The 119,706-nt window shown below is 42.2% G+C and overlaps 1 protein-coding gene across 1 annotated transcript; it reads left to right on the top strand.

Annotated features, from left to right (window-relative positions):
* Positions 1-16,389: 16,389 nt before the first annotated feature.
* TECTA (tectorin alpha) lies at positions 16,390-83,829 on the top strand. Its single transcript, XM_058544992.1, is given in 23 exon segments — positions 16,390-16,453; positions 19,627-19,760; positions 22,445-22,732; positions 26,357-26,494; positions 26,842-27,007; positions 31,007-31,419; positions 37,038-37,608; positions 39,637-40,229; positions 41,576-42,149; positions 47,277-47,878; positions 55,287-55,848; positions 63,090-63,289; positions 67,046-67,429; positions 69,541-69,833; positions 71,408-71,712; positions 73,979-74,089; positions 75,284-75,486; positions 76,449-76,612; positions 77,059-77,307; positions 81,388-81,550; positions 82,657-82,744; positions 83,032-83,148; positions 83,729-83,829. Coding segments are annotated over 23 exon segments (6,483 nt in total).
* The last annotated feature ends 35,877 nt before the right edge of the window (positions 83,830-119,706 follow it).

Genomic DNA, 119,706 nt, shown 5'->3' with positions numbered 1-119,706 from the left:
GGGCAGGTGTGCACATGAAGTATTTTTCAAAGAATGTAATCAGTAGCTGACTGCATTTGACCTTTTGACCTTTGTTGTATGATTCCATCCCTCCTACAAATTCTTTAATTTCTTATGAAATTTTTAGATGACTCTGGTAAATTCTTCACATACACGGAGTTGTGTTTATTATTGCTACTTTTTAAATGTTCCTATGCCATAACAGCAGATGTTTATTCTCTTAACGCACTTCAGGTTCAGTATCTGTAAAGCCTTTGACCCGGGCCTACTGAGTCAAATCTACATTCACTGTAACATTAAAGGTGGAAACCAAAGGGTTTGAGAAAGATGAATGAGGCCTATTCTCCTTCTGCTACAGACTTTATCTTTCAAAATCACAAAAATGGGCAATAGAGATCCAGGCCGGGTATAGACAAGAATAATTATTTTGCAATCACATTTTCATGACAGATTTTTGCAAGTGGGGAAAAAGTGTGGCCACAGTGTCATGAAGATTAAAACTGTGGTTGCTTTGTGTATGTGCGCATGAGTGTAGATGAGTTTGAGAGAAAAATAGTGTAATTGAGCCCATTGCTTTTGTCAGCCTGGAAAACAGATGCACTCTTATTTTTCGAGGTTGTCTGACTGTCCCACAGCAGAAGGCAGAGCAAACACTTATGTTATGCTTTAATCATAAGTGGAATGGTCACAATTAATAAGATATTTTATATATGACAAAGTTTTATGAAATGCTTTTTTACTATTAGAGACCTGTTCCTTCTGTTATTACAGAACACAGTGTCCATCAACTGCAGGCATAATTCTTCTATTATACAGTTGCATGTCAGGGGAACTTCTCATTTAATTCGGTGGATGTGGGTATTTTTAGGGCATTGTACTGATGGTTTTAATAATTGCTGAATAATTTTTGATTGAGACAAAATCTAATATAATTACTGATCTGTTAGAGTTACAGAACAGAAGTAAATGAGAAAAGCTATTTGAGCATGTGTACTTATAGATTTATTTGGGTGGCTAAGTAAAAATGCTGCTTTTGAAATAAAATTGGTGCTGTGTAGACACTTGTAACCAAAATTATTTTTATAATAGGCCAAAAAGAAGGAGAGAAGAGACTATGGACTTTTGAGTCTACAAGTTATGCATAGCTGAGGGTGCACCTTATCTGTATTGTAGTATTGACTTCGTCCAGATTCAATGAGAGTGTATTGACATTTATGAAGCAAAATGCTGTCAGAGCCAGTGTTACAGATATGTTGCTACAGGCATGGTGTATAGAACATATCTTTTCTAAAGTAGAAATTATTTTCAGTTATGAAAAAGGAAAGGAATAATAAAAGAAAGCCAAATCAAAGGAAAGGGATCCTTTCTACATGTGGGCATGTAGTTGCGAAAGCCACAATAGAAATCAGTTTTTGAATTTGAATTGTTGAAATAGCCCAGATTGCTTTAAAGAAAAAAGGAGTTCAGAGAAAAGGAGTTCAGAGCCAATGTCTTTTTTTATTTTTAAAAGTTTCTATTATTTCTGCAGCCTGTTGCCACCATTGCCATAAATATGTAAGAAAACAGCAGATAGTATACAACCCTTGGTTTCTTTAAGAACTTTTGGTGAAAATAAGCCCAAAACATGAGCTGTGTGTAACAGAGCTTAATGTTATGATGCTATGTTTTAAAATTTTGTTTAGTTAAAAAAATGGAAGTTCAATTCTAACCAGATGTTTTAGCTATGTTGCTAAATCCACAGTGTTATGAGCAGAGAACACTTGTCACGCAGGCAACTGATCATCATTTGAGGCCCACTGGTGATAGCTTTACTACTGCACGTGTGAGTGTGGCTTGCTCCGTGGGAAGTGCTGGGCTCCAGGGCCTATAAAACAGGAATACAGAATAATAGATTGTTCTAAGCAATGTCACTTCTGTTTATGAATTTGAATTTTCCCTTCATTTCATTTTAGATTGAAAATGCAAACAAACTGCTTTCAAGAACACCTAGAAGCTCTCTGTTACCAGATGTGTTCTGAACACTCAATTTTTCATAGGTGCTTCCTTAAAATATATGTCCATTGTAGTGATGGAGAGGGACTGGACTCTCTCAGGCTCTTTACTTGCCAGTTGTCTCCTGCAGTTAATGGAAATATGTATTTTATTTTAGAATATAATTTAAACATGAAGGTCTATTCTTTGCACTTTTTATTAATATATATATATATAATATAGATAATCTTTAAAAAAATTAAAAATCCAAGTCCACTTTCTCTTTGTGTTCTGGTTTCTTTCTGGAGTTGTGGGGTCAAGATGTGTTTATTTTGATACAGCTAAAAATCGACATCAGTGCTGTGGTTGGGTCCTCTGGGGAACTGGCCTAAGCTGGTAATAGTTTAGCCATTGTAAAAAACTTAATTGGGATTTTGCCAAAGTTAGAAATAAAAACTGCAAAACAAAGATTCATGGGAAATGTGTTATTGCTTTTGTGTTAGCAAAGTTTTATACTTCTAACATGCTCTCGATAATCCCTTTTTATCCTTTTGAGAATAAAAACCTCTCTGAGATATTTGGCATCCCCTTTTTGAGTAAGAATGAAAATCTCATTTTGATGAATTAAAAATTTGTGACGCTTTTTCAAACGACACTTTTTTCTTTTGAAAAATAATTTTCTACAAGAATTAGAGTTGACACTTGAACCCTATCTGCTTATCAATAATTTCCTGGTAAACTGTTATGAATTAATCTTGTACCAAGAATTTAGGTACAAAAACTGTACTTTATTTCTGTATTTAGAAGACAGACTCTATTAACTTCTCTCTCAGTGCTTCAGAAGTGCATAAGTATCATGATCCGTTTAAATTTAAGATTCTTTCTACATCTCACTCAAATTTCAGAGAATTGTAATTTTAAATTCTGTGCTAAATTCTATTTAATTAGTATTTATTGTGAGTTTCTCTAAGTACTTGCAAGGTAGACATATGTCAAGATATCCAATACCTATTGGACTGAACAATGCTGTGACTTTCTTCAGTTGTGAGAATGCATATGAAACAAGAAGGTTAACCTTTGAAGTCACATTTCTCTTTCCAACTCTTCTCTGGAAAAGAACTTATCTATATTCTCCAACTTAGAACATCAGAGTTCAAATTTAGCCAGATGACTTTAAAACGTATATAGGTCATTATAGATGTTAACATGAGTCATTTCATCTACTTTTAAGTTTTTAATGTAACTAACAGATTTAGGAATTGAGTTAATTCATGAAAGGAATAACATACCATATTGTATCTCCTTCAAGTATAATGAATTTCTGATTCCTTTCCTTCAAAAATTTGAGAATAACACTAGAAATATTTAGCTTTTTTTAAACAAACTGATTTATTAAAATGTTCAAATATTTCTATTTGCGTATAAATATGAACATAATATATGTGAACATTTTCTTAAGCCTCCCATCTTGCTCTGAACTAAAGAAAACAACACAACATTGGAGTTTTTTACTAATATAGTTTAGCGTTATTCTGCTGAGTCTGGCATTTTTATAACTTTATTTCAAAACACTGAAACAGTGACCTAAATAATAATTGAGTCTAATAAATAGCAAACTAGAAGAAAGGAAATAAGTTCTTCTCTTTAAATAGGTAAAGTAAGAATTGGTAATAACTGTTCAATGCTTTGTCTTATGCTTTTTGTCAATGTGGTTCAGGCATCTAAACAGGGGCTTGCGTTCCGTTTTAAGGCACACACATAAAGGGGAATAACAAACTCATAACCCAGGAGGAAGGAGAGACATAGCAGATAGAGTTGCTGGTTGTGTGAATCAGTGCCAGGGATCCGGGCTTACAATTTTCAATGCTCACGTTTCTTCTAAACACTAATGATGAGCATTTATTATCAACCAGGGCTCATTCTAGATGCTCTACCTATGTCGAACCCATTTGGTCTTCACAACATCCCTGTGACGTCAGCACTGTTATCATCTCCATCTTCTTACTAGTGAGGAGATTGAGGCACAGATAGGTTAACTAATTTGCTAAAAGTCACACTGTTGGTAAATGACAGTAGAGCCAGGATTCAAACCCAAGTAATTTGGCTGCAGACTCCATGCACTTGACAGCTGTACTGTCGTTCTTACTACTGAAGCTCTCCATAACCCGCCACACACACACATTTATTGTTAGTCTTTATGTCTCACTAAAATACTAAAATGAGATGTTCCTCAATATCCATTTACTAAATTGATTTGCTCTATTACAAAATCACTGATGTGGCTGATGGCTGTAAATCCAAATTGAAATTTGTCCTCATGCCACTTCCAGAATTGTGAAATTGTGGTTGGTGTATATCTCTTGTCCTCCCTGCTCCTCCAAAATGCCCTATGGGACACTTGTGATGGGTGCTTTTGACAAGAATAAATGAATCAGTAATATTATGCAAGAAAACTGATAATTTGGTTTTTAACCTGAGGACATTCTAGAGCCCTTAAAACTTTGTTTCGGTAAACAGCCAAATGTGAGAGAGGTCACTCAGTTCCAGCTCAGACTTCCATCAAGGAGGCATCAGTGTTCAAGTGAAAAAAGTGGTGTTTATAGAGGAAGAAAAAAACTTTAATGGAGCGTGTATCAAAGGTTTTGTCATGGGAAAGGATGAGGCTTTCACTGCTATTGTTCCTCTTTAAAATTCAAAAGAGAGCCTTGTAAAGAATATAAATATTGCTTACAAAATAGAGCAGACGTGTTATCTATTATGGTCTGCAAGATCTAGATCTGGCAAAAAATTACAATGCAATTTCAGTTTGTCGAGTCTTTCATAGACTCTTTATCCTTGAATGCTTCTTTGTCACTGTAAGTAATACAATTAGGTGTTAAATAAATAATAATGGGAATAAGAGGAGGCAGACATTAAAGAATACGGACTAAAGAGGAAAAAAAAATGTGTTCTGAAATATCTGATACATTTGAGGGCAGATGTAAGCTTTACCCTGGTATTAGAGAATACAACTAGGACATTATGAATTGCTTTGGTTTTGTTAAAATTTTGTTTGGTTTAAATTACAATTTGTTTACAAAAAGAAGTATTTTTAAAACCATTTAAATTTAATTTTTAAATAGAAAACATTCACGTGGTTCAAAAGTCAAATAACATAAAGAAGGTATACATTGAAAATCCCAATCTAATCCCTGTACTCCATCTTGTGTCTTTCCAGAGTTTACACAAATAATAGCAAATTATATGTATATTCTTGTTATTCTCCTTTTTTTTTTCCTTTTTTTCTTTTTTTGTGAGGAAGATTAGCCTTGAGCTAACATCCAATGCCAATCCTCCTCTTTTTGCCGAGGAAGATTCGCCCTGGGCTAAGATCCATGCCCATCTTCCTCTACTTTATATGGGACGCCGCCACAGCATAGCTTGACAAGCGGTGCATCAATGCATGCCTGGGATCTGAACCTGTGAACTCTGGGCCGCCAAAGCAGAGTGGGCACACTTAACCGCCATGCCACCGGGCCACCCCCCTTGTTATTCCACTTTTATACAGCAAAGTGAGCATATTATACACTATCATGCACCTTGCTTGTTTTTCACTTAAAATGTATCTTGGAGATCTCTCTATAGCAGTATGTAGGGAATCACTTTACCCTTTGTTTACAGTATAATATATATTTCATTTATAGATGTAATTTATAATTTATTTGACCAATATCTTATTGATAGACATTTGAGTTTTCCCCCCCCCATCTCCCTTTCTTTTTTTATTGTTTTCATTTGCTACAGCAAACAGCATGTGTTCTTTTACATGTTTGCACTAAATCTGTGGAATATATTCCTAGAAATGAGATTGTTGGATCAAAGGTCAAAAGTTTGTAATTCCGGTAGATATTGCCAAATTGTTCTCCATTGGAGTTATATAAAAAGAACATTTTTTGGTCTGGTTTTATAACTTGTCACATCCCTACAAAGTAAAAGACTTTACTAATCTTGAGCTTGATATATGATTCCTGGTTAGTGCAACAAAGATAGCGTTCTTCCCAATTAGGCATGCAAATCTAGGCACTTGAATTCAACACACCACAGATTTACATGATCCTTGCATATTGTCTATCTTATAAGCCATCTTTCTTCTGGAATCTGTAATTTTTAATCATCAGTAAGTGAGATTTCACCTCCGCACAAGAAGGTATATATGTACTATTTATCCTCAGCAATGTATGAGCATTTGTTTCAGCCTAGTGCCCTTGAAAATTGATCAATTAATAGCCCCAAACTCCTCCACTTACAGGCTCCAGTAAGCTTTCATCAGAGCTGTCTTGCCAACCACTGAAAATCTTCTAAAGAAACTTCTTGGTGCTACTTGGTGAATAAGGAATATAGTGTGTCTGCCCCCCATCTTTTTTAAGCTTTATTGCTAATGTGCTAGTGAGGATGTTAAATAAGGCCAATTGTGAATTTTTTTGGTTATGTTGGTCTACTTAGAATTAGCTATTGCAAACTCCTTAGCTAGAAATAGATACTAAAGTTGCCTTCAGAACATATCTTTGAGTCCTTGTTTAAATTTCAGAGATGAACAACTTTTATTGAGATCTTAGATCTAGAGAATCTTGCCAGTTAGTTAATAAACATTAATAACTGTCATTCAGTGTGGTTTTTCAGAGACAATGCCATTTTTCTCATAATTAAGCCATATTTGTTAGCTTAGCCCAACCCCAGTGTCTAGAGTGAGTAAGGCCAGACCAAAAAGAAATATTACTAAAGGCAAACAATATTAATTCTTTAAAAAGACAGGTTCTAGAGCATTTGTGCTACAATTTAAACTCCTGACGCTTGCAGTTAAATGATTACTACCATGATACTACAAATTTAAAAAATATTACATCCAGGGGCCAGCCCAGTGGCGTGGCGTAGTGGTTAAGTTCGGCTCACTCTGCTTCGGCAGCTCAGGGTTCGCAGGTTTGGATCCTGAGCACGGACCTACATACCACTCATCAAGCACTGCTGTGGCAGGCGTCCCACATACAAAACAGAAGAAGATGGGCACAGATGTTAGCTCAGGGTGAATCTTCCTCAAGCTAAAAGAGGAAGATTGGCAACAAATGTTAGCTCAGGGCCAGTCTTCCTCACGAAAAAAAAAAAAAATATATATATATATATATATAACGTTGGGTTTTTAAAAAATCTTTTAAGAATGAAAAACTAACAGACTACATGAGCATCCCATTTTATGAAAGTTAACCCAGATGTCCCAGAATGATTTCAAGGCAGTAAGAGAAGCAAACTTTCAGATGTGGTGCTCTTCAGAATCTTTTTGTTTTGAATGTTTAAGAGAAACCGTCAGGAGCATAATGGCATTTTCTACATCACCTCATCCACTTCTTGGATTCTGCTATGAATAACTATCATTTTCAGGGAGAACGTAAGTATAACTTTAGATATAGTCACTTTATTGAACTAGATCTAGGGGGTTGAAAATCATTCAATTCGTGGATAAGTGGTAAAAAGAGCTGCACTACAGAAATATCTGGAATCTCCATGGCAGATAATACAATGAAGCAAAACGATCAGTTGTAGAGGGCTTGTAAATTTATCCAACATGCCAGTGTCACAGCTTCAGTTCTCTGGGAAGCAGACTCTAAGGTAAAGTTAGGCGTGTAGAAAGTATTGGGGAATAGCACCTGTGAAAGAAGTGGGGCAGAATTGAGCAGGAGGGGCCGACAAACCATGCTATAGACCTGAAAAAGTCTGTCAGCCCAATAAGATGCTCTGGAGCAAAGATTTCCTATTAGAGGAGTCCCACCTAGGGCCTTTTACCAGCACTTTTCTCAGTCCTTGCTTGGGGAACACAACAAGAACGTAACCTCAGCTTGAACACTGATGTAGATACTGAAGGAGCCAACAGTTGGAAGCTGTCAGCTAACCATACTCCTTGTAGCTGGAAAGCATTCCTTTCTTGAAAGTGGATCCGAGTGGTACACCTTTGTATCTACCACAGTCCACCCCATGCAATGTGTAGATCCAATTCTCCATCCATAATCAGGGTCAGCTCCTCTGGGGTTCTGGTGGGCCTCTTTCTGAGAGGAAACTTAGAAGAGGGAGATTATGAACTGTAGCCCCTGTCACTGCAGTTGATTTCAGGGCCACAACTGGTACCTATTGTCTCCCTTCTTCACTATCCATTCTTTCACCTCAGCTATCACCTCTACTGGTCTCAGTGCTTCACCGAGTGGTTTCTCCCAAACCCTAATTCCTGAGTTGTCTGAGTCCCTGGTAGCCACGTGCTGCTCAGACTTGGCTTGCTACATTGTCCATCACAGTCACAGTTGGGCAAAGAAGTACCAAAAGCCAGCAAAATGGGTCACCTGAGTTCCACACATATTATCTCTTGAACCCATTGTGTAACAGCAGCCCTATCTCCTCCACTCATCAGGGTCAAGGACTCCTAACAGGATGGTGGCCCATCTTTCCTGCTAGTCTCCGAACACAAGAAGCCCAAGTGCCCAGGCAGCATGGCAGCCATAGCTTATAGTTCAGTGGGACTCTTGCTGTGTCCCCTGGTGAGAGTGTGCCCTCTTGGGGACCAGGACATCAAAGTCTGCACAACCAGAGATGAGGGGTGGGGAAGCACAAAGCCCCTCAGTAATCACTGGGAGTAATGGCAAGTGGGGCCACCCTACTACCACATTTTGGTTCCTGGATCCATGTATTCTTCCTGCTGGGGACACTGCACCATATGAAGGTCTCTGATTCAATACATATATAGTATCCTGGAGGGCAGCACCCTGTCCTCTCAGGGTATTATCTCCAAGGTGGTACTTTACCTGCTCCTTCAGCAATTCATTCCAATGCTCCATCAAGCTGGAATCTTCTGTGTGACACTAACTGTGCTCCAACCAGCAGATCCTACTGTGGTCATGGGCCCACACTCACATCCCCTTTTTTGTAAAGTAGGGTCCCTGGTCAGATACTATTTTGCATGGAATTCTATGCCTATGGATCAGGCACTCTACAAGCCTCTCAGTGGTGCTGGCTGAGGCCCTGTGGGCAGGAAAGGGATTCCCATATCCAGAATATGGGTCTATTCCTGTGAGAAGGAACAACTGGCCCTTCCAAGAGGAAAGTGATCCAGTGTGGCCATTTTGCCACCAAGTGGCCAGTTGGTCTCCATGAGGAACTGTGACATACTGGGGGCTTAGCTTTGGTCTCTGTTATTGGCAGGTTGAACATGCAGAGGCAATGGTAGCTACATCAGCCTTGCTAAATGGGAGTTCATGCTACTGGGCCCATGCATAACCTCCATCCCTGCTGCTGTGGCCACTTCATACATGTGCCCATTTTACCGACACTGACAAGGGCTGCCTCACATCAACTGGTCAAGTCATTTTGTCTACTCAGTTGTCTAGTTCCTCTTCTGTAGTGGATGCTTTCTTGTGGTTGTTAACATATGATACAAAGATCTTTGCACTTTGTGTCTATTGCCATCTGTCTATCCACATGTTTCTACTCCAGGCCTCATTATCACTGATTTTCCAAGCTTTTTCCTTTCAGGCCCTCATCCACCTGGCTACGTGATTCACCACTGCCTATGAGTTTGTATATATTCTAACTTCAGAACACTTTTCCTTTGACACAGAGTACATGACAAGATATATTGTCCAAAGCTTTACACACTGAGAAATGTACCCTTATCATTGTCTTTCAAGGCCGCACCTGAGTGAGGCTGTAATACAGCCACCATCTGCTTTAGGCTTACATACACACACCAAGCCAATCCATCCATACACCAAACTGAGCCTTTTTCCTCCTCCTTCAGCTTATAGTGTGCACCCCCCACATCACATATGGCCATATGTGCGATTTGGGTTGGGGGGGACTGGTGCAGCTACGGAAGGTGGAGTCTGGGCTACCTAGCCAGACAGCTTGCTCACTGCCAGTCCCAGATATACCATTTCATCTTAACAATAGATTGCTACTGGGCCCACCTGACTTTATGACTTGGTGGCTCCAACGAGGCCCAGCTCATGATGGGAATTTCTGGACACATGGTCACTTGTATCTTGGTCAAAGGTCCCATCACAAGGCCCAGTTGAGTGCCAAAAGCTGGTTTTCAGGAAGTGTGTTATTCTCAGCTACCGATGGCACGACCTCGTTCCAGAACTCCAGGGGCCTGTGTTGTGGTTCTCCCACTGGGGTTTGCAGTACATTGCACATTTCATCTTTTTCCACCACTGACACCTCCATCAACAATGGGTCTACTGAACATATGACCCAAGTGTCAGGGTTGTGTGCATTTTAGCCTGGAGCTATAAAGTTCTTTCATGCTCTCAGACCAAGTCAAAGCTGGCTGAATTCCATATCACCTGGAACGTGGGCTGGAGCAGTTTTCAAGGTATGGGATGCATGACCTCTAGAATCCAAAAAAACTACAAAGAAGGAAGAATTTCTTGTAGAGTTGTTGCAAAACACAGCTATTTGTTTTTTACTTGGGAGGGGAGGTCCCAGCATGTCACCAACTGCGGGATTCCTAAAAACTTTACTGAAGTACTAGCCCTGAATCTTTGAAGGATTTATCTCCCACCTTCTGGAGAACATGTGTTTTCCCAAGGCCTCCAGCCTGCTAGCCACCTCTTGCTTATCGTGCCCAGTCTGCTTGATGTTATCAATGTAATGAATCAAGGTGATGTTCTGTAGGATCCAGATGGTCCAGATCTCAGCCCCGGGGCAAAATATAAACATGTATTGCTATCTGTTCCATTTGAACGTGAACTATTTCTGATCCTCCTTCTTGATTCAGACAGGGAAAAAAATGCATTTGCCAAATAAATGGCCACATATCATGTATCTAAAGTCACGTTAATCGGCTTTAGCAAAGATACTATGTTAGTCCAGCAGCTGCAAATTGGAGCTACCACTTGGTTGAGCTGGCAGTAGTCCACAGTCGTTCTTCAGGATCCATCTCAGCCAATTAAATGGACATATGATAGGGTCCACCACCCCTGCTTTTTAAGAGTGACACTAACCTTTACCATCCTCCCCCAATCCCAGGATGCAATACTCTTTTGTATTTACTACCTTGGCTGGAGTGGGGGATCAGTTTCCTTCCTTGCTATGATAGCTCTTACCTTGCAGACCAAGGACCCAATGTGACAAGCACATTAATCCCAATTATATATTGGGACTGGCAAAATGACATCTGGGTGGGTCTGCAGCCCCTGTGGACCCACTGAAGCTGGACTTGGCCAGGAATCCTTTTATTACCTGGGCCTTATGTGTTCCCAATCTAACAGGGTCTTTGGGCATCAGTGTTAACTCAAACCCCTCATTCAACAGCCCTCAAAATGTCTAGGTGCTCCCCTTCTTCCAGTCTACAGTCACTCAAGTAAATGGCCATAGGTCTTTTGGGGGAAGGACTGTGAGAGTCATTACTGTACATGCTTGCCATGGAGTTGCAAGGTTCTTCCCTTTGGGGACCTGGTTACCTTTTCAGTCTATGGGTTCTAAATTTGAAAACTGACTCAGATGGACAAACTAAACAAAGGATCAAGACTTTTTATTGGGGCAACTGCCTTCAGCCTCTTGCTCAAGCATTCTTGCTCAAGCATTCTTACTCTTTTTTATTCTACATAGTAAGCACTACCCTTGTCGTCTGCCCATTTACTTTGCCCCTTGCATACCATGCTCTATTAATCACCTCCATAACTCTCTATGGATCAGGCCCCCTTGGCTACTACTCTGATCTGCTCAGTCGTTACAAAGATTATGACTCCTTTGGCTTCAGGCAGTAGTGTTGCCACCTAGTCTCTATTGCTTCAGATGCTCATCATCTCCATTGCTATCAGACAGTCAAGTTCTCGGATCATCTCTCCTGCCATCAGCCCTGGACTGCAGAAGGGAGCTCCCAGTGAGCTTCTTAGTGATGCTGGTGCTTCTCTCACCAGCATATTCCTGCTGGCTTTCTGGTGGATGATGTGTCTGTTCTCTGGGCCTTCCCATGGAACATGATCATCTGGTGGGTCTTCCAAACTCACATAATATATCTGATCCAACATGTTCCTTCCCTGAACATCTACCTTCTTCTGCCATCTACCACAGTAATTCAGGCATTTCAACCTCACTCACTGTGGGCTATTACTTTATTCTGGGCTTCTAGGAGCTGCCCTAGCAGCAAGTTTGCACCATCCCCTGGGATCCTTGCCAGTGTATCCTTAGAGACTGCCGCCAATTCAGTAAACCTTCCCTTATTCTGTGATATGGCCCAGTCTCCTTGATTGATCACTCTCACAGTTCAGTTCCATGGGTACTCCCCTTTCCCCATCCTGAGCCAGTATGTTCTGGCTAGATCTTGTAGCTCCTTTAGGATATAGTCCCTTTCCTCCCTCATCAGGCCCAGCAATTCCCTGGCTGGGTTATGCTGCAACTTAACCCTGATTATAGGCTTAGCAGTCAGGAGAGGAGATGGGAGCAGCTTCCAAATTGGGGGCGACTGTTGCCTTACAGGGAAAAGTCCTTTCTATTGCCGTCCTGTGCTGGGAGAAATTTTAGCTCTTAATGAGGTGAAATGGGACATGTCTGAGGGCTGAGAGTTTTGAGAAATCTGGAGAGTCAAATCTTTGGGGGCATCTACCCAGATAATGCCATCATAGACACACACACATACACACATTATGTAGGCAGGCATATATATATATATATATACACACACATACACACACAATAAATCCCATATATAAAAATATATATATAATAAATCCCGTATATATAATATTATATATATAATGCACTATATATACATATACAAGGTTTTCCCAATTAGGCCTTAATTTGGGTGTAATAGAGCTGCCTCAGTTGAGAACTTGACATAGTCTTTGTTAGCTCAACTAGGCTCTCCAGAGCAAAAATTGCACATTAGAGGAATCTTGCTTTGGGTGGACAGTACTAGGCCGTTGTCCCACCACCTCGCCCAGTCACTGGCTGGGGGCCGCCCCAAGAAGAGTGTGCCCTTGGCTCCAACGCTGAGGCTTAGCCTGAAGGACCCGGAAGCGGTTGGCCAACCATGCTTCTCGCTGTATCATTTCAAACCAGCTCAAATCCGACTACTCCTTCACAGAAAAGGTGTCAGAAACTTAAGAAAACAAAACAAAAACAATCAGCGTATAAAGTCCATTCTACTTGTTTTTAGCGAGTTATATTTTTTTGTTCTGTCTGTTTTGTCTGACGTATCTTTGCTCCTGCGTAAAAAGCAGCATCCATCTATGCCGTCTTTATAAAGCACAAATGTCTTGGGTTACTAGCTCCAAGCCACCCCGCACCACCCTTGGTCTAAATCTAGTCAGAAATCTTTGCTCACTTCACCTTCAACAAAATAAGTCCTCCTGCCAACATAGCATAAAAAGAGATTTTTGTCGTTTCTCCCCTGTGACCACTGAGTGTGTGCCCAGAATACACACTCACCGACCGGCTTCCCAGCCCAACCAGTGATAAAACCAACCAGTCTCTCCTCTAGCACCTGGCACTAGCTCGCCCCCAGATTCCCAAAGTCGTTCGTTTCTGCCACCATCTTGCGTATCTGGTTATACCCAGATGGCATTTCTCCCAGGAGCAGTCCTGCCTCAAGAAGGATGAAGCATTTAATATGGGTCAAAAGGGCTGAGATATAAATATCCTTGAGTGCATGAAAAAAGAAGACCAAAGCAATTACTATGCTACTAGCAGTTTTTTACATAGAGCCAACTATCTTACTTCAAGATATTTAGGTTGACTACTGGACTAAAACCTTAATAAAGACTGGGCAAGGAGAATGCCTTTCTGGGTGAGTCGTGTATTTGAGTTTAATTTTACTGTATAATAGGCACCCCCCAAATTAGATTTTCTCTTATATAAATATGTGCCTTTCAGAGGAAAATAGTCATTTTACGCCCATAAGTAAATACATGTGGAAGATTCAGAATACTAGTGAGAGAGGAAGCTTAAGGTGCAAAACCTACTGAATTATCACAGGTTTTTAGAAAACTATTGAATAGTCTAGACTAAAAAATTAGTTCCCCAAGCTCTCTTATCCATTTTAGGATAGCTTGCTCAAAAGTGGAATTATGTTTTTTTGTGTGTGTGTTTGCAGTTGGCATTTAAATGTCTGGTCAGAGAAAAAATTAGAGTAATTTTAAAATTCCCATTGATATAGAGAGTTTTTTTCTGCTACATTCAGTGACTTCTTTTTTAACAAATTTCACCTTACATATCTTGAATAGCAGGCTTAGTTTATGCCTTAGCCAATTTTTCTCATTCTGCATCGAACCTAACACGTTTTTACCTTGTTTACAAATGCCTTTTTTAAAAAACTCTGTACTTACTGCAAATTTTCATCAGGAGGGATCTATTCCCCCCCAGCCCCTCTGAGGATGCTTACTGGGCATCAACGGAGGTTTCCAGGGCACGGTTTGGTTTTTCCTTAGGAAAGATCATGCCTCACACTGGTTACCTCATTCCGGTTTGCTGGAAAGTACTCTGGCCTATCACACTGCACAGTGGTGTATCTGAGAGCAAAGGGAAGGAATAAAACCTAGAAAAGTTTGGGAACGTTTCTTTAAATACTTCATGCATACCTGTGAAAAAACAGAGCAAAGTCTCTCTGTGCCAACCGTTCAAAACCAGAGAAACAAAAAAAACTTTAGTGGAAAACCAACTTCATTTAAATGTTGGAGGCAGCAGCTTTGTGTGGAGTTTTAATCCCATGCTGGTGGATGCTAATTCTGTAACACTATACAGTTACCTTTTTTTTTGGGTACAAAAGTAGAAGGGGGGAGTTTCTTTTGTGTTTTTCAGTGCAAAGCGATTCCTATCAGAAAGGACCAAGGTTTCAGCTCCTAGTACCTGACATTTCCATCTGAATCTACTTTTTTTTTTCAGGGGGGAAAGAAAGGTCTAGTTTTTCAGGAAAAGAACCTCTCTACACAATCCTGAAACTGATCTTTAGATTTACTTTTCCTTAATCAATAGAAAAAAACTTGATTGCAACTCAACACTCATCTGACTCTAACGCCGGACTAACTGAATTTTTGGTTTTAAGAGTAGGGGATTCAGACATCATTTCAGGAATCAGAAATAATTGGCAGCAAGTAGGGGAGAACTGACATGAATTCCTGTTCTACTTAATTTTTTCCTGGTTTACCAAGGTTTGGCTTAATATTTCTGACTCAATTCCTCAAGTCTCTACAGAACAGGTTAGTGACATTTTTCATAAATACAAATATTTAAATGAATCCTCCTTACTGTTCTCTGAACTATTTCCCTAAGGGCTCCAGGCTTCAACTCGCGCGGCATCTCTCTCTGCTACAGCTGTGTGTGAGCTCTCCTAAAGTCTTTATACCATTTTCAACAAAACTAATATTTATGATGTGCTTGAGATTTCAATGTGTGTGCTCGACAACTGAAGACTTACCAAAAAACTCTCCCAGGGTAAAGTCACTGATTTTCCATGAAAGTTTGGCTGAAGAATTGTGATAGCTTCAAATAATAAGAGGAAGGTTTTTATTTTTAAGAGTACTGTGAGGACCAAACTTCACAGTCGACCCATGCACTTGGTCCTCAGGCGGGCGGATGGCTAACATGGAGCTCGTGTGTGCGTTTGCTCAGCTTCACAGAGCGGCACAGACCATCCCGTGGGTTCAACTGATTGTAACTAAAATGAAAACAAGTTCAATTTTGTAATGTCCCTTATTAAAATTAATTTGCTGGAACTAATTACTAGCTTGTGGGCTAAATTCTATTTTTATTGTAATTTCAAGGAGCAACACTGGCATGGCTCTTTTTAATCATCAGTGTATTTATCATTCATTTCACTGTGGAAAGTCAGTGAACAGTCTCACACGACCTGTGAATCTGGTCAGTGCTTCAAAATGATGGATTGGCTCCATACTCTAGAGAAGGTGATGGCCAACTCTAAATCCCGCCACCTGTAGAAACACATTGTGTCCCAATCGACTTTTATTTGACCCTGATTGAAAGCTGTTGTGAAAATTAAGAGAGCCAGGTCTCCCAGAAGATAAATGTCTGTTCCAGAAACACAACACGCTCTATTTAGAGTCGGGTCCTATTTTTTGGTAGCTTCCGAGTAGATGCCGTTCCTTTACTCATTGTCGCTCCCATTGATTCTATATAATTTCCTGACAATTTGAATGATCTCATTACCCTTCCAAACTGGCTTCTCATGGGGAGTCTAATTTGTTCATGAAGTGTTGAACTTAGGAGGACCTGCCAGCATTCAGGGAATTTCAGCCTGACTCAGAACTGTTGATGTTGTTATGTGAATTTGTCCTATGATGGTTGTGCTGTGTCTTGGGATTCGCCACCAGACACACCTGGTGTTCTGTTTACTCTGGCAAGCTGGGGATTTTTTTTTCTTTTTCTTTTTAAAATTCCAGGATGAATTATTCATCATTACTTAGAATTTGGGTCTCTTTCATCTTCACGCTTGTACAGCACCAAGGTGAGTACTACAGAATTCCATAAAGCTCTTGATTAGCATGCTGTTGAATTTATAAAGAGACACTTTTGTTGGAACCATAATTGTCAGGGCAGGTGTACATGTGTCTACGGATACAACAAGAAAAATGTAAATTAAATTCTGTTGTCAAGGGCAAAATACATTAACTTTAAATGACGTTCACTTACATTCCTACTTTTCTTATTTAACTTTGAACACAGTTTGTATATACTAGATTGCCCTGTGTTAATGGAGTAGGTCTTTAAGATGATGCAAATTATTTTCATTAAAAGTATATAGGGTAAATGTGTGTGCACCCCGTGCCTGATGGTTGAGTCCCATTAAGGCATTTAACTTGTGGCTCAGACTTTAAAGAATACACTTATTTTAGCCAAAATTCAGAAGTTACAACGTGATTAATGTTGGTAACTTGTCTATCAGTGGCCTTTTACAATGGCTAAGAATCTACAACTGCCAGTGAAACGAGAAAATTATTCTCCTCAGAGATTCCTTCTTTTTCTCTGTGTAGCATTGCCCAGGGTAGGTGAAAGCTGCACATTTCTTTCTACTGGTGTTGGATTTTAGACAAGAAAGATGGGAAAGTCTACATAGATTTGAAACTTTTATGGCTAAAATTCTGAAGCATCCTTCTTTGTTTTGTTTATTTAGTTCAGCTGGCACGTGATTACAAGTCTGAGTGAACAAATCTATAAGGCATGCGTAGCCCTAACATTTTTCCAGAGTTGGGTAAATTTAAACAGTGGTAGCATGCAAACTATAGTGTGAAACCCTACAATAAAGAAAAAAGATCCACTGACTCTAACCTCCTACTCCTGTTCTAAGAAAGTATGTTTTATTTGGTGAAAAAAAAAGTTCTGAAAACATAGTTATGTTTATTGTGAAATTTGCAGCCTAAAGCCAACCTGAGTAAGGATATTCTTTCTTCTATTTACTCTGATGCTATTGATAGGCCATGCTGTTAAGAAGTTATATTTTTATAATAGTGATAGCTTCTAAGGTGAAAATTACTGTAGTTTAAATCTACTCCCTTTTATTAAGCACCCTTTTTTTCAAGCAACAAGTATTTATTAAGTATTTATAGCATTAGATATCTTTATAATTTGTATTCTTCTTAAAATTTAAAAATTTTAACTGTCCATTCTTTCCTGTTCAAATTCATGAACTAGTTAGAATTACTCATGAAGAGAAGAATCTTGCAAACCTGCCTCACTTTTGGAGCAGAAAGAGAAGTTAGGGACAGTCTCCATGACCACGGTTTTCTGCCTCCTCCATGAGAAGTATGAATTTTCCATTTCCTAGGCAGATTGGCCAATGCTGCCCCAAATATCAGTTAATCTTTCCATCAAAAAGATTACAATTCAGTGTGCATGTAAGCCCTTATTCACACTTGGGCATCACTCTTAAAAAATTCCCCAGGAAGGATAAATCCATGACATGATTTGATTTATTGTCATTAATTTGAGAAAGCTCATCATTCTTCAAATTTAAGAAGTACTTGTGTATACTGCTACGATAGGGATTATAAAGAGACTTTTTTGAATTCCAACCTTCTAGGGATTTGGAATTTGTTACTTTGGTATAAATACGAATACTAGAGAGTTCTTTTTTGCCAACTGATGTGACATTAAATGAAGCATATCAGCTGAGTGCTCTTGTGATTAAACTGGCTGCAGCATCTCCTAAAAGTTCAAATTTGGTTGGCTTCCCAGAGACTTCTGGGGCTTGAGGAACAATGCTTACACACCAATGACCGGGCTCGTTTCCCCCGCCTCCCTCCGATGTGAGGCCCTGGAAACAGATTAGCTGTCTGTCCGGGCAGATGGCCTCTTGCTCCCCGCTCCAGAAGGAGAGGAGCTGGCGCTTGGCTGGGTGCCGCTGGGCTGGTTTCTGGTCACTCTGCATTCTCTCTTACATCAGCTGTTGTCTGCTCACTAACAGGCTCCTGAAGGAGCCGGACACCCTAGGCCACTTGCTCACCAGTCTATCGGCTCCATCAGCACAGAGCAGGGACTTCCCCAAGGAGAGGGCCCCAACATGAGAATGGGGTGTTAGCATCTGGAGACAGCAAGCAAGTACCTCAAGAACTGTGGTCAGAAGCTCCAAATGGATTTGCCACTGCCCCTGACAACTAATAAACTATTTAAGAAAAGGGGTGGGGAGGGGAGAAAAGATGATGTTCTGTTGTTCTGTTTTTGTTCAAGAGAAGAAAGCAGAGGCAGAGAAAAGTAACACCCCAAATGTAGATTATTTCATAGAGGTCCTGATCATCAGTAATGTAGACCCTGGAGTAATTGTCTAATTTTTCTCACCAAACTGGGCCACCCCTTGGAACAGGTTAGATGAGAAACTTCTGAGAAACAAGTCAGGTTTTCAGTGGGTGACATGGTTCCGGGAGGGGAGCTGTGTGTGTTTGTACGATGACTCTCACCTTTGACCAGGGTGATGAGGAAGAGCCTTGCGCCTCCTCTCCAAAGAGTTCTCAAGGGCCCAACCTCCCTTACCCCAGAGGATCCCATGTCTGTTTTTTGTAAATAGGAGCTGGGCAGAGAGCCTTCTCGCAGGGCCGAAGCTCAATCAAGGTCATTCACGGGCCAGTTGCTACAAACCCTCTCCTCCCACTTTTGTCCCAGTTCCAACTGTTGTTTATTTCCTTCTGGGATCTGGTATCTTCTCTTATTATGTGGCAGGAGGAAGGGGACTCCTTTCAGGAAAAGGAGAGTAGAATTCTTAATAGAAGGTAGCTTCATAGCCACAGGCCACTTTCTCTGTTCCTTGCCTTCTGATCAAGGATCAAGTGGTGTAAGCCATGCCAGACCTAGAGACCACCTCTCAGTGCTCTGAGAGCTCCAGAGATGATTTCACAACCTTTCAGCCTGTTTTAACCATTTCTCTCTCCAAAACGTATGGAAGCATAGAAATGAAGCACGAATTGATTTCTCCTAATGAGAAATGGCATCATTCCCATTCTCCCCTTTCTAGAGGCAGAAGATAGCGCACTGTGTACAGCTTAGGTTTAGGATAAATGAAAACGCAGTCTGACTTGCATTTAATTTGTAAGACTTACTGAAAGAAGGTGCTTTAGTGGGTGGGAGGGAAGTAACTTGCCAGAAGGAAGACGGATCTGCCATCCATCTAACCACCCTCTCTCTTGACAGCTCAGCCCAGGGAGCTCATGTATCCGTTTTGGCAGAATGACACCAAAACCCCTAAAGTAGATGATGGAAGCTCATCTGAGATTAAGTTGGCCATCCCTATTTTCTTCTTTGGCGTTCCTTACCGCACTGTCTATGTAAGTGGAGAAGCAGCCCGCTGTTGCTCTGTGGCTCTCCCCTTTGTTTGTCATTAAGGAAAACATTTCAAATACCTTCTTCCAGGGCTCCTGGAATGGAGGATTTATTGGCAGCCTAAACAACAAGTTCTGAGATTTCATGAGCTGATAGGTTTTATGATTAAGAAAGTCAAAGGTATATTTAATGGCTAATGTTCATAGTAGAGGAGTATACAGGGCAATAAATTGCTCTTGTGGGTGATTAAACACAGAAGTGGAGCAGAGGCCCCAATGCCACGAACATTATTTCTGCTACTTGACGAGGTAAAAAGATACAATGGACCACAATAGGAGCAATATCATTTATCTTCCCCTTCTGGGGGTGTGAAAAGTTTAGGCATCTGCTGTTCTTAGGCTTCCTACCAACTTGGAGCAGACTCAGAGCATAGCAGAGAGGTAATCAACTATTACATAAAAGTTGTTGGCAGAATTGGCCACTCTCATTGGGTCTGAGATATGCCATTGTCAAACCTGCATGAAGAAATGATACCATTTGCTCTCAGAGCTCTCCTGAGGTATTCACAGGTTATTTTTTTTTGGATCATTGGGTTTGCTGCTAGTAAGACTGTTTCATATTGAGAAGAAGGTTCAGAACAACTGAACTTGCCTTTATCTTTGGCCTTAAAGGGTTGGGTGAGGCATATGTAGATTACATTACATCCTATTCTATTCTGTGTCCCGCCCTGGAGGAAGAAATGAAACTCCAAGCATCTCCACCTCTGGCCATCTCTGTATCTGAGACTGTCTTCCCCAAGTTTTGACTGATAGCTCAGGGCTGATTCCCACCAGAAGATAGGTTCCTCTTCCTTGACCTAACCAGTGGTCCTTGAAACTGCAGCACCAGCATCACCTGGCACTTATTAGAAACGTCACTTCTCAGGCCTCACCCCAGACCTCCTGAATCAGAAACTCTGGGAAGGGAGCCCAGTAATCTGTGTTTTAACAACCCCTCCAGGTGATTCTGATGCCCACAAAAGTTTTAGAACCCCTGAGCTTAACTGTAGACTAAATAGACTATATAGACAAAACACGTCTGAGTCATTACTAGCTTGCTCTGCTAGTCTCTGTGCTTTAAGTACACCCATTATTCCCTAGCAAACACATTGTTCTGGCATCCTGAAATGTCTTTTATGCTCTACTCATAGCAGAGCCTCCTTAATCGGTAAGAGCTGATTGGAAGTTTCAGAATGTGTTGACCTGATTCTGGAGATGAGAGAGGCGTGCAGGGCTTCCATTCTGGAAGCCTTAGTCTCTCAGGCTTCTAGAACAAATGTGTTTAGTTAAGCTCCTCTTTCTCCTCCGTTATACTATGTGAGATGGAGTCGGTATAATTCTTGCCCTTGCAAAAGGAAGGTCCTTAATGTGGCGCCGACATATTTGAGGGCAAATTGTTCCTTGAGTTTCCAGCACTTTGAGCAGTGCATCTTTTTCAAGCCTGTGGGTTGTTCACTGTTACTTGCAGACAAAAGACTCTTAATGTCCTTGTAGCTGGATCTCCAGCTACCTTTCCAAATCCCACACCCTTACGTCCAAAACAGGTCAACATACTCTTGGCCCAGGTACCAATAACTTACCTCTGGGATCTGGGTCACTGTTAATGTCCATAATATTACTGATTAATATGAGCATAACAAACTATTGGAATGTGTAGAAAAATGATCTCCAGGTTTTCTGTATCTGGGAACTGCAGGTATTCCCATCACAGGCGTTTCTGCTGTAGAAGCCACAGGGTTAAATCAGCCTTATCTAGCAACAGATAGAGCTGCAGACACAGGCAGAGGCTGAATTGTTTGTAGGTCCTGTGTCAACAGAGTGTACGTATTGGCTTGTGATTTGCAGTAAGGTTTAGTAATTTAATAAGTTTACTAAGCTATTTACAAATCATAACGAAATCACCATAAGATAGTTACTTACATATACAATGTGAAGTACTCATGTGTCCATTTATATGCAGCAATTATACATAGAAGCCATCAGACTGCAAGAGCTGTCAGTGAATTGGGCATATATGGGTCACAACCTCGTGCTTGTTCTGGGTACAGAGTGGTTGGGACATCAATAGAAGTCCTTTAAACGTCTCTCCCAAACAAGATATGGTTCATCCTGAGATCTGATTTGATGGTGGAGTATTTGATTTATCTTTTTCTGAAATTCTTCTCTTGTCGTATAATAGGAATCAAGGTCTAATATAGAAATCCTCAGTTTTTAAATTTTTTTGCTTCCGTGTTTTTTTTCCTATTATTTTGCATCTGTGACTCTGCATCTTCTTTATTGCCTACATTACCCCCTGCCTGGCCCAACACACACACACACACACACACACACATACACGCACACATACACACATACCAGTAGCATTTGGTAAGTATAAATAGAGATAACATAAAGAACATGAAAATGAGACTGATTATTAATAAGTAATGAAGCTAACTATAAATTGAAAGTGAAAGAAAACCAATGAGTTTGTCTGAAAGTAAACGAACCTCCTAGTTGAGCAATGGAAGATGGTGTTTGATGGTTCGTATTCAGTAGTTTGCAAGTTGTTTTCCATTCATATGTGATTAAGTGAATGTCTGTCTTGGTTTGCAACTCTGAAGTTGTTAAGATTTCAGATCCACTGTGCAAAACCTCTCTTATTTTTGTAGGTCAATAACAACGGAGTTGTTTCCTTCAATGTCCTAGTGAGCCAGTTCACGCCAGAATCCTTTCCCCTGACGGATGGGAGGGCCTTCATCGCCCCATTTTGGGCAGATGTGCACAATGGAATTCGAGGCGAGATCTATTACAGAGAGACCATGGATCCTGTCATCTTGAAAAGAGCCACCAAGGACATCAGGAAGTACTTCAAAGACATGGCAACCTTCTCTGCCACTTGGGTTTTCATTGTGACATGGGAGGAAGTCACGTTTTATGGAGGGAGCAGCACCACACCTGTAATAATTCACATTTTCCATTTTCCACTTCATATCCTGACATCTAATTCTTGTCCATCTTCACTACTGTGAAGGGGTCTAATTGTTAGAGCTGAGGAACGTCAGTTTCCTTGAGTTAAACTAATGAGTTTTGCCACCCACTTTCCAGGAAGCAGAGGGCGATATCATCCCTAACCAGTCCAGTCAGTGGTAATATTTCAGAAGTTGTGTCATCCCTATCACTGACCATTACGAATGTCTAGAAAGAACCCCTCCACAATTTTCTTGCAGTCAGTCGCATTCCTAATTTGCAGGCCGTAATTGAGGCGCTGAGACCTCATCCAGGCCGCACGATGAGGGACCCATCTAGGAACTCAAATATCCTTTTTTCTTGCCAGAGGCACAAATGCCTCTCTCAGTCAGCTAATTTCCTTTTTTTCCCCTTTTTTCACAAAACCTGGTAGGAAGAGGAAAATAGGGTACTGGATTTGGGCACAAATGACCTGACTCATTTTATTATATTATGATTTTTTTATTGTGACTGGGGCCGGAATTATTCATATTTGATGATAATTGGAGTGGGCAGTTAAAGCGTTTCATGAATAAAGTTTCAACATCTGCTCTGAAATCCCAAACGAGCAGTCAAATAAAAGTCAAATAAGAAAGATTATCACTGGCATTATTGTAGAGATAATCAACTTTCTACATAAAGGGATAGAACACGGTTTTCATGAAAGCCTGCAGCTTGTTTGGGTGACTTTGGCAGTGGAGATTTTTGAAGTCGTAGACATGTCTTCAGCTGCATAATTTCCAGTAAGCCAAGACACTCAAAAATCTGCCCTCCTCTTTCTCAGGATTATTCCCAGTTCCATCTGTTTTCCAATTTCCTTGGCAATGAGTCAGTCGTTCAGATGTGGAACAGAAACTACTGAGTTAGACTCCGAGGTGGAAAAGTGCTGGGCTTGCAATTCTTAGCTGCTACTCAGTGAGCACACGGTGTTCTAGCACCTTCTGACCGGAGCATCAAGATACACTTTATCGCTAAGAGGTTCTGGAGAACAGAAAGATACAAGTTTAAACAGTGGATGCATTGGCTAGAAATAACCTCTAAAGAAGCATACATTTCCCTCTGTCACATTATGGATTGCTAACGACTCCTCGGGTGATGTTTTATGTCCTTTAAGCCTCATACCTTGCAGCGCTTGAATGCAGGATGCCAGCAATCAATAAATTTTAGTGTCAGTGGGGGAAAAAAAAGAGAAGAAATACCCATCAAATGCTGACCACCATTTTTTCAAAAAAACTTCCATTGGCAATAAAAATGGCAAGATAATTTAGATACTTTCTGGTTTGTACTTTGGAGTAAATTTCTGGACTAGGTGAGAACTCTCTCAATGAGGATGAATGAGGTAACATCGAAGTGCTTTGAGCTCCTTGGAGAAAAAGATGATACAACCTTCCAGAGCTGCAGAAGGGCCTATCCATCCCTGTCTTTGAAATTGGCCTCTTCTTCATGTCCTGTTTTCCCAGGTTTCCTCTTCTCTACGGGAACACATATCATCAGGCCAACTAAACACTGGGTGTGAGAGGTTTTTTAGAGGGAGAAGGTGTCATGGAAACCATTAGAGAGGGAAGGGGAAGGGGACATGTTTACTTCAAGAAAGGAAAATTCATATTTATTGAGGGCTTACCGTGAGCCCTGCGCTGTGATAGGCTATGTTTGCATATCGTCTAGCCCTCACAAGAATGTTCCACAATAAGCTCTCTCTCCACTTTAAAGGGAGGGAACAGGCCCAGAGAGATTAAGTAACTTGCCTGAGCGGCAAGAAAAAAGATTTGAATCTCATAGGAGGCAGAGCAGTGTTCAAACTAAAGTCTCCTAACTCCGAATCCTCAGCTCTTTCCTTGGCTGCCTCCTCCATGCGTCACTGGAAGTCCTCTGAAGGATAACAGGGTTTTTCAAGAATTGAAAACATGGCTTTACAGACACAGACCCAGAGGAGACTTAAAACTGATGTTGAAGAGATGTGTACGTGTAGGAGTGTGTGAGAGCAAGCCAGAACGTGCCTGAGGGCGAGAGCCAGCCTCTGAGTGTTGTTAGGATGGCCGGTTGGTTTTGAGGTGACTTCTGGGATCACAAATGGGTTGCTCTCAAGACCTGCTTAGACCAAAGATATTTCCCACTTCATTTCAGGAGAAGGAATTCACTTCGTGAAGGAGAATCCTAGTCTGAAGGAGAGTTTAATTTAGACCTTGTGTCACCTTGGCTTTATACCTGTCTCTTGAACCTGACCCTGCAGTGACCTTATAGCAATCTTGAGTTCCCTCATCTCTGTGCCCCACTTTCCTCTTTTGTTGAGCGGGGCCAAAGAATGGAGGCATATACCTGGGCGACTCTATCCTCAACGCCGTCAGCTGTGGCAAGCACAGAGCCTGGGGAGAGAGTTCTCACTAACAAAAAGGGCTTTTCTTTACTTGCACCTTGTCTCCCTCCCTGGGACTGTCTAGGATGGGAGCTTTGGGGCTTCCAAGATCCTCTACCCCAGTTTGATTACACAGGATAAGGATCTGGGTCTTCCTCTGCATCTGACAGAATGTTAACCAGGATAGTATCAGGCAGCTGGGAAAAGTGCGAGGTTTGAATGGAAAGGTCAAAGCAGCCTCTCCTTTTAACTCTATTTTTATTTGAATTTCCTGAAAACACGTGTCAAGGGGTAGGAATTAGCAAAGGGAAATAGTAAAAGAGTTTGCTACAGCTTGTTTCTGGAAACTGTTGGCAAGTCTTGTTTGAATTTATGCAACATCTCTGTCCTAAAAAGTTTAAAATGAAGACAGTGTGTAATGACAGTGCACTAAGAGGTAGACTGGGAGCTCTGGCTCGAATCCCATCTTCTGTTGCTGGGTCATTGCAAAATTTCCAGTGATTCGTTTCCCTTAGCCCTCAGTTTTTAAGCTGTAAGATGGGAATGGGACAAAAAATTGCCCATCTTAGCATTGGTCTGAGGTACAGACGAGTGTTGAGAATTTTGCAGATATAAAGTGATGCATAAATACGTAATTAGAGGAGTAATTTCTCCCCACAAAGTGCTTTTTAAAAATCACTTTCAACTTCCATTTTAAAAAAGAGGAGACATCTCACCAAGATTAGCAATGTTTTCTAAGAATTGAGAGAGCGCAGTCCATACCTCCACTTCAGTCACACCGACAAGCATTTGCTTGCTCTTCTCCACCCCACTCCCCACGCCCCATCCAACCTGCTCTGGGAACAGGTGCATGCAACCCTTTCCTTGGCTAGACTACAGATTTCCTGTAGTTTATTCTCATGCTGCCATCTATAGGTACTCATGTATTATCACAAGTTGAGCCAGGCCTCTGAATTTTCTGTCTGGTTCGAATCAGAGATGTGAGAGAGGCGCTGAGTCAGCCTCCAGGTTATTCTCGGGCAATTTCTCTTTTAGACGCATGTCTTGCTTTTGCCATTGGAGGTGAGAACATATTCAGAGAGGAGGCAGAGTGTAAGGGCTGGCAATGAGCAGCTCTGAGCTGCTTCAAGGCAGGGAGGGTGCAGGGTAAAGGGAGCTTGTTGTTGGGGAGAGGAGTTCCTGGGCAAGGTAAGTCATGAGACCACCCATTTCCGTCCTATAGGTGAACACCTTCCAGGCCGTCTTGGTGTCTGATGGCTCCTATACATTCACGCTCTTCAATTATTATGAAATCAACTGGACCACTGGGACGGCAAGTGGTGGTGATCCCCTGACAGGTCTCGGGGGAGTGATGGCACAGGTAGGTGGTTCTCCACTTCATCCTCCTGCATGTTTCTGAAGCCATGTACTTTCTACTTATGCTGCTCCGTATCCTGGAGGAAATCCTGCCAACAGCTTTTAGCTAGAGAAGTGTGTCTGATCCTGCAAGTGGATTGAGAGGCTAGTCATGCCCATCTTTGATACTTTGATCCAGGTGTGGCATGCACTAGGCAGGCCTTTCTCACCTAGAATGGTGGCCCCAGGGACTTCAGGAAAAGGAGTCTCTTGATTTCAGGTGTGCTGGATTGTGAAAATAAGGCATTTGGGCAAGTTAACCAATGGGGGTGGTGTGTGTGCTCAAAAGTCCTGTCTTTCTTTGTGCTCTAGGCAGGATTTAATGGTGGAAACCTCACCAATTTCTTCAGCCTCCCGGGGTCAAGAACCCCAGATATTGTGAATATCCAAGAGACCACAAACGTCAATGTTCCAGGCCGCTGGGCATTTAAAGTTGACGGGAAGGAAATTGACCCGGCCAATGGCTGCACCTCCAGAGGTAAAGTCTTTTCCGATTCTCTGTGGCAAATCTGGGTTTGTTTAGCTTAGATTGACAGGCAGGCTTTTAAGCCACGGGGGCGGACTCACTCCTGATGCCTTACTCTTTTGACATCTCTCAGCTGGGTAATGGAGATCAAGGTAATTTGAGCATGCACATTCATCACACCAGGAGCTGAAACCCTGCATCTGCTACACTGCAGCTTCCGGACTCGGCGCCTGGGGTGTGAACACAGCTCCCTGTTCGGAACAACTCTGAAGTGGACGAGGATCTTGAGTGATTTCACAGCCAGAGGGACGGAAGGGAGCCCTCCTGTTTAACATTATTTTTGTTGTCATTGTTTCCCTTTCCCCTCTTTCAATTTTTCTTCTCATCTTTACTCCTGCTCTGCCGTCTGCACTTTGTAGATCCACAGGAGTGGGCGAACGTGGAGCGTTGCCAAGTCTCTAGGAGAGTAAATCAGTACTTTCTAGTCTGATGAGAAGGAAAGGAAAAGAAAGTGTCATAGTCTTTAGGGTAGCTTCTCCTAAAATCCTCCCAGCAGCAGCAAAGCATGCGGGAATTTGGGGAAAATCAAAGCAGGCTTTAGGTGTCTGTGAACAAGCTGTAGTTGAACCTCTGCGGGTTTACTTTATATTGGCATCCAAAGTTTGAAACCTTCTCTGAACCATCAAAACCACTTTGGGTGTACAAAACAGTCCAGGACTCTCACAGGAACATCCTGGTTTATAGATTCCTGCTTCTTATGTGTCTTAAAGTATTCAGAAAACAGGATTTCTTTCTTCCCTTTTTTTTTTTTTTTTGTGAGGAAGATGAGCCCTGAGCTAACATCCGTGCTAATCCTCCTCTTTTTGCTGAGGAAGGCCGGCCCTGAACTAACATCTATTGACAATCTTCCTCCTTTTTTTCCCCAAAGCCCCAGTAGATAGTTGTATGTTATAGCTGCACATGCTTCTAGCTGCTGTATGTGGGATGCCGCCTCAGCATGGCCCGACAAGCCGTACATCGCTGTGCGCCCGGGATCCGAACCCAGGCCGCCAGTAGCAGAGCGCGCACACTTAACCGCTAAGCCCCAGAAAACAGGATTTCTATTAATATTTCTGCTTCTAGGAGTGGAGGCTATAGCACCCAGTATTAGTAAATATCCATCCATCCATCCACCCACCCACTCACACATCTACCTATCTACCCATCTACCCATCCATCCATTCAGCCATCTAGCCATTGCATCTTTCCAAAGAACATTCTGAGAGCCCCAACGAGGTGCTAGCCACTCTGTTAGGTGCTGGAGATGGAGCTCTAGCCTCCCAAGGCACTACTACGGTAGAGAAGACAGCCACAGAAACAATGATGACACAGTGTAAGACATATTATGATACACATGAGTGCAGGGTGTTGTGGAAGTGCCGAGGATCACCCTGGAGAAAATGTTTCCAGATCTCTAAGAAAGTTTTGGGTTGAGATGAAGGTTTCAGGCCATCTCTTGCCCTCCTCAGATAGACAGCATGGCCTGGTGACCTGCATGTCTTGGCAGCCCTGGGGGGGCCTCAGGTTTCTCTTTTGGCTCAGCTTCAATTTGTGTCGTATACAGAAGAGCCATATTCACCTGGTCTGAAATGCCTGTGCTCTCTGCCCCCATTCCCTGCTCTGTGGTTAGGCTTATCAAACCTCTGCCTTTACTCTAAGGAAAGGTCATTTGTGTAGATGGCCTGCCTGGGCATCCTTGCCTCTGTGGACTCTGTAAGTCCTCCATGTTCAGAATATCAAATAAATGTTTTGGAGCTAAGCTGATATTAAACTGGATAGGAAAGAATCCAGCTCCACAGCTCACCAGGATTTCAGAAAGGGTGCCCCCCTCCCTTCCAGAGTGTAAATACCACTTCACTTAAGGTCTGTGACAGATACCAAACCAATACTCCACTATCCCTCTCCCCTTTATGGCCTGGACTAGGGCCCTACCCAATGCCTCTCCCTCTTTGTCCAAGCATCACAGAGCTGACTGGCTGTGGCCGTGCAACCTAAGTGCCCAGTGACAGCCTCTTGCCTGAGTCCTGGGAATGAAACGCTGTGATAATGGAAAGCACTGGCATGCAGAGCTATGGAGCTGGTCAGATGCCAGCCATGTACAAAGTCCCTACTTTGACTTCATTCTTTTCCTCCTGAATTATGGGTTTGGGTTTCACATACGGGACAAATTCAATATCCTTCTACAGACTGCTGTGCATTTTTATGTGCCACTGGACATACATCAATCTAATGAGATGGGGATTTGGCCTGGGTGATGGCAGGGGAAGTGTTGCATAGCGCCGGTTTATTATATCATCATTTCACAAACAAAATTATCTCAGAGAGTCTACCTTTTGGTCCAAACCTCCTCTATTCAAAGGCATTTTCCTCTCATTTATTGCAAGCCTGAAAAAGCAGAGACTGGAAATTATACTGAGTGGAGGCTGTCACAGTATATGCAGCCTGGAGTAGTGCCCATGAGTATTGAGGTTCAAGGGGCCTGTTTCCTGGGCTAATGCATATGACCTACCGAGAATATGAATAAATCTATTATCCCATTTTTGGGACCTATTCTCAACAGGTATGAAACAAAATTGCCTGTTGAGACATAACTGTATCTGTTGGACAGATATGGAAAGGACTGTTCCTGAGGCACCCATGCCTTCTGCTTGGGTTGACCTTGCAGCCTTGTGCTATTCTTTAGGTATTCAGTTTTATCAAAACTTGAGAAATTTTTTCAGACTACAGTTTCAAACTGTCGTTACTCCTGGTGTATGACATTATTTATTACACAACATTTCTTAATGTTGTGTCTTTGACACTTTCCTTTTCAGACATTCTTAATTTACAAATGCTTCTACCTCCATCAACGTGTGCCAACTTTTTATAGCATCACTGCTTCCAATGAGGCAGGGATGAGAAAATAGCATTGTCCACATTTCACAGGTTAGAAAACTGAGACAGATGTAAGTTGCTAGTAGTCTTAGATGTTGACTGCAGAGTTGGACCATTGCCTAGTTCTCTTGACTCTGACCCCCAACCCAGGACTACATCACAGCCCCCAGCCCAGAGACGCTCCTATTGCAATGGAAGTTTGATAATAACAACTGGCAAATTTCAAAGATTATGGTGGGAGAGATCATGTATTTAGGAAAATGGTTTTAAAGATTGATTGTCTACCAAATAAATAGTAGTAAATATTTTAAAAATTAGCACATCCCTTAAAACCATTCCCCTCCCCCTTCCTCATTCTCCTCCTGACCTAGATTCTGTCAAGAAGTTCTGTCCAGTGGATAAACAGAGAGACGTTCTGGACTTGGACAGGGCCTAGAACAAGAGAGAAGACAACTTGTATAGGTGTAAGTTCTGCCTAAGCAGCGTCTGCAGGATTAATAAGCCGTTGAAGGCGCCAAGCCAGAGGTCAGCCCTTTCCAGAATCCTCCCAGGGAGCCTGTGCATCTTACTCTTGATTCATGCTATTGAGCTTTTCTGGCACATTCTGGGCCCCCAACTAATCGTTGTTGAATGAGTGGATGAGTGGACAAATGAATGAATTAGCAAATGAACAGTGTTGTGAGTTACCTGGGCCGGCTAGGCTTTCTTTTGGAATACCCTTCTTCTTATTCCTGGAAGGAATGATATGGCTCCTATGTGTCGTAGCCTTTCCCATGGATTAAGACAGTGTGTCTTTCCTTGAATGAGAGTGTGCTCACCAGCCATGGAGACGACAACGCCAAGAGCTTAGACTGGATTCAGACAGACTCGGCTTGGAATCCTGGCTTGGAATCACTGAGTCGCTGAGTGATCTTGGAGGAATTACTCAACTTCTCTTAAGCCTCAGTTTCCTCACTTGTCAAGTGAGGGCGACAATACCTGCCTAGTAGGGTTCTTGTGTGCATTAAATGGTATAATGCAAGTAAAACATTTAGCCCAATGCCTGGCACAGAGGGTAAGTGCTCTATAAATGTTGGCTCTAATGTCATTATTCCCCAGGACAGTTCCTTCGGCGAGGGGAGGTGTTTTGGGATGACCTGAACTGCACCATCAAGTGCCGCTGTCTGGATTTCAACAACGAGATCTACTGCCAGGAGGCCTCTTGTAGCCTCTACGAGGTGTGCGAACCCAAAGGCAAATTCTTCTTCTGCAGCCCCGTGGAGACCAGCACATGCGTGGTGTTTGGGGAGCCACACTACCACACTTTCGATGGCTTCCTCTTCCACTTCCAAGGCTCCTGTGCCTACCTGTTGGCCCGACAGTGTTTGCAGACTTCCAGCCTCCCCTTCTTCAGTGTGGAGGCCAAGAACGAACACCGCGGGGGCTCAGCTGTCTCCTGGGTGAAGGAGCTCTCTGTGGAGGTGAATGGCTACAAGATTCTCATCCCCAAAGGAAGCTATGGAAAAGTCAAGGTGAGACGCTCTCCCTCCTTCACGGGGAGTTGGAGAAGCTGGAGATTCTTCAGCTTGGGGAAGACTTTCCCAGATCTACTGGTTCTACTGTTTGCTGTTTGCACCAAAGAGAGGCACGGCTCTTCCTGCCTTGCAAATATCTTGTAAAATTCTTTACTAGGCTAAATTTTATTTGTACAAAAGCTAACCTGAGTTCTCTTTTTGACATGTCTATCTTCTGTTTAACTTAAAGTATGTTTACATACCTAGTTCTCTCACAATCACTGGTACACACACCACATGCACACACATGTCCAAGCTCAGAAGTAACTGGGAAGACAGGTAAATTCAGTTTCTCATGGACCTGGCTTGCAACAGTGGTAGCCACATGGCCATGCCCTGGAGACGGTGTAAACATGGTACAAACCCATAATTCAGTACAGCCTTTGATTAACAATCCTCACCCCTCATCCTGTTTGCCCAAGAGCTGCTACTTCATTCTCAGAGAAACCTCAGAATGATTGGTGTCTCCAGAGGCACTGCCTACGCAGGCACGGGAATGGGCTTGGTGACTTCTTTAGTGAAGCCTGGGTGGGAAGGTCTCATGAAAACTTTGCCCCAACAACCCCTCTATCAGAATCCTCCACTCCTGCCTGGAACAAGAGAGAAGAACATGGGTCTCTTTTGGCCTGTTTAGCACAGGCACATTTGCTGTCATTGTCTACCTGGATTTCCAATGGGGGCATTGACACACGAAGGAGAGCAAAAACCACTAACAATTACTCAATCTGTGGAGGCCCCAATTTTCATAATGTTAATGAAGACCTTGTTGCAACCCTGTATTTATTCAAGCAGTAATAACCGAGACCACAAGGGGTTGATTGCTGCGACCTCGTGCATTCTTTAATCCCCATGCATGGAGGTCATTACAGAGATTACACACTGGAACTGACGCCAATGTAGGGATTTCTTTCTGTTTTTAAATATGTGTTGTAATTTTAATTGATGCAGTATGTCCAACAAAAGGCAGGACGGGGGAACTAATTCCACTTTTTCTGGCTCTGCCCTTTCTAGGTCTGTGCAGCTTATCAGTGTCATAATTAGAAAATCGAGCTAGTACTGTGGCTGAAATGCCAATTTGCTTGTTATTGGGTTAGTCTCCCTAGGGACAGCTCTGTGTATCAAATCAAAGGTAAAGGTTTGGGTGCAGAAGTTCGGAGTGTGTCCCTTTTAAATTTACATTGTGCTGTTGAGCGCTATACTCATCCTTGTAGAAAGACGCTAACATTTCAGGCTAGAAAAATGTTCACTAGCTTTCTCCTACTGCCTATATTGTGGGGATGATGTGTATAATATCTGTAGTTGAAAAGAAAGCTTCATGCTTTATTCTCACTTTCCATTTTGATTAAAATTCTTTTTTGCTCACAGTCAGACTGTTTTTTTAGAAGGAAAGGAGCAGCATCATTTTTTTCAGCCTCAGCAGCTCTGCTAATTTTGCGTGTCTCGTTTCCATCGTCCAAGCAGAGGGCACGGGTTCTTCAATTTTCTGTAGCGACAGGGAGATGTGGATGTGAATGTAAATGTTTCAGGAGAAAAAAAGGTTATGTGACTCTGACTGCAAGCTAACAAAGGCTTCCTTTTCTTTTTGCCAAATGGCTTCCCAGTGGCTCTGAATACACCTGCTCTGTTGGGGAGGCTGGCTCAGTGGATGGCAGAGCCCCCACCCAAGGTGAAATGGGGACGGCAGGGAGAGGGATGGCAAGCAGGAGGAGCTGGATACGCCTGCCAGGCAGCTGACTTCAGACACGCTGGGCCAGGCCAGGAATGGCCACTGAGATCTGTTCTTGCAAAGTATAGATCGCCTTTCTCCATATGCTGCGTTAGGAGCTGGGTTCTATCTATGGCTTTTCCCCCTCCGAACTCTTCTCAAATAACAAAATGAACAATTTAGGATTGTATATGCTAATGGGGGCCAAAGACAGCCAGCTAAAATCCATCTATAATAAACATCTCCTTCTAGCTAATACTTACCAGTTTTCATATTTCTCCCCAAGATAAACCAGAGTAGTTTAGGGTGTTCCAGTGAAAAGAGTGCCAAGGCCAAATAGCATATGGTGATGAAGAGCTCAGACCCTGTGGTCAGATCTTCTCAATCCTTATGTCACCACTGCCAGCTTAGTGGCCTCTTTGACCTTCCTTTTCTCCATCTGTAGAATGGGGTCATAGTGTCTAGGAGGCGGGGCTCCTGGGCGGTAGTTTGGACTTGGCGACCTGTACTCAGCACTGGGATAGAATAGTGGGGAGCAGTGGAGAGAGCAGGGTGAGCCTAGGAGGTGAGAGTCAGGCCCTGTCTTCTCAAGTCATGCAAGCCCCAAGCCTCAATTTCCTCATCAGCAAAAGGGGGAAATGATAAGGACCTTCTTGGGTTGTCATGAGGATGAAATGGAATAGCCACATGTGCGATATCTAGCACAAAGCCTGGCACACTGTTGGCACTCAATACACGCTTGCTCCCACATTGCATTCCCACCAAACTCTCTTCATTCTAAGACCTATGCTTCTACAATTCTACTTCTCTCTCCTAACCTTGCCCCTACCCACATCCTGGGTGAGACACCGGCAAAGAGGGAAATGGCTAGAGTATGGGAGAAGGGAAGCAAGGAGGTGAGATTCATCAGCGATTGGTTAGTCCGGAGTTGAGGACTGGGACTGGGGGAATAAAAGAAGAAATCAACAGTTGGGGTAAGAGTTCTCTGGGAGCTCCTACTCTGAGCACTGTGAGGCACAAACACAAGGACTGGATAATTTGTGGTTTCAACTGAGACACGTGGAAGAGCGAAAGGAGGTGCAGCGAACACTTATGCCAGGAAAAAGGTATAAACTGGGAAATACGGACCCCTATGGTCAGCCTAGGGATAAAGTCAGTCCGAGTGGGACAAGATCCGATGCAGAGAAACCAGGGGGACTGTTGCAATATCCAGAGACAGTCCATCCCATGGCTTCTGCTTTGAGACGCAAAGACAGCCCTTTGTTGGCAAGAGCTTACGTGAGAGGAGAGAGAGCAATTAGCAATGGATATATTTGGCATTTACAGTTATACCAACCTTGGGGAAGATTTCACTTTCTACATCTCAGCATAGAACAACACATAATAACCATCCAATGCTCTTACTAGTTGACCTTCCTTATAATATGGTTTTCTCACCTTTGTTGGCTACCTCACTACCTAGGAGATGAGGATACATCAATCAACTCCTAGGTTTTTCTTTCTACTTATAGCTTTCTGAAGGATGGCTTATTTCTCGAGCCTATTTTTCTTGTCTCCTTCCCTCACTAAGTCATACTAATCTCTAGAGACAGAGAATTGCACATGGCATCTGCCATGGTAAATCTTGGGAGTGATGCTGGGACAGTCTAGTGTCTCACTTCGTAGACAACTCAGAAAGTAGCAAAAATGATGGCCATAAGATCCTTGTCCTTCCCGTGTGCCAGAAATCAGTATGGGTCCCGGGCAGCCTGCAAAGCATACGTGCACTTACAGTCAAGCCCACCTAGGACTGTCCAGCCCAGCCCACAAGTGTGATGTCTATAGGTGCTAGGCATGGTAAGAGTAAAAAAGAAGAAAATTAACTCTCTCCATTGGAGGCTTATCAAGCCACCTACTCAAGAGAGCCAGACACTTGGGACGCACTCTTGATTCTTCCTGCATTTCTCACTCCCCACTGCAAAACACCACAGGTCCTTCTGAATGTGCTCCCTGAGCTCGTTCCTCCCTCTCTGTGTCTGTATGTAGTTCAGGCCTCATCCTCCATCACCCCTGGACTCTTGCTGCAGTGGCCCGTCTGGTTTCTCTGCTTCTCATCTTGACATGCTGGCAGAACGGACTCTGTAAAATGCAAGTCTGACTATGTCATTCCCTTGCTTAAAACCTTTCAAGGCTCTCCTTCCAGAAGAGAAATACAAGTTGTTGTTTTGTTTTTGTTTTTGTTGGTTTTGTTTTGTCTTGTTTTAAAACATGGCTTCCAAGGCCCTCCAAGGTCTGTTCCCAACACAGAAGTCAGAGCAATTCTTTTAAAATGGAAGTCGGATCGTGTCGACCTTTTGCTCTAGACGCCCTCTTGTCTCTCCGTCTTGCTCAGAGTCAAAGCCAGAGTCTTTACCACAGCTGACAAGGCCCTACCTGTTCTGGCTGCTCTTATCTCTCTGACATCATCTAGCCCTGCCCTCTCCTTGCTCTCTCTGCCCCAGCCACACTGGCCCCTGAGGTCCCGGGAGCATCCAGGCACACTCCCATCTTAGGGCCTGGCTGTCCCCTCTGTATGAGCCACTCTTGCTCCAGATAATGGCACGGCTTGCTTCCTCATCTCAAATGTCCTCTTCCTAGTGAGATCTTCCCTGACTATCCTACTTAAAGTTAGAATCCCTCTTCCCTAGCACTTTTGATCCACATTCCCTGCTTTATTTTTCTGCAGAACACTTTTCTGGCATACCTATATATTTTACTTACTTTGTTTGTTGTTGGTCTCTCAATGAAAAAATAAAGTTCCATGAAGCAGGGATTTTGTCCTTTTCACTTGTGGCTATTCCTCAACTCTTAGAACAGTGCCTGACACACAGAAACGGCTAATTCAGTATTTGTGGAATGAATGTATCTTGCCTGTGTCTCCAGCTTCATTGCCAGCCACCTCTTCTCTCTGCAGCCCAGTAACACCTTGACAACCGTCCCCATACTCAGGCAACTCTTTCTAAGCACCCTGCCTTTCTTCTCTTGTCCTGGAATTCCCTGCCCTCCACTCTTCCCTTGGCCCCTTCTGTTAATCTTTAAAGACCCAGGTCAGACTTAATTGCCTCTGAAAAGCCTTATGTGACTCTTCCAGGCTGGATTAAGTGTTCATTTACTGTTTTCCCATTGCATCACCTATTAATGCATATTTAAAACAATATTTTATAAGTATCCATTTGTGTCCCTCTTCCTCTGTAGACTGAGAGCTCATGAGAGGCAGGGACAGGTTTTCATTTTTTATTTCTCAGCACCTAACATAGTGCTTGGTACCCAGTAGGCGTTCAAATTTGTCGTCGTTGAATGATTACATGACAGTCTTGGTATCAGGAAGTGACAGGATGAAACACTCAGAGAATAATAGCAGGGCAGCCTCAAAGCTAAATGGTGGGGAACAGTTTATAGGACACATTTCAGCTGGGAGGAGGGGTCAGGGAGTGTTACAGGCAGTGGTGGGTCGTGGGAAACATGTGACTTAAGCTGAGACTTAGAGAATGGATTTAGAGGAGTGAAGACGAGAAGCAAGGTAACTAGTCTTTCAAGAAAAGACTTGAAGCTAGCCCTAGAGCCAGCCAGGAGGGGTGGACAACCACCTGGTCCCCAGAGGAGTCTAGAGTGGCGCTAGCGATGCACGTCTATCACAGCTGAAATGCACAGCGCTCAGCTGGCCCTCACCAACCTGCTCTCCAGGGTTCGCCCAGGCCTCTGCCTTGTAGAAGGCAAGCCCACTGGAGCCTGGACATTTGGGGGGCCATTCTCTCTGGAACACTGAACTGCTTTGCCTCCCTTTCCTGATCTTGGATGGACCCATTGCCCTGGCACCTGCTCACCTGCCTTTTACTATTACTGTTGTTGGCAGGTTAATGACCTAGTGACTTCTTTGCCCATCACCTTAGACTTGGGGGCAGTGAAAATCTACCAGAGTGGCATGTCTACTGCCGTGGAAACGGATTTTGGGCTCTTAGTGACGTTTGACGGCCAGCACTACGCCTCCATTTCCATCCCAGGCTCCTATATAAACTCCACTTGTGGGCTCTGCGGGAACTACAATAAAAACCCGCTGGATGATTTCTTGCGCCCGGACGGCAGGCCGGCCATGTCTGTCCTGGATCTGGGGGAGAGCTGGCGGGTCTACCACGCCGACTGGAAGTGCGACTCGGGCTGTGTGGACAACTGCACCCAGTGCGATGCCGCCACCGAAGCTCTCTACTTTGGCTCCGACTACTGTGGCTTCCTCAACAAGACAGACGGCCCCCTGTGGGAGTGTGGCACTGTCGTGGACCCCACGGCTTTTGTGCACAGCTGCGTGTATGACCTGTGCAGCGTGAGGGACAACGGGACACTCCTCTGTCAAGCCATCCAGGCCTACGCCCTTGTGTGCCAAGCCCTTGGCATTCCAATTGGAGACTGGCGAATCCAGACTGGGTGTGGTAAGCTGGCATCCCATCTGAATGGAAGGCTGCACTTGTGCAGGGGGGCAGGGAGAGGGTTTCTGGGCTCCTCAAAAATCTCCTTGTTGAAACAAATTGCCCAAGAGTGAGGGTGAGTTGAAATATCACAAATTAGAAAGAATGAATTGTAAACGGATCTTTACTTTTTTCCCCATCCAACATCATAGCCAGAGAACAAGAAACCATTGATGAGCATAAACTGTCTGGGAACGTGGGATGCGTGGCAGGAAATGCTTGGCCAGAGGAAGGCCCTGTAGCAGGGGGTGGCAATCCCAGAGTTAAGCGAGGAGGTGGAGTTTTCAGAGGTGCAGGTGGCTGTTGCGGAAATGCAGACGTTGGCCTGAGTAATCAAAACTAGCTTTGGGGAGAATAACTCACCTCCCCAATGGCACCAACGGTGTTTGTTCCCGGCTCTTTCTTCTCCACTTTCAGTCCCTGTAGGTTTTGTGTCTCTTGCTCTGGAGCATTTCAGCTGACCCGCTGCTGCTGGTGGAAGAAGGGGCTGCAGATAAGGAGTCTAGAATACTCCCTAGAGTATTTTCTTCTAGAAGGAAGCCCTTTTTCTGAAATGCCAGGTGGTTAGGAAAAGCCCCAACAGTGTGGGGAAATCCAGCTTCTTTTGAACTACACTTTTGGATTAAGCATTTTGTACCATTTGGTCGTCTTGTTATTTTCTCCTTCTATCCCACTGAAGTCTCTCTCTCTTTTCCTAGTTATATAAATTTTTAAAACAAGCAAAAAAAAAAAAAAAACCCCAGCTTCTTGGAATTTTGTTTCTTTCCTGGTCCTTGGTTTTTTCCATCTCAGTAAACAGAAAATGATAGTCCATGCGCTTGAGAGTGCTACGGAGGTGAGAAGGTATACAAGTTTCCTTAAATTTCAAGGCCAGTGGGAGATTTTTTTCCTATCAGTATAGGTTGGATTCACAAAACCATCATGTATCAGACTCAGTTCTTAGAGAATTGATCAAACAGCTAAGAGACAATGGTTTTTTTGTGTGTGTGACTGACTGGCCTCTATTAGCGGGGAGCATCCAAATCCTGATTCAAGTTGAGATTGATATGGCTTCTCTTTGATCTTGTATAATCCAAGAGCATGCAAATTGCCTCACTAAATTTTTACCTATAATGGCTATATTTTTTTCTAGTGGTATTACTTTCCTGTCTTCCATATTCCCTCTCCTTCTCTCTCCCTCTCTCTCTCATGTTAGTGGGATGAACTGTATTTAATTCAGAGAGCTAGTTTACTAGGCTGTTGAGCCCTGCCTGTTGGATTCAACCAGACAAACATTTCTGTAGACTCAGATGTTTTTAAACGGAAGGTTTCTAAGGCAAGAAAGGGCTTCACAAGGCATCTAGTTCCCATCCAGTCTCCTGGAGGAACAGGCACACAAATTCTTTTCAGATAACCAAGGTTCGTTCTTATTTTTAATATCCCAGAGACTTCATTTTCACATTCTTCTTTGGTCACTCAAGTATTTTAAGTACTCCCTGTTAGAAATTTCATGTTTTCAAATTCCTCCTCTAACAGCTACATTTTTTGTTTCTCCTCCAAGTTGGATTTATCTCTTTCCTAAGAATGGGCCATGCTCTTTAAAATCAGATCAACTTCTATGTCCGTCGGTTGAAGGTCTTCAAACATCTTGATGGTTGTAGATCACCAAATAATACATCTAGATTGAATAATCAGTCTACTCTAGTTAGGACAGCAGCCTGAAGTTTAATTTCAGTGGCGATGATCAAAAGAGAGTCAAAGCTCACAATTCAATCAGTAGTTATCACTGATAACTTGCTCAGTAGTTATCACCGAAAGCAGTTGTGCACATTTCTACAGGCACCACCTCAAGTCTCTCTTCCCCAAATGAGTAGCTACTTGACCCTCACTCCAGGAGCGAAATGGTGCAGAGGGAGCACGCTTCCTCCAAGCCCCTGTGTGTGGTGGACTCTGGCCGGTTAGCCCCTGGGTCATTGACCTTATTGTCACGCTCTTTTCTCTCCCCCACATCAGTGTCCACAGTGCAGTGCCCGAGCTTCAGCCACTATTCCGTGTGCACCAGCAGCTGCCCGGACACGTGCTCGGATCTCACGGCCTCTCAGAAGTGCGCCACGCCCTGCACAGAGGGCTGCCAGTGTAACGAAGGCTTTGTCCTCAGCACCAGCCAGTGCGTCCCGCTGCACAAATGCGGCTGTGACTTCGACGGCCACTACTACACCATGGGGGAGTTCTTCTGGGCCACGGCCAACTGCACGGTGCAGTGCCTGTGTGAGGAGGGCGGCGACATCTACTGCTTCAACAAGACGTGCCGCGGCGGGGAGGTGTGCGCCGTGGAGGACGGCTACCGGGGCTGCTTCCCCAAGCGGGAGACCGTGTGCCTGGTCAGCCAGACCCAGGTGCTGCACACCTTCGACGGGGCTGCCTACGCCTTCCCCTCCGAGTTCTCCTACACCCTCCTCAAGACCTGCCCCGAGCGCCCGGAGTATCTGGAAATCGACATCAACAAGAAGAAGCCCGACGCAGGGCCGGCTTGGCTGCGAGGTGTTCGGATCCTGGTGGCAGACCAGGAGGTCAAGATAGGCGGGATCGGGGCTTCAGAAGTCAAGGTAAGACCCCTGCTGCCCGTGAGGGTTTTCTGATGTCTCGCCAGGTGCAGGAGCCATATTCTTCAGGTTTGCCTGTCTGCCTCTGACGGTGAGTGGATTCTAGGGAAGCAACGACTCCGAAATGGGAGCATTTTCTAACTATCAGTACTAAATAAAAGTCTATCAGGTTGAGAAGTGGAGTGAAGCTGAAATTTCTCAAATTAGACAGATCTAGCAGGACTAGCTCTCCATAATAGCAAAGACTTATAGGACGCTTACTATGTGCCAAGCACTATTCTAAACAGTATCACATTTAATCCTATGAGGTATATATTATCTTTATTTTACATATGAGAAAACTGAGGTACAGAGAGGTTAAGTAACTTCCTCAGAGACACACAGCCATAAAGTGGGATATAAACCCAGGCAGGCTGGCTCCAGAGTCTGTGCTCTTTACCCTGTACTATACTGACTCTGTGCTATACTGTACTACCTGTAGACGGGAATCCATGTGGGGTCGTGAAAGGGTGCCTGCCAAGGTTCCTCCTGCCTATCTGACCTGGTCTAATGTACCCATTGTTAGGCACCCAGACTCATAGATCATTAGTTCTAGAAGGAATCTTAGGAATCATCTAGTGCAACTCCTCGCTTTCACATGAAAATCCCAAGGGGCTAAGTGAGGGATGTGGGTCACAGCTAAGTAGAGGCAGAGCTGGGATGACAGAGTTGGGGGTATCTCCCGTCTTCCAGTCCAGCATGCATTTCATAGGATGACATGAAGTCTAATTTAGAAAACAAGAGTCAATGCAGTTTTGTACAAGGAGATAATAAAACACACATCCACAAACTGAAAGGGCTGTGTTCTCATTCCCATTGACACAGTGGCAGAGATTAATTTATTAAAAGAATAGTAAGAGGTAGATAGGTGGATGGACAGCTAGATAATTGGACACACACTATAAGCTCCCCAGGGGCTGGGACACAGGAAAAGTAAGATTTGAAGGGAGAAGAAGGAGTCAGAAAGATGGAGAAGACGAGGCGCCGTCTGAGAAAAGGAGATGTGAGGCAGCAGCGGGAAGCCGCAACTTGTACTCACATTGCAGTTCTGTTTTAGGCTAGCTTAGGGTCTCGTACATACCCAGATAAAGAGCAAGTGTGTTGAATCAGAGGAGTCTAGAAAGAAAGAAGCAAAGATGGCTATGAAAAAGCAGTTGGTGTCTGTCTGTGTGGTTTCCATAGACCATCGGCTTCTTGACATTTCTCCAGGAGCTAGACGTGGGACAGAGCCATGTCTTTATTCCATAGTTTAGCACATTGTGGGTACTCTGTGTGTATCCGGAATTGATGGTAGTGATTTGATTTTTCAGCTGAATGGTCAGGAAGTGGAATTACCTTATTTCCATCCTTCGGGGAAGCTGGAAATTTATCGAAACAAAAACAGCACGACGGTAGAGTCCAGGGGTGTTGTGGCCGTCCAGTACTCAGATGTAGGTCTGCTGTACATCCGGCTCTCCACCGCTTACTTCAATTGCACCGGGGGGTTGTGTGGCTTCTTCAATGCAAACGCCAGCGATGAATTCTGTCTCCCCACCGGCAAGTGCACGGACAACCTGGCAGTGTTCCTGGAAAGCTGGACAACTTTTGAGGAGATCTGTAACGGGGAGTGTGGGGACCTGCTGAAGGCCTGCAACAATGACTCAGAGCTGCTCAAATTTTATCGGAGCCGCTCCAGGTGCGGCATCATCAACGACCCCTCCAACAGCTCCTTTCTAGAGTGCCACGGAGTGGTCAATGTCACGGCCTACTACCGCACCTGCCTCTTTCGCCTGTGCCAGAGCGGAGGCAATGAGTCGGAGCTCTGTGACTCTGTGGCCCGGTATGCAAGTGCTTGCAGGAATGCCGATGTGGAGGTGGGCCCCTGGCGGACCTATGACTTCTGCCGTAAGTTGGGGCTACATTCTGGGGGAGACCAACTAAGTGGTTGAGGTATAGACGAGACAGTGGCTCTTCTTACTCAGGGCTTCTCTTCCTGCTGGAGTTGAGCTCAAGGACAATCTAATTCCTGTGGATACCTTCCCTAGTCTGATATGTCCTCTGGAAGGCCATCACCGCAAACCACACTGTGTCTCACTTTTTTTTGTTTCTAATTACACAATATGTCTTCATTGTAGAACAATCAGCCATAGTATTGACTTGTGGTTTCATCTAGCAGAGGATATACGTCATGTCAAAGGACTAGAAATCTTTGTGATGGCTCCATAAGTGCCTTCTCTCTTGGCGAAGAAGGGCCCCATTCATTTTAATCGAAGGCGATCAGTCAGGATGCCTTTCCCGGAGCAGAGATTAGCACCACTTTCTGGGGCACCTGACAATGGCTACTAAGAGAGTCCCATGTTGCTGGTTTTTCATTTGGTCCCCAGGGTATCTAGTCCTCTCAGCAGGGCAGTGGCAGTACTGGTAGTAATTAGGATAATTGCTGGGAAGACATGACATGTAGCTCCCTTGGTTACTGGGGAGGCCACTGGAAGGAGTAATGTGGAAGGATAGAAGAAAGAGTGGCTGAGAGGGCGGACCCCAGACCTGGAGCAAGGACTGCCCCACCTGGACTTCAGTACCCATCCTTTTCCCACCAAAAAGATTGGCCGTAAACCGAAACCAATGCTACCATTAAGATTCCATCATTCATTTATCTCTCTTCCATTATATTTCTTCCTATCTAAATTCATTTTTTAAAACTTTTTAGTTTGAAATAATGTCAAAGTTATGGAAAAGTTGCAAGTATATCTGTATACCCCTTACCCAGATTAACCTATTGTTAGCATTTGCCCCATTTGCTTTGTCATTCTCTCTCACTCCATTTGAAAGTGAAGTTGCATACCTCATGCCCCTTTGCCCTTAAATACTTCAGTGTGTATTTCCTCAGAATAAGGATGCTCACTTACAGAACCACAGTACATTTATTGACCTGAGGAAATTTAACATTGACAAAATACTATCACATCCATATTTCAGTTTTGTCAATTGACTCAGTAATGTCCTTTATGGCTTTTTCTCCCCTCAGTACAGATCTAGTCTAGGACTATATACTGCATTTAGTTGTCATGTCTCTTTAATCTGGAAAAAAAATCCTTAGCTTTCTTTGTCTTTTATGACATTGCCATTTTTTAAGAATACAACCGGGGGCCGGCCCGGTGGTGCAAGCGGTTGAGTGCGCATGCTCTGCTGCAGCAGCCCGGGGTTCGCTGGTTCAGATCCCGGGTGTGCACCGACGCACTGTTTGTCAAGCCATGCTGTGGCGGCGTCCCATATAAAGTGGAGGAAGATGGGCATAGGCGTTAGCCCAGAGCCAGTCTTCCTCAGCAAAAAGAGGAGGATTGGCAGATGTTAGCTCAGGGCCGATCTTCCTCACACACACACAAAAAAGAGTACAACCTCTCTCCTTTTAAGACAGAATGGCCCTCCATTTGGGTTTGATTTGGGTTTGGGTTTCAACTTAACCTGCTGTACATCCCTACTCAGACTCTGCATAGATGATGTGTGCTTTTCTCATGGCATCACATCACATGTGGGGCATGCTCTGTCCAGCCTCCTCTCATTGGTGATGGGCACGTTGATCCCTGGGTCAGGTGTTGTCAAATGTCTCCACTCTAGAGTCACTATGTTTTTTCTCTTCCAACTAATAAGCAATCTGTGGGAGATGCTTTAAAACCATGCCAGTGTCCTGACCATCATCAAAATTCCCTCTGACTTAATGCCTATTGATGACTTTTGCTTGTGTCAATCTTTAGCATGATGATTGCAAACTAGTGGTTTCCAGCTCCAGCACTCTCTCCACTTTAAGCAGTCAGCGGATATCATTCTACTGTAAGCAAGAGTCCTCCCTGCTCTTCAGTCTGCCTGTCATCCATCCATCTATCATCCATCTATGTATCTATATATCTGTGTATCTATGTATGTATCTATCTATCTACCCACCCATCCATCCATTCATCCACCCATCTTTCTATTTATCTCAATCATCTATCTATCTTATCAATATGGACTCATGAATTCCTATTTTTTTCAATAATTTATATTTCATATTACATTTGTTAATTATTTTGGTGTTAAAATTGTCCCATATTTGGCCTATGGGAGCCCCTTCAAGTTGCCTCCTATGTCCTTTTGACATGCCTCTGTTGTTTTCTTACTTTCTGGCATAACAAGATGCTCCACACTCATCTGTTAACCTTCCCTGCCCCAGACTAGAAGCAGCCATTACTCCAAGAAGCCCTGATTCCTTTTGGTGGGAAATGTTATTAGAAACCAAGATCTGGGTGAGGCTTACCCATTGCTATTGGAGTATTCTTGTTTGCCTCTAAGCCGTTTCAACAGAAACATCTCAGAGCTAAGAATGCACACACACGCATGCACACACACACATGCACACGCACATACACATATATACATACTTGTCTTTTTAAATCTTTGGTTTCTGAGCTTTGGAAGTCCGAGGAGCACGTGGAGGGTTTGGTGGCTGTCGTCTCAGAGAAGGGTGGTTATATCCGTGGTGAGCCGCACTGGGGAGGGGTTAATAGCAGATGCTGTGGATCCCAACGCTGGAAATCTGGGAGCATGCTCTTTCATCAAGTCACCTACAGGGAGAGAGGCTCCAGGGTTTCTATTGACCACCACCTCTAGCGGGACCTTATAATGCTTTTCCAAAGCCTTCTTTTTAATCCACCTCCCACCTCCTCTTCTGTCCCATCACCAGCTTATCTAATACGATCTCTGTCCCTGCTCCGGCACTCAGCTTTCTAGTTGTAGTTCTTTCACAGTACAGGATTACCAAGCCTGCCCCATATCAAATCCACTTTGTGGCCAGTCCTTTTAGACTGTATCCATGCCATCCTTTTAGACTATGAACTCTTACCCAGCAGGAAGTGTTTCTGGCTTGTTTGTGTACTACGTGGAGCACAGTGTGGTGGCATTGTTTGTGTGAAGGAAGTGTGGCAGGATGGTGATGATTCCCTCTTTTCCTGGGTGTGATGGCTGCTGAGAATAGCTTCTTACCATCCCTCATCTGGACTGCAGAGCTGGAGGAAGCTCTTGTAAGTGCCTTTTTTTAGAGAGAGACATGCGGACAGAAGCAGCCATGTGGAACACGGCTTCCTTGGGCGGAGGGCCAGGGTTCAAACTTGAGACATCCCCCGGGATGTTTTGGCCAGACCTTGTGGACATGGGTCTGGCGAGAAGGACCAGAGTGTGCACACTTGGTTGATCAAGTCCCTGGGTACTAAGAGGTTAATCTAGTTGGGATCCTACAGGGTGGGGATTGGATTTGAGCAACAGCTGCAAATCAGGAGCACAGTCTTCTTGAGACCTAGAGAGAGACAACCACCGCTTCTGTGCTCGGGTATTTTTAACCAGCCCTCTTGCTGGCTGAGCCAGGATGCCCAATTAAGTAATTTCAAAGAGGCATTTCAGGGGCAGGGGAAGTTTTATTACTTCACGTCTGTGTGTTCCAGACTTTCAGACAAATTCAGACAACACAGTAAGTCATAAAGCAAGAATCATTTAAATAAGTCATGCTATTTGCTTTCACCATAAACCTGCAGTCAGTGTTATAACATTCACAATTTAGAGACAAATGTGAAAATCCCTCTCTACAGACATATTTAATCAGTGCTGAATTAGCCTTCAACTCAAAGCCTTCAACTCAAAGCCACATGGTATTGTCGTCAACGGGAGTGGAGATGGTCCTTTAACCCAGAGGAAAAAAGATTGGCTTTCAGTACACAGTGCAGAACTGTCGAGTTGGTACTTGTGGGCAGAGCTATTATTGCCATGCAGTTTATTTCTCTGTAGTGCCCTATGTGTCCTTGGATTATAATATGCTATTAAGGAGTGATAGTATGCATAAGAGCTAAAGTTTTAAAGGCAAGATGTTATTCTCCCAGGAGATGGTGGAGACCTTCACAGATCTTTAGTCTACACAGACTTGTGGGTAGATTTCTTCTGTGCTCCTGGATTCATCCCTGCCCAGCTCAGATTTTGACAAACTGAAATAATCAAGAGAAATAGGAAGGTTACCCGGAACTCCACAGTGAGCCACACGTGCTGTCATCATTTTACGTGCTATGCTTTGTGACTCAGACGCTTCATCTATCAAGGAAGGCTTCTGGGCAGAAGTGCAGTTTTAAGTGAAGGCTGGGTAGGATTTGGCTTTGTGAGGGCCGTCCAGGTGGGGGAAAGAGTGTGGGCAAAGGAGGTGGGGGTGACCATGTGCAGAGGGTGGGGAGGCGGTGGTGCAGAGGGTACCAGGAGCAGAGAAATGAAAGGCAAAGGGAGAGACCAATTTGTAGAGTAAAAATACCTGCATAAAGCCTATCTGTATAGAAGGAAGTGTAAAGAGGGGAAGGGCATGCTATTTATTGAGACTCTGCTGCCAACTCAATGTATTAGGTTCTTAATCCTCAGAACCGCCATGCGAGGTAAGTACTGTTCTCATTTAATAAAAGAAGAAACTAAAGCCCAGAGATGGTATCCACTAGTCTCTATGGCCTCAAAGTACTTGTTCTTTCTGGAACACTCTCTCTCCAGGGTCTTCAAGTCAGGAGACTTAGAGTCAGGAGATCCGAATTCAACTCTCTCTCTGGTACTTATTCACTGGATTAAATTGTCACTGAACTTCAGTTGTCTCACCTATAAAATAGGGATGATAAGACTCCTTACCTTCCAGGTTATTGAGACAAGTTACATTAAAGTGCCTAGAACAGTGCCTGGCATGCAGCAGATGCTGCATACAGGCCCCTAGTCTTGGAATCTTCTACGTGGAAAGCGAAGTGCAGTAGAGGAGCACACGAGTGAGAGGTTCCCTGAGCCTTTGATCACCCCAAACGAGGATGACAGTGGTGCTGATCACAGGGCACTCATCGAGCTCACTATGCTGTACAAATAAGAGTACACACATGGCACACTCACACATGCACGCACACGCATACATACACACGCATACACACAGCGCACGAACTCTGTCTCTGACCTCTGTCCCTTTCTCAAGCCTGTCTTCTTCTTGACCACCCTCAGCTCTGGAATGCCCGGAGAACAGCCATTTTGAGGAGTGTGTGATGTGTACGGAGACCTGTGAGACCCTGACCCTGGGCCCCATCTGTGTGGAGAGCTGCTCTGAGGGGTGTCAGTGCGACGAGGGCTATGCCCTGCAAGACAGCCAGTGTGTCCCCCGGAGCGAGTGTGGCTGCAATTTTGAGGGGCGCCAACTTGCCACCAATGAGACCTTCTGGGTGGACCTGGACTGCCAGATCTTCTGCTACTGCAATGGCACAGACAACAGCGTCCACTGTGAGACCGTCCCCTGCAAAGAGGATGAGTACTGCATGGAGGACGGCGGCCTGTACTACTGCCAGGCTCGCACCGACGCCTCTTGCATCGTCTCGGGCTACGGCCACCACCTGACCTTTGACGGCTACCCCTTTGACTTCCAGACCAGCTGCCCACTCATCCTGTGCACCACAGGAAACAGGCCGAGCTCAGACACTTTCCCCAGATTCATCGTCACAGCCAAGAATGAGGACCGGGACCCGTCGCTGGCCTTGTGGGTCAAGCAGGTGGACGTGACTGTGTTTGGCTACAACATTGTGATTCACAGGGCCTACAAACACACTGTGCTGGTGAGTAGTCACAGGCCAGACCCCAGGAAGGAGGTCGGGGGGACGTGAGGACAGGGGTCCCAGGTCAGCAAGCCAGGCTGCGGCTGAATCAGGATGGTCCAGAATCCAAGGAAAAGCTTAGGATGTTAGAACAGAGAGGGGCCCTGGAGATTTTCTGTCACTTTTTCTTACAGATAAAGAAACTGAGCTTCAGAGAGAAAAATGATCTGCCCAAGTCACAGGTCCCAAGTGAGGAACACAGCCAGCTCCCGAAATGGTACCTCTCATATTGTAGCAGAGTATGCTGGAGAGAGCACAGACCTGGATTCGCATCCCAGCTTGGCTGCTGCTGTGCGGCCTTGGGCAGTCACTCCATCTGTAAAAGAGAACACACGCCTAGCACGGACTAGGCGTCTATAGGTGGTACTATTGTCTAAACCACCTCCTTCCCTTTGTTGAGAGCAGGACAATATTTGCCTGCTCTGGCCTCCTTCCACCTCTTGCAGTCTCCCTGTTGGCTCCCACAGCGTCCGGGAGTTCAAGAGTCTTGCACACTTTTGGAGCACTCAGGGGCTCTCCTACAATCTCTTTACTCACCTAGGCCTCAGTTCCCTCTTTCTACCCTGCCCACCCTGTTCACTCCCTTGACCGTAAAGACAGGAGTACGTAGGGGTGAGGAGTCCCGTGCACTCCTAGTCCGGCCTGAGGACGTCGGCCCCAGCAGCAGCCCTGCCACTCCTTCTCCAAGGTCTTGCTCTGAGCATCGCTTGGGGTACTAACAAGCCAGCCAATGGCCTCTGCTTCGGCATTTGGGAGGAGCTGATTTAGGATGTTGGCCTATTAACATTATCCTCACTGGTCTGTGGCATAATTTATCTGTAAGGAGACTCCTTTTCATCTTGTATACATTCTCTAAAATTCTGAGCTGTTACTAATGAGTTCCCTGGGCAACTCTACTGATTTCTTTCCTTCCTTAGGATTTCCTTAGTCCTTGGTTTTCCTTAAACCTTGGTTGCTATGTCCATTATTGCACGAATCATATTGTATTTTTTCATGATGTTCATGTCTAACTCAGTGAATACTAACTGGGGACTTCTTGAGGGCAGGAACCGTGCCTAATTCATCTTGATGTTAAGTGAAGACACAGGGCCTGCGTGTGATGACACTCCAGACATTCATCTGAGTGAGTGAGATGACGTAATAACCCCTTTCTTCCAAGGGCCCTTTGACTCTCATTCTGCCGCTGGGCACTTCTTCAGCAATCTGGCAGAGCGCATGGCCACTGAGCCGGTGAAGAATACATAGATGCTTTGCTTTTAGCCTCATGAGGTTTCAACATACGTCTGGATAGTTGAAGCTGCCCGTTGCAGTAACTTCCCTCTACTCTATTTTCATCATATGTGTTAAAACAAATGTCAACCATTTTGTCCATGTGGCTTACATCATACGCGTCCTTTTCTCCTCCCCTGATATATTCCTCCCCTTCTATCTAAATCTTTTCATGCAGTTCCTTATCTCCCTGACATTCAACACGTTCAACACTCTTCCACCTTTCTCCCTCTCAGGTTTTTGTCTTCTTTTAAAATACCATCTGTTCGTAGGTTCTGTCCCACGCAGTGTGTTATGAAATCGTATTTTCTGCTTTGTGTTACGTGCTCTCGGCGTTTAGGTATATAGACATCCGAGGCCACCCATGTTGTTTTCTGGCCCAGTTATTCTCACATATAGACCACTGGATCCTCATGAAGGCTTATCCTTTTCTGTGCTGTCCCTTCTCTCCTTCGTGGTGGCTGATTCCCCTCTCACTGGGTGTTTCCCTCCCTTTTCCTCTGCTTTAGGGCTGAGGCCTTAACGGGTCAGCTCACCCTCCAGGCACGTGTCCTAATCTAATCTCATGAGATGCACTCATGGTTAAAGTCTAGAGTCATGAGAACCACAGAGCCGGTTTCTTCCTCCCATAAAGAGATGGAGAGGGAAGGGTGTATTAGTTTCTTAGGGCTGCTGTCACAGAACACCACAGACTAGATGGCTTAAAACAACAGAAACTTATTCTCTCAGAGTTTTGGAGGCTAGAAGTCCAAACTCAAGGTGTCAGCAGGGCCCTGCTCCCTCTGAGGTTCTAGGGAAGAATCTGTTCCAAGCGTGTCTCCTAGCTTCTGTTGGTTAGGCGATTCTTGGAGATCCTCGGCTTGTGGCAGCGTAACTTTAGTCTCTGCCTCCGTCTTTATGTGGCTTTCCTCCCTCTGTGTCTTCTGTTTTTCTGTGCCAAATCTCTCCTTTTAAGGACACCAGCCATTGGATTTAGGGCCCACTTTAGTCCAGTGTGATCTCATCTTAACTTGACTACATCTGCAAAGACTCCATTTCCAAATAAGGTCACATTCACAGGTCCTGGGGGTTAAGACTTCAAAGTTTCTTTTTGGGGGACATAATTCAGCCCACAATAGGAGTTAATTAGGGAGCAGTGAGTGTCAAGGAGGCATTGATTAAAGTGGTGAGGGGACCATCTTTCTAAGTCACCCAGATATCCTAAGTTCCCAAGCTGGGAACAGAGTATATAGCTTTCAAATCTCTGGCAAGAAGACCGAGTTCAGGATGTTTGATGGTTCTTTTCTTTTGGGGCCTGGGGGATAGATTTAGCATTTACTTTGAATTATTAATATGCATTACAGGATCTGCTTGTTCAATGATTTGCATTTGTTTTTCCATGATGTTATTATTAGTCACCATCTCTCCCTGAGAGAAGAATAATGGCCATCATAATGACAGTGTACAGTGAAGTGCTGGGCAAAACACAGCACGGAGCCCCAGCTCACTGCTGGTGCTCTCAGAAATGGAGGTGACATGAAAGTGACTCCTTGGGACATGGGGTCCCTCTATGACTCTAACATTTCCCTGCATTAAGCAGTACTGGAGGACGTGGGAAAATCCACCAAGCCGAGGGAAACTAGAAATAAATATGTGATGTTCATACCAGACAAGGTTATGAGAGGTGAGTGACAGAAGGTGAGCCACTTCCAGGGGCCCTGCTGCAGACGTCTCGGCAGTCCACAGCCAGAGCTCAACAGAGACAACATCTCTGCTGCCGTCTCCCTCAGGCTTCAGCACGGCCAGGTCCTTTGTGGTCCAGGCCATGGGGAAGGTTTTCAGGACCCTCACAGCTGGTGTCTTTATCACTTATTGCCAATCCTGTGGCCATCGGAGAAGAGTGAGGTTTTGAGCATCACTCTAGCTCAGTTTAGTTTGACGGGCTTATATTGATGCCTATTCTGTGCCAAGCTCTGGGGGTAGAAAAATGAATCAAACATGGATTCTGTCCTAAAAGAACTCAGGGTCTAGGGGGAGAGAAAGACATGTTAGCAAGTAAAGTCGATGCAATGTCAAGTGCTACAAAAATGTGACGTGCAGAGGGTCATGAGGGCACAGGTTGCCTGAGCCAGCCTGCGGAATGCCTTCTGGAAGAGAGGATCCAGAGCCGAGCCCTGAAGGGATACGTTAGCCAGGCTGAGATTGAGGTAAGGGCATTCTAGGAGAAGGAAACATCAGTGAAGACCCAGGGCAGTAGCAAGCAGCTATGAGGGGACCTGAGATCAGCTGAAGAGGCCATAGAAGCAGACCAGGGGCAGTTGTTTAAAGGAAAGCTCTCTACTAAAAATCTAATATGTAGTCTCATTTCCAATACTTAAATATTTGAAATACATTTCCCCACACTCATCCCCATGCCCTGTTGTCTTCCTCCTCTGCACCTTCCTCCTTCATCCATGAGTCTCTCCTTCCATACCAACCTCTCCTTCTCTCTGCTTTCTCTCCCTCTGCTCCCTCTTTCCTTCCATTTCTCACTCACAGAGAGAGACAGGGCAGTGTTGTGGCAATGGAGGTGGCATTTGGGGGATTCAGAGACAGAGGGAAGCCGGGTTTGTCTGTCTGAGTTGAAAGGCATTCCTTTCTCAGGATTCTCCTGGGCGATGACAGAATTTGCAAGCCTTTTAGCTTTAATCCAATTATATTGTCTCCTGTTGATACCCAATAGCCAAGAATATAGAATGCAGGTAACTCAGGAGAAGAGCAAGCCAGCACATGTGAGCCTTTGGGTGCACAGCTTTTAGTTTATTAGTGTGAGTCTTCAAGGCAGGCGGGAGTCCCCGCCGCCTTCGCTTTCCTCGGTGACCTTCCACATCTGCATTCTGTGTCTACACAGAGCCCACGTCGCTCTGTCTCTGGACCTCGCGGTTGAGAAAGTTGTGCTCATCAGGCGTGATCTCCTCCTCCTTCCACCCTTCTGCACTGTCACTGAAATGACCCGTCACTGCGTCCTCTTCACCTCCTCTCTTCCAGGCACAGAGAATGAGGCATCTCTTCCCCTCTCCATTGCCACTCTCCACCTGTGCCATCTCTGCTTTGCCTTTTCAGGGATCTTCCCTGTCTGTCATCTCCTGTCCTCCTGTGTCTTAGGTTCTTTTCTTCAACCCATGGACATATTCATTCTAAAACAAACCTGGACCCTGATTCACCACTAGCTTCTATCCAATCTGTCTCCTCCCCTTTCCTTTCAGACTCCTGGAGAGAGCCATCTCTACTTCTATATCTCCTATTTGCTGTTGAACTTCTGCGATCTGACTTCTGGCCTTGTCACTCTAGTGAAGTTTCCTTATCAAAGTCAGCGATGACTTCTTTTTTGCAAAATGAATGGATCTTTTTCAGGCTTGATCTCACGGGCCTCTGCCGTGTGTGGCATTGCATACAAGGCCCCCCCCCGTAATCCAGGCCCTCCCCACCTCTCCGTCTTCGTCTCCCACTACTCCCAAGGCCCCATTTTATGCTCCAGCAGCACTAAATTGCTCTAATTCTTCATATATACCCTTTGTTCCTCTCCTTTTGTCCTTTTCTTGGGATTCCCTTTTCTTCACTCTCATTTCTCCTTGGCTGGCCAACACTACTCATCCTTTAGGACCAGGTGAGGGCAGCATCTTCTGCAGGCATCCCTGATTCTGTCCACAGGCTGAGTCTGGTGCCTGTGCATCTATTTATCTCTATCACTGCTTTCATCAGGTGACATTATTATTATCTCTTTATGTACTCGTCTCTGCCACATGCCTGTGAGCTCCTAGGGAGAGGGCTCGTGCTTTATTCCAGCATTAGCACAGTGCCTGGCGCACAGTAATGCCAAATTTATGTCTACTGGATGAATGAATGAATTCTGCCTAAACAAATATTCATAGAAGAGGAGATAGTTGAGTTGAAATCCGAAAGGTAAGTATTGCCCTGTAGAGGGGGGACAGGAGTAAAGGCATCATTGCTGTCTTAGGTCAGGTTCCTAGAGGCAGAGTCTGAGATGGGGATTCTTGAGAAAGTGAGAGAAGCACCAAGGGAAGAGAGCTCAGCAAGGATGTGGTCTAAGCTGGAGACCAGTCTCAGCTTGGGCTAGTGGGAGCTCTGGTGCATGACCTATACACAGAGTTGGTCCCCTGTGTTTCTCAGTCAATGGCTGAGGGCTGCCCCTGGGATGGAGAGAAGTGGTTGGAGTGGGGGGTGTGTGTCATAACTTCCTGGGCCAAGTGGCTCCCACTCAGCCAAGGCCAGCTGTGATTTATCATTCGCCCACAGTCACAGTGGCTAAGGATGAGGGGCCCTGGGCAGGACACAGAAAGTACCGACACACTTGGAGCAAAGGAAATGGCAGGGTGGAATGGCTCAACTTGGTCCATTTGGGGAACTGCAAAGTGTTGGATATTGCTTGAGTGGAGGAAGTGAATGGGTTGGGTCTGAGAGGCAGGGCCAACTCCTGGAGAGCCCTGTGTGATGTGCTAAGCACATCAGACATTTCACTCAAGCCGTGGAGAGGGTTTTAAGTATTGGATTAGCTGCTTTCAATTTCATTAAAAAGTATTGGAGTGGCAGCTGTGAGTGAATGGAGGCGAGAGGCAACACCAGACCAGAGAGACCGGTTAGGAGAGTGTTCAAGAGTTAAGGTGAAAGGTGATGCGAGTCTGAACTAAAGCAGTAGCAGTAGGGATGGGAGGGATGTCAAGATAGGAGAGAGATTAGGAGGTGAAGAGGGAGGGCATTTCTGGCCAGAGAGCAATCTTAGAACACCCCTAGGAGCAGTCGCCTACTGCTTCCTTCTCTCACAAGGAAGACCCAGTCACCTCTCAGCCCTCGGAGCAGTCTCTATTTTCCATCATGCACTCACCCTGCCAAGGGCTATAGGATTTGTTTCATTTGGATCAAAATAGTGCAAGGGCAGTGCAGTTCTGCAGTTTTACATTAAGGGATTTCTTTGTTTTCTGAATTAAAAATATATGGGCGGAAACGTGTCAAGGGTCCTCTCTGTGTGAGGCATCGTGCTGGATGCCCCGCGGATAGCGAGGAGAAAGTGGATATAAAGATCAATAAGGTGTGGTTCCTGCCCTCAAGTTGCTCATAATCTTTTGTCGGTGAGACAGAAATGTAGCCAACCAACCAGAATATAATGCAGGTTATGATGTGTGCTTCCATAGCAGTGTGCACATGCTTGATCTTGGCCAAAGGTGAAGAAAAATACAGGAGAAGTATAAATAACATATTCTGGTTGCCCAGACGAGGGAGTGATTAATTCTGACCACAGGCTCAGTAAACCTTGCTTTATAGAACAGGCATCGTTTGACTAGGGTCTGGAGGATGAGAGAGATGTTGACGGGTGACGAATGGCATCCTAGGCAGAGGGAGCAGCAAAGTCAACTCATTCTTCAGGGGAAAAAAAAAATCCCAACGGAATTAATAAATTGAGGCTTGCCTAAAATAAATCCACAGTAGAGCTGGAAATAGAAACACAGGAGTTCTAAGTTTCAGTATTTTAGTCTAAACTTTAATTGAATTCTTATTACCCTCTCATTACCTTGGAGAAAACAATTTGAACTCCTGGGGGGAATAATGCTATGTAAACAGAAGGCACTGAAATAAATAGGTGTATTAGTGTACAAAGGATAGTCATTTAAGTCTGTTCAAATCCTAATAATAATAGTTGACTGACACAGACAGCACTTAATGTAAAGTATGCATTCAACCTGCTCAAACCCCTCTCTGGGACTGCCTCTCTGAAGACTAATCATTAGGAGAAGGGCTAGGAGACTCTGGGCCAACTCTATTTCTCTACTTAACTCTCTTTGTGTGTGTGTGTGTGTGTGTGTGTGTGTGTGTGTGTGTGTGTGTGAGGAAGATCAGCCCTGAACTCACATCCATGCCAATCCTCCTCTTTTTGCTGAGGAAGATTGGCCCTGGGCTAACATCTGTGCCCATCTTCCTCCACTTTATATGGGACGCTGTCACAGCATGGCTTGACAAGCTGTGTCTCGGTGCGCGCCCAGGATCCGAACCCAGGCCGCCAGCAGCAGAGACCGTGCACTTAACGGCTACGCCACGTGGCGGCCCCTTAACTCTCTTTCTTTTGCAGATCAACAATGAACGGCTATATCTGCCCTTGAAGTTGGGACAAGGGAAGATAAATATCTTTTCCTTCGGCTTCCATGTGGTGGTGGAAACTGATTTTGGCCTGAAGGTTGTGTACGACTGGAAGACCTTCCTGTCCATCACAGTCCCTCGGAGCATGCAGAACAGCACCTATGGCCTGTGCGGCCGCTATAATGGCAACCCCGAGGACGATCTGGAGATGCCCATGGGTCTGCTTGCATCCAGTATCAGTGAGTTTGGGCAGAGCTGGGTGAAGAGGGACACCTTCTGCCAAGTTGGCTGTGGGGACCGCTGCCCTTCCTGTGCCAAGGTGGAAGGTTTCTCCAAGGTGCAGCAGCTATGCAGCCTGATCCCCAGCCAGAACGCTGGCTTCACCAAGTGTCACAGCAAAGTGAACCCCACCTTCTTCTACAAGAACTGCCTGTTTGACTCTTGCATCGATGGGGGTGCAGTGCAGACTGCCTGCAGCTGGCTCCAGAACTATGCCAGCACCTGCCAGACTCAGGGGATCGCAGTGACCGGCTGGAGGAATTACACGTCCTGCAGTGAGTCCTTCCTGTTATCTCTCCTGGTACCTTGATTGGTGTGGCCAGGCTGGTCTTCCAGCTCCATAGGAGTCAGAGCAAATTGAGTAGAGCAATTTAAGGATATGCACTTTGGAATTGAGTGTGTTATCTGAAACAAGATACGTAACCTCCCAGAGCCTCCATATCCTTATCTATAAAATGGGGTTAATACCACTTATTTCATGTATTGCTCTGAGGATAAAATAAGATCACGTATATAAAGCACAGAGCACCATACATGGCATTTGGACTCAGCAAGTGCACAATAAAATTCTAACAAAGGACTAATGGGCGAAGTGTTAGTTAGGAAGTTAGTTAGTTGGTTCTAGAGCCTCACGGGCCCATCATTGTACCGGTAATTTACATGCTTTCTCTAAGTGTGTTATTCTATTTGATTCATAGATATCATGTATCAGTCTTTGCACTTATGAAACATAGCTTGCTCTGTCCTTAAGGACTGGTGTGACCTTGCAGCATTTCACTTTTCCTCCCTGCTTCCTAGTTTCCCCTGATAATGCTGTGATAATGCTGCTGCCTACACCCTTTATGCTACAGAAGTGTCAGGAGATCAAATTAGGTAATTGAGAGCACAACACGCTCTACGCATGCTAAGTGGTATTGTTGTTACATTAATGGCTTGCTCTGAGCTAAGCCCAGTGCTGAATACTGCATCAACGTTGTCTCCTTTATTCTCCTCAATAACCCAATTAGTCAGGGAGAAACTGAGACTCAGCAGAGTTAAGTAACTTGCCTAAGGTCATCCAGTCTCAGTGGCAAAGTCTAGATTCCATCTTCTAACCCCAAAGCTCATGCTCTCAACCCATGTACTATACTGGTGTACTATGTACAGAAATAATTTGCCTGCATTTAGCACAACACAATAGGAAAAGATTGGGAGGAGAAACCACTATTGATCTTTGGCCAGTCTGCCTTGGTCTATTTTCCCATCTCAATCTCATTAGCTATAGCAAATTTCTTTTAGGCCTAACTGTATGAAAAGGCTACAAATTGATGCTGAATGCATAGAGCTCTAATAAGTGATACAGCAGGGGTCCCAGAGAATAAACTCTCTTTTCATCCTGGAAAAGGGAGATTTGGATGAAAAACCAGAAACAGTGTTGTAGTTTAATGCTCACACAGTTAGTTTACATTCCACATAATTGGATTCATGTAGATTGTGGGAGAGGGTGGGAGGAAGTGGGCAGAGGGAGAGAAACGATGCCAATACCATTTCATCCAGGCTCAGTCCCTGAGTGTGGGATAGGGGGATGATGCTGTAGGAGTGACTGTCCAGAATAATTGGCCTCTGGTGACTTCAGTAAAATAAATACGCCTGTAAAAAAGTCAGAGTCTGAATAAATCCCCAGAGCTACTCTGGATTCATCAGGATCAGCACAGTGGGGCCAGAGAGCTTGCCTTCTTCTAAATCAGAAAACCAGGCTCTGGACCAGGGGTCTAAAAATGGTGCAGGATGGGGAAACAGTTTTAGGAAGGAGACTCTTCCTGCTTCCTTTTGAGACTCGCTACAGGGAGTTCCCTCTTTGCCTGTAGCCGTGGCGTGGTGGTTGTCCTGCTCTCTGGCATGGCTGAGCTAGGGTGGCGGGGCATAGTGTATGCCAAATCCATTGCTTCTGGCTTCATTGAGCAGCAAAATCATAGGGAAGAATTGTTTCTAGAGGGGGCTAATGCCAGGAACTCTCACATTAAATTATGGGTATCAATTTTTGTCACTCATGGGAAGGAAAAGGAATCAAGTTAGTAAGCCCTCATAACCTCACCTCTGAGGAAGAGGGTCCCGCTACCCCTACAGAAGTGGGACCCATAGGGCTAAAAATGGTGCAGGATGGAGAAACAGTTTTGGAAAGGAAGACCATTCATAAAGGATATGAAGACCATTTTTCTTGTCCTCCAGTCCCCTCCACCAGCATCTTTTTCCTCTCCCCTCCAAGTTCTGTCCAGACATCGGTTGCCTCCTCTATGCAGAGTAATGGGGAACTCTATCCAAGGCACTCAGAGCCGAGTCTGACCTGCCTCCCCCTTGGCCCTGGGCCCCATCCCTGCCTAGACCAGCTGCCTGCCAGCAAAGCCTGGACCGAGCATCAGGGCCAACCGTCCCCATCACAAGAGGGTTAGACCTTCCCCTACTTTGGCATTTCAGGACGGGGGCAAAGATCCAAAAGAGAGTGCCTGACGAGATGGTGGTAGTGACTGGCAAAAAGCAAAGCTAAAATAAGAGAAAAAATTATACTTTAAAGACGGTCTGTGGGTGGGATGGGGGCGGGCACAGTTGGAGGCAGCTTAGTTTTCCATTTTGAATTCCAGAAGCAGAGAAAAGCTCCGGGAGACTGAGTCCCAACTCAGCCGTTCAGCCTGAGAGAGCGGTGAGCACAGAAGGGCTGTCTTGAATCTGGCTGTTTGTAACCGTATTTGACATGACTTGAACCTCTGGGAAGTGAGGGCAGGACTAGCACCCGCCCCGGCCCCGCATTCTGCTAAGAATTAATCCAATTCAACACTCACATGTTGAGATATGAGAAATGGTGCTTTCAGGAGAAAAAGAGTTAAACCAGAATTGCCCGTTAAATTGATGCTTTATTGGTAATAAGGTAGAACGCTGTTGTTTTTCAATGCTATTGGCTGTTCCTATCAATGCAATAATTTATTACTCAATTACCTTATGTAAACACTTTGGGAAACTTCTTCATCCAAATTGAACAAATAGGCTTAGAGGGGGAAAGGAAGGTCAATTGTCTTAATTACTAACCCCTCCTTAACATTTGTTCAGCTGAGTCTATCATTCTTTCAGTCCCTTAATGGGGAACTTAAATTAGAATACTAGATGGCGAGAGTGCAGTAAGAGAAGAAAATAATAAATGCTGACAGCTCTGACTGTGGGCTGGACACTATGCTAAGCACGATATAAGTCCTCACTTTTCACAGAAACCCTATAAAATAGGTCCTATTAATCGTCCCATTTTCTAGAGGAGGAAGCTAAAGCTCAGAGAAATGAAGTAGCTTTCCCCAGGAAAGTGGCTTGGGTAAGTTGGAAAGTGGCTCCAGAGACAGTGCTCTCCCCGCTGTGCAGTGCTGCCTCTCTGACGGAGCTGGGGAGCCCCCAGGTGTTGCAGAGGGTGTACAGCTCTGTAGGATCAGGTCTGGGGAGGTGTCTTCCAGCCTTGTTCGGCCATCGTGAGAATTAAACATGATGATGCCTCATAAACCAGGCCACCCGGTGCCTGACACCTGGTAAGCCGGCAGTCAAGGTCTCAACTCATTGTCATTTTCCCTTTCATCAGAGGCAGCTTTTCCTACCTCAGAGTCCTGGGTCCAAAGTCTGATAATTAGGGGCTTTCTGACATATTTCTCTGCGGATCCAATACATTCTTGTTGAATAAATTTTTAAAAATTCCTCCTCCTCCTCCTCCTCCTATAACTGCTCCTACTGTTAATAGCAGAAGCTCTCATTGAAGTACCTGGCACTGTACTAGAAGCTTTGCAAAATCACACCTCATTTTATCGTAACAACTACTCGATGGGGGAGATATTATTATCCCCATTTTGCAGAAGGGAAAACAGAGGTTTAGTGAGGGTAAATAATCTGCCCAAAGCAGCACTGCTAGTTCATGGCAGAGCCAGGGCTCAAACGACGTCAGTCTGATCCCAAAGCCCTCGTCCATTCTATTGTACAGCATGCTCTTCGGGGGGACCCATGCACCCTGCCACTCGGAGCACAAAGGCTAAACCAGGCCACTGGCCATGGCAAGAGACACATTCATGACCACAGGAGAAACCCAGGTGCAGAGCTATCATCGCTCACAGCTCTCAGCACTTCACTTGGGTGGAGAAAATCAGTATTAGTAATTTGAAAGTTTGTTTTCAAGAATCAAATGTTTATTAAGTACTGCCATGTTCTCAGCACTGTTTTGGGTGCCTTGGAAGAATCAGGAGTATAAAATATGGAGTTTATTGACTAGCTGGAGAAGTAGGACCAGCATACTTGAAACAACAATGGGCATCTCTAAACTAGTAGTGTATCTTCCCAGATACTGAAATGTATTGTAGAGCTTCAGTAACTGAAACAAGTTAATACCGGCACATGAACAGAAACACCAACCAGTGGAAAGATGAGAAAGTCCAGAAATAGGCCCAAAGAGAAATTAGCATATAGTCAAGCTGGGGGAAAATGTATTATTCAATAAACAGGAAGGGACAAAGGGCAAACAAATGGGGGAAAAACAGCTAAATCCTTCCTTCATTTCCTCTCTCCAAAATAAAGTCCCGACAGAACCAAGATTAAACATAAAAATTTAAGTTATAAAAGTACCAGAAGAAAACTAAAGAGTTTGTTTGTTTGGGGTTTTTTTTTTTTTTGATAATCTTGCAGTAGAGAGGGCCTTTCTAAGCAAAATTCCCAAAACCATAAGGAAAAACCTGATAAATTTGACCACTTTAGAATTTTAAATTTCTACATGGCAAAAACATAATAAAAAACACGAACAAATGTACAAAAAAGAAAAAAGAAGCAAAGTCAAAAGACAAATGATAAATATTTTGTAACACATGACAAAGATCTGTTTTTAATTTATAAAGAGCTTTTACAATATATAAGAAAAAATTCAACAACACAAAATGTGCAAAGGACATGAAAAGGCAGTTCACAGAAAAAGACATACAAATGGATTATAAACAGATGAAAAGATGATCAACCTCACAAAAAATGCAAACTAAGTAAGGATATAGCAGATACAGCATTTTTTTCAATTTTTTTTATTGTGGTAAAATATACATAAAATTTACTATCTTAACTTTTTTTTTTTTTTTTTGGTGAGGAAGATTAGCCCTGAGCTAACATCCATTGCCAATCCTCCTCTTTTTGCTGAGTATGATTGGCCCCGGGCTAACATCTGTGCCCATTTTCCTCTACTTTATATGTGGGACGCCTACCGCAGCATGGCTTGATAAGCGGTGCATAGGTCCGTGCCCAGGATCCAAACCTGTGAACCCTGGGCTGCCAAAGCAGAGTGCACGAACTTAACCACTGCGCCACAGGGCCAGCCCCTATCTTAACCATTTATAAGTGTACAGTTCAGTGGCATTAAGTACCTTCATATTGTTGTGCAACCACCACCCCTATCCATCTCCAGAAATCTTTTCATCTTGAAAAACTGAAAATCTATACCCATTAAACAAGAACTCCCCATTCTCCCTTCCCCCCAGCCCCCGGCAACTGCCTTTCTACTTTTGTCTCTATGAACTTGACTACTTTAGATACCTTATGTAAGTGGAATCATACAGTATTTGTCTTTTTGTGGGTGGCTTATTTCACTTAGTATAATGTCCTCAAGGTTCATCCATGTTGTAGTATATTGCAGAATTTCCTTCCTTTTTAAGGCTGAATAATATTCCATTGTATGTATGTACTGCATCTTGCTTATCCATTCATCCACTGATGGACACTTCAGTTGCTTCCACGTTTTAGCTATTATGAATAATGCTGCTATGAACATGGGTATATAAATATCTCTTTGAGATACTTCTTTCAAATCTGTTGAGTATAAACTCAGAAGTGGAATTGCTGGATCATACGGTAATTCTATTTTTAATAATTGAGAAGAAGAGCCATATTGTTTTCTGCAGCAGCCATACCATTTTACATTCCCACCAACCGTGCAAGAGGGTTCCAATTTCTCCACATCTTTGCCAACACTTGTCATTTTCTGTTCTTCTTTTTGGACAGTAGCCATCCTGATGAGTATGAGGTGCTATCACCTTGTAGCTTTGATTTCCTTGAGGATGAGTGATGTTGAGCATACTTTCATGTTCTTCTTGTCCATTCCTATATCTTCTTTGGAGAAATGTATAGTCAAGTTCTTTGCCCATTTTGAATCAGGTTCTTTTTTTGTTGTTCAGTTTTAGTTCTCTATATATTATGGATAGTAGTCCTCTATAGATATAGCACGTAACCTTTCATATTTCCAAGGATCAGAGAGTTGGTGATAAACAATCAGCAAGGATGTGGGAAAATAAACCTCATATAGCCCTGGTAGGAGGATAAACTGGCACAGCCTCTTTAGACGGCAATTCAGTTGCATCTATCAAAAATTTAAATGTGTATACCCTTTGACCCAGCAATTCCACTTCCAGGAATTTATTGTACAGATTCATTTATGAGGGCAAACGTGTATGTACAAGGATGCTCACTGCAGCAGCATCACAAACACATAAAATACACACACCATGCAGCAGTGCAAAAACAATAATTTAAGGCTAAATGGCATAGAGTAGAAATTCTCATATAACAGTAGTTGTGCTCTTTGTTTATATTGATTAAAATCATAGTTTATATAAAACTTTTAAGCAAACCTATTGTTAATGATTGGCTAACACTTACTGAACACTTATGTGCTAAGCACACAAACTCACTGAATCCCTCGCAACAAGCCATGAAGTGGGTGCTGTGGGGATCTGCACTGTACAGACAAGGAGCTGAGGCCCAGAGAGGCTAAGTGACTGGCTCCAGGGCCTACACTCTTCACCAGGACCCTAACTGCCTTCCATCAAAGCATCTGCATGCACCTGAAAACCATTGAACATAGTTGACATGGGTCAGTCTCCACACACACACACACACACACACACACACACACACACACAGAGTGCACATTTGCCTTCTCAGAAATCAAGGGGCTCAGGGGCCTACAATTTATAAACTACTGGTTTAGAGAAAGATTCTGAGGCGAAGGTGAGTTGGTATTGGTATAAGAGTGGGGAGCGTTATGTATAAGACGGGACTCCACCTGGGACTTGAAGAATGGAGAATTTGGACAGGCTGAGAGGATGAAGAAGGGCATATCTAAGAGAGGTCAGCATGAGGAAGGACCTAACGTCAGGAAGGAGTGTTGGGGGCCCCAGGAGGTCATCAAATGGCCTAACTGAAATCAAGATGCATATCGGGAGGTGGGTTTAAGGTAGCAGATTATAGAGGACCTAAAAAACCAGGCTGAGGAGAGGACAAAGATGATGTGAGGAACCTCCGGTTACCTCCATCTGCTCTTTGGTCCATTGTTTAAGCTGCAGTAAGTCAGATCGAGGCTTTCCATATGCAGAGAGGGTAGTAACGAAGAAGAGTGGCAAAGCTCACTCCCCCCACACCCTTCATCTTGAAAACCATTTACAGTCCTTGTGATTGTACGCGTCTTGACTTGTGCCTTCTGTTCCAGCCGTCAGCTGCCCTCCGAACAGCCACTATGAGAGCTGTGTGAGCGTCTGCCAGCCCCGCTGTGCAGCCATCCGCCTGAAGAGTGACTGTAACCACTACTGTGTGGAGGGCTGTCAGTGCGACCCTGGCTACGTCCTCAACGGCAAGAGCTGCATCCTGCCCCACAACTGCGGCTGCTACTCAGACGGCAAATACTACGAGGTAGGGGAGCCCAGCCCTGCCTCTTCTTCCTTGCCAATCATCAGTTTTCTGACTCCAAGAGGGTGGTCACAGTGGACCAGTCTTCCCATATCATTGTGAAGATTGTGGTGCCTATTTGCAGGGAGGCGGGACAGTGGCAAAAAGGTTAAGAACAGGTCGGGTGAGGCTCCTGCTCACTGAGCATCAGATTTGGAAACCCATTTGGGCCTCACTCTCCCCACTTCTCCCTCCTCCGGCGCTCGCCCCACCTCCTCACTAGCATTTGTGTTTCTCTCTCCGTCAAGCCTTTCTCAAGTTCCTTCTGACTTCCTCTCCTGTAAATCTTAGTTCAAAAGCTTCTGGTGGGGCTGTAGTTTAGAAATATGGTGGCTGTGAATCTGACATTTGTAGCTGTCTTAGCTAAGGACATTTTTAACTAGAAAATATGGGGCTTGAGGCTGGGAGGAATGGCCTTCCCTCTTATGGCTATTGAAGCTCCATGAGAGCGATCGAAGGCTACCATCTCAGCATGTGCCATTCATCACTCTGGTGCCATCCCCAGAGAATTCTGTCTGGACTGCTTAATACTGTGTCCCCACATCCTGCCCTCTGCTTCTCTCTCTATGGGGACTTAACATAGAGCTGATGACGATGCCCTTCATAGATGTTCCTCAGTAAAACATATTAGCTCATGGAATCATTTACTTTTTGTACTCTGTAGTCTTTCTTTATGTGCCATAATGCTAAGCTAGAAAAGGTCTTGCCTGGAGAAGGTATTTAGCCCATGGTTCTGCCTCAAGCCCATTCTCTGTTTAAATGACATCAACACCTTACTATTGGCGAGTGGACAGTCGCAAATATCAAGTATCTGCTATTTGCAGATCACTGTACTAGTGGTATTGTTAGGAATGATAAAGCATGTTCCTTGCCTTAAGGAACTTAAAAATCTATTCAGAAGAGAAAAAAATGCACTTTAAAGAACAAGAGAACAATTACAAAATAACGTATCAACAGTGAAAAATAATACCCTACAGAATTAATCAATTTTAAAATGAAAAAGAATAGCAGCATTAAAAAAAAAACGAATTGAAATGTCTGAACTGGAAATAAACTAGGCATAAAATAAATAATGTCTCCTTTTTGTAAAGATGCATTGTTCTTGTTCAAGAACAACTAAGTTGACTTTACTTTGAGAATAAATAAAAGAAATGAATGTCGAAGTTACCCTCAATCTCATTTTCAGTGGGAAATTTATCTAAATGTTTATATTATAAAGATGGAGAGAAGTAGAGTGAAATAGTACAACTAATCAAAGAAGACTTCCTGGGAGAGGTGGGTTTTGAAGTTAGCTCTTAAAAATATTGATTATTTTAAAGGAAAAGGCAGAACATGTGGGAGAAAATAATAAATTCCATTTTCTTACAAACTGGGAGAAGAGATGACCAGGCTCAAAACTGAAAAGCACTCTTTTAATCTCTGCTCGCCTCTCCAGAGACTTCCTGACATGTATCCATCTGTCAAGTGGGTCATGTACCCCTCAGTAGGGCTCCCGAGTATCTGTGGCATAGTGGAATGACACTTGGGTTTGATCCTAGCTGAACCACTGCCAGTAGTGCGACATTGAGCAAACTGCCTCATTTCTCTGAGCTTAAGTCGCCCTATCTATGAAATGTGACTAATAATACCAACTCGGTACTGTTGTTATGTATATAATCTATGCCAAGTACCTTGCCTAGTACCTAGCACCTACTACCCAGCACCAAATACCTAATACCTAGCATCTAGCTATTTTGTTGTTGTTGTTATTCTCTTGAGAAGTGTTTTGTAAATAAAAAATCCAGGCGTGTTAATGAAATTATGCATGTGAAAGCCCTTGGAACTCTCAGGAAAGGGATGGTTCAGCTCTTGGCAGCTATTAGTATTATAAACATTATTATCTGCTTTGCATCAGCTGTTTTGACAACAACTTATGTCTGGGAAGTAGCAAACTCACAGAAGAAATAATTCACATCTACTTGCCACAATTTAAACAAGCTTAGGGGCTTGTTGATACAACAAATTTCTTCGGAAATAAAGAGAGAACACATCTAGCCATTAGCATGTAGAGTAATCACCCAGCTGTCACTGTCAGGTCTAATTAAGGTAAAGAAAGCAGTATAGGGGCCAGTCACTTTACTGTGCTGCTAGTTGCATGATCAAGTTCTCCTGGGGGGTGAGTTATTTATCCTTGATCATATCCACATACATCAGGTTATGTTTCTCTTTCCACCCATGTAATGTCTGACTTCTTATCAGAGAGAAGCCAGACCATCTGCTCAATTATTCTGCAAATCTGATAAGAGAAATGAAGTCAATTTGTGAGGCTGCTGGCCCCCAGAATATTTTACAGGTCTGGAAGGAGGGAAGACTCCGGTTCCAGGAACTACTCTACTTTGAGGATGAAAGAATGAGCAGCGGCATCTTGAAGTGCACTGGATTGAGAAAACTTTTCCTGGGAGATCTCGCCCTGTGTCTATTTACCCTTGAATCTAAGTCATATCTGTACTTGATCTCCAGTGTTTTGATAAATTTATAGTTAAAGCAGACAACAGTGATCAGACAGAAGCATAGGTCTTTTTGTGCCATTAAAACATCTCTGGATAGCACTGTTTGGGTAAACTGAATTAGTGCACTGAGTGGGCACATCTCTGTGACGTAGTCTACTTGTCAGGGCCACATCCCACTTGGCCAATCATGACCAATTTTCAACAGTTCCCTGGAATTCTTAGTCTAGGACAAGTGCAAGACCAAGAGCTCAATTCCACCAAGTAAAGCTATGTCTATAGATGGTTGCTTGTTTGGGGAAGTAGAAAATAATGGCTGCCACCAATTGGGGATATACTTTGTAGTAGGTATTTTATATAACTTTATACAATTCCTCACCATGTGAAAGAGGATAAGGAGTTCTTCTCCTGTAATAAAGCAGTTACTATTTATTGACTGCCTACTCTATGCCAGGAAATGTGCTGTATACATCTTGTTTAATTTAGTCTTCACAACTGCCCTGCAAGACATTATTATCATCTCCAATTTAGAGATGAGCAAACCAACACCCTGGGAGGTCAGCAGTGCTCCTCGAGGAGGCGCACTGCAGGGTGGCAGGGCTGGGATTGAAACCCAGGTGGCCTGATCCTAAAGCTTTCCTTCCACAGGACCAGGCTGTTCTCTAGATCTCTCACTTCAGGACACAGAAATGGAGGTACTTGCAACAGAGGTAAATTAGATGTAGACTAGATACAGGAAAAAGTTTGGAACGGTGAGTATTGTGAAATGTTGAAGTAGTTCATCATCATAAGGTTGGTTATCATTTTCTTTTAACCTATTTAAGATTTGAAGGGCCCATTTTATCATTCTTGAGTGAATTTAAATTTCATCCTTGACGTGGAGCAGGTACTACTTAGAATAATTTTCTACCAAATATTCTTCCTCTTCACCTAGTTCCTCTAACAGCTGCACACTCAGGTTGGCTGTGATTAGTTCTATAATTCAGCCATAAAGATGCCCAAGCTCTTGATTGAAACCAATAAAGACTAAATTGCATATTGTTTGGCATCTGAGTTACAAGGAACTGAGGTAACGTTTGAAATGAAGCTGCCTCCCTACTGCTCTCTGTTGCAAATTCCAGCCCCATTATAGATAGGCTAGCCCAGCCGGGTACAGGGTCCTGATGGACTGCGCTTTGGGGCCCCCAGTCCCGACCATAGCCTGAGATTAATGCCCACGGCGCCTCTCTTCCAGCCCAAGCAGCTGTTCTGGAACAGCGACTGTACGCGGCGCTGCCGCTGTTTCCGGCGCAACCTGATCCAGTGCGACCCGCGCCAGTGCAAGTCCGACGAGGAGTGCGCGCTGCGCAACGGGGTGCGCGGCTGCTTCAGCACCAAGACCTCCTACTGCCTGGCGGCCGGCGGCGGCGTCTTCCGCACCTTCGACGGCGCCTTCCTCCGCTTCCCGGCCAACTGCGCCTTCGTGCTCTCCACCATCTGCCAGAAGCTGCCGGACATCTCCTTCCAGCTCATCATCAACTTCGACAAGTGGTCGTCGCCCAACCTCACCATCATCTCGCCCGTCTATTTCTACATTAACGAGGAGCAGATTCTCATCACCGACCGGAACACTGTCAAGGTGACAAGCCTTTCGTTGATTCTTAAGAAACGGGCGGCAGACAAGGGCTTGACTAGGGGGCGTTGTGGTTTTCTCAGATAACCAAGTTTGAGGATCAGGGGTTGTTGCTTCATATATGCCAGATACAGATGACCAGATTTTAAAGAATAAAAGTATAAGGATTCTACAAGCTAAGGCTGGGCCCCATTTAGTCCTTCGCTGAGGATTCCAAAGGCCAAGGTATAATATCGCAGGGCCATAATAATGCCATGGGTGCCAATAAAGCTTCAGGCGATAAAATGGTAGATAAGTCAGCTTTTACTCTGGATTAATTTCCAAAAAGCATCTCGTTTTGTGTGTTTTTGCTGAGGAAGATTCTCCCTGAGCTAACATCTGTGCCAATCTTCCTCTATTTTGTATGTAGCTTGCCCCCACGGCATGACCCAGGATGAGTGGTGTAGGTCTGCACCCGGGAATCAAACCGGGGCTGCGATGCAGGGTGTGCCAAACCTAACCACTAGGCCACTGGGCTGGCCCCTCGTTTCTTTTGAAAAGCCTTTAAAATTATTCTTGGCTCTGCCCACCTGTACCACTCTTTCATCTCTGCCATCCTTTCTAGAAGCTGAGAGAAGGCAAGCATTTGCCTATAAAAACAACTCCCTAAATAAAAACCTGATGGAACATCCCCCACTGTCAGAGGGCCCCATGATGACATACCAAGTAAAAGAAAATGGGAGGCTGAATAAGGTGAATTTCTCTTTGGTTGGCTCTGCCTTAAGTCAGCTACCTGGTTTCTTGTGAATCTTAGACATGTATATAAGTAAATGTGAATGTCCAACCCACCTCCATAACTAATATGGCTCTTCAACTTGGATTCCTCCCACCCTTTCCATTTATGAAGATAATCTGCTCTGATGAACTATTGACGGTGACCCCCAGCATCTCAGCTAAACCAGGCTGCACACAGCAGGTAGACCTGAAAGATGGAGCCAGGCCCCAGTGCTGTGACTACAGCTAGGGAGGGACAGGTAGAGGGCCAGGATATGCATATTAACATTTTTTGGAGTTGAGTGTTATTCTGTGTATCTGCTTTCCACCATTGGCTCAGATAATCACGCATTGAGTGTATTTTTATTTGAGGAGTCATCAAATAGCTTAGTATTCAGTGTCAGGCAAAAGACTGGAGGTATTTTGCAAGCTTAAAAGGATGAGCCTGGATTTTAATACTGGCTTTTAACTTCACTGAAAGCTGCTACTGTTTTTGACACTGCAATTCCTTTTGCAAATTGGCCCACATAGACACAACTGCATTGTCCCGAATACAGGTGCTAGAAAGTAAAAATGACCACCTCAGAGAGCAAAACTGAGATCGTTGCTGAATAAAATACCCCAAGCTAGCCAAAATAAAGAATCATAATTTTAAAAAGGCTTCTGCTTTTTTTAAGAAACATAAGTTACTAATAACCTGAGGGGAAAAATCCCAATTTATTCTGTAAGTACAGGAAAAGCATATTATGTTCTGTCCTAAGGGCTAAGAAAAGAAACTGTTATAAAGCAGGAAAATGACAAATACAGAAAATACTGTGCCTATAGGACCTCTGTAGGAGGACCTCCTGTTTGTACATTATAAACGAGAAAACAATAAACATGGCAATGATCCCCAGATTCATTTTAACCATGATAAACTCTCCTTAGAGCAGAATTGAAATTTCATTTTCTCTAATTGGTTCATACTGGGGAAAGTTTTATACACAAATCCAGCCATTTGGAGTGGGTTATACTTTTCTAACATTTTCTTATCTCTCTGCCTCCAGATTTTGCTTCTTTGGGGGAACTGTGGACAGTAAGATGAGTGAGTGCCCTTAAACTCTAGGGCAGGGGTCAACAAACTTTGGAATTCAGCCAAGTCTACCTACTTGCTGCCTGTTTTTGTAAATAAACCTTTATTGGAACACAGCCTCACTCATTTCGTTTCATATGGTCTGTGATTGCTTTCCTGCCACAGGGCAGAGTTGAGTAGGGATAGGGATCATATGGCCTGCAAAACCTAAAATATTTACTCTCACCCTTCACAATAAAAGTTGCCAACTCCTGATCTAAGGATAATTTACCTTTTTTTTTTCCTCCAATAGGTGAATGGCACACAAGTGAATGTTCCATTTATAACTGGTTTGGCAACCAAAATCTACAGCAGTGAGGGGTTCCTGGTGATTGACACCAGCCCTGACATCCAGATCTACTACAATGGTTTCAATGTCATAAAAATCAGCATCAGTGAGAGGCTACAGAACAAAGTGTGCGGCCTCTGTGGCAACTTCAATGGGGACTTAACTGATGATTATGTGACCTTGCGGGGGAAGCCGGTGGTGAGCAGCGTGGTGCTGGCCCAGAGCTGGAAAACCAATGGCATGCAGAGGAGGTGAGAGTTCTAGTCACTGGACTAGGTGAGACGAGCCATTAGACTCAGGGGCCCAAATCCTCTCACTTCCATGGGAGGTGTCAATGAGGAATGCACTTTCCATAGCATCGCCCTACCTCTCCTACAAAGAGCTGAGCTTTTGGAGTTTTCGTGATACAAATAGGCACATCAGAGGCTTCAGTAATTTCTTGAGTGGCAGAGGAAGGAACTGGGCTTAGATGATCGGACTCTAAATTTTCACGTCATCCAGCCCTCAGCTAAACAGAAGAGTGTGCCCAGGATTAGAACTCTGAAGCCTTGGCCGGCTGCCCAGTTGGAACCTGGGTCCCCCTGCTGGGGTGGGATTCTGAATCAACTCAGTAAAAGAGGGCTATCCCTTGCTCCCCAGTGCTGGGTCTAATTGTGTGTCCATGACTCTTACCAGAAGGCTTGGTTGTAGTTGGAAAGGTCGAAGTTGGTGGCAATCAGGAAAGCCTTTTTAAATAGAAGTCACCAAAGTTATTATCAGGCCCCTCTCTGGCCAGCTGAGACAGAATGAGCTAAACAAGTTATTCCAAACGTGTTTAATTTAGGGCCCCTCCGGGCTGCGGAATTACAGTAATACCTTTCTGGATCGATAGAAATGCTTCTCTTTCCTGGCATTTCTTTGCTCAATCTCTCCTTATGCATGAACATGCCAGACATCAGCTAAATACCCAGATGTGGAAATGAAGCCCCAAACCCTCTTTGACCCTTCTGCAGGTGTAAACTGAATAATGTATCATAAATTAGACTCTCCTGTGAATTATGGGACCCAGAGCTGAGAGAACCTTGGGCAACGTCTAGTCCCATCTCTTCCTTTTCTAGGTGAAATGGAGGCTAGAGCAGAATGATTTACATGAGGAGGCTCTGTAAGTGGCACAGCCAGGATTAAATTCCAGAATTTCTAATTGAATGCTTTCTCTAAAATGTCACTTATTGGGCCCACAGTTAGAAAAATGACAACTTGGGACATTTAAGCTATTCTGGGGCTTCCAAAGAGGAGCAAGGTTCAGTTCCTCCTGAGGAATTATGATTCTGTCTGAGCCTCCTCTCCTTTCCTTTCTTCCTTCTTTCATAAACGATTTCAGCCTGACACCACTTTTCTTGTGAAGGCTCTGCTTTTGGTCTCTGATAGCTAAACTGGAACTGGTTTAGAAGCTTCTGGACTTCGTTTTGATTCTTCAGTTCTACCAACTGTCATTGCTATCATTATTGATTAATAATAATAGTAACCATTATTATTATTGTTATTGGTTATTTTATTAATACCTGCTAATGGTTACTGTATCAATTATATCAGTCAATTATATCAAAGGTTAATGGTTATTATATCAATATCTACCTTTCATCTGACACATGGGCTACCAGTCCATTATTTTGTTTTACCATCACTTGTCCCAGTGATATTAACATAGAAATTGCCTAACTTTCCTAAGGTCACATAGTCAATTAGTGTTGGAATCAGCAGAGCACACTAACTTCTGGGTTAGCCAAAGAGGTATCAGACGTGGTCTTCCCTTCCACTGGACATCTTGGATGGCTGTCTTTGCTTCACTTAGTCTGACCGGACTTCTTGCCCCCAGCTGCAACGAGCTGCAGTTCTCACAGTACGCAGCCATGTGTGACAACGTGCACATCCAGAAGATGCAGGGCGACGGCTACTGCCTGAAGCTCACAGACATGAAGGGCTTCTTCCAGCCCTGCTACGGGCTTCTCGACCCCCTCCCCTTCTACGAGTCCTGCTACCTGGATGGCTGCTACAACCACGTGAAGTTCCAGCTCTGTGGCTCCCTGGCTGCCTATGGGGAGTCCTGTCGCTCCTTCGGGATCCTCAGCACTGAGTGGATTGAGAAGGAGAATTGCTGTAAGAGAATTATTTTATTCCTGCAGATTCTTTTCTAAGTTAAAAGAACAGCTTTGTGGGTAGCATTGCTTTGTCTGGGGCTGGCTGGCTGGCCTCCACCTCTGCCCATGGCTCTGCTTCCAGACTGGGAGAGTTGAGAGTTGTGAGCTGCAATGGAGATTCCTCGAGGGGCGTTTTCAATGGTGCCTCATGTGCCTGTAGTTCCGGCCCAGTGATGGAATTTGGAACACCACCTTGGGAAGACAGGGGTCTCTGGGTGGGAGGAGCACCAGTTTAGTGACTTATGAGGTAGAGGGACAGAGGATGGGACTTCTGATTGATTTCAGTTCCCAAACTCAGCTCTATGCCAGCTCCTTTAACATGGGTCACAGCCCAAATCAGAAATGGAAGGCATGTGGCAAGTGGCAAGCTGAGTTGGAATTGAGCCGGCTGTATCTGTCTGGGTTGAAAGGAAGCTGAGATTAGGTTTCTAAAGGGATCATATGTATATTAAGTTAGTTGATAAAATAAAGATCAGTAGATGCTTGTATTTTTTTCTGTAGTAGGGAAATTATTTTGATGTGTATATCCATTATTCTATTTGTTCATTTTCTTACTATGTTAATCAAATAGATGGAGCAAATATGTATATAAACACATATAAATTTGTCATACACATATATGTGTGTCCATATACATAAATGGTCACTCTGTCCCATTAATGCAGTGATGCAGTATGATATTGTGGCCACAGAATGTGTGCATGTACCTTGACACACACTACCAACCCCGTGTGCAGACAGGTACCACTGGGAAAGCTGGCCCATCCAAGACTGTGCATGCCTGTTGGTAAATTTGCAGACGAAAGCTGACCAAGAATAGAAATGTACTTAATTCAGAACCTAAAGACAATGTAGTTAATTGAAATATGCATTCAGTAATTTCAGAAACTCTTAACAAGCAAATTACTAGTCTCTGTTGGAAATCAAGAGAAATGTTTTGTTTGATAACTTTAATATTTTACCCCGTTGTGTTAATTAGCAATACTTTAAAGAACTCTAACTGTTTTGAACTTTAAAAATTGTCTGGAATTTGGAAAAAAATATCAGTTTTTGTTTCTAACCTCAAAGCTTCCCTTTGTATAAGGGCGTGTCTTATTTGCCAATTGGCAGACGGACCACCAGACTTGTAAATGAGTGTTTTTCTTCCTGTGGGCTGTAAGCTCCGCATTTTCTTTATAAAAGGAAGCCTTTTAAAAATAAATGTATTTAAACGATGCTGATGGCTTTCTTTCAGTCTTTCCAGAAATTAAGACCGAGTGATGCTAAGCCATCTGTCACCTCGAACCTAGTACAGTTAGTTCCTTAGCAGAGGGGTCAGGAGAGGCATCGGGAGCTGTGGGACAGCTCGGGTCATTTGTTTCATTATTAAACTCTTGAAGCTAACTTGGCTCATGCTGTGATTGAACAGTGTCTTTAGCACTAACCATCGTGTACCATGATGAATCGGAGGCTTATTACATCTGGATGGGGAGAGAGAGTCTTTAAATAAGGATGTGAGTCTCTAAAAGGAGATGCTCTCAATTAGTGGTTCTCAGACTAAAGTGTTGACCTTGCAAATGATCTGTGTGGACTCCTCTGCCACAGAAATATTGTTCATAATATGATGATGATACTTCACATACATTTATATTTTACTTAGAGTTTTACCCTTTTTGGCAAAACAGTACCATTAATCTAATTAAGGGACCTCTCTGGAATCTTACTGGCCCTAAAATTTTCATTCTTGACAAATATTTGTTGAGCACCAGTTATGAGGTGGCTGGGTGTTGGGAATATAGAGATGAATGGTTTGGACCCTACTCTTTATATAAAGATACAAATACGCGTGATTGTAGCACAGCATAGAAAGTGCAGTAATCATGGTGTATCCTGGCAGTTAAGAGCGTCTGTGCTTTCCGTCATCACTGCCTACCTTCGTCTGAGTGTGACCTTGGGCAGGTTTCAGTCGTGAAATGGGAGTTATAACACTTAGCTCACAGAGCATTTGTGAGGGTTGGAGGAGATAACGTAACCAAAGCATGAAGCTCATTGCCAGGCCTGTATTAGGGGCCCAATGACTAGCTGTTGTCATTATTTTCGGGAAGGTTGCCCTGTCTGTTACTTTGCGGCCGCCGTCTGACCATCACCACTTTCTTTAAAGTGGCTAGTCCAGAGTGTAACCACATGCTTCCGTGTGCTGGTGTGAAAATCAATTCGTGTGTGTTTCTGTTTGTTTTCCTTTTTAGCAGGAGTGGTTGAAGACCCCTGTGTGGGGGCAGACTGTCCCAACCGAACCTGTGAGCTGGAAAACGGAGGAGAGCTGTGCGGTTGCATCGAGCCGCCCCCCTATGGAAACAGTGAGTGACACCTGCCACTTCCCTGCGCAGACAGGTGCAATGGGAGAGGCCTGGCAGCCGAGTAGGAAGGCTCCAGGGTTGGAGCTCATACGTCCCACTCTGTAGGTTAGAAACTCAAATAGAGAATCTTTCATGAGCATTTAGGCAGAACAAGGAAGCAATCCAATCGCTTCAAAGTAGGCTAATACTTGTTTCCTCGTAGCTACATCCTTTTCTTCAATAAATTACAACACATAAATTTGTACATGAATAGAGTCAGCCAGTTCCATCTGAGGCCATGTTCAACATCAGAGAGATCCAAATTGATCTTTTAGACTCACAGGGAAGTAAGGGGGTTGGACGAAAACATGAAAGAATCAAGTGGAGGGTGCCAGGTGCTGTAAGACTCCTTGACAGCCAGCTTTATCTGGCCCATGGCTTTTCAGTCGCGAATATACAACTGAAATGTTTGAAGGAAACAGTAAACAACTAGGACTCCGGGTCCTGTTCCTAAGATAGGACTTGCCTTGTCGCCTGGCCGAGCGCACCCGTGATGTCAGCTGGAAGTGGAGCTGCTTTGCCTCCCAGTTCTGCGCCCTTGCCTGAACCAAGTAACTCAGCTAAATTTACCGTCATTAGAGGATGAAAGCCTAATTGGCTAAAAGGCTCCATAGGAGGGGACGACATGCTGTTCAAGGGCTTCACCTAAGCAGATAAAAATGTTTCTCTCTGTTTCTATAGTGCTCATTAGCTTGTGTTTATGTACTCACAGAAAATGTCAATTGGTGCGTCACCGTGTCAAAAAGCAAGAGCGCCTGGGGATCAGCTGGGGCTCTAGGGTGGCCCGGCCAGTGCTGCTCTCACCTGGGGGCATGTTCTTGAGCCAAGCCCCGGTGAGCCAGATGCAGCGTGCAGCTTACGGAAAAGTCGCTACCATCACAGTGCAGGAGAAATCCCGGGTTTCTAAAGAAAAGACAAAAGACACTTTATTGGCATTTTCATCTTTTTAAAAAGGCCCTACAATGCCCCAGTTATTGCTTTGAGTGAATTCATGTCCTCGTTTGGCTTGATCAGAGCTTAGTGAGAAATGCCGCAGCCTTTGTGCAAAGATCACGAGCCTCTTCCAAAGGCAACGGCAGTGCGGTGCCCCGCCGCCGCCCCTCAGCAGGACCAGCTACCACTGACGTGCCTCTCGTAATAACTGTTCCCCCACAGACTCACATGACGTTATCCATGCAGAGGTGACCTGCAAGGCGTCCCAGATGGAAGTGTCCATATCCAAGTGCAAACTCTTCCAGCTCGGCTTTGAGAGGGAGGGCGTGAGGATCAATGACAGACAGTGCGCCGGCATCGAGGGGGAAGATTTTATCTCCTTTCAGATCAACATCACCAAAGGGAGTTGTGGAAACATTGTGCAGGTGAGAAACGGGGGCGGGAAGAGCACCTGGCAGAGGTAGTGACAGCTCTGGGTGTTTGCATGTTGATTGTCCTTAAAGCCAACTTCAGGGCAGTCTACTTAGAAACATCCTCCTTGGAAAACAGCACAAGGCACGTACGTACAAAATGAAAGGCATCAAGGAGAACGATCATTTGGTGCTAAGTGGTTGATTGAACTGAACGAGCACAGTAAGTGACGTGCTTCTTTGCTTGGTTTGCGCCATCTGCTGTCATCCTTTGCCCTGCATATTGACAAATTTTTGTTCCCTCTTTCATGCTTCTGTTGTTCCTCCAGGTAAATACAGCTGGGTTCAGCTATTTCAGGGGGTAAGGGTGTCCCAGACATCGTTTAACACTTGGCTGCAGAAATAGAGCAAGGTCCCAACTTTTAGTGTCAGATTATCCAATTTATAGGTTAGCAAAGCATCTTACTTCTCTTCTCCCTGGTCCTTCCTGCTGTCTGTCTGTTCCTGAGACCCACGTTCATTAACACTTTTATCAGTTAGTGAAAGGAGTAAGAAGGTGAAACTTGCATTTGTTCATTTTGGCACATGTGGGCATGTCTGGTAAAAGATTTGGTGGAGGAGAGATTTTGAAGCAAGAATTTAAAAAGAAGATTTCTATTACCTTGTGACGGCAGTACTTCGTCCTGTCGCCGGCTTGGGTTCCCACAGACAACTAGGGGCTGGTTGTAGTTAGAATTCAGTGGTACACGAAGTCACCCTCCGTGGGCATTCCCGGTTATCAGACTGAAGGGTACTGTTGACATCTATTATAATCCTTTTTTTGTAAATGCTGTGGCCAGCTCCATACTGATTTATACTGGCCTCTGGGTTGTGTATGGAGTGAAGCCATTTCTCCACTTTCAGGGCTGTGGATTTGAAATGCAAGCCACATACTCACTCCCAGATCTAGTGATTTCTGACCTCCCTTTGCTCTGCAGTCCAATGGCACTCATATCATGTATAAAAACACAGTCTGGATCGAAAGTGCCAACCACACAGGCAACGTCATCACCAGGGACCGGACAATTAGCGTGGATTTTTCGTGTGCTTATGAGCTGGATATCAAAATCTCCCTAGACACTGTGGTGAAGCCAATGCTGAGGTAAAGAATCTCATGGGCTGTGCGCTTTGCTTTGTCTTTTCCATGACAGTTAAGGTTAGCATAATCAAAATTGCTAGCATTTGTCTTCGAAGCACTAGGGAAAAAATAATTCGTATTTTCTGAATCTAAATGCCCTAGACCAGCACTGTTCAATAGAATTTTCTACAATGATGGAAATGTTCTATATCTGTACTATCCAATACAATAGCTGTGTGTGGCCATCGAGCACTTGATATGTGGCTGGGGGTGCTGAGGAATTGAATTTTTAATTTAATTTTAATTTTAATTGCCACATGTGGTTAGCAGGTACCATATTGGACAGTGCAGCGTTTGACTTTGCTACTCTCTGCTTTGCCTTTCATCTGTATTTTCAGCTTGAAAATGGTAGGTAATTGAATAAAGATAATTGTTTGGGGTTCCCTGCCTCATGATTCTTTCTGTTTTAGTGTCATTAACCTGACAGTTCCAACCCAAGAAGGCAGCTTTACCACCAAGATGGCGCTCTACAAAAATGCCTCCTACAAGCATCCTTACCGCCAAGGTGAAGTGGTGTTGACGACCCGAGATGTGCTGTATGTAGGAGTCTTTGTGGTTGGAGCTGATGCCACACATTTGATCCTGACGCTGAACAAATGCTATGCCACCCCCACCCGCGACAGCAACGATAAACTCCGATACTTCATCATTGAAGAAGGGTGGGTGGCCTCTTATTAGAGGACAGTCTCGAAGCCTTTAGAATAATATTAGTCTGCATTACTTTTTAGAGAAGGGAATAGGAACTAATATTTGTTGACTACCTAGAGGGCCAGCATTTTGCATCCATGAACTATCTAATTCTCATAACAGCTCATGAGGTAGATATTATAAGCCTCATTTTATAGGTGAGAAGGCTGAGGCTTAGTGAGATCAGGCAACTTTTAAAGACACAGCAATTTAGTGATAGATCCGCAAGTCCATGTGACATTAGCTACAAAATACTTTATTCTCAAAGTGATCAAAGAGGGGATTCTATTCTGCCTACCTTCAATTTTGATTTGAGAGAAATGTGGACCATCTGCAAATGAAAGAATGTAATGAGAATAACTAAAGATTGGTGAATAGGACATCTATCAAAATTAAAAAGCATTACAATAATAGCCGATAAAATCAGTAAGTTTCTTTTTGCTCACTACTCTATGCCTAGCACTTTACTCACTACTATCTGCCTAGCACCTAGTATATTTCCTGAAACGTAGTGGTTATGCAACAAAATTTATTGAATGAATGAATGGAAAGAAGACTATATAGACCAAACAACAATAATGATAATTATCTTTATTTTTTAAAAACACTTACTGTTTTTAAACAATAATTCTTTTTTAACAGTTTTATTGCATATGTAATTCATATACAATAAAATGTACTTGCTTTAAGTGTAAAGTTCAATGATTTTTAGTAAACTTACAAGAGGAGCACAGTCATCAACATAATCTAATTTTGGAACATTTCCATCACCCCAATATGATAATTCCTAAAGCAGATGACTATATTAACTAAAATTCTTTCTATTAGAAGTGGTAGAGACCAATTCAAACTAGCTTATGCAAAAACAAGGCGTTTAACAATTACAAAACCAAATCATAGGAGTGGATGTGCCTTCAGGGATGATTGGATCCAGGGAGCCAGATGCTGTCAAGACTGCCTCTCCCTTGCTCTGTCCCTTGTCTCTCTGTCTCTGTCTGTCTCTCTCACTGATCTCATTAGATGCTGGCAATCCTGGACCCGCATTCTTACAGCGTTGTAACCACCGAGAAGCAAGCTTTCCTTCTAACTCAATTCAGGGCCTCCCTGGGGAGGAACGTGACTAGCCTTTCTTGGATGATCTGCCTCTCATTTGTTTGAAGGGGATGCAACATTAACTTGCCTGGTGTCAGGGAGGACAAAATTCTCCTGGACCCTCTTAGGGTCCTTGGCTGGGTCTGAAAATTAAACGGGCAAAGATTAACAGGAGGAAAGTGTAAAAATTTATTTAATAAGTTTTACGTGACGTGAGAGCCTTCGTAAGGAAATGAAGACCCAAAGAAACGGTTAAACCTGAGTATTGTATGCCAGGTTTAATGAAGAGGGGACAGTCATGGAGAAATATGTTAGGTCAAAGAGTAGGAGGTAAGTGTAGTAACCTGAGGGACACTTGGCCAGGCCTGTTTGTTGGGATTCTTCTCCACATCCCTTTGTCTTTGGAGATAAGCATGCTCCTTTCCTCCAGGTATGGGGGGGCACCTCTCATAAGAGGGTTTCATGACGTGTTTTAGGGGAGAAGGGTTGGGGGAAGGTCAGAGGGACCTTCCTGGGTCTGCCATTTTCTGAAACTCCTTCGTCTTAAAATATTCAGTATGCCAAGGTGCCAGATTTTGAGGTAGTATATCCTGAACCCTGTCACTGACCTGGGTCAGCACCCACCCCTGGGTGGTCAGAGACTATAGTGTGTACCGTAATTAGCTTTAAGGTTGGGGGAAAAGGAATGGTTCCCCAAAAGAAGAAGGGTGTGGTTCGAACAATAAATATCCACTGTTTTGCAGATGAAACAGGCTTAGGTTAGGTACACAGCTCACCCAAGGCCACCCTACTAGCAGGGGGCAGAGGAAGAATCGTCCCAGATATCAAGTCACATTGACTCCCTAACTGTCCAGGCGTGGCATGTGGCATGGGTTGCTGCTGTGTATTGTGGAATTTTCAGCAAAGACCTCACTAAGGCATTTGCCTTTCTGAATTGGTTTTAAGCCTCCTCAGAGGCAAAGGCAAGGATGTGGTGACCACTAGTTGTCTTGCAGGCCTACATGCTGGGATTGACATCAAAGTTCTCCATTTCTCCCTATGTCTTCCCTCCTCTCTCATGATCCTTTCCCAAAGTGAAAGGGCCACAGTCTGAGCCACTATACAAATGCAAACCCAGGCTATAGGGTTGGTGCCTCCTTTGAAGGATGCTGTGTTATTTAGCATTTTTTAAATAGTATTTAATAGACTCAACCCAGAAAGGGAGAGTAAGCGAGCATGTTCATAAATCTTAGCTTCCCCCAGAGTCTGAATAATGGCCTTCAAATTAAAATGTTGTTGAGTGTGAAGTAATTTCATCATGTGGGAGAATTTTAATTCTTGAGTCTTTCTTACCTGTTTTGGAGGGATACGGTTATTGTTTTTTCCAGTGAACTTAGGGGAAACCTGATGCTCAATGCATCAGTGAATAAGCAACAAAGTGAGTCCACCTCAGAATTTTGGGGGGTCAGCTGTCCCTCTCCAGCTATGTGCAGGGCAGAGATGCACCAATGTCTATTAGTGACTCAAAGCCTGGGGACACGCAAGTCACTTCTCTTATGTGCCTAGAGAGAGGAAAGGACAGTTGTTCTGTGAGAGTAGACAGAGGATTCTAGTACTTGGCTTGTCTGCTCACACTAAGGCAGGCGTTCAGACAGCCTGTCCCTGCCTCCCTAGGACCCTCCCTTCTGCTCCATGTCTTTCTGATACCTAAACCTCAGGCTGTCTCTCTGGGAGTTAGTGGTCTGGTTAAGAGGGAAGGTCTGTGTGAAGATTGGAGGGCTGCGAACATTTTAGAATCTTTGAACCAATTTAGATTATTCAAATGAGTCACACTGACAAGGAACAGTATGGCAAGTAAGTTTTTCTTTCAAAGCATTTAAGAGACTATTGCCTGAAGACTAATTACAAAACTTAATAGGTCTGGGAATGCTGAAGGATAACTTCAGTTTTTAATTTTCCTTATCACTAAGCTATTTAATTCTGTGGGCCAGGGGAAGAAAACAAGGAAAAGAGTCACTCTTTTTATCTTTATCATTTTAAAGAGCTTCTTGGCTCCCATGGACCAATCTTGGCCACGGTTGCACAATTCATTCATTCACTCATTCATTCACCCAACAAAGATTTTTAATACTTACTACATGCCCTGCAGTGTGTTGGAGACACAGTGAGGATTATGACTTGATTCCTGCCCTCCAAGGGCTCAGCGGATGCTGTCGGGAAATCCTGGAAAAGCCACGTGTTCCTGCCTGGTTGGGACAGCAGTAGGGGATATTTATAAAGGAGGGGGAGCCACAGACTGGTGTTGGAGAGAGAACAGGAGTTATGCATGGGAAGAAGAGCAGAAAGACTTCCACTGGGGAAACATTACGTGAGAAGACGCTGGGGCATAGGAGACTGTGATGCATTGGGGAACTCTAAGCAGTGGAGGCAAAATATCTGTGCCTAAGGGAGGGCCGAGGCTGTCGTTGGCCGCTGGCTCAGCACCACAAGGAGGAGAGGGAGGGGAGGAATCAGCCGTCACCTACATCCAGACAACTCTTGAGCTCGTCTTGACTGCTCCGCCTTCTCCTCCGCCTCCCACCTACTTCATCATGTGGGAAGATTTCGCAAGAGGGTTTGAATCAGGAGCCCCTCCCAAAACTGATAATTAACTGAAGAAACTACAGAAGAAGTAAGGACTAATCTTGCATTTGTTAAATTGATGTCAGTAAAACACAGCATGATGAGGGGGCGGAATGAGAAACTGAAGTGCAGGGAAATTGAGCACAGTCTCTAGGGTCATTTTGGTTTTAGTTGCAGTTAGGATACTAATTTGAGGTGCTATTTGATGCTTTTAAAACAAACTATGAAAATATAAGGGAGTGGTAATAAATGACAAACCCACACGGTCCAGAGGTCACTTTCAAATGCAAAGGCATCTTTACCATTTATGATGATTTTATACGAAATAGTGAAGCAAAGACTCCATTTTTTCTGAATAGGTGTCAGAACATTAAAGATAATACCATTGGCATCGAGGAGAATGCTGTCTCCCTCACCTGTCGCTTTCACGTCACTGTCTTTAAGTTCATCGGGGATTATGATGAAGTTCATCTTCACTGTGCAGTGTCACTCTGCGATTCAGAAAAGTACTCCTGTAAAATAGTAAGTGAGAGTGTGAAAATTAAACGCTTAGTCTTATTTCTCATGGCCCCAGTTTCCTCAACATGGGCATCATGAATGCCAGGATCTGTGTGGCTCTTTAGAGTTCTTAGGGCTCTGAGCACCTGGAAGTGGCTGAATTGGAATCATCCTCAGATGCTTAGGAGCGGCAGCCGTCTTTAGTGGGACAATAAGACAAAGAACATGGTAGAATGATGTCCAATACTCCTCTATCTCTGAAATGTCAATCTGTCCTTGGCATAACACTAGACTAGGGTTTCTCAATCCTTGGCACTTTGGACCAAATCATTCTTTGTTGTGGGTCTGTTCTGTGCATAGTAGGATGTTTAGCAGCATCCCTGGCCTCTACCCACTAGATGCCGGTAGCACCTACCCCCCAGCTGCAGTGCCCAAAAATGTCTCCCGACACTGCCAAGTGTCCCCTGGAGGGCAGAGTTGGCCCTATTTAAGAACCACTGCACCAGAGTCTCAAGGAGCCAGGCCACCTGAATCTGAAGTGACCAGAGGGGCCAAGCCCCACTCCACCAAAGAAGCAAACTCCTGGGATCAGGACACATTTTATCCAGGTGTTCTTTAGACAGAGATTATCCCACAGCTCACCCTGAGGCTCTGGAGGCGCTGGTGGGATGAGGTGACATACCAGTCATCTCTTCTATGCCAGGCTTACATCCCCACCGCGTGTGGCTATGTCCCTAAGATTTCATTGCATTGGTACCTGGTCTCTAACCTGTAACATTCCAGCTTTCAGTTTACGCCACATTTGCAGAATCCAGATGTGAATTATGGTCAGAGCTCCTTACAGATGCTGCTGTGTACACTATTGTTCAATGCGGTGCAACAATCTTCATTCCTGGGAAGGGAGCCTTTTTGAATCTAATTCTGGTGTGGAGAATATATTTAATTCTGTTCAACATGAAGCCCAGAGTCTCAATGGGCTCAGTGATCAAGAATGCATTGGTTCTAATTAATCTGTGCAGCGATAGTGCTCGAGGCCAGAGCCACTGCCTCTTTTGGAGGTGGAAACATGGTGAAGAATAAGTTATCAGCTTAATTGTGTGAAATCTTCCCTCTGGTATTCTGTCTTTCAGGTTTGCCCACAAAATTCCAGGATTGCAACAGATTATACCAAAGAGCGTAAAGAACAGATCATTTCAGTGGGACCTATTAGGAGAAAAAGTATGTGTGTTCCCTAAAACACATTATGAATTATTAAAATAATGGGATTTGAACGCTTGGGCTGACTCCTGGGTGTCTTTCATCTGTGCTGTGAATCTGGTGAGTGAGGTGCTGAGGACACCAGTTTGAGAAGATGGCCCATTCCATAATGAAATCTTTTCATGGGCTATTAAACACTCACAACCGCATTGGGCCTTCCTCCTCTCCTCTCTTTAAAGCCTTGCCCTTAGATACAAGTTGAAGAGTTGAACTGTCTGCAGTTAATTTGCTCAATGGCTCTTTTTTAGGACTGGACTGGTGTGAGGACAACGGAGGGTGTGAGCAGATTTGCACGAGCCGGGTAGATGGGCCTCTGTGCAGCTGTGTGACGGGGACCCTGCAGGAGGACGGCAAGAGCTGCCGAGGTAAGTACGCCTCCCGTGCAGGGCAGGCAGCTGGGGGCACGGGAAGTTCTTTACTCTGAGAAGCAGAAGTTCATATGTGAAGCCCACTCAGTCAGCAACTGACCTGTGAGAATTCCAGAAATGAAGAAGGAAAGATGGGGAAACCACCCAAGGAATTCTAGCGCCATTTTGTTTTTTTAAAACTTTTGGGTCCCTACTCTTTTATCTAAAAGATGAAGGTGATTTAAAGGAAAAAAAAGTTATCCAGCCATTTAAGGACCAAATATTGGCCTTAAATCTGGCTGCCAAATCTAGTTGGGCTGTGGTTGGAACTGGGATGTTTGATTCAACAAACGAGATGTCCTGGAGTAGCCTTAACACATGGTTTCCCTGGTACCCTCTGAGGTTAGCAGGACTCTCCTAAAGTTGGGTTAATTCTGTTTCTTTGCTGCTTCAGTCAGGGCCATTTGGGTAAAGTGGGTTCTTGGCAATGAGGAAGGCAGCTTCCTTTATTCAGCTGAGTACTGCAAAGACGTCTGATCCCTATCAAACAGGTGTTTTTTTTTCCTGTAGAACTTACTATGTTCCTCTCTCTTCACAGTCTCTAATTCTTCCATTGAACTTCAAGTTTGGACGCTGCTTCTCATCATGACCCAGATTTCATTATGGCATTTTGTCTATAAATCAGGCACGACCTCATAATTAACTCAAGGTTGCCATATAAAGTACTGTAATTTACTTACTTCAACTCCCCGTAGAATAAAAGGTGTGTGCCCTTAAGTCAAAACCTCTTTGAAAGTGTCCAGCATCTCGAAGTGATGCCACCTGCCTCAAACTTTGGTCAGAGTTCCAGAAATGAGTGAAATTCCAAGCTCCTGTTTCAGAGTATGCAACGGGGCTTCTAAAAGCCAGTTGTGGAAAGCATATATCTTGCCTCATATTTCCTAACAGTTGTCACTAGAAACTTTGGTTCACATGAATAACCAGCAAAGGATAAAATTTTGGTTAGAAAAGTCTGACTGGAAATCTGACCAGAGACATCTGTCAAACCAGTGTTGTTTCTGGATCAGTTGTTGCAGAGAGAGGGCCTGTTGGGAAGATATTGAAAAGCAGTGACCGGAAGTTTTGACTCCCTCTAAGGAATCTCTCCGATGTTTGGAAGTGTCTGCTCTATGACACGCGTGTGTTGCTCCCTTCTGTTCATGATGAGCTCCTCCCCTACCCTTGTGTCCTTCAACTTTGCCGTGGCAGCTTGGCCACTGGCTATGTTGTTTGCAGACCTGGGGACCCCACCCCCCAAGCCATCCCCTCAGACCCAATCCCTTCTCTTTTACAAATCAACCAAATAATTTTTAATGTGTTTTATGCTTAAATAAACTTTGTGTTCAAGTATTCTCATTACTTGGTGGTTAGAATCGTTGTTATTGATGTTGAGCCTTGCACACTGAATAGCATGCCGTGATTTAAAGAAAGCAGCAGCAGCAGCAACCGTTGGAGCAGGTCGGCGCTACCGGCCAGAGCTTTAATGCGTTCTGTTATGTGACTGTTCGTGTGCACTTACAGAGCATTAGCAGGGTATTAAGGTGCTAATAGAAGAGAAGCAGGCAGCGTCCTCTTTTATGTGTAGTACATAAACACACATTTACTGTAATTAACTACAAAATGGAGGGCCTGCTAAATATGTCCCTGGAGTGCCTCTCTTTTTAAAGTTAAAAACAAAGTAAAACCCACTTCAAGTTTGTTTTGAACTTGTTTTGGATTTAAGCTGATGGCATTTTTGTATTTTTCTGGGAACTCTGTGAAAAGAAGTCCTTAGCATCCTTGACCGTGGCTGTGGATACAATTACTGTTGTGTTACGTGTAAAAGGCACCGTATCACACTGTCGCTGGGCTGGAGAAGTGGGCTCTGGACTGAGTCTGTGCTGAGCTGCTTTGTTCTCCCAGCCCCTTGGGAGGGTCAACAAATCCTAGCTTGTCTTGGCATCGCACATGCTCTGTGGCTAAGACGACAGTGGGTATCGATGGAGAAATATATGCATCTGCTTCACCTTGGACACCTTGAGATCTGTTGGGCAAATGCTGAGCGTTGAGATGGATTAAGGAATCAAACCATCTGTTCTAGGTGAGGCACAATACTTCTTCCTCACTGTGATAGAAATTGACGTTATGAGCACGTTCCTCTTTCACGTGAAAACCTCAACTCCAGACTATCCCCCGCTTCGGGATCAGAAGATTCAGAGCTGATGCCCCATTCTCATTGACACAGTTTAAGGTTTAGGTGTTCACAATCAGACATGTGTGGAACACAATAATGTCTCATTTATTTTTTCACCTGATTACTTTAGATGAGTTTTAACTAAAAACATACAAGGAGAAACTGTTTTGATATTTAATAACTTCTCTTTATTGATTTTCATATCAAAGTCATTAGCAATTTCTAAATTAAAGACTGTAGTTGTTTTTTTAGCTTTTTAATTCAATCCTTTCTTACCGCACTTTTATTCTTATCCTTTGATTTTCTCACCTGGTTGACATCCTTGACTTATCTACCATCAGGATAAGCTAGGTTGTGGTGCCATAACAGAAAACCCCAGAATCTCAGTGGCTTAAACAACCCAGGTTTCTTTCTTGTTCATGCTGGGGGCTCTGATCCTCACTCTTACCCTGGGGTGGAGGTTGATGGAGACTTCATTATGCCTTTTTTTCTCAACAGAATTTATTCAACAATTTATCCTTTCCCCATAAAACTGTGGTACCCCCTTTGTTATATATCAAGTTCCAATCTCTGTGGTTCTGTCTGTGAGCTCTTGACTTTCTTCCATTGGTTAATTTTTCTGTTCCCATATCAGAACCACATTTTTTTATTGAGGTATAATTGACATATAACATTATATTAATTTTAGGTGTACAACATAATGATTCAATATACGTCTATATTGGGAAATGGCCATCACAATAATTTAGTTAACATCCCTCGCCACACAGTTAATTTTTTTTCCTCGTGATGAGAACTTTTAAGATCTACTCTCTTAGCAACTTTCAAATATACATACAGTGTTATTAACTATAGTCATGATGCTCTACATTAAATCCTCAGGACTTACTTATTTTATAACTAGAAGTTTGTACCATTTGACCTCCATCACCCTTTTTGCCCATCCTCCACCCCTCCTCTCTGGCAACCACCAGTTTCTTCTTTGTATCTATAAGTTTGTTTCTGTTCTTTTCTTTGTTCGTTTGTTTTGCTTTTTAGATTCCACATATAAGTGAAATCATTTGGTATTTGTCTTTCTCTGTCTGACTTATTTTACTTAGCATAATGCCCTCAATGTCCATCCATGTTGTCGCAAATGGCAGGGTTTCCTTCTTTTTTATGACTGAATAATATTCCATTGTTTATATATATCACATTTTCTTTATTCATTCATCCATAGATGGACACTTAGGTGATTTCCATGTCTTGGCTATTGTAAATAGTGCTGCAGTGAACATGGGGGTACAGATATCTTTTTGAGTTGGTATTTTTATTTCCTTCAGATAAATACCCAGAAGTAGAATTGCTGGATCATATGATAGTTCTATTTTTAATTTTCTGAGGAACTTCCATACTCTTTTCTATAGTGGCTGCACCAATTTACATTCTCACCAACAGTGCATGAGGGTTCTCTTTTCTCCACTCCCTCGCCAACTCTTGTTGTTTCTTGAGACTTCATTATCGTTTGATGCTGCCAGCTTAACATGATGCTTTGGGGTTCACCTCAGCAAGGGGAGAGAGTGTGGAGAATCATAACCCAGAAGGGATCATATCACTTCTGTTCCCATTTCATTGGCCAAAGCAAATTATATGGTTATAACTAACTTTCAGAGGGCAGGGATGTGCAAATTTCCATGAGCCTGGAAGACAGAAGAACTGGAAATCCGTGGGGACTGCTGCCACACTGTCTCTGAGTCGATCACGTCTATCTGTATTAAAGAAAAATACGTCTACAGAACTAAAAATAAACAAACCCCTTAGCTGACTGTCTGGAAGGCAAAAGAGCTGGAAGACCATCCTGACCCTTCTACTAATTCTCTGCTTGAAACAAATTATTCGATATCACAATACCTTAACTTTCTTCTCTATAAAATGAGCACATTAAGCTTCTTTAAGAAGAAGAATCTTTCAAATATTCTTTAAGAATAGGAATCTTTCAAATATTCTCATGTTAGAAAATAACACTATACAAACGTAAACCATATGATAGTATATATTTAGATAACTCCAGAACATTGCTTTTTCCTGCCACTCAAAAAGATTTGCCTCAAGGAAGGAGGAAAAAAAAAAAAAGCAGATGTTTAGCAAAAGTTAAAAAGGAAGTTAACTGGGAATCTTATTAACTTAGTATTTGTCTGATATCAAAAGATACAACATCTTGAGGTCTGGCATTTCTGACAATTGGGAATTCCCTAATTAGTTTCTTAGCCAGTAGTAGGTATGTGCTCTACTCAAAACCCTAATGGCAAAAGTTGAGAGCACTAATTGTTTCACATTGTCTAATATTCTAGCTATTTTTAGAACAATTCGACAGTTAGTGAGAGCTTGAAATCTAATGAAATTTCTTTCAACCAAAGGAATTAAGTAATTGTTAAATGATGACAACCACGCTTGTTTAGGGTAATAAAGAATTACTTCTTTACTAATTCTGAATTAATTAAGCATCTACCCCATTCTGAACCTTCCAGCCTCTCTTCTAGAACTCAGGGGATTTCCACACCCTGTACTTCATTGCCATTTGTCCCTGGTTAGGAGAACACGATGGCATTTTTCAGTGCCCTAAAGCACTGGCATCTGCAGCACAACCCAGTGAAAAAGAAAATCAAACAGCACCCTCTAGTGGCCTCTTTTTACTTCTGCATGAAACCCAAATGCATATTGAACCACACCAATCAAAAATATGATTTCTCCCCCTCCTTGAAACCTCAGGCGCAGAACGTTACCAGAATATAGCTTTAGAGAACACATCAAATGCCAAGGACGTGTTCTGGAGAACAGTGTGAGATTTATTTTTATGCACACAGTAAGCCTCATTCCAGGAAAATACCAGCTCTTGGCATCCCATGCAGATTTTGCCCTTAATATCTATTTCTCTAACGTGTTTACAAAAATAGCTGTCGAGAAAAATTAAGTATCTCTTTAAAATGTTGAGAAATAAACAATCTGATCAAGAAAAACCCATAAAATAGTTAGCAGTCTTTCTCTTCCCCCAGCAGAATGTGAAACACTTTCACAGGCTTCTAAAGCACAGTAGCAATAACTCTGGCCTGACTGGTGGAAGGCTCTGTTTGTGATGATTTAATCATGTTTGCTGAAATATGACAGTCATATAAGACAACATCTCCATGGCAGAGGGACAGAGCTCTGTGTCTATAGATAGAAATAAAACACAAAAGACTCATCGTTCCGTGAAGATCTCCGCAATAAAATTCTATTTGCTACGGAAACAAATGGACGAAGAATGTTCACTGTGCATTCGTTCTGTGTTTCTGTTTGTATGCAGCCTCTGGGTTTGCTACTGTTTTATTTGTTAGAGTAAAATGTTGATTGTGAAACAGTTTTGAACCTAAGATATTCTCTCGTTAGATCAAGTAACAATACCTTAGACTCACTAGCATCTTTCATAACGAATGCTTTCCTGCCTGTATTTAATATTGTTCAATCCTAAATCACACTGCACTTTGACAGAGAAATTAGAGGGAAAGTGTTAGGTTGAAGTTATATTGTATATGGCATGAAGTACTAACTAAAGAAAAACACAAACCCACTCATATATGTGTGCTCGGATGTGCAGATTTATTTAATAACTTTCAACTTCTAATGAGGCATATTAGAACGATAGCAGCCTTTAAGTCTTTTAAGCTTTTTAAGAACAAGGAAACTTAACACAGAATTCTTGATATTTTCCCCCCTAACTCTTAAATTTCTTTGTGGTATAGTATAAAGTACAAAAAATTTACTGACGTTACCCTATTTTAGTTGGGCAAAAATATATTATTTTACTGGAAGGGATAACATATTTAATTACTTCAGGTCTTGAAAATCTTTGCAGTGGATCCATCTGTAATTCGTAGAATTTTTTTGATTTAGAGACTATATTCACATAGAAATATGCTAGTAAGTTAATTATATGTTAACCAAAGGCAGAGAATGCATGATTCTTGGTATTTTCTTCTTACCTGCCACAAACATTCTTAATGCAACCGGCCATCCTGGTCCTTAAATGTAGTTTACATATCTACATGGATCATTCAGATCAAGGAGTTACAAGTGTGTATTCAATCATGCTTTTCCACGAGTCTCTGTGTTGATGACTGCAAAATGCAGTAAAGGAATGTCTGCATCAATGCAAAGGTGGGAGTCTGCCCTTCTGAAGAGCCTGATCAGAAAGTAATTTGGCAAACTAATTCGACAAGGGGAAAATGATTGAACATCTAATGTGAAAGTGTCTAGGTGTCCTATCAGAATATTCAAGGCATAAAATGAGAAAAAGAGCTGTGGATAGCACAGAACACATTTTTTTGCCCTAAGAAAGCCCCAGATTCTACACACCTACTTTGAACCTCCAAGAGAGAAGAGGAGTAGTATTCTGAATATTAATTCAAGATTAGCAGAGTCTAGAGATGCTTGGCCACTCTAGATTTTATTCACGTCTCCCATGAGATAGTATTTTTTTAATTGTTGTTTTAATCTGGTTCTTTTCATAAACAATTACTTTCGTTAGTTAACTTTAAGTGGCATCCAAGAACTAAGTCAACAGAGGAAGAGAAATCTTACCATCTTATCTTAAACATCCTCCTGGATCACGGTGAACAATTTACCCAATGATTGCAATCAGTTTAAATATACGCTATTCAGGCAAATTGCCCTAAAAGCCTGGGCTGCCTAAATCATAAGGAAACATATCTCCAGCACACAACTCTAAGTAGTTTTTATTTTAAGAAAAATATTTTCCGACAGTCACAACACGTGAGGACTTGTTGTATTTCCAGGCACTATACTCTAGAAACACAAATTCATCAAAAGGCAGCTTTCCTAGGAGACTCCCAAAGAGACACCTGTGACTCCTAGAAACCAGGAGACCTCAGAGCTACAGCATCAGGAACCATTTCTATTTCCTCTGCCTTAGACTTTTCCATACTTTGTTGGCAGGTTGAAACTACAGAACTTAAAATTGGATGGTGATTTGAAAATTTTCATAATAAAATGTTGTAAAATGTATGGGTGTATTTCTAAGTCTTGTACCAAAAAGTGTTGAATGTTATAGAAACAACAACAAAATTCCTCATCTCTTAGTCTAATCGTAGAAGTGAGTTCTTTAAAAGCCATCCCCAAAACATGAACCCGAGTCGCTGATCATTGGCACAATCTGCTCCTGTGGCTGCTTTATTTGTGTGAACAACTGAAGATGCAAGCATGTTCACCAATTCCTACATTATTTATTCCACTTCTATTCTGGGTTTTTCCCTCTCATCAGAAGAACGATTGGAAAAATGAGAGCGGCATACCTTTTAGTTTTGCGAAGAGGGGACGAGAGCGTTTCATTCCCACACGTAACACGGTGCGGCTGAGGGTCGTAGAGAGAATACAGACAGATGGGGGCGGCCCCTCTTCCATGGGACTTTGAGGGAGCCATGTTGACCGGGTGCCGTCGAAGGTATCTTCCCCTTTCAAAAATGTTGAAAAAGGAAAGTTCACTTTTACTAAAACTCCTAAGCAGATTTTATTTAAAAGCAGGAGAAAATCATCTTAATTCTCTTTCTGAGATATTTGGAAATACTATAAGAAGGACAAAGACTCCCCTAGATTTAATTCAGTGAGTAAAAATCTAATAGAATCCAGAACCAAGAAATGTAAAGACAGGATTACCCTGAGGAAGAAAGTCTGAATTTAATAAAATATTCCTTGTAGACGCTAAACTAATGTAAAGGAAAGAACAAAGTGTCTTGATACAATTACTTTTGGGATAAATGAATGATTTCATAAATAGAAAAGCTAAACTGATTCCCTTGAACAATAAGGAAATAAACATTAAAGCCAATCCATAAGATACATAAGAAACACCATTAATCTTCCCCTAGGGTTTTGTAAAAGTGTTTCCTTGGCCATTCCTGTTTGCCTCACTCCCAATTCTCAAGGACAGCTAAGCTTCCATTTATTTCTACAGTTGTGTGTGTGCATGCTCGCATGCGCACACTTGCACGTGCACGCATATGTGTCTGTGTAGAAACGTAAGGCCTCAGGGTGTGTTGTAAGGAAAGAATCTTATTATGATGAATCTTAAAATTTGTAGTATTTAGCTCTAATCTTTTCTTCTCCAAAACGTGTAAATATTTAGCAAAAGGTCTATTTAATTTCTCCTGAATTAGATGGCATGGAATCTATTGTTCAAAGTCCATCCAACTCCGTTTTTTACATTTTCAGATTCTCAACAAATTCTGTGGCTTCCTCTGCCAGCTTGTCTAGGTTTGTCACAATAACATCCAAAACCTGAGAGAAATTCTGAGGATTTTCTTATAAAGAAATATGGGCCTCTCAAACTGATCTCAAAGAAAAATGGGACCCAAGACCTTCACTAAACCGTAAGAAATAGAGCACTTGGCAAATCTTGAATAGCAAAGTCCTCTGAGGCCAAAAAAAAAAGAAAAAAAGAAGAAAAAATCTCATCCCTAAATATCAGTGTGTGTTTTACTTGGTTGTTGTTGTTCTAAGCAGAATCAATGAACTGAATCAAACTTCTCTTTAAAAGTAATTCAGAAAAGAATATGTGTGTTGCTCTATTCTTCTTATATATTCCTCAAAGCTGTACCTTAGTGGGAAATGTAAACTCATGAGCCAAACACAAATCCCAAGAATGGCACTGACTTCAAACTGGGCCTATAGCCGTCCTTTGCAATAAAGTGTAAACTCAATGTAAATTTAGAACCTGGCTCATCCAGATTGAGAGCGTGCCTGTGGATTTCTAAGTCCCCCTGCAGAGGCAACTCTCCTGCCTATTTCTTCCCTGTGTCATTACTCTTTGATGACTTGGCTTGTCAATACAGCTCATCTGAACCATGTCAGAATTTAGAAGTAGTTAAAAAAGGAACCCTAGTTGGTTAACCCTAAAGATTAGAGTTTTTCAATCAACTGAAGAATTAAGACTTTTGTTTTTTAAAGAACTATAGTTATCATCCACTTGGTGAGGGCTTTTCATCTATTATTTTCTTTAGTCCTCCTAAATGATCCTATGAAATAGTTATTTCCCCATTTTATAGATGAAGAAACAGTGGTCTAAAGAGGTTAAGTAATTTGCCCAAAGTCATTTTATGGAATATTTGATAGAGTTGAAAGAATCATTACAAGGGATCTTGTCTGGGCATCTTAGTAAACATAATGCCAAATATGGTATACTTTATGTTATTCAGCATCACTGTTTATTTGGAGGATAGAGGTCAATCAAGTACTCTATTGTCATTGGAGGGTTAGCATATGATTATCAAATTTTTTAAAAATTTTATACTAAAACTAATTTTACACTAAAATTCCACTGAACATGAAGTAATTTTACTCATAGCATAACAGTTTAGAACACAGATTCTGGAGTCAGATAGATTCTGGGTTTGAATCCTGGTTCCACCACTTACTACCCAGATGCACTTCATTCGTTCGTCAAATATTTATTGATTGCTTACCTTGTACCAGGTATTAGGTCTACAGAGGCAAATGAAAACAGACATAGTCCTCCCCTCACAGAGTTTATGGTTTCGTTGGGCAGACCAATAATAAACATGTAAACAAACCAATAAAGATGTAATTTCCAAGGGAGAAAAGTCCTGTGAAGAAAACAAGTAGGGTGTTATGGAAAAAATGGGAGTGGAGCGCTCCTTTAGATACAGCAGCCAAGCAGGCCCTCTGAGATGGTATCATTTCAGCTGAGATTTGAGGGAAAAGAAGGAACCAAGCAAGGATGAAGAGGGGGCATCAGGGGAGGCATTTCAGACGGAGGCCAGATCAAGGGCAAGACCTAAGGCTTAAGAGTGGCAGGTTTGCAGGGATGAGAAGGCTCCAGTGTGGGTGGAATGTTCTAGGCTGGCATGAGCTAGGGCTGGAGAGGTAGGCACGGGCTTTGTTAGCCTTGAGAAGGCATTTCAATTTTATTTCAAGAGCAATAATAAGCTACTAGAGGATTTTAAGCAGGAGAGTGGTATCACCTAATTTACTTTTTAAAAAGCACTTTTATTTTTTAGAGCAGTTTTAGGTTCACAGCAAAATTGAGCAGGTTACACAGATTTCCCATATACCCCCTGCCCACACTCGCACAGCCTCGCCCACTATCAACATCCCACACCAGAGTGGTACATTTGTTACAGTCAATGAACCCACACTGACACATCATCATTTGGAGGCCATAGTCTACGTTAGGGTTCACTCTTGGTGCTGCATGTTCTATGGGTTTTCACGAACATATGGTGACATGTACCCATCATTACAGTATCATACAGAATAGTTCCATTGCCCTAAAAATCCTCTGTGCTCTGCCTATTTATCCCTCCCAATTTACATTTTAAAAATAATTCCAAATACTACATGGAGAATGGATTTGGAAAGAGGAAAGGGAGGAAGCAGGAAGAAGTGACTGTTGTATTAGCCGGAGTGTTGGCAAAGCCCAGGGGCAGAGGATGTGGAAAGAAATGGATGGCTTTGAGCTAGGTTTTGGAGGAAGAAGCCATGGGACTAAATCATACATTGGATTTGAAGACAGGGGAAAGATAGGAATCAAAAATATTTCTGATTTGTACAACTGGATAGATGATGATGTCATTTACTGAGACGGAAAAACTTCGAAATAGTTTGAGAGAGAGAATTGAGTGTTCAGTTCTGTACATGTTGAGCATGAGATATCTGTAAGACATCCAAATAGAGGTGTCAAGTAGGCAATAAGATCTATGACAGGAGCTCGTCCGACTAGTCTGGGATGGTGACAAACCATACATAGGAATCATATACATTCAGAAGACATTTTAAGCTTAAGACAGAATTGAGAGGGAGAGAATAGAAGGGACCTCAATCTCAAGGGGCCTAAGAATCTACAGGATCAAAATTTAGGAGTTAGGAAGAGACGGAGAAATTACCAAAGGAAACCGAGGGATAGCCAGAAAAAGCCAGGGAAAACTAAGAGGAAGTGTAGCCGATACCAAGGAAAGTGAGTATTTAGAGTGGCCAACCATGCTGAGGACAAGAAGATCTTAGGCAAGTTACTTAATCTTTCTGAGAACCTATAAAATCTATAAAATAGGGATAATACTAACTATCCCCTATGGTTGTTCAGAGTATTTAGTGAAATGACAAATCTAAGCCGCTTAATATGGGGCTCTGTGTATGATAAGTGTACAGTATTTTCCAGTCTTCATTATCTCAGTGTCATCAATTATCATTGTATCGTAGATGTGCAGAAGAGAAGCTGGTGGAGAACTGCGTTTGTAAAAATGCCAATTCAACTGGCTTTTACTATTTCTCTTTCCTTACTGACATTATAAATCATTAAAAAAGTATAAGAATAAATTTCTCCTTGTAGTAAAACACGACTTTTCAGTGTCAGTGAGAGAGTATGCCATTAATTACTGCAAAACCTGTTTTACTTGTCCACCATTCCCTAATACCATTGGGCTGTCCTGTAAAGTGTATGAGTATTTTTTCTCTTGCAATTAATTTTAACTGCAACTTGAGGAAGGATCAAATCATCAAAGTTATCAACATCTTAAAAATACGAGCCCACTTACTGTAAAAGCATTCATATAGATATCTCTTATGGGAATATTCTCCAAAGAGCTTGCTGGTATTTCTGAATGCTGAAGTGCTGTTTAAAAAGGAAAATTATCAAGCATGCAGGCTTTCCAAAAAGGCATGAGAAATTAAAAGCTACTAAAAACAGTGAAGCGTTAATGAAAAGAAAACGATCAGCTTTCATTTATTAAAAATTATGTAAACACACTCATTTCAGACCCATTATTGCACTTGGATATTTTTGCTAAATGTTATCAGCAGGTAGAAATATGAGATGAAAATTTGCTCTTAACTAGCATTTTAAAATAGAAACTTCTTTTCAAAATAGTGATTCTCACTAAGTTCTCTTAAGACTAGTTGGAGTGATAATTACTTTAGCCTATGAAAATTTAAAGATTAAAATAAATTTTCTAAGTTCTCAAAAAGAATCAAGGATAAATCAAAGAAGGACTGCTCCCTCTATCATTCCCCAAATTGAACATTTGGAAATTATCCCCAATTAATTAAAAAGATTCATCTCAGACCTTTTATGATGCAATGGAGACTGCTTTATAAGCAAAAATAACAGATAATTCTCTATAAAAGGGCCTATTAATTTGTTACTATTTATCCAATGACTATAGAATTAGTGGATAAATATCCATGAAAGAGAAAGAGAAATATCCATGAAAGACTGTAGTATGAATTGGATAATTGAACCCTAATTCTAATTATTGCACTAGAGCACGTGTGAGCTTGAGCTATCCAAGACCCTTCAGTCTCTTCCATCTGCTCGTTTTTTCCTCCTCTCATCCGTGTTCCTACTCACTCACATTCTCTTCCTTCCCCTCCTCTCACTATGTTCCACCAACTCTTTAAGGCAGCAACAGGAATACAGAGATAACAAAAAAATAGCATTATCTAGAAATCGGTGAGGAAAAAAGGTAAGAAATACAATAGTATGAAAAATTGGATGCTTTTTTGCATGTCATGAAATTCTACATAGGTGCTAAGGAACTGCCACTAATTTGGTTCTAAGCTCCTGAGCAAACAATGCAAAAGTCACTCAACTGACTGTCTATAGTATAAAAACAAACTGCTTAAGATAACTGGTTAGTGAGGTAGGAAAAACAAGCACAAATATTTAGTAAGTCCAACCAATGATTCACTTCTTCTGTTGGGACTTACATATGGGATAGGTAACTTTTGTCAGCTATGACAGCCATTTAACCAAGTATCAAAATAAATTGAACTAAGAACCAGACCATCAAATTGCTGTATAATAAAGAATAGCATAATTATTCCCTATTCTAAGAACAGAAAGAACTCGCTCCTAAGTGCCCTCGTAAGGAAAATTAATACATAATACAGCATTATAACAATAAGAAGCCACCATTTATTGAGTATGCAGTCTGTTCTAAGCTCTGTGATCTGCCCTCTACATACATTGTATCACCAATTACATCTTCATTCTAGTTGCTGGATGAATTTAAAAGGGCCATTTCTTCCTTACAGAACCCCTCAATGCAAGTCAATGGCATCATGCCAAAGTTCAATTCAGTAAAAGCAGTTCTGCACAGTCTGGGGACACAGCTCTCTAAAGATGTGGCTTAATTGTTGTCTAAACTTAGAGCAAAATTGTGGCAAGTGAGCTACTTGTATCAGAAGAGCCTGGAGTGAGTACTAAAAATGCATATTCCAGAACCCTCTCCATACTCACTGAATCAGAATCCTGGGGGTTACGTCCAGGAGACAGCAATTTTTTTGTTTGTTTTTGGTGAGGAAGATTGACCTGAGCTAGCATCTATGTCAATCTTTGTCTATTCTGTACGCTGGTCGTGCCACAGCATGGCTTGATGAGTGGTGTAGGTCCGCGCCTGGGATCCGAACTTGAGAACTTGGGCGCCAAAGCGGGACACGTGCGCCAAACTTAACCACTATGCCACCGGGCAGCCCCAGGAGACAGCATTTTGAACGTGCACTCAGGTGACTCTTAAGCACCCTTAGTTACAGAAGTGCTGCCTGACAGTTTCTCCAAATGTTTTGATTGCCTACCCAGTAAGAAATTTGGGGGGCATAGTTCCTCAATGTAGTATGTACAAATTAGATATCAGTGCTAGTTTACTAATATTATATATATTATAAAGCATACATAAATTTTAAAAGGATGAGGTTTTAAATAATTATTATGTAATAATAGCTTAGTAAGAGCAAAGTGATAGAACAAGCTTCATTATTTTTTGAAAATTTAGATACTCATCCAGGAATTCTATAATCATTAGGCAAATACCAGCAAATTAATAAGATTTTCTAGTGTTAATGTGATTTTCGCTTATGAATATGATTTCTAATTCACTAAAAAGCTTCGAGATGCATGTTTGTAAATAATCAAAGAAAATGTCCAAATATTCACTTGGCAGAATTGTAAATGTTTAATTAAAATTTTTGTTGTGCAATGTATCATATAAATAACAGAGTGTATGAAGATAAACAAAGAATTATAATAAACTGAACACTCATGTACCAACCACATAGGTCACAAAACAGAATATTACTAGTATCTTGAAACCTCCTTGTACGGCCCTCCCCCACCAAATCTATGCACGTAACCATCCTCAAGGTAACTATTATCTTATTAATCTTTCATCTGTCTTTCCTTGTAATTTTACCACCTATATATGTATCCCCAAACAACATGTTACATCCTTTTTCCTTTGTTCAAACTTTGTATATAATATGGACAATATTGTATGTATTTACTGACTTGCTGTTTTCGCTCAACACCATCATTTTGAGATTCATCCTTATTAATGTATGTAGCCTGTAGTTCATTCATTTTTACTTCTGTATACTACTCCATTAGAGGAATAATCCACAATTTATTTACCATTCTATTATAGAAGAACATCTGAATTGCATCAAGGATTTTTTCTTTTTATTACAAACAGAGCTACCATGAACATTTTTGTTTCTCAAGGTATATATCCAGGAGTGGATTTGCTGGGTCCTGGGTGATGGTGAAGTTTACAAAGTAATGCCAACAGTTTTCCAAAGAGTTTGTATCCATTTGTTCTCTTAGCAACAATGCGTGAGGGTTGCCATTGCTCTGCCTCCTTGCCCACATTGGTTTTGTAAAGCTCTTTTATTTTTGCCAATCTGTTGAGTGTGAAACAGTATCTCATGTTTTTAATTTAAATTTTCTTGATTACTATTAAGGTTAAGTATCTTTACATGGATTTGTGAGTCATTTTTGTTCCTTCTTCTGTGCCATCTGTTTATGTCTTTTGCTCTTTTTACTAATAAATTAAATTGTCATTCTTATTGATTCATAGAATTCTTTTATATTCTGGGCTTGAATCAACATATGTATGATTACGTATGTTGAAAATATCTTCTCCTGATTCATGACCTGTTTTTACTCTCTCTATTTTCTTGTAAGGGATACACATTCTTTTTTTTTTTTTTTTGTGAGGAGATCAGCCCTGTGCTAACATCTGCCAATCCTCCTCTTTTTTTTTTTTTGCCGAGGAAGACGGCCCTGGGCTAACATCCTTGCCCATCCTCCTCCACTTTACATGGGACGCCGCCACAGCATGGCTTGCCACAGCAGTGCGTCGGTGCGCGCCCGGGATCCGAACCAGCGAACCCCGGGCCGCCGCAGCGGAGCGCGCGCACCCAACCGCTTGCGCCACCGGGCCGGCCCCGGGATACACATTCTTAGTTTTAATATAGTTGATTTATCAATCAATGGTTAGTGGTGTTTGTGTATTTTAAGAAATCCTTTCTTACCTCAAGTTTATAAAGCTCTTCTAAAAATTTCAAAATTTCAAGTTTTATTTTGTTTTGTTTATTTATTTTTCCCCCAAAGCCCCAGTAGATAGTTGTAGGTCATAGTTGCACATCCTTCTAGTTGCTGTATGTGGGACGTGGCCTCAGCATGGCCGGAGAAGCGGTGCCTGAGTGCGTGCCCGGGATCGGAAGCCGGGCTGCCAGTAGCAGAGCGCGCTCACTTAACCGCTAAGCCACGGGGCCAGCCCAAAATTTCAAGTTTTAGATTTAAGTCTTTGATTTACAAGGATTGATTTTTGTGAAAGATCGGGATGGAGTTGACTTTTTCTTTCCATCTGGTAACAAATAGCCCAGCCACCATTTATAGAATTACCCTTTCTCCATCGTTTGCAATGCCTGCTTTGTATGTGTGGATTATTTCTGAATTCTCTATCTTATCCATTGGCCTATTTCTTTATTCCTGCCCTAAAACCATACTGTCTTAATTACTACAGCTTCATAATAAATCTGGATACCTAGAAAGACACATTCTTCTATTTTTTTCTCTCTATCAAGAGTGCCTTGGCTATTCTTAGGCGTTTGCTCTTCCGTATAAATCTCAGCATATGTAATTTGCTCTTTCATATAAATTCATATAAATAAAATTTATAAATGTCTCAAAACAAAACAACACAAAAAACCTATTGGGTTTTGATTAGGATCCCACTGACTTCAAAGATCCATTCGAAAACCTACATCTTTATACCATTGAGATTTCCTACTCATAAACATAGTATTCTCTACTTATTTAGATTTTTAATATCTTTTCAAATATTTGCATTTTTATCTTGCTAAGGTTTCATACATTTTAAAAAGATTCCTAGATATTTTTTCATTGTTGTTAATGGAAATGGTATTTATTTCTGAATACTTTTTCTAACCGCCGCTTATGTGTTGAAGTACAATTGCTTTTTTCTTTTTCGTGAGGAAGATCAGCCCTGAGCTAACTAACATGTGTTGCCAATCCTCCTCTTTTTGCTGAGGAAGATCAGTCCTGGGCTAACATCTATGCCCATCTTCCTCTACTTTACATGTGGAACGCTGCCATGGCATGGTTTGATAAGCTGTGCATAGGTCCACGCCAGGAATGCGAACCTGCGAACCCTGGGTGGCCAAAGCGGATCATGCGAACTTAACCACTACACCACCAGGCCAGCCCACAATTGCCTCTTATACATTGAGTTTCTCTCTAGTAACCTTGAAAAGCTCTCTAAGTAGTTCTAAGAATTTATCTCTAGAGTCTTTGGGTTTTCTATACATACAATCATATAATCTGAAAATGATAACAATTCTGTTTTTTCTGTTCCAATTCTTATACCTTTACTTTTCTTGTCTTACTGTGTGAGGGAGATTATCAGAGACACTCTGATGGGAGTGCTGGCAGGGGCTTTTGTCTCGTTCCTGATAACAATTGAAAACTCTCAATGTGTCTACATTAAGTATGATCTTTGCTTTCAAACTTTTTGTGAACGCCTTTTATCAGTTTATGGAAGTTCCCTTATATTTTTACTTTGTTAATAGTTTTTATTATGACTGGATGCTGAATTTTCTCAATGCTTTTCCAGCATCTACAGAGTTGATCATATGAATCTTCTCCTTTGACCTACTAAGGTGGTGAATTGCTTAATTGATTTTCTAATATTATGCTAACCTTGCATTCTTGGGATAAATACGACTTGCTTGTGAAATATTAACCTTTTTGAACATTGTTGAATTGCTAATAACTAGTTTATATTGGCCTATAGATTTTCTTTCTTATGCCATGCTTACTGGAATTTCACACCAAAATTATGCTGTCTTCATAAAATGAGTTGCAGAATATTTCCTGTTTTAAAAAATTATCTGCAATTGTTTTTGGAAAACTGGAATTACTTTTTCTTTTGATATTTTGTAGAACCCATGTAGCCCTACAGTTTTCTTTGTGGAACAATTTTTTTTTCTTGGTGTGGAAGATTGGCCCTGAGCTGACATCTGTTGCCAATCTTCCTCTTTTTCGTTGAGGAAGATTGTTACTTAGCTAACGTCTGTGCCAATCTTCCTCCATTTTGTATGTGGGACACCACCACAGCATGGCCTGATGAGTGGTACGTAGGTCCACGCCCAGGATCCGAACTCATGCACCCTGGGCCACCAAAGCAGAGCGTGCGAACTTAACCACTACGCCACCAGGCTGGCCCCTGTGGAACAATTTTTAACCACTGATTCAACTCTCTTAATAGTTATACAACTATTCTGTTTCTCTATTTCCTTGAGTCAGTTTTACTTTTAATAAAACTGAGTTTTATCAGTTATGTTTTTCTAGGAACTTTTCCATTTTATTTAATTTTGAATGTTACTGGCACTAAGCTGATTATATTTATTTATTTTTTGTCTGCAATATCTATATTAATGTTCTTTTTTTTTTTTTTTGTGAGGAGATCAGCCCTGTGCTAACATCCGCCAATCCTCCTCTTTTTTTGCTGAGGAAGACGGCCCTGGGCTAACATCTGTGCCCATCTTCCTCCACTTTATATGGGACGCCGCCACAGCATGGCTTGCCAAGCAGTGCGTCGATGCGCGCCCGGGATCCGAACCAGCGAACCCCGGGCCGCCGCAGCGGAGCGCGCGCACTTAACTGCTTGCGCCACCGGGCCGGCCCCAATGTTCTATTTTTTTAATTCCTGATATTGATTATTTTGGCCTTCTCTATTTTTTTCTTAATCTTGGCAGAGGCTTGTCAATTTTACTGGTGTTTCAAATCGTCAAACTTTGGTTTTGTTAATCTTTTCTAACTGTATTTATATGTTCTATTTTATTAATTTCCACTTTTGTTTTTATTACATTCTTTCTTTAAGTTAATTTTGCCATTTTTTCTAACTCCTCAAACTGTAGACTTAACTAATTAATTTTGCATAATTCTTTTTTTTAACATAAGTATTTAAGGCTATACATTTCTCTCTAAGAACTGCTTTAGCCTGATCCTAAAATTTTTGATATGTATTATTTTTTTTATTATTACTCATTTAAAATGTTTGCTAACCTGTACTTCAACACTTAGTGTTAAGTTTAGTGAAATTTTATAAGCTATACATAATATCGCATGACTCTAAAACTCACTTAATATTGCACCGGTGTTTTCACATATGGATGCTTGATTTCAATCAAAATTTTGTGTTGTGCTTATGCCAATGTTGTTATTGTGTTTTATCTATGATTTCTTTGTAGGAATCTTTTTAGCCATGTTCATTTGGAAACCATAAAGTCCACTTAAATTAATGTAAACTGACTAAGTCACAATATGATGAAAGTTAACGAATGAATGAAAGCACCACTGTTAAGCCTTTCACAGGGTGACATTCCCACTCTTTCCTCAGAATACTCAGGTTCAGTGTGTCACAGGTGACTGTTTGACTTACAAATCAAGTGAGGGTATCAGAGGTGTCAGTGTTAACTAATTTATTAATTATCAGTAAAGTTTAAATTGTTTCCCTTGTTAGCTAGAAATATTAACACGAATACAAGTTTAATGTTTTCTTCCCACCCCCAGTGGATTTGGAGACCACTCATTTGGAGCAGTAATTCTCACCCATGGATGGAAATAGCAGGACATTGTCTTCCAATGAGGACGTATCAGTTTTCCAGGGGAAGGGACAATATGTTTGCAGAATAAAAAAGCATAATTAAAATTGTAATTACATATTTGGAAAACAACAAAAGTATTTGTTTCTTTTATAATACAAACTACACAAAAGATGAACATCTTGGCTGGCGGAAATTTGCAAAGGATGCAATGATTCTCAAGGGAAATGCACATCACAATCTTTAGGGGGGTGACAGATTTTCATATTTATTACAGGAGGCCCTGGTATTAAAAAGATTTTTAAAACATCTTTCATCTTTGCTCTGTAAAGTTGCTTTCTCTGCACAGAACTGTTGAAAGATGCTGTGTGGTAAACATCTGAAGGTCAGCTAGGTTCTGTGGCCAAGGAGAAAAAGAACCGTCACTTTTACACACAGTTGAGCTGAGAGTAAGTGCTATAATATATATTCTCAATACACAGCAGCCGTTATAATTCCCTTCTCCATCATAGTTCACAAATCGTCCACCCTCCTTTCTGTTTTCCACCTAAATTAAAAACTGGGGAAGAGTGTGAGGAAGCCAAGGACACAGTGACACACCAAGGGCCATGAGGCATTGGGTCAAGAAATGGCTTTTATTTTTTAATATTCTTCAAATTGGGTGTATGGAAAATAATTTAAATTATTGGTGTTAGTAAATGATCACGAGGTATGAAAAAAATCCTCTCATATGAAAAATACCATATTAGAGATGCTTAAGTATATTTAAGTTATGCAACCTCTCATCTTTCTAATTCAGGGCCCACTATCTAAAATGATGCTTGAATGATTCATTCCAGAAAAATATGATCTCATGCATTTTAATCACTCCTATCAAGTGTTTCAGAAGAAACATATCAATAAGTTGTTTACCAGCAAATATTGTAACCTACAGGATGGACCACTTTAATTACACTTTAAAAGGAACAGAAAGTAAAACCATTTACAGGAACTTCTATTACTGTTCTTGCTGCTCAAGCCTAGAAAACAAGAATTCCCCTTCCCTTATCTGCTTGCACAAAGGGTCGTGCCTCCATGACTTGCCAGAAACTTGTCTTAGTTCCTGGAATAGTAAATTCAAAAACACAGAACTGACTTTTAGACCCAATGACAAGATTATTTTGATATATACAACCTAAAACCTACAAAATATTTCTTAGGTTGTCTTCTAGGTTAGAGTGCGTTTTTTAAGAGTAGGTGTCATCTTCTTGAAGGAGTTTTCTCTGAGCCCAAAGATGGGGTAGGTGCCCACGTGGGTGCTCCCTAGCTTCTTGTACTTAGGTCTATTAGAGTATTCATCACACCACACTGTAATTGCTTGTTTCCTTGTCTGCTTCCCACTCAAATATAATCCTCCTCAAGCAGACACCATATAGTCTATCTTACTCTCAGTATCTAGCACAGTGTTTGCTTGGTCCATAGTCAGAATTCAATAAATATCTGTGAAATCAAACCTCAAAATTTCATAAGATTGCAGATTAATATACAGTTGCACCCCCTTATCGGAGGGGGATACATTCCAAGACCCCTAGTGGATGCCTGAAACCATGGATAGTACCGAACCCTATATATGCTGCGTTTTTTCTTATACGTAAACACCTATGATAAAGTTTACTTTATAAATTAGGCACAGTAAGAGATTAACAATAACTAAATAAAATAGAATAACTATAACAATATACTGTAATAAGAGTTTTCATAGATCTTAGCAACCTCTACATATGATTTTTTTTCTTTCCTTACTAAGTGGAGAACTTCATCTTTTCACGTAAAGGAAGCACTTTACAGCTTCTCTTTGGCATCTCTGAACTGCCAGCGTCACTACTCTGGTGCTTTGGGGCTGTTATTAAGTAAAATAGGGGTTCCTTGAACACAAGCACTGCAATACTGGTGTTACTGAGTAATGGGCTCGCTCTGCTTGCTGCAATCTGAGCCAATTAGCCACAATGAGTTAGGGATCGAGAAACGAAGTTTTAATTCAATTAGCCAGCCTAACGGGGAAGATGGCAGACTAATGTCTAAAAAAAAACCATCTTCAAAAATTACAGAATCTTGAGGCAGTTATATAGGGAAAATGGGCAGTAAGGAGGGCGGCCAGGGATGTTGGTCTCCAGGCGTGACGGGCTCCAGGCATGACAGTGTTCCATTCTTCTGTCAGCTGTGATGGATACCTTGTAGATGTGTTTCCCGCCTGTGGTCAGCCTGTTCCTGGAGAGAAACTCATAGAACAAAGTTTCAATTTATCAAGCTATTGGGGAGTGCATATGTAACCCGAGGTTATAAATCAGGACAGCATATGAATTTTTTTAGAGTATGTGCAGAGCAGTGAGTAGTCGCACAGAGGAGAGTCTGGGGCCATTTAGCATAACAAAATGGCCTCACTTATGTTCACTTACAGTGGGACAGTTGACCTGATAACCAGGCTACTAAGTGACTAAAGGTCAGGTAGGTATTCAGTGTGGATACACTGGACAAAGGGAAGATTCAGCTCCCAGGCAGGATGGTGCAGGATGGCCCGAGATTTCATCATGCTACTCAGACGAGAGCACAATTGAAAACTTATGGATTGTTTATTTCTGGAATTTTCCATTTAATATTTTCAGACTGAGGTTAACCGTGGGTAACTGAAACTGTGGAAAACAAAACCACAGACAAGGGGGGACTACTCTAGATTGTTTTATCTAAAATAAATCCCTGATGTTATGGACTAACCAACCACGCCACTTACTCTCATCTCCTGTAAAGTGGTCTTCAAAGTGGCCCAGACCAGCAGCATCAGCATCACCTGGCACTTGTTAGAAATGCACATTCTCAGACCACATCCCGGACCTCCTGAATCAGACACTCTGGGGGTGGCGACCTGCAATCTGGGATTTACCAAGCCCTCCAGGTGATACTAATGTAATTTAAAGTTTGCAAACCACCACCCTCTAAGATTTTACTATCCAAACAGGTGTACGCATTCACAAGACAGATAATTTCCTAACCACAAACGTTGATGAAATCTCTCATTGAGCTCACAGCCTTGTGTAATGCAAAATGGGCACATTCTAGGCTATATGTTGATTTTGCACAAGACACATGAAGGCGAGGATGGACATTAGACTTAATTTTACATGCCCACAGGTTGCCAAGAAAGTAAGAGAATGCTGGCATTGAAATAGCATGACCAAATAGACTACAGGCTTTCAAACTGTCTTCCTTGGATCCATAGAATTCCTTACAACTTCTGCAAGTGCAGACAGAGTAGATGGGACTGCAGACCTCCCGCCTTCCACTGCAAAGAGAACATCTTCTGTTGGTCTTTGTTTTCTACCTTGGGGCTCTCCATATGATTTTATGTGAATAAAGAACTCAGTCTTTGAAATCAAAAAGGTTTCAAAATTACTGACACAGTGTCCTGAAGAGGTGGAAAAACTTTCAAGCAATCAGGTGTAAGGTGAGTCATAGTGATCTGTTCCAAACAAGAGTATCCACTATGAGAAGCAGAACTAGTTCTTTATATGCATGATCACAGGTGTCTTTGCAACTGCCTTATGCAATAAGTGCAATAGTGCAAAGGCACTATTATCTCCACTTGATAGATGAGGAAACTGAAGCACAGAGGTTAAGTAACTTGCCAGAGGATCACATAGCTAGTACACAGTGAAGTCAGATTCTATCCTACACAATCTGGCTGCACAGAGTATGCACCAAAAGCAATATGTTACGTTGTTTTTAGTTAAAGTAAATTTCCAAACGTTAACTGAAATTTCCAAAGGATTTACTTTATATATAAATATACCGTGTATATCCTAGCATTCTTGGAGACAAGAGAGTGGCATTGTAGCAGAATGCTGCGAATTGTCCTGCCACACAGCCCAAGTTCATCTTTGCACTAGATCACAAAGATCCACCACTACAGATGGGTAGTTAACTGTTCTGATGATTACAAATTATCAGAGTGCATGATTTCCAAATTTTGGAGATGTTTTTCAAAAATATGAATGTGTCCTTGAGAGTGTTTCCCACATAAGAGAATCATTTATCAAGCATGTCACGGCAGCAAAAAGACTGAGAACTGGCCATTGCTTTATTTTTTATTTATTTATTTTGTGTGTGTGAGGAAGATCAGCCCTGGGCTAACATCTGATGCCAATCCTCCTCTTTTTTCTGAGGAAGACTGGCCCTGAGCTAACATCCGTGCCCATCTTCCTCTACTTTATATGGGACGCTGCCACAGCATGGCTCGACAAGCAGTGCGTCAGTGCCCGCCCGGGATCTGAACCGGCAAACTCCGGGCCACTGCAGCGGAGCGCGCACACTTAACTGCTTGCGCCACTGGGCCTGTCCCTAGCCATTGCTTTAGAGTGTATACATTGCAGTTGTGTGCTGATTTTAATTATCTACCAGCCAGAGGATGGTGTGACCTAGTATATCATTTTATGATTCTAAAATGTCTGAAAGCTTAGAGTCTTAAAAAGGGGCAACAATGTATGAGAGAGATTGTTGTATGGGTTGTGAAGTCATTTGTTGGAAAAGAAAAAAAATGGCAAAAATAAAAAAACTGAGACGTGGGCTTCAAGTGCTTAAGGGGGTTGAATTTTCCGGAGCAAAATATTCCTCAATCATCTGTAACATAGCCATTCAGGCGATCTTAATTCCTAATAACATTCTCAATTGCTTATTAATGAATCTTGAAGAATGTGGATATTTATTTCTACTTCATTTAATGTATAAACAAAACTCTCTCCAAGCTGATATTTACACACAGTTCCTAGTGTTGTAGTTCACTTACAGAATCAGGATGTAAATCAAACTTATCATTCCCTCATTGCCTTTTCTTCAACATCTCATTGCACAACAAAATATTTGGCTATTGGAAGATCTACATCAATATTCTTTATATGCAGTGTAAGCATTCAGTTAGACCTCCTTCTCAGTATTTAAAACACATTCAGCAATATATTTTCAGTTGAAAAATCTAAGCTTAAGAAGACTATAAGGGTGATATTAGTGAAAATGGCAGAGTAAGGACCTCCAAAAATTCTCTACTCTATAAAAGCAATGAGAACCCCAGCAAAAATTGTCATAATCAACTTTTCAGAACTCTGGAAATTAATCAAAGGCTTGAACAATTGGAGAACATTTTTTTCAAGAAAAATGGTTGAATCTTGGTAAGAACATTGAGCCTTGTGGAATTTTAACTTGCCCTATTCCCATCCCCCCTCTAGCTCTATGGTAGCTATGAAAACCAATAGCCCACAATCACAGTTAAAACCAGCAGCCTGGCAACCACTGAAGGTAGCAGCAAGGGCTGGTGTTACTTCAAAACACAAGCGGATAACCAAAAATCTGGGGTAAAAGAAAAAGCTGAGGAATAAGATGTCTACAGGGGGCTTTGAAATGGTTTGACATATTCCTGGGAGTCTATAAGGCCATGCAGATGCATATATGTGCAAGGCCATGCAAGTTGTTTGCAAGCCCAGGGCTGTGCACATGATCAAGAAAGACCTGAGAAGGTCCTAACTCCTCACCTCTGGCTAACCTTGAGGCTCTACTCACTCAGGAAGTGAAGGCTAAAATGGAGTTGTGAACTGCCCGGTTGAATGTGAAGCCATGCCCCAACACACACATAAAGCCCTTTTGCAAAGACTAGAAGACAATGGTTCCAGGCATCTAAGGAAATCTCTGTCCAATTATTGGCTCACCAGTAAGCTAACCAAGCAGAGACTTCAGTGGCCACACATAAGACAGAATACAGACTTTACGGAATTAGTTAAGAAAAAAAAACTAAACAGACAAATAGCAACAACAAAAACCCTGAGGAGTCGGGAGAATCTGCTTTCCAGGATTGCTACATTATGTTATTTAAAATGTCCATTTTTTGAACCATGAAAAATTATGTGATATGAAAAGAAATAAAAGTACGACCCACACATAGGAAAAAAAGCAGTCAGTATAAACTATCCCTGAGGAAGTCAAGACGTTAGATGGATTTACTAGACAAAGACCTTAAATCAGCTGTTTTAAATTCACTCAAATAGGGCCGGCCCTGTGGCTTAGCAGTTAAGTGCACGCGCTCGGCTGCTGGCGGCCCGGGTTTGGATCCCGGGCGCGCACCGACCCACTGCTTCTCCATCCATGTTGAGGCCGCGTCCCACATACAGCAACTAGAAGGATGTGCAGCTATGACAGACAACTATCTACTGGGGCTTTGGGGGAAAAATAAATAAATAAAATCTTAAATGCACTCAAATAAATAAAAACAAACCAAGTCCAAAGAACTAAATAAGAGTATGAGAATGATGTCCCATCAAATAAAGAATATCAATAAAGATATAAAAATTTTTTAAAGAATCAAGTAGAAATAATGGATCTTAAAAATACAATAACTAAAATGAAAAATTCACCAGAGGAGCTCAATAACAGATTTGAGTAGGCAGAAGAAAGAAGCAGTGCATTTGAATATAGGTCAATAGAGATTACCCAGTCTGAAGAACAGAAAGAATAAAGAATGAAGAAAAATAAACAGCCTCAGAGACCTTGGGAACACCGTCAAGTATATTAAGATATGCATAATGGGAGTACCAGAAGGGAAGAAGAGAAAAAAAGGACAGAAAGTGTACTTGAAGAAATAAGGTACAGAAACTTCCCAAATTGGTGAAAAACATTAACCTATACATCCAAGAAGTTCTACAAACTCCAAGTGAGATGAATTCAAATACATCTACACATAAACACATCGTGATCAAACTGTCAAAAGACAAAGAGAAAAGAAGGAATCTTGAAAGCAGCAAGAGAGAAGCAACTTATTACATACAAAGGATTCTTAATAAATTTATCAGTTATAGTCCCATAAGAAACCACAGACGCCAAAGACAGTGGGATGACATATGCAAAGAGCTGAGAGAAAAAGATTGTCAACCAAGAATTCTTTATCCAGAAAAACTATACTTCCTAAATGAAGAAAAAATTAAGATGCTCCCAGATGAACAAAAATTGAGAGAATTCAATGCTAGAAGACCTGCCCTACGAGAAATACTAAAGGAGGTCCTTCAGGATGAAATGAAAGGACATTAGACAGTAACTCAAATCCACATGAAGAAATACAGATTATCAGTAAAGGTAACTATATAAGTAAATGTAAAAGTTTGTTTGTAACTGTTTTTTCTCATATTTCATTTAAAAGACGACTTAAATCAATAATTTTAAATCTGTGTTGGTGGGCAGACAATGTATAAAGACGTAGTTTGTAAGACAATAATAGCTCAAAAGAGGGGGAAGAGAATGAAGTTATATAGGAGTAAACACTTTGTAAATTATTGTTATTAAGTTAGTACTAATTTAAACTGAATTGTCATATGATATGAACTGTAATTCCCAAGTAACTACTAAGAACGTAACTCAAAAGATGTAGTAAAAGAAATTTCAAGGGAACTAAAATGGTACACTGGAAAACATTTAACACAAAAGAAGCCAGTAATGGACGAGTAAAGGGACAAAAATTACTTAACATATATAGAAAACAATAGCAAAATGGCAGATGTAAATCCTGTCTTATTAGTAATTGCATTAAATGTAAATGGATTAAACAATTCAAATAAAAGGCAGAGTGGATTAAAAAATTATGATCCAAAAGTATAGTATCTACAAGAGAAACACTTTTGATTGAAAGACACAAATAAGTTAAAGGGAATAAATGGAAAAAAGGTAAACTATGCAAATGGTCACCATAAGAGAGTGGGAATGGCTATACTAATATCAGGCAAAACAGATTTAAAATGAAAATTGTTGTTACGAAAAAGGACATTATATAATAATAAAAGAGTCAATCTCTCAAGAAGATATAACAATTATAAATATATATGTACATGGTAATGAAGCCCCAAGACACAGGAAGCACAAGCCATAAAACAAGTCTCAATAAATTTAAAGGATTGAAAGCACACAATATATGTTTTCCTATGAAAAAGAAATTAAATTAGAAATCAATACATGAGAAAATTTGGAAAATTTATAAATATGTGGAAATTAAACAACACATCCTAAATAGTAAATTGGTCAAAGAAGAAATCACAAGGTTAACTAAAAAATACTATAAGATGAATGAAAATGAAAACACAACACACCAAAACTTATGGGATGCTGCTAAAGCAGTGCTTAGAGGGAAATTTATAGCTGTAAACACCTATATTAAAAAAAGAAGAAAGACCTCAAATCAATAACATAAACTTCTACCTTAAGAAGCTAGAAAAAAAAGATTACACCAAACCCAAAGCAAACAAGAGGAAGAAAAGAACAAAGAATAGATAAGAAATTAATGAAATGGAGAATAAAAAAACAATAGAGAAAGCCAATGAAAGCAAAAGTTGATTCTTTGGAAAGTTCATCAAAATTGACAAAACTTTAGCTAGACTTACCAATAAGAAAAGAGAGAAGTCTCAAATTCTAAAATTGAGAGTAAGGTGAGGACATGATTCTCGACCTTACAGAAATAAAAAGGATTATACCAGAACACTATGAACCATTGTATGACAACAAATAAGATAACTTAGGTGAAATGGAAAATCTCCCAGAAAGACACAAATTATTGAAACTGTCTCCAGAAAAAAAAAGAGAAAATCTGAATAGACCTATAGCACATAAAAATACTGAATTAAGAATCATAAAATGTTCCACAAGAAAACTACCAGGACCAGATGGCTTCACAGGTGCATTCTACCAAACTTTTAAAGAGGAATTAACACCAATTCATCACAAACTCTTTCAAGAAATATGAGAGGCAGGAACACTTCCCAACTCATTTTATGAGGTCAGTGTTAGCCTGACACCAAAACTAGACAAAAACTTCACAAGAAACAAAAAAAACTACAGATCAATGTCCCTTATGAATACAGATGCAAAAAATCCAAAATCCTCAACAAAATACTAGCAAACTGAAGTCTACAACATATGAAAAGAATTATATCCTATCACCAAGTGGGATTTATCCCAGGAATGCAAGGTTGGTTCAACATACAACATCAATCAATTTGATAGGTCACATTAATAAAGGACAAAACAAAATTATCACCTCAATAGATGCATAAAAAGCATTATATAAATTCCAACTCTCTTTCATGATTATGATTTTATGATTTTATGATAATGATTTTATGGTTTTAGCTCCTTTGGAAAATATTCTGGCAGTTCCTCAGAATGTTAAACACAGAGTTACATATGACCCAGCAAGTCCACTCCTACGTATATATTGTGCAGAATGTGTACACCAAGTGTGCACAAAATTGTTTATTTGCCTTTTCTTTGTAATTTATCTGTAAATGGTTTCCTCTACTATCAAAAGAATATGCATGTACATTAATTAGAACTTCATTTCTCCATGTTTTCTTTCCTTATCTTAGTGCTATTGTCCTGAAATCTTTTTTGAGGAAACTGGTCAAGTAACATGATGCATGTGGCTTACTCTGAAGATATCTAAGCCCTTCTGCACATCTAAATTTAAATGGAATTGGTCAAACGAGGGAACATTTCAGTTATGCCTTTTTTTAAAAAAATCATTTTCTTAGGGACTGTCAGCATGTTGTTGGAGTGTGAAGTTGTAACTGCATGGACTATGGACTATGGACCGTCAACAATATACACACAAAGTTGCACTATCGCAAAAATGGGTGTATTATCCAGGTACTCATATACTTTTGTACTGCTGATATTCTGCTAGAAACATTTTCTTTTATTTTCACTTACTTTTTAAACTTTTTTTAGCCACTTAAAGAAAATCTGCTTATGGCACAATTTCCCTCAAATCCATTCTGATCTGTATATTTGTTTTCCAATTTAAAAATTACAATTTACTTGTAGAAAGATTGTGTTTAACTTTGGGAGAAACTGCTAAACTGTCTTCCACAGTAGCTGTACCATTTTGCATTCCCACCAGCAACGAAAAAGAGTTCTGATTGCTCGGCATCCCACTAGCACTTGGTATTGCCAGGTTTTTCTTTGTTTTGAATTTTAGCCATTCTAATAGGTGTATGTGGTATCTCATTGTTGTTTTAATTTGTAATTCCCCGATAACAAATGGTGTTGAGCATCTTTTGATATGCTTATTTGTCATATGTGTATCTTCTTTATGAGATGTCTGTCCAGATCTTTTGCCTATTTTTAAATTGCTGTTTGTTTTCTTATTGTTGAGTTTTAAGAGTTCATCCACATATTTTGAAACTCAAAATCCTGCCTGATCATCCCTTTGCCAAGGCGTAAAGTGAGAAAGCACTGGCTGTAGCCTGGAGGCACAATCATAGGACACAGGAAGTGGAGATGGGGGGGTGGGGATTCAGGAAATGCTTTGGTTAATACTTTAAAATATTATCCCTCTCACATTTGGATTACCCGGCACTACGGAGGTAGTTCTGCTTCTCACTGCCCTTTACTGAGTTTTCTTCATCTACCATTACCTTTAAGGAATGATTTCTGTTTAAGGCTCTTTCCCTGACTCACACTCTGTCTCACTTTACCCAGCCTCCATTGGCAACCTCACTCTTTCCCACAGTTTCACCTAACACTTCCCTGTGACTGTCTCCAAATCTGCATCTCCTACAGAGCCAGAGACTGCACCTCTAACTGAACACCTTATTTATCCCCCACAACATCTTTGGGCACCCCATATTCAATCTGTCCAAGAAGAAACTATTCTACTTCCTCTCTGGTCCTATCTATTCATAACACTCTATAACTCTCTGTATCCATGTTTCTCCACAACACATCCAGTGTCCTCCGTTTCCGTTAATGGTATCACCAGCAGTAGCCAAATTCTGTCAATTCTTCCTTTAAAATTTAGCTCACATTTCTTTCCTTTTCCATGGCCAATGTATTCATTAAGTCTCCCTGGAATCACTCCCCTTCCAAATTGCCTTCCACGTGGAATTTTTTTCTAAATAATATTGCTCCACTGTTCAAAACCTTCAATGACCCGCTTGTTGATATAAAGTAACATCAAAATCCCAGTGCTCAATGTCCTCCCCAGTCAGCTCATTATAACTGCACATCTCTTGAAGTACCTTCAGGAGGCTGGTTTGTCAAGGTACCTATATAAAGCCAAGTGTAGGACAATGGGAATGATATGTCCTGTGGAAATTGAAGCATACAGACCTCATCCCCAATGCCATTTTGTTGTTGTTGTTGTTGAGGCAGATTCACCCTGAGTTAACATCTGTGCTAATCTTCCTCTATTTTGTATGTGGGTCGCCGCCACAGCATGGTCACTGAGAAGTGGTATATGTCTGTGCCCAGGAACCGAACCCAGGCCACGAAAGCGGAGCATGCCAGACTTAACCACTAGGCCATGGGGCCAGCCCCTCTGATACAGTTTTTAAAAGACTTTATTTTATTTTACCTTATTTTTATTGTGGTAAAAAGCACATATCATAAATATTATTTCAAAAATTTATTTTGTGATAATTTTAGACTTTTATAAAAAAGTTAAAAAATGGTTCAAAGAATTCCCTTGTACCTTAGAAGATATCTCTTGTACCTTTTCCTCAGATTCCCTAAATGTTAACTTACTTAACAAATAAACCATACTTGTTTTATCATTCTCTCTCTTTCTGACTTTCAATGTTTGGACACGATGCTCCTTGTACTATGGTTATATAGGAGAATGTGCCCCCACCTTCCCACCCTCCTACTGCCTGCTGCTGGCTATGATTCATTTTTTCAGGGGTCTACACCCAACCCAAACCAAGCCCATCAAAGTCCCAACCCAAGAGGGAACTGAGGAAGAGCCCGGCCTCTCCTGTGAGAGAAAGGCATGGATGTCAAATGCAGGAACGCTGGTGACCTGTTTCCTGCCATGTGGAGGAAGCCAATGTGGGAGAAGTGGCTATGTGCATAGGAGGGAGAGCAGTTCCTAGGAGAAGTTAGAGGGAGTCTGAGATAGAAACCCCCACTCATGTTCACTCCTGCTGGAGTTATTAAAAATAATTTCATGAAAAATCATGGGAATTAAAAGCTAAGCACAGATGTTTGGACACAATGACATAGGAAAAATGGAACAAGTGCACATTTTCAGACACAGGTGTCTTAGGAAGATAAACTCCAGCAGTGATATTCAGAATGGTATGGAAGAAAAGCCTGGTGACAGGAGCCCACCACCTAGGAGGCTGTTATTGTAACCAGGCAACTAGTTAATCCACTAAAAGCTGAATATTTTTCTTTTGAAATGTCTCTTGAACTCATCACTTACTCTTTCCTATCCTAAATAGAGCCCTCATCCTAGCACCCACCATGAAGTCTTATACCTATTTATTTACAGGTCTACCTCCCTCTACTGGGTGATAACCTTCACAAGGACCACTCACCTTTGTAAGTAGTAAGGTATGTCATAAGTGCAAATAGAGCATAGCATTTATGCATAAACTTCATAGTCAACCAGATTTTTGAACCCCGTCTGTATCCAGTTTTTAATAATTGTGAGATCTTAGGCAAGAATTTTTGAGCTGTAATCTTTTTATCATAACCTTAACCTTTCATCAGGCTACTGTGAAGTGTAAACTAGATACACGGTGAAAACATAAATGCCGAGAACCTAATAAGATTCCGTTAATGTTAGCTATTAGTACTATAGCTGGTAGAGTGTCTGGCACATGTAAGCATTCAACAAATGGTAATTATTATTATTCTATTGATTAATAATAGTTTTTTATTTGAGTGATACCACAAATAGAAATGAGGGTGTTGGGAATGACTGCCTGCCCCAAGCAGGCAAATGGGGTCTTGGCATAACACCAGATAAAAATAGTTGGCTCTTTGGGCCACATTTAAGATAGTCCACAAAGTTCGGCGAAGTTATTTTAGTCTCCTCAGTAGCAATTTCATTCGCAGTGTTGTAAATGGCTGCTTGCATCAGGTAATCATTAAGAAAATCCTTCCAGACACCTCTAACCCCATCAGCAGCAAGCTCTCTGAAAACTTTACTCATCCAGCAAAACATGATTAGGTGATTCAAAGTGGACTTGAAATCAATAAAATACATAGAGGGCCGGCCCGGTGGCTTAGCGGTTAAGTGTGCATGCTCCGCTGCTGGTGGCCCAGGTTTGGATCCCGGGCGCGCACCGAAGCACCACTTCTCCGGCCATGCTGAGGCCGTGTCCCACATACAGCAACTAGAAGGATGTGCAAATATGGCATACAACTATCTACTGGGGCTTTGGGGAAGGAAAAAAAAGGAGGAGGATTGGCAATAGATGTTAGCTCAGAGCCAGTCTTCCTCAGCAAAAAGAGGAGGATTAGCACGGATGTTAGCTCAGGGCTGCTCTCCCTCACAAAAAAAATAAAATAAAATAAAAAATAAAATAAAATACATAGAGAGGAAAATTCAACACATTAAAAACATGTATAAAATCTGTTTTCCCTCCTTCTCTCCACCTTGAAAAACTATATTAAGGGGGAATTGGTATTTAGTGGTGAGGAATAAAAACAAGCAAGCCATCAGACTTTACACCTGCTCCCATTCCTTGTGGTTGTCACCTGCTGATTCCCTCCTGGTCACTCACACTCATTTACTTGTGCCTCTAGTCCTGGATACTGCTCTCCTTTCTTTATCTGCTCCTGTCACCATTTCTGGTGATTTAAAATGCATGAGATGATCTATCCAAAGCCTTGGACTGTTGGGTCTCTGACCTCCATCCCACCTCAGCCATCATTTCCATTGTCATACCTAACCCTTATCATCTGAAGAATTGAACCAAATCTGAAAACTCGATTTTAAGCTTTGCACTCCTGCACCACCATCTCTTAGCCTTCCAACTCATTTATTCCCATTCCAACAATTTTCTGATCCTGGCAGAGCCTATAATCTATCGACCTAAGCACTTCCCATCACATCCTTCTTGTCATCACTTCCCTCATCACCTAACTTAGATTATATGGTGCATTTTATAAAACTACTCCCTTGCAACCTTTCTAAAACCTTTTGCCCAGCTTTTCCTGCATAGTCACCTAGAAAACACCTATCTTAGTTAAATACAAGATTATGTGTACTATGTGCATAGGCACAAAGTACAAACCCAGGCCGCCAGCATAGTGCATAGGCACTATGACTCAGAAGCTGAACATTGATAGAGAAAACCACACATCTATGCCTATTGGTTTCCCTTTGAATGAATAACAAGAAAACCTCCAATGGGCAGTCATCTCAACCATAGAGTCATGCTATATTTTCTATTGAATTCACTCTCACTTTCTCCAGAGACTGTTTCCCAACTTAATCTCTCTCCTCTAACACCTTCTACCCTGCTCATTTTTAACTCACTGAGAAAAAGCAGCAGTCAGATCAACAATCCTTCAGTCTCCCACCACCAAACCTACCCATCTACATGCATCTGTACCCATCTAGTCTGCCTTCTCTCCTGTTAAAGTGGACAGTGCATTCCAGCTCCTATGAGAAATGAACACCTCCTCTGTGCTTTATATCCCAAACTCTCTTGCCTTCTTAACAACTTCCTCCTACAATGCTTTCTTCTCCTGCGTCATTAATCTCACTCTCTTTACTGGATCATTCCCATCAGCATACAGATATGCCTTAATAATATCAATCTTAAAAAAAATATTCATTGACCCCCACATGCCCCTCAAGTACCACCCCCTTTCTCTGCTTCAGTTCATAGCAAAAGTCCTTGAAAGAATTATGTATAGCTGTATTTCCACTTCCTCAACAATGATTCTCTCTTCAACCCACTTCTTTCAGGTTTTGGTCAACACTCCTTCACTGAAACTATTCTTAATGAAGTCACCCATGATTTCTTCTTTTTTTTTGTTTTTGTTTTTGAAGGACAGTCTTTTTATTAAAGACATTTTAGTATTTATTTATTTATTAAAGATTTTATTTATTTATTTATTTTCCCCCCAAACCCCCAGTAGATAGTTGTATGTCATAGCTGCACATCCTTCTAGTTGCTGTATGTGGGATGCGGCCTCAGCATGGCCGGAGAAGCAGTGCGTCCATGCGCGCCCGGGATCCGAACCCAGGCCGCCAGCAGCAGAGTGCCTGCACTTAACCGCTAAGCCACGGGGCTGGCCCAGTATTTATTTATTTTTTATTTTATTTATTTATTTTTTCCCCCAAAGCCCCAGTAAATAGTTGTACTTCATAGTTGCACATCCTTCTGGTTGCTGTATGTGGGACGCGGCCTCAGCATGGCAGGAGAAACGGTGCATCGGTGCGCGCCCGGGATCCGAACCCAGGCCGCCAGCAGCGGAGCGCCCACACTTAACTGCTAAGCCACAGGGCCGGCCCCCATGACTTCTAATACTGCCATTTCCAACAGTCTCTTCCCTGTCCTTGACTTACCTAACATCTCAATGGTAATTGACACAATTTTTAAAAATCAAGTTTATTGATGTTTAATTTACAAACAATAAAATGTACACATCTTAGTTGTGCAGTTTGCTGAAATTTGACAAATATATACATCTCTGTAACAACCACTACCAAAATACAGAACATTTCGATCACCCCAAAAGGTACCCCTATGCCCCTTCCAATCAATCCCCACAACCATCCTGACCCTAGAAAACCACTGATACACTTTCTGTTACTATATTTTAGATTTTTCTTAGTTTCACATTAATGGAATCATATATGATGTATTCTTTTTTTCTGACTTATTTTGCTCAGCATGTTTTTGAGATTTATCTGTATAATTGTGTAGAGCAGCAGTTCATTCCTTTTTGTTAGTGAGTAGTATCTAGATAGTATGGACAGACCACAATTTGTTTATCTATCTACCTATTGATAGACACTTGGGATGTTTCCAGTTTGGGGCTTCTACAAATAAAGCTGCTGTAAACATCCATGTACCAGTCTTTGTGTGGACGTATATTTTCATTTCACTTGGAGTAATACTTAGGATTGAATTGCTGAGTGGTAAAGTGAGTGTGTGTTTAAATTTATAAGAAATACCAAGCTGTTTTCAATGTGGTAGTACCATTTTACATTCTCACCAGCAGTGATGAGAGTTCCAATTGCTGCACACCTCACCAACACTTGTCATTGTCAGTCTTTTTAATTTTGGTCATTCTAATAGATGTTTTGTGATATCTCATTGTGGTTATAATTTGCATTACCCTGATGACTAATGATGTTGAACATCTTATGTGTTTATTAGTCATTTGCATATCTTTTTCTGTGAAGTGTTTGCCCAAATCTTCTGCTTATTTTTTATGGACTGTCTTCTTATTGAGGTGCAAGAGTTCTCTATATTCTAGATAAATCTTGGGTCAGATACAAGTATTATAAATTTTTTTCCCACTTTATTGCTTGTCTTTTCATTTTCTTTATGATGCTCAAGAAGCATATTTTAATTTTTATGAAGTTCATTTTATGAAATTTTTTCTCTTCAGGTCCATGCTTTTGTGTCCTAAGAATTATTTGCATACTTCAAAATCTCAAAGATTATATTCTATGTTTTCATCTAGAAGTTTTGCCATTTACATGCTTACATTTTGGTCCACAATTTATTTTGAGTTAATTTTTGTGTATGGTTGAAGTTCTTCCTTTCCATATAAATCTCTAGTTGTTCCAGCACCTTTGTTGAGAAAAACTATCCTTTCTTCTTTTAATTACCTTATCTCTTTTGTCAAAATAAATTGACCGCATACGCATGGATCTGTTTGTGGACTCTATTCTGTTCCATTAGTCTATGAATTTTGAGACTCTTTCCTTGCTTGCTTTCTGTGATGCTATATCTCCTGGTTTTCCTCTTTGGCCACTTCTTAGTATCTTTTTTCTCACACCCTTCTCCTGGTTCTCTGATTTTAGAAATGAGGCATCCAGGACTTGGTCCTAGGGCCCCCTCCTTTTTTCTATCCACACACTCTCCCTCCACCAAAGATGAGTAGATGTTAACTAGAAAAAAGGAATGGGAGCAGAAGCAGGGAACAGCAAAGGATGGAGAGGAAAAGAATGAAAATGTCTTAGAATGACCAGCACGGGAAGGTGAGAGATAATATGATGGATGGAAATTGACTGAGTAAAGCTGAAGTCTCATATGTGAAGGAGGAAAAAAGCATGAGATGAAACAAGGGAAAGTTTAAGAATAGTCTTGTAGGCCATGCCAAGTTTGTACTTAAACCTGAGAGCCATGAGGAATTGACATAATCAGATATGTGTAAAAAATAATATTTAATGGTTGCATATAATAAATAACTGTGCAGTCATTAAAATGAAGTTTATGAAGAATATTTTGCCACTTCAGAAGATTCACATTGTATTTCATTTGAAAAACAAGATCTGTATAAATTACATAAAATTTATGTTGTAATATGAGCATTTAAGAAAGACTAAAAGAAAAATGTACCAAATTGTTAACAGTAGCCATTCTCCCTTTTATTTTTCTATA

This window comes from Diceros bicornis, chromosome 7, assembly GCF_020826845.1.
Source record: "Diceros bicornis minor isolate mBicDic1 chromosome 7, mDicBic1.mat.cur, whole genome shotgun sequence".
Taxonomy (NCBI): Eukaryota; Metazoa; Chordata; class Mammalia; order Perissodactyla; family Rhinocerotidae; genus Diceros; species Diceros bicornis.
This window is presented reverse-complemented; position numbering and strand designations above follow the sequence as displayed.